The 144,179-nt window shown below is 44.8% G+C and overlaps 3 protein-coding genes across 3 annotated transcripts in view; 2 read left to right on the top strand and 1 right to left on the bottom strand.

Moving 5' to 3' along the window:
• The window catches only part of Fstl4 (follistatin like 4), a 421,500-nt gene extending 411,524 nt beyond the window's left edge, over positions 1–9,976 (top strand). The window contains exons 15-16 of the mRNA XM_075992673.1: positions 6,843–6,952; positions 8,413–9,976. Of these exons, the coding sequence (XP_075848788.1) occupies positions 6,843–6,952; positions 8,413–9,115 (813 nt within the window). The 3' untranslated portion in view covers positions 9,116–9,976. The remainder of the gene's footprint in view (positions 1–6,842; positions 6,953–8,412) is intronic.
• Positions 9,977–61,066: 51,090 nt separating this feature from the next.
• On the top strand, positions 61,067–61,423 carry LOC142859430 (ATP synthase F(0) complex subunit k, mitochondrial). Its single transcript, XM_075989602.1, has one exon. It carries the CDS (start codon positions 61,120–61,122, stop codon positions 61,294–61,296), a length of 177 nt encoding a protein of 58 aa, XP_075845717.1. The 5' UTR covers positions 61,067–61,119; the 3' UTR covers positions 61,297–61,423.
• A 19,172-nt stretch (positions 61,424–80,595) lies between these two features.
• On the bottom strand, positions 80,596–129,624 carry Hspa4 (heat shock protein family A (Hsp70) member 4). Its single transcript, XM_075992672.1, has 19 exons — positions 129,211–129,624; positions 115,864–115,921; positions 111,884–112,024; positions 109,655–109,777; positions 107,128–107,227; positions 106,692–106,825; positions 102,902–103,146; positions 97,128–97,204; positions 94,740–94,891; positions 94,031–94,137; positions 92,277–92,410; positions 90,655–90,836; positions 89,777–89,866; positions 87,468–87,620; positions 85,797–85,922; positions 84,967–85,074; positions 83,243–83,362; positions 82,700–82,861; positions 80,596–82,545 (listed from the first exon to the last, which is right to left on the bottom strand). Exons 1-19 carry the CDS (start codon positions 129,315–129,317, stop codon positions 82,342–82,344), a joined length of 2,523 nt encoding a protein of 840 aa, XP_075848787.1. The 5' UTR covers positions 129,318–129,624; the 3' UTR covers positions 80,596–82,341.
• Positions 129,625–144,179: the final 14,555 nt, after the last annotated feature.

Here is a 144,179-nt window from a genome sequence, read left to right as displayed (position 1 = left end):
TGGCTCTGAAGCCCCTACACTGTACCTCCCCTGCTTCCTGAGAAGAGGCTAGGCTCTGCTGATCTGTAGAAATCCTCCCCACACCAGCTAGGGAGGTTTGACACTACCTGGCCCTGCCTCTCTCCCCAGGGATCCACTAAGCCCTATGAAAAAGTCACTTGATGGTCAACTCTGTTCTCCTAAAAAGCAGTACACAGAACCTTCTGCATACAGGGAGGAGTTAACGCATTGCATGCCCATGAATGATTTGGGCCACTAGGGCTGACTGTCTTTAGAACCCACAGAAGTACATGGAGACAGCTCAGCCCTCTTCTCCTCCCAGCCTTTGCTGGACCCAAGAGGGAAGTTCCAGTGACCCTGACAATGCAAAGAGCTTACCAAAGGTCCTGGAGCCAAAATAAAGGTCGCTGAGAACAGAAAATGAGCTGGAAGAACTGCGGGAGACTCTCTTACTCCTTTTTCTCTGTCACCAAATGCCCTCTGAACCACTTGCGGGAACAGCCCATCACAGCAGCAGGAAAGCCTCCCAGGTGTGGCAGTAGGAGGGGATGGCTACCTGCTCACATCTCAGTGGCTAGGATGTGGACAAGGGTACCATAAACAGCGTAAGGCTGTACTCATCAAGGTCCTCCCTCCCTCCAGCAGCCTGCTTTCTCCAGTGATGTGTCACCTCCCAACACAGCGTCACCAGATGAAGACCAAGTGTTCAAACCCATAAGTGTGTGGGGGCCATGGCACAACCAAACCACAACAGGGACAGATTTCCCGAGAACACTAAGAATGAAATCCAAAGAGGGGGTCACCAGAAAATTGGTCTTATTTCAACTAAAAATGAATGAAACCAGCTTCCAAGTTTAAAACTAAGTGATTTAGAAAGAAAAAAAATGTATCCTTATGAAGTAGCCTGAAAGAAAAAGGAAATCTTCCTGAAGAGAAAAACCTATGAAGGTTTGGAGATGTGGGGCAGGATCCTGTAACACCCAGAGAGGAGGGTCACAGTTGGAATAGAATCAAACATTAAATATGCTAGGCATGATACTATTCACCTATAATCCCGGCACTTGGGACTCTGAGGCAGAAGGATGTCCGTGAGTTCCAGGACAACCAGGGAGATATAGTGAGACTATCAAGAAAGGAATCTAACAAGTTTGGAATATAATTGTTGAGTCAAAGAACTGTAATGATGCCGGGTGGTGGTGGTGCAAGCTGGATCTCTGAGTTGGATGACAGCCTGGGCTACAAAGTGAGTTCCAAGAAAGCCAGGGCTACACAGAAAAACCCAATCTCAATAAAAAAGAACTGTAATCATGTGGGTTCAACAAGATCTAGGACTGGAGAGAGGGCTCAGAGAGTAAGGGTGTTGTCACACAAGCCTAAGTGCCAGGGTTCAAATCCCCAGATGCTGTGTAAATGTGGAAGAAGAGAACTGATTCCACAAAGTTGTCCTCTGCCTCCCCCCCCCCACATGCGCCATGGTGTGTGCATGTATGCACACACTCATTCTCAAAGAGAGGGCTCTACACATCCCAGTCCTAAGTGATGAGAAGCAATATATCTCTTGTTAATTCTTTGTAAAATTCTAGAACTCCAAGAAAGAAACTCTGACAAGGGAAGCCCTTTGGGGTTGGAAAACAAATCACCCATAAAAAACAGACAACCAGGTTGACATTAGATTTCCCCACCCCCTGTAACAGTAGCTGAAAATCTGGAATAGCAAAGAGCTGAGCATTCGAAGTCTTGTCCCAGCAAAGACCCTACTTACTGGGGAAGACAAGAGGCTGTGTGAGCACCCAGGGTCTCAGCACTAGAGAAACATGAGGGGACATCAAGGGAAGATATAAAGCAAGCATCAGATGAGCCAGACATTATCACAGTGTAGAGAGAGACATTATCACAGTGTAGAGAGAGAGGAGGCACAGCACTGAGGACTAAGGAGGGAAACACCTGGAAATGTATGTACTAAGTAAAGCCGGAGACTTGGGGCCTGAAAGAGAAATAAAAATATATACTAAGTGTCACTTATTGTAATCAATAGTGGGTGGAGGCAGGGCAGAGTGAACATGTAAGTCTCACTTTGTTGGGATAAGAAGGGTGGGGAAAATGCTGGAGCATGAATATCCTATTTCTCCAACTATCTCTTTTTATTTTTGGCTTGGTTTGGTAATTTGAGGCTGGGTTTCTCTGTGTTATAGTCCTGTCTGTCCTGGAACTCACTCTGTAGACCAGGCAGGCCTCCAACTCACAGAGATCTGCCTGCCTCTGCCTGCCTCTGCCTCCCAAATGCTGGAGTTGAAGGCATGAACCACTACCACCTGGCTAAAATTTTTTTAATGATGTTTTTATGTGCATTGTTGTTTCGCCTGGATGTCTGTTCAAGGGTATCAGACATCCTAGAACTGAAATCACAGACAGCTTCGTGAGCGGCTGCATGGGTGCTGGGAACTGAACTCAGGTCCTCTAGAACAGCCAGTGCTCTTAACTCCTGAGCCATCTCTCCAGCCTACTGTATTTTTTAAAGGCAAAGATGTGCCATGGGTATGGGGTGTAACTATAGGTGATGCCCTTCTCTGACAAGCACAAAACCCCAGATTCCTTCCCAAGAACTACAGAAAACCATACATGGCAGTGTATGTCTGTAATCTCAGAACTTGGGAAGTAGGGGCGCGAAGATCAAAAGTCCAAGGTCAGCCTCCACTCCACAGTGAACTGGAGGCTAGCCTGGGCTACTTGAGAGAGACCCTGTCATTTATAAATAATATTTATAAATAAATAAATAGAATGGTTTGATGGGGCTTTAAGAAGAAAATTATTTGATATAATTTGTTTCTAAGAAATATAAAGCCAAGCTTGGCGACGCTGACACAGCTACTCAGGAGGTCAAGGAAAGAGGGTCATGAATTCAAGGCCTGCTTGGATAGTAAAGTGAGTTCAAAGCCAGCCTGGGCAACTTAGCCCTTGCCTAAAAAAAGAACAAGAAATGGGGCAGAGCAATAGCTCAGTCACTATAGTGCTTGTGTTGCAAGCACTGTGACCTGACCACACCCCAGCCCATGGGGCTAAAAAATTAATATGGTGCCAGCAGGACAGCTAAGTGAAGACACCTTCCACATAAGCTCCAGCAGTTCTGTCTCTAGAACTCACAGCAGAGGGAGAGAAACCGACCCCCACATTCATTCCTGCAGGCTCTCACACAAAACCAAGCTGGAGGCTCTGGGGAGACAGGATGGTTCCTGGGACTCTCTAGCCAGCCAGCCCAGCCTGCAGAGCAAATTCCGGTCAATTCAAGAAACTGCCTCAAAAATAAATAAGGGAGATCTATAGCTATAGAGGTTGCTCAGTGGTTAAAGCACTGGCTGCTCTGGCTAAAGACCTAGATCTGGTCCCCAACAGCATGGTAGCTCACAACTATCCGTACCTCCAGTTCCAGGGGTCTGATGCCCTCCCTCTTTTGACCTCCACAAGCACCAGGCATGCACACGGTACACACCCACATGAGCAGGCAAAAACGTCTTGTACGAAAAATAAATATCTAAAGTATATTTTAATTTTTCAAAGGAGGGTGTAAGAACACTCAAGGCTGACCTCTGACCTGCACATGTGCATGTGTGCATTTCCTAGAACGCAGCTCCCTGCTAGAATGTTTTCTTGGCACATACAAGGTCCTAGGTTTAGTCTCCATTACCAAAAGGGGCGGAAGACATGAAAGAAATAAAGAATTACAGTAGAAGTTATAAAAGGAGAGACCTCAAGACTTGAAACAGTGATAGCAGTTGATCAAAGGGATGCTCGGGAGAGAGAATGCGAGCACCGGGTGAGGTGGCTTCGAACTGAAAAGCTGTGGACAGCAGGAGAGACTTTCATGATGATGAATAGTTATGTGCCTGACAATGTAACTAAACGCATAAAGCAATGATTAAATATAATATAGCTTGATCAAAGATAGGCCTAAATCGTACATACCAAGTAGAGAAAATAACACAGGAGGAAAATCCATCGACACAGACAAAGAGCTAATTTAATATATAGGAGACAGCTCATCTAGTAGAATTCTTGCACGTACATATAGATACAAAAGTATTTCACTAATCGAAGGTTTTGTAAAATTAGATGTTGTGGGCTGTGCTATCTGATAACCAGAAAGCAGCCCGGGTGCTGGAGAGAGGGCTCAGCAGTTGGGTCCTTGCCACTGTTGCAGAGGGACCTGAGTTTTGTCAGGAGACCAATAGCCACCTACGACCTGCGCTCCAAGAGACCTGATGCCCTCCTCTGCCCTCTGCACGCATACAAACACACACACACACACACACACATGCGTGCATGCACAAACACACACACACAATTTTTTTTAAATAACTTAAATAATGTGCCTAAATACAGATGAAAAGCTGTACATAGCCATGCACACCTATGGCACTGAAACTCTGGATGTTGAAACAGAGAGATCGGGAGTTCAAGGCCAGCCTGGGATAGATAGTGAGACCCCGTACCCCAAATCTAAAACACAAGCAATGAAAAAGGCTGCAGGTGTGGGCAAAGATCGGGTTGTTGATCCTTGAAAAGCAGTAGAAGCATACTCTACCATTCCTTCTAAATAGTCATTATTCGGGTATTTGTTAAATTCTGCCCTGGCTGTGTGGAAGTGAGTCCATGCATGAAGCCCATCCCCACGCTCACCTCCTAAGGCATCATCACCAATTCTACCCAGTTCTTACTCCGGGCCCAGCTTTCAGTGCCTCTAGCTTGTCCCCCTAGATGTTACTTCTCAGCAGGCATTGTTCATCCACCTAAGAGATGCTCAGCATTTGTCACCTCCCTTCTATCCAGATAGCCCCTCATGCTACTAGGCCATCTGTGGCTCTCTCCTGAGCTGAGCCCACAGAACTAGGAGATCTTCAGAATTATCTCTGTGGCATCTGGGGGCTCAGCTATGTGCCAGGACCCAAGGCCAGGGCAAGAGAACCTCAGGGCTCAGAGAAATAAGGTTGACACACTGTGTCAGCTCAATGGTCCATGGGGCTGTGTTTGATGAAGTCACCTCTGAATATAGGGTGTCAGGGTGGTGAGGCGTGAATGACACTGACCGATGACAGCCTGTAATTTTCCATCTCTATTATAAGCTGAAATGACAGGCCTGGTATCAAGCAGCGATTGCACCCTGCCTTGGAACGCTCAGCCACATTTCCCAGAGACGCTCGTAGACACAGTGTCTAATCCTTGTATTTTCTTAATGCCCAGTTCTATGAGCTTTTCTCCCATGAACTTGTCAAGAAAGCATCATGCTGCCATTTGTTAAATAGAAAAATCACAGGAAAGCCTGCTCCTCGCAACTTCCAAACCCCTTGGGGACCAGAAATCACAGCGTGCACCCCTCTGCTCCAGCACCGTGCCTGCTGACATCCCTCACCCCCAAGGCTAGCATGGAGGTACACAAAGATCCCAGCCTCAAACCTGCCTGAACAGGCCAGCCAGCTGCTGTTTGCTCTGTCATGAAAGTGACAGCCAGAAGGCAGACCCCCTTCCTCCAAGGCAGAAGTGCTCAGTGCTGCAAGCTGTGTGCTCAGCAGGCCCCTCCTGCGGCTGCCCTTGTCCTGTAGGCTGGCATTGGCAAAAAAAAAAAAAAAAAACCAAAACCTGGATCCTTTCTGTTACTGCCATGGCCACAATATGATGAAGAAAAAAAAAAAAGAACGTGTCCTTTGTTGGTTGAGAGTTGGAGGTCAGCTTCCTGTCCCTAGTGCCCTTGAGCTAAAATTGCCTGTGAGCTGGCCAAGCCCATGCGGTAGTATAGATCTACCTTTCCAGGCAGTGGCCTAAAACCTATGGATCGATGACCCTGTACAGAAGGCGGGGGGGTCATGGGCTGCCTTGAATAGCCCTTAACCAAGTGACTTCCCACGGGGCACCCAGTTTTGACTCACCCTTAGTCTAACCTCTTAGACTAACTTCTCCCACCACCAAGCTATCCTTGCCCCGACTCAACACACCAGGGACACACACCAGGGGTTAGACCTGCTTGCTTTTTGCCAAGTCTACAGGGCAAAAGCATTGCCTGTGGGGAAACAGAGGCAACCATGATCCAGTTTGTGCAAAGCATGGGGCTGGATTTCCAATCCCCAGAGCCCACATTTAAAAAAAATAAAAACAAGTCAGGCATGGTGATACACACTTGTAATCCTGTGCTGAGAAGGTAGGAACTAGCAGGGCCCTGGGGCTTACTAGCCAGCCAACTTAGCCTATGTGATGAGTTACAGCTCATTGGCTCAAACACACCAAGTAGACAGCACATGAGAAATGATACCCGACGCTGACCTCTGGCCTCCATTAGCATATGCACACCTGTGCACACACTCGTGCTTGCCCCATACAAACAAATACTCAGAAACACTAAATGTGTGCAATAATTTCCTAGTACATCAGTCCATTGTTCATTCTCTCCCCCTTTCCCTGGGGTTGAGCAGAGATGCAAACACTAGAAGCGCCTGTCCACAAAGGAGTTGTCTCTGAATATGTTACCTTACTCTGGAGGGACTCTTCCTTGGAAACCCCAGCACCATTCCCTAGGTCTTCACCCCACCCTCCTGCAGGAAGACAAGAAGCAGATAGCCAGGTTGGACTGAAGAGGGGTGGCCAGTCTGGGCCTTTACTTCCTCCCCCAGGAAGAAAAGGTGCCCAATCTCCACGTTCCCAAACAGCTCCCACTTGGCTCCTGTCCCTTTCCTGAGACTAGGGTTTGTCCACCATATATCTCACCATCTGTGGGGTCTATAGTTGAACATGCACATGTCCAGCTCTCCAGCCTGCTCCTGAATGGACCCCCACAATAACCCCTCTCTGTGTTACAGGTGATCACCGAAGCCAGTGCTGGCCAGGGCCAGCACCTCATCCGAACGCCGTTTGCAGGAGTGGACGACTTCTTCATACCCCCAACCAATCTCATCATCAACCACGTCAGGTAGGACTGGTCTCCCCACCCCTGCAGGCCATGCTCAGTCCCCATCTACCTGGGCAGTCATGCGCCCCTCTCTCCCTCCCAATACTTCCTGATCTGCCTCCCTCTCTGGCAAAGCAGACCCAGAGCCTGGTCGCCCTGCTAAGCATACCTTCTAATTAAAGAGAGTTCACGGTCCCCAGAGTCTTTAGGGACTGGCCCCTCTCCTTCCTTTCTCATTTCCTAGAGCTCCCACAAGCTCTGCAAATGTCCCCTGCTGTGTCATCAAGTCCCCAAAGACCTCACTTTGTATGCCTCTGTGAACTGACATCAGACTCAGTCTTCAAGAAGAAATGACTCATTTTTCACACTGATGCTGGGCACCTTAAGAGGACAATAGCCTCCCTCAGAACTCAGTTCCTGCAGAGCCTCAGGGCTCAAATGCATACATGAGACCCCTACCAGGACTCCAGCCAGGAGCCGTGAGGTGTAGATGCTCCTGAGTGGCTCTTAAGTTCCTCTTAAGAGCATCATCTTCTCCCTTTATGGATGCTTTAAAGTTAATGTCTGGGACATTTTGTCCACTCTGGAGATGCCTTTTTTTCTCCAGGGAAAATTATAGAAACAGATTCTCCTATTCCTTTAGGTACATGCATTCAGCACCGAAGGCCTTTGTGAGCCAGACACTAGGTGCAGATCTCGGGGGACGTCCCTCCTGGAGTCAGACTTTCCTATACTTGCAGTCAGTCTCCAACAGACTTTCAGAAAGCCAGAGCAGCTCAAGTCCCATCTGCTTGAGCTCCCTCTCGGATCTGATCTTCCCACCTATCCTGGGAAGAGCAGCGCTCTATTTTATAGAGTTCCTGAGGCTCAGAGAGGCAAGGTCCTGGGCTCTGCAACCAAAGGGCATCCCAGCAGCACCAGGCCAAGTGACATCTGGGGCAAAAGTTGCCCTGAGGTTCTTCTTGCCCACATCATGGATGCCAGAGGGGAGACTACACTATGGATTCCTCCCCCAACATCAGGACCATAAATAGGAACTCTGTCCTTGTTTAGCTGTGTCTTCGAATTATGACTTTCCAGACAGCTCAGGAGCAGGCACATTGACAAGTGTCCTCGTGACAGGCAAGAGTCAGTCTTTTCCTGCAAACCCAGATCTCCATCCCAGCTAACCGAGCTAGGGAAGTGGACCCAAAGTCACCTCCAGAGAGAAGCCACTGAGGGTCATTCTCCTGCCCTTCAAAAGCATTTTCCAAGGATGAGTGGGTTTTGCAAACATGCAAATCCACAAACATTATATTCAACTGTACGTGACTGAAGAGTATAGACATCCCCTGCAGAATGATAGATCTTATTAGTAGACCATTAGATGACTGAAGCGTTAGGATGCTATCATTTAAAACAAATGACAGATCCCCTGCCCCCAACAGCGACCTCCTACTCTCCGACCCGTGGCTCTCTGACTTCCACTGCTCTCCTTCCAGGTTTGGCTTCATCTTCAACAAATCTGACCCTGCCGTCCACAAAGTTGACCTGGAGACTCTGATGCCCCTCAAGACCATCAGCCTGAAGCACCATAGCTGCACGCCTCAAGCCATGGCACACACCCACCTGGGCGGCTACTTCTTCGTGCAGTGCCGGCAGGACACCCCTACCTCCACCAGCCCACAGCTGCTCATTGACAGTGTCACAGACTCGGTGCTGGGCCCTAACACTGACGTCACAGGCACCCCCCACGTGTCCCCTGATGGACGCTTCATCGTCAGTGTCTCCAACAAGGGCCCCTGGCTACACGTGCAGGAGGTCACAGTGCGGGGGGAAATCCAGACCCTATATGACCTCAAAATAAGCCCGGGCGTCTCAGACTTGGCGTTTCAGCATTCCTTCACGGAAGGCAATCAGTACAACGCCTACGCCACTCTCGACAAGGAGCCGGACCTGCTGTTCCTCGAGCTGTCTACCGGGAAGATGGGGAGGCTGAAGAACCTAAAGGAGCCACCCACCGGGCCAGCCCCACCCTGGGGTGGACCTCGCAGAATCCTGAGGGACAGCGGGCTCTTTGGACAGTACCTCCTCACGCCCGCTCAAGAGTCGCTGTTCCTGATCAATGGGAGACGAAACGCCCTGAGATGCGAGGTGTCGGGCGCAAAGGGTGCGGCCGCAGTGGTGTGGGTCGGGGAGGTATGAAAGGGTCCAGGAAGGAACCGAGCTCGGGTCCAGGAGTACCACCTTAGTCCTGACACCACAGCCTCGACCAGGCGCACTGTACATTTTCACAGACAAAAAAAGCCAAACCCTGTACTTCGCTTTGTGGTTCGACACTGATCTCCTTGCAAGTTCCCTAGTAGAAGGTACACACAGCAACCAAGATCCGGGGGTTTCCATTCAGAAGTATGATGTAACGCCTTGAGCCGTGGCGAGAACACATGCTGCTGCTGTGTGCAAGGAAATCATCTCTGTTCCTGGCTGCACACCACGTCACCTGGGGACATCACAGAAGCGAGGGATCCTGCTGCCCAGGCTGACACTTCTGTCCGTTGCCTTCACATAGTCATTATCCTAACCCGCCAGCCCCAGCCAGTGCCCTGCAGGAGTAGCCCCGGCAGCAGGGTTGAGCAGGGCTGTCCCTCTTAGCAGGCTAGCCTCCTACCCCTGCTGGGGACCTCACATGCTCCGTCCTGGACGCTGCTTGCTTGCTTTTCCAGCCGAGTGCTATACCCCTGAGGGAGAGCCTCTGAAACTTACTACACCTTGGGGGATGGGAAATCACTTGCTTTATTTTGGAATTTTTTGATTAAAACTAATTTTTTTATAATCTCAGATGTGAGGACACAGAGAGATGCTCTCCAAGGTCCAGCTATATTCTTCCCTGCCTTAGGCCAAGTCTCCGAGGGGAGAGGGTCCCAACGGTACATCCCATGTGCAGAAAAAATAGACACCCAAGAAATAGCACCCCTCTGCACCATTGTGTTGGCCCAAGTGCAGTCCATAACCACCATGTTAAAATCCACGCTGGGACCCCAAGAGACCGAGCTGAGCCCCATGTGCCTGCTCTTCACCACAGAAAGGCAACACGTTATTAAGGATGCCTAACGCACCAGCAGAAGTCCAGACCCAGGGCAGGCCAGGCTTTCCCGGTAAGGTGTAGGCAGCCTCTGGGTTCCGTCCAGAAGCCATGAGTGCCATCCATCCAGAGCCCTAAGGCTGTGTTTCTGCAGGAGCAGTCGGCACTGATGCCTCAGCCCCTGTCACCACACTGCAAGAGAGCCCTTTTCCCTAGTGTTTTCATTCCCATCCCCTCATCTACACACTCTCCATAATGCAGACTCACAGAGGGCTCTGTCAGCCCCTCCTGTCTCTGCAATAGGAAGAGGCCCAACCCAGCCAGCCTTAGGGGACCACCTGTGTCAGACTCAACAAGAAAGAGACCCCCACCCAGGTTTCTCAGAACATTCCGCCCTCTCTCACATTCGTTGCCAAAACGTGCTGGCTTTCTAGTTCGAATTCTGCAAGCCCCACAGTGTTGAGACAGTGGGTCTACCCCAGACCAGCTAACTTAGCCACTTTCACCGACCAGCAATGGCCATGACTTTGAAGACCCAGATTGCACCTTTCTCCCACTTCCTGCATGAGTGCTTGACCCCCACTGTTCATACCAGCTTCCTGCTGCTAGTCTGGCCTCCCCCGCGTTTCCTCTCCTAGTCCACTAAACCGCTGTCCCTGACAGTCCAAGGCAGTTCCCTGTACATGGGCTATCATGTTTCAGATGTGGGTGAGAGGCTGAAGATGCTGCCCTCAGAGGCAAGCTTCACAAGTGGGAGAGGTGGCGATGATACATCTTACCCTTTCTTATCTGATATGATTCTGGGGTCCCATGCTTTCACTAAAATCTTCCAATAGTCACATATTTCTCCTTTTGGAACAATAGTGTCTGCCTCAAGCATAAGATTCCCTGAGCCTCAAAGAGCACCCCCCCCAAGCCCACCAGGGCCAGCTTACATACCCTCTTTGGATGCAAAAGTCAAGACCAATACAGTCCAGCAAACCAAAAGGAAGCAGGATTGCTTGGCCACTGTCCCGCTTCTCTGCACATTCCTCAAAGGTACCCACAAAGTTCTCTTTTCTCCTGCTCAACTACTAGAGACAGCCAGCCTATGTCCATTGGCCTGGGTGCAAGACATGGTAAAGAAAAAACTCGGAACCCTGAAGCCTAGGCCAGATGTCAGTCCAGGCTGCAGTCACAAAAGCAGAATGGCTTCCTGGCAATGGGATCCATAGAGGAAGGCAGAGGGCCATGGGGAAACCTTGCCTGCCTTCCCCCTCTTCAGTCTGGGGCCAGAAGAGACCCATGAGACGAGTTTAAAACCCACTGGCAACACACAGTGAGTATGTGGCTCTCCTGCAACAAACCCCGCCCGTGGGGGTTCTGAAGAACACAAGAAATTGACAGCTAACAGTTTACCCAGAAAGGACTGGTTTAACTAAGAAAACCACCAGGAAAGTGATTTACATAAACCCCATTCATAATTCTTAACATTCAAGTGATGACACAAACATTTGACTGTTCTTTTTTATTTTCCCCAGAAAACCACCACAAAATTCTGTGCATATGTAGCTACTGGTTCTCCTTCTGCCCCAAAGTCCTTGCTCTCAACATCCTACCCAGCAACCCCAGACCTGCATGGAAGAGAGCCTTCCTGCTTCTGACTGAGTATATAACCCTCTTGTCCAAACAAGCCTGAGACTGGGCCACCCTCCAATGTGGTACACGGATTTCTTTGGTCCCCAAGCCACACAAACATCCTGCTGCTTTCCTGAGTCATGGGAAGAGGCTGGAAAAGACCTGAAGTCATGGCTGGGATCAGAATCTAAGGCCAAACTGCAGGTTCTCTGATGAAGAGAGTGGGCATCACCAAGGAAGGGGGTTCAGTTCCTCCCCCTCACCTACTCTCTGTTCAGGAAAGGGCTCCCAACTGAAGGGAAGCACCCCAGGAAGGCTGCTTGCTACCCCAGACAGAGCTTGCTGCACAGAGCCTGGGAACTTCCGAGTCTTCACCCAGCGAAGCGCGAGTTGGCTTTGTCCAGTCGCATCTTCTCGTTCGTCTGATGACCGATAACCTGTGAACTAAGGGGGCTCTCAGAATGGAGATGTGAAACACACTCGCTCTGGATATATTTTTGTACCGCGGGCTAAAGTGTAGTTGCTTCATTTTCTCGTGTGTTTCGAAAAACCACTGATGCAGAACCATCCACTAACAAACCCCACAGCCCTCTCTCCAACCCTCCCCTCCAGAAGCAAGTCTCCGGGGATCTGTTGCCATTCCCCTTTCCTCCCTCCTACACACCCACCAATCTACCTCACATCTTCCTTCCGTTTACCCAGCATCCCCAGAATGTCCCCAGGAGGCCAGAGATGAGGGGAGACTCCTAGAGACTGATTCAGAAGTCCTCCATCAGCCCAGCCCCAGTCCCACTCCATATGTGGTCAGAACCACAGACAGCACCTTGCTGTCCAGGATCACAGCCCAAACCCTAGCTCTCAGACCAGGAAGTTAGAAGCCGAGGACTAGAAAAAGCACCATCAGGGTGGTAGGAAAGAGGGAGAGAGCTGGTGAGATTTCATTTCAGCCCAGTCTCACACGAGGCAGTCCACCTTCTCCATCTTCTCCCACTTCATTCCCTTTCTTCCTAGCTCCCTTCCTGTATCCCACGCCCTCCTGCTCCTGAGTTCCCCTGTGATGGCACTCATCCTTCAAGGAGCAACAACTCTTCATCACACCAGCTTTATGTGCCCTTTGCCCACACACTCCTTGCTCTGAGGGTTCAAATGAGAAGTCCCTCACTGACCAGATACTGCCTTTTGCTCCCAAGCCACCACAGAGGCAACCCGTGGTCTTGTTCAAAAGCATCGCTAACTGCCTAGGTTTGGTTTCTCTCCATAACCACAAGGATGCTAAGTGGGATACTTAAAAGATCCAATAGGGGCAGGGCACTCAGAATGTGATCACAAGATGCCAAGCGGGTGGTGGAAGGCAAGCCACTTCCTGCTCACGGCACTGGCTTGAGGATTTGGGTGTCGTGGCTGGGTCTGTGGGCTTGGGCGCCAACTCCCCAGCAGATACCTAGAGGTAATAATCAAGCATCTCTTAGGCCTCCACAGTCTCCTCTGACTCTCTGGGCGACTAGCTGGAAAGGGTAATCTAACCAAACACAACGGATGAAACGAGATATGAAAGGAGAGAAGAAACGGACTTCCAGAATTCACAGGGAGGCTTCTTCAGCTGGCACGGGCGCATATAGGACCTTTTTGGCTTTTGACACAAAGTCACAGCTTGTGCGCCTTTCTTTCCAAACTCAACTTAATGACCGACCCATGTTACAGTTCCTTTCCCACGGCTCGCTCCCACGACAGTTCCTACCATTTACGGAGCGTCTGTTTCCCACCATACAGGCATCATGTGACCCCTTGCCATGACGCCTTACTGCTTTAGCGCTCCAATGAAAAGTCACCTGTGGCCTAGAAAACACGGCCCTACCCTACCCTAGACAACGCTAGCGAACCCTGCCTACATCCCACAAAGCCTTGCGTAGGGACTGGTCCCCTACACCACGCCTTGGTGACATGTTGCTCTCCACAGTTCACCTTCTGGATAAAGGGAGGCCAGCATCGGCTGGTTGTGCGATCCAGGGGCTGTCTAAACTCTAAATCCTCGTCCACTGTCTAGCATGCCATCTCCAGAGATGGGAGAGAAACAAGCCTGCAGGCCACCAGACCCAGACCCACTGTGCCCCCTGGTGGTAGCAGCCACATTCACACCCTCCCTGCCTGCCTCCAGGGCTCCCCACATCCCCCAGTGCTGCTGCCCTGCTTCCTGAAGGCTGTATAAAATGACCCAAAGTGAAACTGGGCATGAAGTTTTGCTCGAGTGGTCGCACACCATTTCGCGCTACCGCGTCGCCGAATGACCTTCACGTTGTGGAACCCCACACACGCCATCCCGAGAGTCATCCTTTCCCCACCTCAGAAAAACCCTTGGATCGCTTACATCGAGGCAGGCTACGTTCTTTTGAGCAGTTGTGTAGACTCCAAAATATATTTTCTGTAATCAGTATCTCTCAAAAGGCCGCCTGTAATTATTATACACATGTGAATTTTTTCCTTATTTATAAGATATATATAAATTATTTTTAATACATCAACTTTAGTAGAAATTTGTACCAACACAGTAACAGTATGTGGCATTTGAAATAAGTTTGTGTTTATTTTGATGTATGACACAGTATTGAACACATGATGTATTTACTGTACCACTTGACAAAAAAGAAAAAAAAAAGACTCACAGATTACCATAAAGTATGGTCATTGTCAATGCTCTTTTTCTGAGGATTTTACAATAAAACTTGAGAAAGAATTCCCTTTCTGGATCGAGTATGTCAGCAGCTGTGAAAGTGAGAACGGACAGGTGCAAGACCCAAGGTTTTGTTCAGTTTGGTTTGGTTTTGGTTTTTTTCCAGTGTGTTTTTTCTGTGTAGCCCTGGCTGTCCTGGAACTCACTCTGTAGACCAGGCTGGCCTTGAACTCATAGATCCACCTTCCTCTGCCTCCCAAATGTTGGGATTAAAGGTGTGCAGCACCACCCCATTTCAATGGAAGCAGGGGCTCAGATCTGACTCCAATTCAAGTCTATAGCCAACGGATGCTGGTCCCTGTGCTCTGTCCACATACAAAGCCTGAGCCTCAGCTCCCCTGGGCTCTGCTTTCCAGATCTGCCTCATTAACATTTGCAGGAGGATGGGGGTCCAGCAATTTCCTGTGTGGTGAGCACTGAGCCAAATGCAATCACGCAGTAAGAAGCAGAGCACAGTGACCAACTGCCACTGCTTCCTGCCCTCAGCCCCACCCAAGCTTGTGCTCATTACCACATGGGACAGTTCATTCCAAGACCTGTCTGTAATGGGGCAGGAGTTTGTGTCTCACCTGACATCCCAAATGTAATCCTGCCCCAGCCAAGGAGGACACTCAGAAAAAGTGAGCCCCATGTGCCCAGATTATCTGTCTAAGAGGAGAGTTGACCTCCTGGTTCCTCCTATTGCCAGGACACTTCTGCAATCCCATCTATTCCCTCTGTTCAGCCACTGTTTTCCAAAACACATCCCTGTATCCAGGCTTAGTCTGCATGGAGCTCGGAGTCTAAAGGTATGAAACCTAAGAAGAACTACAAGAGCCCAGGCTCAACAGTGCACGCAGGGATGCTCACTTGGGAATAATTCTTGAATGAGATGGTCTGTAGTTAAATGAAAATGCCTGACTGAAGAACAGCATGGGTCACAACCTGCCTACCAATAAAAGAGGCAAAGCAATGGGTTTATGTGAGAACAGCCCAAACGCTGGCCCCATAGACATGATGGCTGTATGAGATCTCTGCACACGAGGACTGAGGCTAGATGAGCTATAGGGTAGAGTGCCACGCTGTTATAAAAACTGGTGGCCGGCCTCTGACTCTGCAGGTGAAGCATCTTCCCTGCCAGGTGGCACAGGCGTCTGGACTGAAAGGAAGGAAAGGGAGACACTTCCAAGAGCATCCTATGTCTCCTGACTGTATCCGTGCCCCAGGTTACACAGAGCTTGGCCCCTACCTATGCATACCCTGAGGTCATTCTGTTCAGGGGAAACCCTCCAGGGGAGCCACAAGGGTTCTCTGGGAAAAGTATCAAGAGAGGGAGCATCCCCAGAACCTTTAGGCGGAGGCTGCAAGGAGGGCATGTCCTAGAAGCACAGAGGACCTGGAGCACCACTGAAATGCTTCTATAGGGAGTTCAGTGTCAGGAGGCAGGTGGGAAAGGATTGTGATAAGCGACCTGAGGAGAGGGAAGAGGTCGTGGGGATACCCAGGCAAGGACAGACAAGAGGATGTCTCTATTGAGGGAGTGCACAGGCTCCAGAAAAGCTGAAGTGTGGTGAGCCCACAAGTATTATGCAGCAAATGTGCAGCTGGCAGATCTTTTGGACTATCCACAGGAAGTGTATACGCACACTCCACCTGGAGAACCCATTTTTGTAGAGCTGCGGGCACACCTGTCCTTTGGGCGCTTACCACTGTCAGCCCTGTAGAAATCCTGTGAAATCATGGCATTTCTTCTCCTATAGTATCCCAGCAGTGTATAAGCTGACTTTTCCTGCAGGGCAACTGGCTGCCTCCCCCACACCATGAAGCCATGGTGTGAAAAGGATTCGGTCAAGTCCTTGCTCTCATGGTTCCAAAGTCCCACACAAACTTTCTTTATTGACAGTAGTCACTGGCAAGACAGGAGCCTCATACAGGAGGCAATGTCTGCTCTAACGGCAGACTCAGGATGGTGCAACCTACTGGTCATCTACTTTGACCTAATAGGCTACTAATATTCTGTATTTACCCTTTACCTTGGTTTTAACTAACATAGGATCATAATCAAGAAGTTAACTGTTTATACAGGGAAAAGGCCTGAGTCACTAAAACTGGCTTCAGAGAGAACACTTCTCACCTGGGCACCCTGCTACAGTCAGAAGCAGGGTCCCTGAAAGAGATTCCTTTTAACTCAACCAGCAAGAGGCTAATACAAATCAAGTCCACAGGTTAGCATAACTACCAAGGCTGTGTTCCCAAGGGCAGCGGCAGGGGAATGTCACAGCCACACCCCCTCCAAGATGTAAAGCCAGATCCACTGGTTCTTGTGACTCTGAAAATGCATGCTTGATGCTATTGTTATCACCTATGGGATTGCTAACTTGTCTGTATGCCTGTATAAACTGAAGGCTTTGTGGAGATCACCCCCTTTCCTTAGCCTTATGCCTTACCCCTTACCCTTATGCGTTGCCTTATCCCTTATGCCTTAGGCTTCTTTTTCTCCCTTCTTTCATCTTCCTCCAAGGATTAAAGAAACATGCAGGTAACATGTGCCTAAGTCAGTGTGTTCTATCCCTCAGATCCGCCAGTTGTTCTTCAGTGGCAGAGTCTTAAGGGATGAGAAGACAGACAAAGACAGGAAATCTGAGATCAAGAGATCTTGCATAAGCTAAGTCTTATGCCAAACAAATTCATCAAGAAGTACAGCATCTTATATTACAGTTTTTAGGGGAGACATGGACAGTACCAGCATCAAGCAATCATACAATGAGACAAAGTCAGCAGAAAGTTAATCAAGCAATATTACATAGAGAGAATGCTGAGCATATTCATCCATAGATCAGGGCCTCAGCAAAGGCCTTGGATCAGCCTAACCCTCAACACTCACACATGACCTTCTCTCAGCATAAAGACTGCAGCCAGTTTGTAAAGATGAAGAAGCACTACAGCGACAAACCTCACTGAAGCATGACCATTAGGATGAAACCCTGAAAGTGCTCTGGGTGGGACCGGAACGATAACAGGATGCCACTATTGCCAGTGCTGTACACACATCATAGCCACAGCAGCAAGACAAGAAAAGGGGAGGATGGACAAAAAGATCTGAAAGAAACAAGACTATGTGGTTATGTATGGAGAAATTGAAGCTGAATATATAAGATATATTCAATATAACATCAATATAACAGATGTGGTTAGCATCAACAGGAGATCAATAGCTATTTTCTCATCATTGTCATGAGAAAATACCTGGAAAAGCAGCCAAAGTAAGGATGGGTTCATTTTGGCTCACAGCTCACGGGTATTGTCCATCATGGTGGGGAAGTTGTGACAGCAGGAACAGGAAGTGGCTGGTCACATTGTGTCGGCAGTCAGGAAGCAGTGTTATAACTATTCCATGACTGCAGAACCACGAAACAGTGCCACCCACGTTTAGGGTGAGTCTTCTTGCCTCAATTAGCCTAATCTAGAAAATCTCTCACAGACAAGCTAGGATTTGTCCCTAGGGTGATTCTAGGGCCTGTCAGTTTGGCAATACAACAATCACAGTGCTGCTAACTACTGTGTTAACTCCACAGGGATACTAAAAGGGGTATTTCAATCTGAAGAGAAGGATAAACACACCCAAGAGGTGGCAGGAACAAATAAAACAATGTTGAGAAAGGTAATCAAGAAATATCCAAGGGGGCTGGAGAGATGGCTCAGAGGTTAGGAGCATTGCCTGCTCTTCCAAAGGTCCTGAGTTCAATTCCCAGCAACCACACAACCATCTGTAATGGGGTCTGGTGCCCTCTTCTGGCCTGCAGGCATACACACAGACAGAATATTGTATACATAATAAATAAATAAAAATAAATGAATAAATATTTTTAAAAAAAGAAGAAATATTCAAGAATCACATTACAACAGACTGAGAGCCTGATGGTGGTGGCGCACACCTTTAATTCCAGCACTCCAGAGGCAGAGCCGGGTAGATTTCTGTGGGTTCAAGGCCAGCCTGGTCTACCGAGCAAGTCCAGGACAGCCAGTGATATAGAGAAAAACCCTGACTTGGAAAAAAAAAAGGGTGGGTTACAACAGACACCGAGGAAATTCAGAGAATCATAAGGACACACTTTAAAAGTCAATATTCTACGGCTGGAATATCTAAAAGAAATGGAAGAAATGGATTAAATTTTTAATATATATGACCTACTAATTTCTTAATTATTAAATATAAGTGATAATACTACAAGGAAGTTTTAACAGCACTCTGTCAATTGTCCTGAACAAATAAAAATTTGTAAGAATATGGAAGATTTCAGTCACACAATACATAACCTTGATGGACTTATTTAGAGCATTGTATGCAAAAATTAGAAAAAAAACTACCAAAAAAAGTAACAACCCAGTAACCATGCCTTTGAAGGTGTGTCTGAACATTAGACCACCTACCCAGATTCTTCCATTGCTTGGCCCTTGCCGTATATTCTCAGCCACAAGCAGAAGAATTGGTTAAAACTTAAGACAAGACCCCAGACCGTGTCAAGAACTGTGTTAACCACAGACTTGTGTAAGCAAGCTTCTATAAACCCCCTGGTTAAGCTCGTACAAAAGTCTTGCTATCACAAATTGTGCTAATTGTAGAATGTTACCGCAAGTTGGAAATTCCTGGAATGCACTGTCACCCAAGACTTAGTCTCAAACTGTAAAAATTATTTCTTGTATCACCCGTAACTCCCTGCTTCTTGTGGCTTTTGCTTTAAAAAGGGACCTAATTCCCTCTGCTTGGGGTCACAGCGTCAGAACCCGACCTGCCTGTGGCCCTAACGAGTTAGAAGTTCTGGTACCCCCAGATGGAATAAAGCTGCTTCTGCTCATCTAACTTTGGTGGCCTTCTCCTCAATACTTGTGCAACTCCCAGACCTAACAACTTAGATATAACACTCTAAAAACTACTTTCAATAAACAGCATAAAAAGCAAAAATCATAGAGCATGTTGTCTGGCCACTGTCCATTAAAACAGAACTTATCAACAAAAAAGATTGCTTAAAAATACCCATAAATGCCGGGCAGTGGTGGCGCATGCCTTTAATCCCAGCACTCGGGAGGCAGAGACAGGCGGATCTCTGTGAGTATAAGGCCATCCTGATCTACAGAACAAGTTCCAGGACAGCCAGGAATACGAAGAGAAACCCTTTCTCAAAAAAACAAACAAAAAAAACATGAATTTTGAGAATTAAATATAAAATGGTAAATAATTCAAAAATCAAAGAAACATTATAAAAATTAAAAATTTGTTCCAGAAAACTATGAGAGATTCTATTAATCATGTTTGTATTGTTATGAACTCAATGCCTAATGGAAACCATTTGATGAAAGAGAGAGCTTGGCCTACGACGTCAAAGGCTTGACATGGTAGAACTACTCGGTTGGTGGTGGAAGCGTGTGCTGGAGATTTGTCACAGCGTGACCAACCAGAAAGCAGAGAGGGAAACTTACCTTTTAACAACTAATCCCTACCTCTCAAAGATTTCACAGCTCCCCAAACAGGAATCAGAGCATGAGCCTGGGATGGGCACTTCAGATTCAAATTGTACCGAAAATTTGTCTATACATGGTGGCTTTATATAGACGTATATATTGTCAGCCATACATTACAAATGGTTGTTGTTTGAGTGAGGTTTGGGTGTTCTTTAGAGGGAGTGATTGAAAGGTAGTAAAGAGGAGCAGCTGGGAGCCGGTGCAGACCTTTAAAGGACAGAGCCTAAAGGGAGGTCCTTATGTCACTGGAAGCAGGACGTAATTTCAAGCAGTTTTTGAGCAAGTTTTCAAGTCTTTACTAGTCATTGTGATAGTTGATGTTCACTGTCAGCTTGGTAGGAGCTGGAATCACCTATGGGTGAGCCTTCAGGCGTACCTGTGAGAGATTAGCTTTTGGGCATGCCTGGGTTGGCTAAGGTGGGGAGGCCTGTCCACTGTGGGCGGCACCATTCCCTGGGACTGGATGCTGAACTGTAAAGAGGAGAATGTGAACTCAACACAAGCAGCCATCACTCTCTGCTTTCGATTGGGGGTGCGATGTGACAGCTGCTTCCGGCTCTTGCTGCATTGACTTTTCCAGCCAGGATGAACTGGACCCTTGAAGTGTGAGCTAAAATAAATCCTTTCTCTCTTGAATGGCTTTAGTGGGAAGAATATTTTATACGGCTACAAGGAAAGGTGTTAATGCGGTTGTTGTAGAGAGAGCAGCCCTCTTCCCTGGCAGAGTGACTGCTCGGCCCTCACAAGCTCCCACGACTCTCAACCTGCCGCTGTGCACGGGGCCTCCGCAGCACCACACTGATGTAGCTGGCATGTCCCTGAACCTCCAGGGTATGAAATAAATAAATCTTTTCTCTTCTAAAATGTCTGGTCTAGTTTCTTTTCTGGGAAAGAAAAGAATTTAGTCCATCTTTGAGGGAAGTCAGGACAGCAGCAAAGGACAGGAACACAGGAGCAGGAGCCATGGGGGAATGCTACTTGCTGGCTTGCTCCCAATCCTTTGTTCCACTAAATTTCTTATATAGTCTGACACCCACATCCTACCCAGGGATGCTACCCCAGCAGTGAGCTGGACCCTTGGGCAGGATCCTCCCACATTGATCATCAAGAGTCTCTCATAGACATGCCCACAGGCCAATCTGAGGTAAGCAATTCCTCATTTGAGATTTCCCCTGTCCCAGTGAACTGGCAGCTGAAGCTAACCAGGACAGCATTCCATGTCAGAGTTTTCATTTCAAAGACAAAACATTACTAAATACAGATATATATATTCACTTCATAATACATAAATCATAACAGAGAGAAATTTGTGCATTAGGAAAGAAAGTCTAGGGCTGGAGGTCTGGCTCAGTTGGTAGAAGGCTTACAAGGCTCAGGCTCACAAGGCTCAGGGGGTTGTTTCCCATCCTTTTTTTTTTTTTAAGGCATGGTGGTACAGGCCTGTAGTTCCCAGCTCCTGGGAAGTGGAAGCTGAATGGCTGGGAATTCAAGGCCAGCCTCAGCAGTGTAGAAAGCTCAAGGCCAGCTAGGGAGACGCGAGACCCTGACCTGACAAATAAAGGGGGGGGGTCTACATTAGAAAAACAATTAATGACTACATATCAGAGACCTAAACATTCAATGCAAGAAATTTCAAAAGAACAAGAGAGAAAACCTGGAAACAAAGAAGGCAAAAGGATAAAATAAAAACAGTATGAAAGAACCAGGAATACTTGAAATGAAAGACTGAGGAAACAAAAATAAGAGCTCATTCTGTGCAAATGCAGAGAACAGCAAATTTACAGCAAGGCAGAACAGGGCAAGAAGAGCAACGGCACTGGGAGAGAAAAGGCGACATTGTTATCACAGAGATAACACAGATTTCTTTAAATAAAAAAAAACTAACAGATTGTTTCACAGAACAACTTGAAGTAATTTCAACAAAAACTTACAAGAACTGTTTCCCAGCAGAGGAAGAATGGTTTGCCAAAATGAACTTTAAAAAAATTTTTTTAAAGAAATGAAAACCCCAAATAAGCCTATAAAAGAAAGCAAATCAATAGTTAATCTACACACACAAACAGAAACAAGGACAGGCCCAGGCAGTTTAAGAGGAAATTCTATCTTACACAGAATGTTTGAGAAAACAGGAAAGAAAGAAAGCTCAATTCACTTTATGACACTAGTAAACTCCAAAGCAAATGCCAGCTGAGAACAGTAAAAGACAAGAAAATTATGAGCCAATCTCACTTATGGACGACAGGAAAATTCTAAATAAAATTCGAGCAAAACAAATCATAGAAGATCATGCTTCGTGACCAGTAAGAGCACACCCCAGTAATCCAGCTGTAGATTAACCTCCGGAGACCCATGACTATAACTCCCTACATTAACATAGTAAAAACTCTGGGATCACCTCCAAGAGACAAAAAAAGAACTCAACAAAATTCAGTGCTCAGTGTTCATTGGAAAACCTTCTTAATAAATTGAGAATAGAGGGGACAGAGCTGGAGAGATGGCTCAGCAGTTAAGAGTGCATACTGATTTTGCAGAGGATCTAAGTTCAGTTCCCAGCACCCACATTGGGCAGCTCACAACCTCCTATAAGTCCAGCTCTATGGGATTCAAAGCCCTCTTCTGGCTTCTTCAGACATAGCCATGCACACGTGCATACAATTTAAAATAATAAATCTTCCTCTAAAGAGAATAGAAGGGAAATTCCTTAGGAAATTCATCATCAGCTTTGAGAATCCCTAGGAATGAGCTTTGTTTAAGATCACTGATTAAAGCCAGGTGGTGGTGGTGCACGCCTTTAATCCCAGCACTTGGGAAGCAGAGGCGGGTGGATCTCTATGAGTTCAAGGCCAGACTGGTCCACAGAGTGAGTACGAGGACGGGTAGGCCTATTTAGCACTATCTAAAAAAAAGAGGGGGAGGGGTACCTTTTATGTTGTTTATCTTGTTATGCCACGCCTAGTTGTTATCCCTGGGAGGCCTGCTTTTTTTCTGAAGCTAAATGGGGGTTGGGAATCTTGGAGAGGGGAAGCAAGAACTAGGAGGAGTGGAGGTAAGGGAAGCTGAGGTCAGGATGCATTGTGTTAGAGAATAAAAAGCAAACAGAAACTGACTGTGACATTTAATCACTATTACTGGCCAAGCGCTGGTTTGTAGCATCCTCAGTTATGAATGTGTATGATTCACGAACTAGGGACTCGTGTAACCCAGGCTAACTTCACACTTTCTCTGTTGCTAAGGCTAGGCTTAGATCCTCCTGCCTCCACCCCCAAGTACTAGGATTGCAAGCATGTTGTCTTGAATAGAGCTTGGCTTGAGTAGAGATTATTTTTTTTTAATATTTATTTATTTATTATGTATACAATGTTCTGTCTGTGTGTATGCCTGCAGGCCAGAAGAGGGCACCAGACCTCATTACAGATGGTTGTGAGCCACCATGTGGTTGTCGGGAATTGAACTCAGGACCTTTGGAAGAGCAGGCAATGCTCTTAACCACTGAGCCATCTCTCCAGCCCTCTTGAGTAGAGATTCTTATGAAGCTGTATCCTTCCCCTGTGGTCGCCTGCCAGGGATGGAGAAGAGCCAGAATTGTCTTTTAACTTTCCACAGGCAATCGGGTGACGTGTCATGGCTGTGACAGATCACCATGGGCAGCACATGTTGTGAAGCCTAAGAGAGCAAGGAATACACTTGTTTTTGTTATAGACGCTAAAATTGACACCTTTACCCAGGTGATATTATCTTAGCTAGTAGAGTAACTAAACACCACCATACTGAGGTGAAATGTAGGTGTGCTCCCTTTGAAGTTACCTTAGTCTGCCTCCTCTTGCTGTGGTAAAATCCCATGACTAAAAGTAGTGTGGGAAAAAAAGAAAAAAAAATAAAAGTAGTGTGGAGAGGAAAGGATTTATTTTGTTTATAGAAGCCAAGACCTGTGCTCAAAGCAGGAACCTGGAGGCAGGAGCTGCTGTGGAGATCCTGGAGGAGCATTCCTTGTTGGCTTGCTCTCCCGTGGCTCACTCAGCTAACTCTTTAATTCAACCCAGGACTACCTGCTACAGGTTGATGCCACCCAAGTGGGCCAAGCCCTCCCATACCAATCATTAATCAAGAAAATTTCCCATAGATGTGCCCACAGGCCAATTTGATGGAGGCATTTTCTCAACTGAGGTTCCCTCTTTCCAAATGACCCAGGCATATGTCAACTTGATGGAGGGCAGGGGGAAACCAGCCCAGAAGTCAGCAACAAAGCAAGGACGTTGAGAGTCTCCAGTCTCTTCTCCTGCAGCATGGAATAGAAGGGCTAGCAAGGATGGAAAGATGGGAGGTGGGTAGGCAGGCAAACAGACAGGTAGCAGGCATAAAAATGCAAGGAAGGGCTCAGCAGATAAGAGCACTTGCAGCGAAAGCCTGGGGACTTGAGTTTAATACCTAATACTCATGTTTTTAAAAGGAGAAAATCAGCTCCACAAAGTTGTCCTCTGACTTCCATGTGTTTTGGTGCATGCATACACGCATGCATGCACATGCATGCACACACACACAGAGAGAAGTGTAAAAGGAAAATGCACAAATGCCAACAATAAAATAATAATAATGCCGGCTGTGGTGGGTCATGTCTTTAATCCCGGCACTCAGGAGGCAGAGGCGGGCAGATCTTTGTGAGTTAGGGGCCAGCCTGGTCTACATACAATGTTCCAAGCCAGGCCAGTGCTGGGGAAATGGAGACAGAAGGATCCCTGGGGCTTCTTGGCTGGCTAGCATCTACTCGGCGAGTTCCAGGCCAGTGAGAGACCATGTCTCAAAAGAAAGGTAGACAGTATCTAAAAAATGACGCCCAGGGGCTGGAGAGATGGCTCACAGGTTAAGAGCACTGATTGTTCTTCCAGAGGTCCTGAGCTCAATTCCCAGCAACCACATGGTGGCTCATAACCATCTGTAAAGAAATCTGGTGCCCTCTTCTGGCCTGCAGTCACACATGCAGACAGAACACTGTAAACAAAATAAATAAATCTTTAAAAAAAAATGACGCCCAAGGTTGTCCTCTGGCCTCATACAAACACACACATACTCGTCTGTGTGGGTGCACACACACACAGAAATTTGGAGAGCATGTATAAGTATAAATAAAGGTTCTGGGGTCTGTAGAGGTTAGAACACCAGTCCATATATACTTACAGTGTTACTAATTCTGTGGCTAGATTGCCTATTTGATAGATCAGTTTTTCATGTCTGTACTTTAAAGGATGCCATTAGCAAGATAAAAAAGACAGGCCACAGTCTGAGGTGAGAGGTTTATACTCACAGAAGCAGCAGAATGATTTTTATCTAAGCACTAAGAACCCGGCTTTATTTGTTGGTTTATTTTGAGGCGGGGTCTCAGTGTGCTGCCCAGGCTGGCCTAGAACTCATTCTACAGTCCAAACTGACCACAGTCTCATCTTAAGCCTCCGGCCCCTGAATCCTAAATGCTGAGATTGCAGACTTGGGGCACAACACTCCACTAAAGAAATTCTTTCTTTCTTTCTTTCTTTCTTTCCTTTCTTCCTTCCTTCCTTTATGTATGTATTATTTATTTATTTATTTTGGTTTTGTTTTATTTTTTGAGACAGGGTTTCTCTGTAGCTTTGGAGTATATCCTGGAACTAGACCAGGCTGGCCTCAAACTCACACAGATCTGCCTGCCTCTGCCTCCCCAGTGCTGGGATTAAAGGAGTGCACCCACCATCCGGCTCTGCTAAGAGATTCTTAATGAGAAAAAGTCTATCCACCAGGGGCACCAAGATGGCTCAGTGTATAAAGACCTGAGTTCGATCCCCAGAGCCCGGGAAAGGTGGAAGGTGAGACCTGACTCTGACCTCCAGACGAGCTGCTGTGGTCCATACATGCACATGCATACCCACGTTAATAAAATCTTTAAAATTTAAGAAAAAAAAAAAGAAAAGAAAAGCAGTCCAGTAAAAAAGTGGGCAAAGATGAACAAGTGGAGAACAGACTTGAAGCCCGGCGGTGGATAAACAAAGGAAATATTTGCCAGTCTCAACAAGAAAATGCTGTTTACAGGTAAATGGCGGCACAACCTCACCTGCATGAGAATGACAGTAATTAACAAGTCCAACAACACCCAGTGCCCATGGCCTCCAGAGAAAGTGCAGGTTGGGCCACCACTTTGGAGAGTAATTTGGCAAAATCTAATTAAGTGAAAGATCGCTTCACGCTTCAGTCAAACAGCTCTGCTTCTAAATTCAGAGCCAACTTAACTGACGGTTGTCGTCACAAAGAAAGACTTATGGAAGGTTTAGCGCTGGAGAGGCAGCTTAGGAGTTCCGAGCACTCACTGCTCCTGAAGAGGACGTCAGTCCCTCTCAGCCTCTGCAGGCCTCCACACACATGTGCACACACTCTCACACATGTAAATTAACAATAAAATAAATCTTTGGCCGGGCGATGGCGGCACACACCTTTAATCCTCACACTTGGGAGGCAGAAGCAGGTGGATTTCTGTAAGTTTGAGGCCAGCCTGGTCTGTAGAGGGAGTTCCAGGACAGCCAGGGCTGTTACAAAGAGAAGCCCTATTTTAGATAGATAGATAGATAGATAGATAGATAGATAGATAGATAGATAGATAGATAGATAGATATAGATAAGTAGAGATAGATAGATAGATAGATAGATAGATAGATAGATAGATAGATAGATAGATAGATAGATAGATAGATAGATAGATAGATATAGATAAGTAGAGATAGATAGATAGATAGATAGATAGATAGATAGATAGATAGATAGATAGATAGATAGATATAGATAAGTAGATATAGATAGATAGATAGATAGATAGATAGATAGATAGATAAGATAAATAGATAGATAGATAGATAGATAGATAGATAGATAGATAGATAGATAGATATAGATATAGATAAGTAGATATAGATAGATAGATAAGATAAGATAGATAGATAGATATAGATAAGTAGATATAGATAGATAGACAGATAGATAGATAGATAGATATAGATATAGATAAGTAGAGATAGATAGATAGATAGACAGACAGACAGACAGACAGACAGACAGACAGACAGAGATAGATAAATCTTGCCGGGCAGTAGTGGTAGTGCATGCCTTTAATCCCAGAGCAAGGTAGATCTCTTGTGAGTTCGAAGGCATCCTGGTCTACAGAGAGAGTTTCAGGACAGCCTGAAGGATTCCATCTTGAAAAACCAAAATAAACACATAAATGTTCACCGTAATGCTGTAATAAGGAGAAATGAGAACAAACTAAATGACCCTCAGAAAAGAACAGTTTGCCGCATGTCTCCATAATGCAGTGTTGAATAAAATGAAGTTGACAAGCGCAAGCATGGTTAAACACCACTGAGCTGGAGGTGAAGAGCCATGAATGCTATACTGACCCTCGGGAGATGGAGGGGAGAGGGTCATGAGGGCAAGGCCAACCGGGGCTTCATGGGAAGACCCTGTCTCAGTCGAGTGTGGTGGCACACACTTTTAATCCCAGCAGTCTGGAGGTGGAGGCAGACAAATCTCTGTGAGTTTGAGGCCAGCCTGGTCTACAGAGTGAGTTTCAGGACAGCCAGGGCTACACAGAGAAACCCTGTCTTGCCTCCCCGACCCTCAAAAAGACACCATGACCAAAGCAACTGGGGAAGACAGGGTTTATTTTAGTTTATAGTTCCACATCACTGGGAGATGTCAGGGTAGGAACCTAAACAGAGCAGAAACCTAGAGACAAGAGCTGATGCAGAGACCACTGATGGGTGCAACTCACTGGCTTGCTCACCTGCTCCCTTATAGCACCCAGGAACTCAGAGATTTGCTGCCAGGGATGGCCCTGCCCACAGTGAAATGGGCCCTCTATATCAACCAAGAAAACACACAAAGGCTCACCCATGGGTCAGTCCTGGTTAGAGGGTTTTCTCAATTGAAGTTCTCTCTTCCAAAATGACTCTCTTGTGTCCAGTTGACATAAAACCAGCCAGCACTATGGTTAAAAGTACTCGCCACCAAACATAACAACCTGAGCTGGATCCCCTAGTTCCCACAGGATGGAAGGAGAGAACCAACTCATACGAGCTGACCCCTGACCTTCACGTGTGCACCTTGGTACACATGTGAACACACACAATAAATAGATGTGCTTAAATTTTTCTAAACATGCTAAGTATTCCAGCACCTATTGCTGTTGTTACAGTCATATGTAATGAAAGCACAAAAATATTGATGAGGGCAACAGCCAAAAAACTATATTGATGGTTATGTCAGGAGGGAGTAAGAGACAGCCATAAGGTGAGGAGCGGTGAGGAAATGAAGCCGTATTCACAATATAGTTCTTATTACTTTTAATCTAAAAGTCTAAAATAAAATTGGTCTACATAAATCTACGTGAGCTAAAATAAATCTAGATAAACATAATGTTGACATCCAATAGAGCAAATAATGACCTTACCTCAGTTGCTTTATACATCTCTGTATTTTCTATATAATGAGTCTATTTTGTAAAGATTTTAATTTAATTATGTGCTCATGTATATGTGTCTATGTATAAATACACGAGAGTATTGTGCCAATAGAGGCCAGAAGAGGAAGCGAGATTCTCTGGGGCTGCAGTTACAGGCGGTGGTGATTCACCAGACACAGGGGCTGGGAGCTGAACTCCAGTCCTATGAAAGAGCAGCAAGTCATCTTTGCTGTTGAATACCAATGAGACAATTTTCAAGTTAAATCAAACTGTAAGTAATTTTAAGACTCTTTAGAGAATTCCAACCTTTGAACTTGGCTATACTTCCTATTTTAAACAAAGTAACATGTTATTATTCTTTTTATTGAAATTCAAATTAAACAGTACATACCACAAATTCTAATAACCTATCCCTGTATTTAAACATAGCTATTTAAACATAGCTCTGGGTGATGGGTATAACTTTCTAATCATTTTTTAATAAACAAGAATTTGTTTCAGACATACAAATTAGAAAGTGAAGTTTTCTCAGTTAGCAGATTATATAATTTGTGTAGAACCTTGAAAATTCCATGAAAAGATATGTTAATACTTTATCAAAACCAGGCATGATGGCACACGCCTTTAATCCTAGCACTCAAGAGGCAAAGACAAGAGGATCTGTGTGTTTAGCTCCAACCTGGATTACACAGTAGACAGAAAGAGACAGACACAGGTGATTTGTCCTGGGAAATTTGGGAGGGTCACACGTAAAAATGAATGAAGTTGAACAACATATGCAGAAATTAATTCAAAATGTATCAAATATCTAATTATAAAAGCTAAAAAATAGAAAACCTTTAGACGAAAACACAGGAGGAAAGTTTTATTTAAGACTTATTTTAAGCCCAGTGGTGGTGGCGCACACTTTTAATCCCAGGATTTGGGAAGCGGAAGCAGAGGCAGAGGCAGATGGATCTCTGTGAGTTTAAGATCAGTCTGGTCTTAAGAGTGAGTTCCAGGACAGTCAGAGCTACATAGAGAAACCCTGTCTGGAAGAAAAAAAAAGATATTGTATGTGTGTGTGTGTGTGTGTGTGTGTGTGTGTGTGTGTGTGTGTGTACCCTACCGTCTCCTGTAAGTTCTCTATTCTGTGGATATTGTCTTTTATAATATGCAGTATTTACAATTTTTCATGAAGTCTACTTTTTCTATGTTTTCTTTCCATGTGTGCGTTTTTGGTGTCAATTGAGGAAATCATTCGAAAGTCAATTCTGTAAAACTTTGTTCCTGAGATTGGAGAGATGGCTCAGAGGTTAAGAGCACATACTACAATTGGAAGAGAACCCAAGTTTTGAGTCAGGCATCTCTGACTGGGTGATTCACAGTTACCTGTGACTCCAAGCTCCAGGGGATCTGATGCCCTCTTCTGGCCTCACACAAGAAGGATGCCACCTTCCACTTATTTAGAACAGTCCAACAGAAAAATTTAAAACAGCAACAACAAAAATATACATTGGCAAGGACACAGAAATCAGAACCTCAGGCACCGTTGATAAAAACGGAGATGGGGTGGGGAGACACTGGAGAGAAGTCTCAGTGGCTGCGCTGGCTAGCATTTTGTCAACTTGAAATAAGACAGAACAGTTTTGGAAGAAGGAACCTCAACTGAGAAGATGGCCTCAGCAGATGGGCCAATGGGAAAGCCTATGGCACATTTTTTGGTTAATTGGGGGGGGGCTGTTTTGATAATTGATGTGGGAGACCCAAGCTGACTGTGGACAGCACCACCATGGGCAGGTGGGCCTGGATGGTATAAGAAGCAGTCTGAGCAAGCATGAGGAGCAAGCCATAAGCAGCACTCCTCCATGACCTCTGCATCAGCACCTGCCTCCAGGTTCCGGCCATGACTGCCTTCCATGAAGATGAACTGTAATGTAGAAGTGCCAGTGAAATAAAACTGCTCTTCTTTGATCATGGGACTTTATCATAGCAGTAGAAACAATGAGACAGTGGCTAGAGTACTTGCAGCTCTTGCAGAGGACCCGAATCTACTTTCTAGCACCCACATCAGGTGGTTCCCAGCTGCCTATGAGTCCAGCTCCCGAGAGCCCAGTACCTTCTTCTGACCACCACAGGACACAAGCACATATATGGCAGACACACACAAACAAAACTAAAGATAAATCTTTTTAAAAACAAAATTGGGTTAGGCGGTGGTGGAGCACACCTTTAATCCCAGCACTCGGGATGTGGAGGCAGGAGGATCTCTGTGAGTTTGAGGCCAACCTGATCTACAGAGCGAGTTCCAGGACAGCCAGGGCTGTACAAAGAAACCCTGTCTTGGGAAGAAAAAAAAAAAAACCTGTACAACTCTTGTGAAGACCAGCATGGTGATCCTGGGTGAAGGTAGAGAAGGTGAGATTTCCATAAATTCTAATGATTCTGGCTCTGGTTACATCCACAAAAGAATTAAAAACAGGGTCTAGAAGAGCTATCTGTGTACCTGTGTTCTTAGTGCTATTCCCAATAGCTACAATGTAGAAACAACCCCGTGGTTGAACAGATAAACAAAATGGGATTAACTCAGACACTCGGGTACTTTACAGACAGAAAACCTGACACACACGCTACAATGTGAATAAATGCTATTGTGAAATAAGCTGGTCACAAAGAGATAAAGGGGTCTCAAGACCACTTTAAGGAGATCCTGACAGCAGTCAAAACCCAGAAACATGAAGCAGGATAGAGGCTTCTGGGACTCGAGGGATGGAAGCTGAGTTGTTGAACAGATGGAGTTTCCGTTTCAGAAGATGGAGCACTCCGTAGATGAGTGGGGAGATCGCTCTTCACCAATGAAAGTCGCTAATGCTGCTGAACTGCACACTAAAAATGGTCGGGTGCAAAGTTTACTCTGCTCTGGTTTATCACGTTCTATAAAGGTTGAACAACAGTTACCGTGAAACTGGATAAAAATTCAAAATTATAAAAACTGGACAGACAGACGTACACATAACACAAATGCAAGCACACTGCAGAAAGGAACCATCAGCTGAGTTTTTTTTTAAATTCAGTTTAGGCTGTTTAAGTGTCACAGCTCAGATGGGAAAGGAGCCTGGCAGTTGAGAGCCAGGGAATACTGAGTATTACAGCCCAGGTGGAAGAGTGCTCTGGCAGGCGGGAGCCAGGGAATAGCACAGACCACAGTAAGCACAGCAGCTTATAGCCCTGCCCTAGGGAAAGGTTTCCCCAGTGTAATAGCTCTACTCCAGCAGGAGAGGGCATCCCAAGGAAGTTGTAACTACTCAGCATTGCTAGGGGAAGGTTTCCCCAGTGAAAGAATGTCTCCACCCAAACCTCATTCAAGAGATTTATTGGGAGGGAAGAATCCACGAGAGTGGGCTGTACCAAGGTGGAGGAAGAGCAGCCACAAACTGAACAAACACAGGACTTATATAGGGCTTCTTATGGGCGGAGTTTTCTCAGGGAGAAGTGGGATTGGTTGGCTTTCCCTGCTCAGGGATTGGTTAGCTCAATTGGTTAGAAGCAGACGTGGTTGATTTCACAGCCACTCTGTCCTTTTTTTTCCCTGGCCTTTTTAACCTTTTTGGCTCTAGTTTTGGGGCAAGGGCATGTTTCTTTCACTGACTTTGATTCTAGGAACAAAGTGTGTTTCTTTGGCACTGGTTTCAGAGTCAGGGCATGTTTCTTTGGTTCTGGGTTTAGGTCTAACGTGTTTCTTTCACTGGCTCTGATTTCAGGGCCAGGGTATGTTTTTTTTTTTAAGCTGGCCCTTTTCCCTACAGGCTGTAATTGCTGCATTAATTCGCTCTTGATAGCCCACACTGTGTATGCACTTCTCCGTACCACACTCAGGAAGAGCCAATGTGTTCCCTATGGACTTTAAAAGACACGGGTGAGAGGAGGTGAACAGAATGATGGTCACATTCATGGTAGAAACCCAGACCAGGCTGAACCACAGGGGCAAACAGTGTAACAGGAAAACAGATATACCCATCCCCATTGCTCCCTTCCCTTGGCCAAGTGACAGGATGAAGAGTGTCTGCCTCCAGGGAAGGACGGAGATGAGGATGGGTGACTTCCCCAGGAGATGGCTGGTATAGAGGAAAAAGGCTTCTTCACACCCAGGTCAATATTGTTGCATTGACTAGAACATCCAGGGCATTAGAAAATATATCAGTTGCCATCCTCTTGGTTTGATTGTTTCTAACTTGGGGCCAATGCTTTGGCTCAGTAGGTAAAGGCTAAGCAAACACGACGACCTCAGCTCAACCCCTAGGACCCTCATAAATGCGGAGGAAGAGAACTGGCTCTGTAAAAGCTCCCCTCTGACCTCCAAATGTGCAATGTGGCTTGCATGTGCACACACACCAATAAATAAATAAAAAGCGCCTCTAAACCGAGTGTAAGGATACACTTCATTTAATAAAACCATTGCAATGCCCTCCAATTACTCAAATAATACAGAACTTCTCAATTTTCACGTGCTTAAAATGTATCCATTTGAGAGCTGACTCTGTGGTTAAGAATACTAGCCGATCTTCAGGAGGACCTGGCTTCAGGTCCAGGCACTCACCCCTAGTCGCCAACACCATCTGTAACTCCAGTTCCAGGGCATCTGAAATTTTCTCCTGGCCTCCACGGACGCCTGCACAGATGTGTACATGCACTCACCCAAACAGGCACACTCACTCACTCACACACACACACACACAAAAATAAATAAATAAATAAATAAATAAATCTTTTAAAAATTGTCAGTTTGTCTTCGAAAGAACAGATACACTATAAGTCACAGTCCCTGAAACCAGTTCACAGTACTTCCAGAAAACTCCAAAGGGAAGCAGGCAGCGGGATAGTACGGGAATATGCATGTGGGCACGCAAATAGACGGACGCCCGCGCGCATGCGCTCATACAGCAACTCTTTCGACCAAGGCCTCCACAAGTGCAGTGCCTACTGGAAATATGTGCCTGAAATCCCTTTCTCAGCCACACCGTGACTCAAAATCCTGCTCTAAGTCATCCTTCAGCTTGAACACCTCCAAGTCTAACGAGGAGTGGGACCTTCTGTAAAATGCCGGGCTTCTACCCGGCTCCTGAAATTTGGGCAGGCACCCTTCAACTGTTCCCACGCAGGGCATCTGCCTTCCTGCTCCTCAGAAAAGTGTCAAATTAGCCAGGGAGAGTGGCTTCTGCCAGCAATCCCAGTGTTGGCAGGTTGCAGAAAAGGGAGACAGGGAAGGATTGAAAAGGGGTGGGAAAGGAAGAAGAGAAAGAGAAGAAAGAAGGAGAGGAGGAAGAAGAGAAGGTAAGGAAGGAGAACACAAAGATAACAATGAAACCAGGTGGTGGTGGCACTCAGGAGGCAGAGGCAGGTGGATCTCTGGGTTTGAGACCAGACTTGTCTACAGAGCGAGTTCCAGGACTGCTAAAGCTGTTACATAGAGAAACCCTGTCTCGGAAAAACGAAACAAAAGCAAAAGACTTAAAGCTTAAAGCCACAAGTGTCTGAAGTTCCCATGATGCTCTGGGAGTGTCCGGGGCTACAACCCAGCATCTTCCAGTTTGTGCGCAGGTACCCCAGGGAAGCTTCCCCAGCAACAATGGCTGGACAACCCAGCTTCTTTAACATACAGGGAACACAGCCAGACCAGCTCCTTTCCACACTCTGCCAACTGCAGTGTCCCACTGTTCACATCACCACCTTCTCATTGGGTGGGGTCATCTCTGGACAGGGACGCTCACGGCCGCACCTGAAGCTGAGCAGGGCTGCAGGCAGCTGATTTGTGACGGCTCCACAGAGTCGCTGTGATCACTGAGTTCATTAATGTGCCTAGACCAGAACCTGGCACACAGTAGCTCCTCCAGAGAACAGTAGCTGCGAATGATGAAGTTGATACTAATAGTACTAGACAATTTTTACTAAACTCCCAAACCATTTTTTAAAAAAAAGATTGACTTTACAAATTCAACACTAAAACTTATCTGCTGAAATAAAGAGCACTATAAGCAAAGTGGAAAGATAGCTTCAGACGGGAAGAAAATATTTATTTGCAAAGCACTAATGAAAGATCAGTACCTAGATTGTATAAATGATTGCTACAATTCAATAAGAAAAATTGCTAGATTAAAAAAAAAGAGCATCTGACTGAAATATACAATTCACAGAGAAAAAATGATCAGTCAGTAGACAAGAAGTGGTCCTAACCTAAGGCACAGTCGGAAAAGGCACTTAAAGCCTCACTGACAATAGACGAAGTGGCAAAGATTCAGCATTCTAGAGGCTGAGGCAGGAGGATTCCAAGTTCAAGGCCAGTCTGGTATCTTAGTCAGGGTCACTACTGCTGTGATGAAACACCATGACCAAAAGCAACTTGGGGAGGAAAGGGTTTATTTGGCTTACACTTCCACATCACAGTTCATCATCAAAGGAAGCCAGAACAGGAACTCAAACAGGGCAGGAACCTGGAGGCAGGTGCTAAGTCAGAGGTCGTGGGTAGTGCTGCCTACTGGCTTGCTCCCCATGGCTTGCTCAGCCTAATTTCTTATAAAACCTAGGACCACCAGCCCAAGGGTGGCCCCACCCACAATAGGCTGGGCCCTCCCCCATCAATCATTAGTTAAGAAAATGCCCTACAGCCAGATCTTAGGGAAGCTTTTTCTCAACTGATGCCCCCTCCTCTCTGATGACTCCAGTTTGTGACAAGTTGATATAAAACTAGCCAGTACACATCATGAGAGCCTGTTCGAAAATGAGAAAAAGAAACTACAAAGGCCAACAAGATGGCTCAGTGCTAGAAAGACACTTGCTGCCAAGCCTGAACATCTGAGTTCAATCCGGGGACCCTCATGGTGGAAAGAGAGAGCCAGCCTCTTCAAGTTGTCCTTTGACATACAGGGGCTATGGCCAGTGCACACTCACACTCATAGCCTGTCACACTCTCTCACACACACTCAAAAACAATCCCAACAGCTTTATAATAAATAAATGTAATTTTTAAATTTCCAATTTAAAAAGCCCAGGGGAGCAGGGTGATGGTGGCACACACCTTTAATCCCAGCACTCGGGAGGCAGAGGCAGGCGGATCTCTGTGAGTTCGAGACCAGCCTGGTCTACAGAGCAAGTTCTAGGACAGGCTCCAAAGCCATAGAGAAACCCTGTCTTGAAAAACTAAAAAAAAAAAAAAAAAAGCCCAGGGGCTGGAGAGATGGCTTAATAGTTAAGGACACACACTGCTCCTGCACAGGACCCAAGTTCAATTCTCAGCACCCATGTCACAACCACTTCTATATCCAATCCCTGGGAACCCAATAAATGCCTCTGGCCTCCCAAGACACCTGCGCTCACACAAACCCCACACTCTGGCATACATGCACGATTTTAATTTTTAAATAAAATGAAAAACCTCAGTGAAATACGATTTCACATCCCTCATGCTGACAAATCCTAAAGCTAACAATGAACCAATTACCGGCAAACGTGGCAACAGAGAACCCATAAATGGGTCTATTGATCGGCAGATCAATCTAAACAGGCTATCCCTCAATGTTTAGGCCATACTTCATCAAGCCGAAGACAACGGTGATTACAAGATGCATCGTTATTCCACGTGCTAGGAAACAGGTAAGCCTCTCAGACACTTGTAAAACAGCACGAACATCAGAGGTGTTTAAATGAAAAGGGAACCTTTCAGAGTCTATGAAATAGAGAAATAGTAAAAAAATTAGAAATAGCTTAGATGTTCATCCATCACGGAAATGGCTCCATGAAGGCACTATATATTCACACAATGAAATTCTTACAGCGGTTAAAAGTCATAGATCACAGAAACATGGCACAGTGAAAATAGCAAGACGCGGAGTGACAGACAGCTCACATTTGTGACCACGCACACACACCCGAGAAATCTTATCCAAGTTTTAGAAATTACCTTTTGTTATATACGGACCACAATAAAGTCCTGGTTTCCCTGAATGAGTATACGGACCATGGGCTGAGCTCTGCCGTTTGGTTTTCAAGGGAAGTGGAACTTAATTAAATAAATGTGTACGCTACTGCTGGCAGCTTCTCCCAGCCAGCAGCCAGGGCTGCATAGTAAGACTGTGTCTCCATTTAAAGAAAAGTCACGCTGGCATGCCTAGAGAAAGCATAACTAAGCTAGGGAAAAAAGGAAGTTCTCAGAATGTATGGCTGTGGCTTTGACAAATGCAGCTAAAGGCATGGGACACTTGGGAAACACGAGGATTTTGAGGACATTGCATTGTTATGAGTGTGCCAGCCTGGACTGAAATTACTCTAAATGAAAAGAAAAAAAAAAAACAAAACAACAACAACAAGAAAGGATGTGCAGACAAGAAGCAAGCTAAGAACTGCTGCTCACAGGGTACCTCCTCTCTAGAAGGCCACAAGGAAGCCAGACAGGCTCCCACATACCAGGAAGACTGAAGCAGGGAGGCCAGTGTAAGTTTAAGGCTAGCCTGAGCAGGGGTTGGAGAGTTCAGGGTTCAGCAGTTAAGAGCACCCGCTGCTCTCGCAGAGGATCCAGTTAGGTTCCCAGCACTCACAGCCATTTTTAACCCTGTTTTCAGAGGATCTAATGCCCTCTTCTGGCCTCTACAAAGCACCATGCATATAATAAAGCACTCACACACATAATTTTTCTTTTAATTTTAAGAAATAAACACGGAGCTTGGCAGTGTTTGCACAGGCTTTTAATTCCAGGGCTAGGGAGACACAGGTAGGTGGATCTCTAGTTCAAGGCCAGCCTGGTGGCTACAGAGTTAGTTCCAGGACAACCAGGGCTATGCAGAGAAACCCTGCCTTGAAAACCAAAAGAGAAAGAAAGAAAGAAAGAAAGAAAGAGAGAGAGAGAGAGAGAGAGAGAGAGAGAGAGAGAGAGAGAGAGAGAGAAGAAAGGAAAAGAGAAATAAATATGTAGTCATAGGAACTGTGATAATGTGAAGTGGTCCTACCTGTCCCCAATAGCAATGACTCACTTAACTACAGTGACATCAAGTCTGGGGATGTAGCTCCATAGTAGAGAGCCTGCTGAGCATGCCCCAAGTCCTGGGTTTACTCCACATAGTACCACCAAAAACAAAGCAAAACTATATTAACATGGCAAAATTAGAAAAAAAAGAAAAGAAAACACTGTATATAGGGTGTTTTGTTGGTAATGGTGTGTTTTCATTTTTTAACCTGTACTTCTTTGTAAGTGTGTGCACACACATATGCACACAGAGATCAAGGGACAGCTTTCCAGAGCTGGCTCTCTCCCCTCACCATGTGGATTCTAGGGATCAGGTTGTCAACTTAGAGGGTAGAAGTGTCTTTCCGTGATGAAAACTGTCCACCAACCCTGGCGGTGGTGTTTTAAAAACAAAGCCTTATTAGCCCAGGCTAGCCTCAAACTTGCTACAGAGGCAAGGATGACCTTGAACTTCTCTGACCTTCTACCTCCCAAGGGTGGGACTACCATGCTTGCTTTGTGTGAATCAGGGACTGAACCCAGGATTTTACACATGCACTCCACACACACTCCACATACCCATGCCCCTGGTGTACAATCTTGACATTTGGTTTGTGAGTGCTAGGGACTGGGCCCAGCTGGGGCTTCACACAAGCCAGGCAAGTGCTTTTCCTCCGAGCTCCATCCCCAGCCCTAATATGTGGTTTCAGGTAGGCCATTTAAGATATTCTACTTGCTTTTTTTTTTAAGTAGTTCTATTTATATTGATAATATCAACAATATGTTTATTGACAGGAAGATTATAGCCATGGTTTTATCTTTTTGTAGCTCCATATAACAAAAGAAAACCGGCCTGGTAAGGAACACACATCATCAGGATAGTGCCTGCCTTGCAAGCACAAAACATGGGTCTGGCTCTAAGAATTGTTAAAAAATAATAATAAATAAACAAACAAACAAACATGTGGGATGGTGTATGATTGGAGAGGAAGACTGGTTCCTGGGGATCTTTGACTTGCCTGTCTGCCTAATCTACTTGCCTACTTGGCAAGTTCCAGGCCAATGAAAGGCCTGTCCAAGAAAAAAAAAAGGTACAGATAGCTCCTAACTCCTAAGAAATAACACCCAAGGCTGTCTGTGGCCTCCACATGTATACACATACATGCACACATGTGCACACAACAAGATATCCATAGATGTGTGTGTATAGGTAGCCTGAAGGCAGCTCGCTCTCTCTCTCTCTCTCTCTCTCTCTCTCTCTCTCTCTCTCTGATAATGATCACGGATGCTGGTGTCTGCTGCATTTCCTCCTGTTCCTGTCCCACTTACAAGAGCCTTGCCCTGACCCAGTGGTAGCACCTCACACTCTTACATAGTAAGCCCTGGGCAGGACAATCCTTGCCTTCTCCCAAGCCTGCCTGTAAAGGACAGAAAAGCCAAAAGAAAGTACCCTCCAGAGTGGAGAAGTCAAGAGAGGCCCTCTGTCTCCAGCCTCTTCTTCCCTAGCTTAGGAAATGGCTTCCCTCCATGCCTGGTGCCTGTGTGAACAGTCTGCCCATGAGGTTGAGCCTTCCGTCAAGACCCTGTGCCCTTCTCTCCACACAGCTCCAGAACCTGATCTAGGACGTGGCATTTCAGGAAAGCAAGAGGCCTGTGATCTGGGGTCTCCCGTGCCTGTCATCATTAGTGAATATGAAGGCCATGCATCAGGAGCCCTGGTCCCTCTGAAGATGCTCATCAGTTGATGCACGCTTTCTTCACTCCAGTTCCATGCTCTGATTGTGCCACCCAAATTGATTTTCCTAGAACTGCAAGAGTTAGCTGACTGATTCTCTACCCTCTACCTGTGCATCAGACAATGCAACCCTACCAGCTGAAGGAAGACTGGAGTCGTTGCTTGCAGGCCTGCTTGTTGCCCAGCCTGTGTGGCTCGTGGACACAATTTCATTATCAGCCCCCCATCTCCAGCCCAGGCACAGCCCCAGAGGAATCTGTCTGTACTACTTATGTCCCTTGTTTTCAGTGCCTGGGACTGTGGGGACATCTGTCTGTAGTGCTGTCACTGACCTAAAAGAAGAGACACGGGTGCTATGACCTCCTTCACAGGGACCTTAGGAACTCCTGGAAGTGGTCAGTCACCAATCACAGCCTATATAGGGGAAGCAGACCACACAGTCTAGGAGAATGGTGGGACGCATGTAGAGAGACATGGCAGAGGTGGTATCCAAGCAGAATATAGAACACATCTATCACAGTAAAGGAGGCTAAGGCTGCAGCTCAGTGATACAGTGCCTGACTAACATGATTGTGGTCCTGGGCTCAACCTTGGAACCATAGGAAGGGCAGAGGAGAGGATGAAAGGGGAGAAGAAGGGAAGGGGAGGAGAGTGGGAGTGGGAGGGAAGTGGGGGGGCAGGGAGGGGCAGGGAGGGGCAGGGAGGGGCAGGGAGGGGCAGGGAGGGGGAGGGAGGGGCAGGGAGGGGCAGAGAGGTATATCCGGCAAGCCTCTTACTCTGCCCCCACAGCGGGACTTATGAGGTCTAGACTACTGACCCAGGCAGTTGTGGTAGTGCACAACTCTGAAGAGGCAGGGACAGGTGGATATCTGTGAATTCCAGGCCAGCCTGGTCGATGAGACAAGTTCCAGAGCTATATAGTGAGACTCTGTCTCAAAAACAAAACAAGAACAAGAATATTGAGCCCTACAAGCCTCCTGATCTGGAATCTCCAGTTTCTCTTGAGCTCTCAAGTCCTACGTACACCTTTCTTGGTCACCAGGGCCAGACAAGGGCCCAGGAGAACATAAAACCTTCCTGTATGGGTGGAGCCCCAGTTTGACTAGCCGCCCCTTTGCACAGCAGCGCCCGCTGACATCCCGACACCACAGAAAGCCACAGAGAACATTAAGTGCAGAACAATGGGCTTGAGACCTTTTCTTGAGATAGAATGGCTAAGAGGAGCTGGAAGGAAGTAACACTAGCTGAGAGGAGGCCAGGGACCCCAAGGAAAAGGGACCAGACCTCTATGTCCACCTCCAGGGATCTCCTGTCCCTTTCAGGGGAAGCCATTTTCATGACCTTAGGTCAGCTACAGAGAAAGCAAATGCAAACAGACAGACTCCCACTGCAGAATCTAGAAATACCAAACTCTGGAGCCACTTCCCAGAGGCAAATCCATCACTTTCCTTTTCAGTGGTGTAATTCCAGAATTACCAGTTCACAGGCCAGAGTGAACCTGCTCATAACGCCAGAACCCCTTGACGGAGAGAAAAAGCCTTTTGCCACAAACCAGCAAGTGCTGTATTATTGTATCCTTGTTGGACAAATGAGCTGTGTAATGAGGAATGAAGCTTCCAGCCCCTGAGGGCTTGCTCGCGCTCTCTGGGTCCAGAGACCAGCCGCGATCTGATAAAACACAGAACACAGGGATCATAGCTGCAGGTGTGGGGAAGAAACTACCTCAACAGTTAACTGGCTGGTCAGGAAGCCTGAGGATGCTAAACATCAAGGCAAACTGGTGAGGGCCCTGCATCTAAGCAAAGAGGGACTTTTCTGGTGTCCTGAAAATGCCACACGAAGGGCCATGCCTCTGTACAGGCTTGGGTCCAGGGGAAAGAGGAAAGCCAGTAACTAGTTATAACTTTTTCCAGACCAACTGCCCTCTCTGAGAGTTGGCAGCATGGCTCACACCTGCAGCGTACAGTATATTACTAAATTACCATGTTCTGTTTGAGCTCCCTGAGAAGCTGGCTCTGGGAGTAGGGTTACCCCCAGATCCTGCACCCACTTTGGGTCCAAACATGTTTATATCAAGGGTCTTCCAAAATAGCTTGGATGGGCTGCCCTTCTCCCAACTCTATTATTGACACGGGGGAAAGAAATAGCAAAACAGCCCAACAGCAAAAAAACATTGTGTCCTTGAGAACAGCTAGGTCAGCCATCTCCAGCAGAAGCTATTGTTTATCCCGTGATATAAAAGCACCTACAATGGGAGAGAGAAGCTGAGGTGTAGGCATGAGAGAGAGCTCAGCCATGGAGAGAAAGCCCAGCTTGGAACTCCAGCTGCCTGCCTCGACTTCCCCAGTCAGCTTCCGCTGGAGGTGTCCTTCCTGGGGTTATTTGTCCTTTTCCGTGGAGACCTCACCTGAGGGACCCTCTCCTCTATTGGGAAGCCCAGCAGACTGCCTCAGAGGATCTCCCCAGTCGATTTCTGCAGGGTATTTTGAGTCCACTCTGCTGTCTACTTAACTGCCTACCTATACATCCATCTCCTGCTTGGGTTTTTTTTCCCTTTTACTTTTGCTCACCCATTCAAATTAGAAGCATGGTTGTCGTAGATTGTTCTCCAGACCACAGAGCACCACCAGAAAGTCGGCAACACAGTGATGAAGCGGATTAGAGAACCCACCAGGCCACACAGCAAACAAACAGAGGAAACCACTTCCCAGCCTGGTTCTTTCCTGCCGTCTCCCCTCACCCAGATCCTCAGTGTTAGGCTATTAAACCACCAACAACATGCCAAAGTAGAGAGGTGTGAGGGCCATTAGATACTTCAGAAAACAGCGTCTGTGAGAGGCAGGGAGCTCGGAGAGCAACTTCAGACCTCACAGGACTGAGACCCAGCTGGTTCCCACACATTATCTGATCAAATGCGTTCCAATGGTAGCAGATGCCTGTCTCCAGGACACTGGCTTATCTGCCCATTAAATCGGATTGCTAATAAAGAGGTTTTAATGTAGGATATGAATCTTCCAGCAGTAACTGCTTACCTCGAGTTTTCGTGCTAACTACCCCAAAATGAATCTCTGAGCAAAAGGACATCTGTCACAGCAGCGGCTTCCGCTAACATTAAACAGCTGGGCCAATCCCAGGCCTCCACCAGGCAGAGCGCACACTCCTGACCGCGCGCGTGCTGTGTGCTCACACTGTGTGCATACACTCGTGCTGGGCTGCACAAACAGCCTTTTCCCGCAGAGGAGCGCACTTGATGCCACAGGATCACAAGACAATGTCACCATGTCCCCATGGGGTCCTTTATCGCCCATGCCAACCCCATAGAGAATCTGAACCCCACCAAGAGCTTTTCCCTTTGTGGGTTGACAGCACGCATCACCGGGACAGAAATGAGCCGGCGCTCCCCAAGCGAGGAGGCACACAGCTGCCTGTAATACCCTCCTAGAGTCCGTTAGCTGTGTCCCAGAACAAATTAGTCTCAGAATCAGAATTACTGATGGCTTACCTCTGGGAAGAGAGAACGTGAAGAGGAGATTCCGCCTGCTAACACCAGATGCAGAAATCCAAGTTCAGCGTGCATAGGAAGTTCTAACGGGTGCTGAAATAGTCATGCACACCTATTGCACACGCGTTCTCTGGAAGACACTGCTGTGGTTTAAGGGAGAATGGCCCCCGTAGGCGCGTATACTTGAATGCTTCGTCCCCAGTTGGTGGACTGTTGGTGAAGGTTTAAGTGTGGCCTTGTTGCCCTTTCCCCACTAAATAGCTTTTATCGTCTCCCGAGGCCACGTGAGGCAGGAGCAGAAGGACTTACAGCTGAGTGAGATTTGGCAAGCGTGAGCGGGTGGACTCTCAGGTCTAACGACCTTCCCCACTCACTCCTTCTCTGAGGAAAGGCCAAACAGGTCAATCTTGGGGATGCTTCTCAGCTGCTCTGATGAAGGTGGTCCTAACTGTTACGCTCAGAGGACAACAGGCCACGCCCCCGCCTCCTGTTAAGCACGTGTGCTGTTGGGGCCAGGTGGGAAGCCCTTGCTTTCTAAGGGTGGGATTGCCCTCCTCTGTTCACAGGGAGGAAACGGAGGCCAACGAGCTAAGAGACATGTCCAAAGTCACAGGGCAGGGAAGTAATGGAACCTGGAGTCAAATCTAGTTAGTTAGTCACGAACTGCCCGGAAGGGGCTGGATGATGACGGCAGGGGGATGCTGCCATTGCCATCCTAGCTCTGGAGGAGCATAGACAGGAGCAGCCCTGGAGCTCGCTGGCCAGCCTCGCTTAGCCAGTGGGTTTCCTGTCCCAATGAGGAAACCTGTTTCAGAAACCAACATGGGGCCTAGAAAGATGGCACAGTATTTAAAAACACTGATTGTTCTTACAGACAGCCAGGGTTGCTTCCCAGCATTCCCGTGGCAATTCATACTAAGGAGTATCTGCTAGGATCCAATACCCTCTTCACCTCCACAGACCAGGCACACCTGTGGGGCACAAAAACACATACGGGCAAAACACTCACACATGTAAAATTTAAAAATTACATATATTGGGGGGGTTCACAACAGGGTTTCTCTGTGTAGCCTTGGCTGTCCCGGAGCTCACTTTGTAGACCAGGCTGGCCTTGAAGTCAGAGAACGCCTGCCTCTGCCTCTTGAAGTGCTGGGCTACAAGAAGTGCACCGCTGTGCTCCACTAGAATGGTAAGCTTGGATATTACTACATTTTTCTCACTGGGCAAAGCAGCTTCTGGTCCTCCGGCCTTGGAGCAGAACCTCTGATGTCAGCATCATCAGATATACAGAATCAATATCTGGCACGCGCTGGGTGCCCAGTATAAAAGAGTGGCCATTACTGAATCCTTGCGGCTTCCCTGGTCATCACCCAACTTAAGAATAACCATACTTGGCATTTAACGCATAAGTGCTGCCAGCGAATTTCTCTTACAATTATGTATTAATTAACAGGATGATCATGGCAGAGTCGCTATTATAACTCCACACGAGTCTCCAAATTCAAGTTCAGCTTCCTTTTCCTTCCCTAGCTCCCATCTCCCACAATAAAGTGTTTACCATTTCAATTATTTTCCTTCCAACATTGTGATCGCTGTACTTAAGATTCAATCAGCCTTCTCATTTTAAGCATCTTTTTTTTTTTTTCTTTTTGTCTATAGAGCCAACCATTGACAAGCGTCCTGGATTTAACATCTGTTCCCAGCAGTAAATGGTTTTAAATTTGAGAACTGAAAACACATAGAAGGCAATTATGAGCAGTCTCGCACTGTGATTCATGGCCACGCATCAGGAACTTGTTTCTCTGACAGCAAGGCTCTGAGAGATAGGTCCTGCAGCCAGCCAGGCTGATACACTGGGAAGACTGAACGCATTGCCTGGGCACCCAACAAACACCTTGTTTTGGCAGGTTACCAGGGTTTGTAACGGTTTCAGTGAAGTTTCCCCCATATTCCCAGGCATTTGAATACTTGGTCTCTAGTTGGTGCTGTCTGGGGAAGCATAGGAGGTGCCTATATCACTTGGGGCAGGCTTTGAAAGTTTAAAGACTTACCGTTTCAAGTTGTGCCTGCCTGTCCCATTTTCCCACAGTGATACTGATCTCTCTGGAACCTTAAGCCAAATAAAGCCTGCCTTCTGTAAGTGACATTAGTTATGGTGTTTTCCCACAGCAACAGAAGCTGGTTATGCCAGAGGATGGTGGTTTATACATGTAATCCCAGCACACATTAGGCAGAGGCAGGCAGATCTCTGAGTTGGAGGCCAGCCTGGTCTACAGAGAGAGTTCTAGGACATCCAGGGCTACACAGAAACACCCTCTAAAAAAAAAATAACTACTGCAGGGTTTTTGTTTTTTAATATAATACTTTAAATTCATGCATGCATACATTGCACTTTGATAATATTCGCTCGCTCCCACTCCAGCTCCTTCCAGATCCAGCTTCATGGCATCTATCTTTGGTTTTGCTTTTGTTTTGAAACAGAGTCTCCATATGGGGTCCTATGTAGACTGGAGTTATACAGGTAACTCCAGGGGCCCCAGATCCCCTGGAGCTGGTGTGACAATCGGTTCTGAGTCGCACAATGTGGGTGCTAGCGAAGCAAGCACCGTTAACCACCAGCCATCTCTCCATCCCCCTCCTGTAATAACTCAGTCCAGTTAGTGCTGCTCATATATACCTCCATGCCGAACCATCCCCTGGAACATGGTCAGCCTACCAGGGTCCACACCCCTAAAGAAAACTGACTCCCTGTCAGCTAGGAGCCATTTTGTCAATAGCTCCTCATCTTTTGGCTTGCTTAGTTGTGGAATTTGTTGGTTGGTTTTCTCAGGAAGCCACAGCCTTCTGGGAAGTTTATTGCAGTATTTCTCTTTTTTTAAGATTTATTTATTTATTATGTATACAGTGTTCTGCCTGCCAGAAGAGGGCACCAGATCTCATTAGAGATGGTTGTGAGCCACCATGTGGTTACTGGGAATTGAACTCAGGATCTCTGGAAGAACAGCCAGTGCTCTTAACCACGGAGCCATCTCTCTGACCCCTAAAATTTAATTATTTTTGTTTTATGTACATTGGTGCATGAATGCCTGTGTGAGGGCATCAGAAGCTCTGGAACTGGAATTACGGACAGTTGTGAGCTGCCATGTGGGTGCTGGAAATTGAACCTGGGTCCTCTGGAAGAGCAGTCAATGCTCTTAACTCCAGCCCCAATTGCAGTATTTCTTGAGAGCACCAGATAGATATCCCGGCTTCCCTCTTCGCAGCAGCATTATTGGTGAGGCTAAAGAAGCATGGCACGGAATGCTGGGGAGCCAGAAGGGAAGGGTGGGAAAATGCCAGTGAGCTCAGAATCCAGACAGCTTCTCCCTGTTGCTACAAGGGTTTGTTGGTTTGCTTACTTTGTTAGTGCCTTTGGGGGGGGGGTTGTTTGTTTTGTTTTGTTTTGTTTTTTGAGATAGGAGCTTAACTACTACAGAGTCCTGGCAGGTATGAGTTTATGGTCCAAGATACCCTTGAGCTGGCAGAGACCTGTTTCTGAACCCCAAGTGCTGGGATTCCAGGTGCACACCACCATGCCTATCTTGTTTTGCTGTACACACACACACACACTCACACACACAGAGAGAATTTGGGGGGGGGGGGGCGTGGACAGAGCAGTGATGCTAGAGGTCACATGTGACCTTACTTCCCCAGCCCTGAGAAATACCTTTTTAAATTTTTGTAATTTTGGTCAGGTGGTCATGGCGCATGCCTTTAATCCCAGCGCTGGGGAGGTAGAAGCAGGCAGATCTCTATGAGTTCAAAGCCAGCCTGATCTACAGAGTGAATTCCAGAACAGTCAAAGCTGTTACACAGAGAAACCCTGTCTCTAAAAACAAACAAAACAAGAAAAGAAATGTATTTTGATTTTAATTTGTGTATATATGTGTTTGTGTGAGGATGTAGAGGCCTAAAGAGAGTCCCCTGTAGCCAGAGTTACAGACTTTTGTGAGCCATCCAAAGTGGGTACTGGGAACTGAACCCTAGTCCTCTCCAAGAGCAATACATACTCTTAACTGGTGAGCCATCTCTCTAGACCCTTACAGGGCTAGATTTTGTGTGTGTGTGTGTGTGTGTGTGTGTGTGTGTGTGTGTGTGTGTGTGCACGCGCACGTGTGTGTGTGTGTGTGTGTGTGTATTACTGGGCCTTGAACCCAGGGCTTCACGAATGCTAGGCAAATACCCTACCATGGAGCTACACGCCCAGCCCAAATTTGTAGTAATAAGGAGCGGCGGTGGGGCTGCGTCCCCAAGACCCCAGCCACCTGGCTCGGCTAGCTTATGCCCCGAAATAATTACACAGACACTGTATTCATTTAAACACTGCTTGGCCCTTAGCTCTAGCCCTTACTGGCTAATTCTGATATCCCAATCAACCCATCTCTAATAATCTGTGTAGCACCGGTCTTACCGGGAAGATTCTAGTTTAGAGCTTCATCGCGTGTGTCTGCCCAGGAGCCTGGAGCATGGCGTCTCTCCTGAGGCGTCTGCTCCGGAGAGGAGAGCTGTCGAGTCTGACCTCACTTCCTCTTCCTCCTGGCATTCTGTTCTGTCTACTCCTCCCACCTATCTTCTAACCAATGAAATGGGCCGAGGAAGTTCCTTTATTGCTTAGCCAATGAAATCAACAGATTGATATATGACACTCCCACATCACTTCCCCTTTTTCTGTTTAAACAAAAAAAGGAAGGCTTTAACCTTAACATAGCAAAATTACATATAACAAAACAGTTATCAAGTAAAAGTTACATCAGAAACATTTATACATATAACAAAATTGACCGTAAATCTCTATCAATAAAGCAAAATCTATACTAATGCAAATTATTCATGTCTATATCATATCCCCCTTTAAATGTAAAAGAACGTTTATAAACCATATTTGGGAACATGGGCGCAGTTTTTTCTCTCCAAACTGCTTCCTGCTGAATGGGGGCATCGTTAATTAGGTCTTTCATGGGATAACCTGTGTGCTAGTTTCATCTCGGTTGGCAGTTGAGCGAAGCAATTTTCTGAAGATGTTCACAGCAACCCTTCAGGAGGACGTGGTCCATCATACCAAATCGGAATAGATGCAATCCACAAGCTCTGATCCTCTGTGAAAACAAAAGCAGAATCTCTTTTCCAAAGTATCATATCCTTAGATCCAAATTTTGAAATCATACCCTCATGATATCCGTTCTGGTTCCACTTGGCAGCCCATATAATGAAATGTCTCTCTGTACTTAGCTCCTTCACAGTCAAAAATTTTAAAGAAAACACAATAATACAAAGAATCCAGACTCTCTGTGAATTTTTCATCTTTACGCGGCTTATTTTTACTCTATCACTATACTTTATTCTGTCTCTTTAAAGACTTTACTTTTTTTTTTAAACCATTAACTTTATTCTCTATATTCTTTTTCTTCTCTCTCCCAAGCCTACGTACATTCATCCAACAGTGTGACTCATTTAGTGGTCTGAATCTGTGCTATTGTGAATCTGCAATTTTTTACTATCCAGGAGCACTTTTGATTTGCGCCTTTAAATCACTAGGCGCTTAAGAATCTAAGCTGTGACATTCCTAGGTTAACTTTTTGCTTTTTGAGCATATATCTTTGACCTGGAATAACCCTGTAGACCAGGCTGTCTTTGAACTCTCAGAGATCCGCCTGTCTCTGCCTCCCAGGCATTGGGATTAAAGGCGTGTGCTACCACACCTTGAACTCACAGAGATCTGTTCGTCTCTGCCTTCTAGGCACTGGGATTAAAGGCGTGTGCTACCACACCTTGAAGTCACAGAGGTTTACTTTAAGAATTTTAACTTTTAGTCTGCATATATTTTTAACACTGTAAATCATTTGGCGGATATACAGGCTGCAGCCATGTTTATAGCATTTCAAGGTCCCTGCCAGCCAGCAAGCTACAACAGACAACACTCAAGTCCTCTCTCTGTAGCCGGCCCTCCTGCCTCAAACAGTCAGAGTTTGCCCTGGCAGGATGGCCCAGAAAGCCGGCATTTTTAAACAGCGCAGCTTTTTTCCTGCTACGGCTGAAAACCGAAAAGCATGTGTTCAGCTTTTCGTCAACACTGTTTAAGTGTTTTGTGGCAGGACCTCTTAATGAGCTGCAGGGATTTGCAGCTAAAGCTGAGTCAGGGAGCCTCTCTTAAATGAGGCAGCTTGCTTGCCTCTAGCAAGCAGAGTAGACCCAAGAAATCGCTACTATCAATAAAACATGCTTTACTCTTTCCCAAGCTTTTTCGGGCTTTCTGTGGATTCAGTTGGCCCCACGTTGGGCGTCATTTGTAGTAATAAGGAGCGGCGGTGGGGCTGCGTCCCCAAGACCCCAGCCACCTGGCTCGGCTAGCTTATGCCCCGAAATAATTACACAGACACTGTATTCATTTAAACACTGCTTGGCCCTTAGCTCTAGCCCTTACTGGCTAATTCTGATATCCCAATCAACCCATCTCTAATAATCTGTGTAGCACCGGTCTTACCGGGAAGATTCTAGTTTAGAGCTTCATCGCGTGTGTCTGCCCAGGAGCCTGGAGCATGGCGTCTCTCCTGAGGCGTCTGCTCCGGAGAGGAGAGCTGTCGAGTCTGACCTCACTTCCTCTTCCTCCTGGCATTCTGTTCTGTCTACTCCTCCCACCTATCTTCTAACCAATGAAATGGGCCGAGGCAGTTCCTTTATTGCTTAGCCAATGAAATCAACAGATTGATATATGACACTCCCACATCAGCCCAAGAATGCCTTTTGACTAATAATGAAGCCACCCCTCAAAAAAAAGGCCAAAAAGACCTTTTATTCAGCAAGAAACCTGCTGTGTATTGTAACAGACTTTGCCCCATTTGCTCCTCAAGCCGATTACCCTGAGATAGTAGTCTGTTCACTACTTTTCTCATTGCAGTAACCAAATATCGGACAAGAAGCCCTTAAAAGAAGAAAGGGTTGTTTGACTCACAGTTTACCACTGAAGGGGGGAGGGGGCGTGGTGGTGGGCGTGGCTTGAAGCTGAAGCTGTGGCGGTAGAGTACAGTATGTTGCTTGCTCACCTCTCAGCAGATCCAGAATGCTGGCTGGCGAATGCTGGTGCTCAGCTCAATTTCTCTTTATCCCCTTTCATTCAGTCTGGGATCCCAGCCTGTGGAGATGGTGCCACATACAGATTCTGCCCCTCAGGCAATCCCCTCAGAAAAAGCCCTCACAGCCACACCTTAAAGGTGTGGCCTACAAACACTCCATGTATTCCTTAATCCTTCCGAGCGAATCAAAATTAACCATCACCTTGGAAATCTCTCCCACGGTCTATTAAACCCTTTTAAAGTCTTATTGATGTCCATGGCCAGGAGATCACGGGAAGACAAATCCTCACCCCTGGTCCAGCTGCCGCTACTCCACCAAGTGGCAACTACTCAGAAGGAAGCCAGGCAGAAGGGAACCAGTCCCCAGCTGAGCCCATTAATACAAATATGGATTTACAGTAGGATGGGATGCCACTGGAGCCCAAGGTGATTTTACTTGGCACAGGCAGGTGATATACCCACTGAGATCCCTAAGTGTTTAGAAGGAAAGCATCAATTTGTTCAGCCCAAGTTGGATGATAACTACATATAAGTTAGTTAATTGTGGCTGGCAATAAGTAGAAAAATGCTACAAATACATGATTAAGGATGATGTGACTTTTGATTTTAATGTTTGTAAGTATCAAGAACAAAGTTTCTGGACATTTCAGTGCTCCACCAGTCCTTCGAGGACTTCTCCCCTATAAACTGAAGCACCTCTACCCTCATCTTCATCCTCCACTCAAGAGCCTTTCTGTCTTCTCCACAGGAATTTGGTTTGTGTTTCCTGCCACTTACAGGAGCCAATAAGCAGAGACAGAAATTGAATCTTAAATTTGTGATTTACTCAGGGAGCCAGCAACCTGAGAAGACAGCAGGTTAATGGCCTAGAAATCTGGCTTCCAATCCCGTCCCCAGCTGCAGATTACACAAAGAGGAGAGGGGTGGAGACTGAGGCTGTCAGTCCCTGCTGCAGCTGGGTCTCCTCCATCATGTGGTCGGGCACAGTTCTGAGACCTGTGACGTCAATACTTCTCTCCTGTGGATGTCTGGACTTAGGCACACCTTGGAAATGCTGGGTCCCCTTAGTTTCTGCCGCTCTCCACCTTGGGCTCCCCTGGAAGCCGTGAAGGACTTAACTCTGATCAAATAAATCATTAACAGTGTGTGCGTGTTCATCTAGTGCTAACGTGGACCTGCAGGTTCCCTTTAGAGGATGGGGTACAGGTGAAGGAAGTGCTCTGTGTGGTAACTTCTGCCCCTGGTCAGAATAAGCTTGGTTTTACCCAGAGCCTGCCTCCTCGGGGTGGTCAGGAAGGCCAGGGAATCCAGTCCTCGGGTCCTGCTCTTATGTTGCTTCTCCATTTCCAATCCCCTCGCTACTGTGTAGTCTGATGACTGGAAATGCATCCACTTAAGATGTGTGTACCTAGCCCAACTCCCTCTCCAGCCAAAGTCCTCTGAGGTGGCGTCCACTGCACCTTGGTCTTCACTTCCTAAACCACTGCTTTCTGGGACTGCCTTGGCCACTGAGAGCCACACCCTGGACCTAGTCATCTTTCATTGGCACTCTTCTTCAACATCCTTAATTCAAACACCTCTCTCTCAACTAATCTCACTCTCCCCAGTTTGTTGAATGCGTTGCTGTCTGGAGAACAACTGACCACCCAGACGCTCCAGACCTTCATCTCTCTTCTTTCTTTCCCATCTATCAGTACAGAGTAGGCAAGTAAAGACATAGATAAATTTATTTGTCCGTTCCTTGCTAAATTTGAATACTTAAATTTTTTCATTAAGAAAAATTATTATGTGATATGGGAAGTCCTTCTGTATATGTGTTGCTTTTATTGGCTAATAAATAAAGAAGCTGCTTTTAGCCAAAGGCTTAACAGAATAAAGCCAAGCCAGAAATCCAAACAGAGATGTAGAGAGAGAGTAGGTGGAGTCAGGAAGATGCCAGAGGAAAAAGACACTAGCTGTCAGCCAGAACCTTGCTGGTAGGCCACAAGCCCCATGGTAAAATATAAAATAATAGAAATGGGTTAATTTAAGATGTAAGATCTAGCTAGAAATATGCATAAGCTAATAGACCAAGCAGTGATTTAATTAATACAGTTTCTGTGTGGTTATTTTGAGTCTAGACAGCTGGGAATGAACAAGCAACCTCTCCCAACAGATTGATGCACCAATGTGAGATTGACTAAATCCATGTAAAACCTGAGAATGCTTGGAAAGGAATCCTAGACACAAAAGAACAGAGTTAAGCATGGCTTTTGGTAGCAGCATTTTCTCGGGTGGGTGGGCTCTGTTTGCTAGAAGCAAGCAGAGGCATGATTTCTTTAAGAGAAGTCTTCCTGATTCAGCAATAGCAGAAAAACACACACACATACACACGGTTTCAAAACGGCAGCTTCCTGGGCCATGCTGCCAGCATGAACTCTGGCTCTTCCAAGAGGCCGATCACTTGAATGGGGTTTTTAGCAGTGTGCTGCAAGTTACTTGGTGGCAGCATGGGTCAACTGGTTACCAGAGTTGAGGTAGTGAGTGTGGTTCCCTCCTGGCAGTCTCAGAGGCAGTGGACGGACCTCTGCCATGTTGGACTGGGCAGAACCAAAAGGCAAAGCAGCCTTAGTCCTAACCATGCTGGTTCGCATTTTAAGAAGCAGTCCTGGTCCAAAAAGGATTCCAGATACACAATAAAGACAAATTCAGATAAAGAAAACCTCTAAGTGGGTCATAGTGTGTTTTAAAAATGTGTGTAGGCTTAGAAGAGAGAAGAAAAAGAGTATAGAGAGTTGTAAAAAGAAGTAAGTGTTTTTTTAAAAAATAAAACAAAGTCTTTCAAGAGACAGAGTAAACTTGTAGAAAAAGTAAGAAAAAGTAAGCCATGTAAAGATGGAAAATATACAGAGAGTCTGGATTATGTATATTATTGTGTTTCCTTTGAATTTTTTGATTACAGGGAGACATTTTATTCTGGTGACTGCTAAGATAAACCAGCAGATATACTTTAAAGGTATCTTGACTTCAAAATTTGAGTCTAAGGATATGTTGCTTTGGAAAAGAGGTTCTTCTTTGGTTTCCAGAGAGGATGAGAACCTGTGGATTCCTTCCAGACTAATGTAGTTTGATGGACCAAGAGTCACAGTGAACATCCTCAGAAAACTACTTCACCCAACAAAAAGCAGGAAGCAGTTTGGAAAGAACTATGCCCAAATTCCCAAATATTGTTTATAAATGTTTGTTTACATTTATAAAGGGATGTGCTATAGATATGAACACTTTGCATTGGTATGGATCTTGGTCTATTGATACAAATTTGAGGTCAATTTTATCATATGTTTATTTCTGCTCTTGATTAAGGTATTGTGTTTGTGCAGCTCATTTAAAAATGTAATGTATAATTAAGAAATACAGGTTAATAGATAGTCATCTATAATAGTCAAACTTGTAATCATATTAGTTAGGTTTTCTAGATGTACAGAGATATATTTCAAATGGATAGGTATTCTTCAAACCTTTCAAAGACAAACAGAATATGGCATTTAAAATGTTTTAAGAACTTAGGACTTGGGCTGGAGAGATGGCTCAGAGGTTAAGAGCATTGCCTGCTCTTCCAAAGGTCCTGAGTTCAATTCCCAGCAACCACATGGTGGCTCACAACCATCTGTAATGGGGTCTGGTGCCCTCTTCTGGCCTGCAGGCATATGCACAGACAGAATATTATATACATAATAAATAAATATTTTTAAAAAAAAAGAACTTAGGACTTTTCATGACAATGAGACAGATCTGCTCCTGGCAGTACCGATCTACTTTGAGAGGATGATGGGCATCAAAGAGGCGTCTTATAGAGTTTGCTAGCCATTTGGGCAAGAAACTGCTCTTGCCTGGACTGCTTGATGTTATGCTGTATGAACTGGACATGCAGGGCCCACAGAAAAATGACTGCCAAACTAAAGGTAAGACAGACTTTTGGGGTTCCTGTTTCATGAAAGAGTCTGCCAGACATTCTGCAGGACACAGAAGAAAGTGCCTGACAAACTGCCAATATAGATGGAACTCTCTTTGACATTTCCTCCTTCATGGAAAAGTTTGCCAGATACTATTGGCCAGTAGGCTGAAGATGGTGCCTGCAATGTTACAGAAGAATTTTGGGCGACTGTCCAGGCAGTGAGGTGTCTCTGTCATTTCTAGGGTTTTGGAAGTTGCTTACAATACAGTTCCTGTTAACTTAGGTAATATTATACATTCTGGAGTCTTTGATGGAGTTGAAAAATAGATAGTTATAATTATAGTTTTCTTTAGTTATGATAAACTAGATAATATAGTAACTGTAATTCTTTCTTAATACCTGTTTTGTTATATGTAATTTTATTATGTCAAAGTTAAAACATTCCTTTTTATTTAGACATAAAAGGAGAGATGATGTGGGAAGTCCTTCTGTATATGTATATTTATTGGTTAATGATAAAGAAGCTGCTTTTGGCCAATGTCTTAACAGAATAAAGCCAGGCCAGAAATCCAAACAAAGGTAGAGAGAGTAGGTGGAGTCAGGGGAATGCCACATAGTCACCAGAGGAGAAAGATGCTAGCTGTCAGCCAGAACCTTGCCCATAGGCCATAAGTCTTATGGTAAAATATAAAATAATAGAAGTGGATTAATTTAAGATGTATGATCTAGCTAGAAATATGCATAAGCTAATAGGGCAAGCCGTGACTTAATTAATACAGTTTCTGTGTGCTTATTTTGAGTCTGAGCAGCCTCTCCCAACAATTGTGTGTGTGGGAGTGTTTTGTGTGCATATATGCCTTGCAATGCATGCATGTGCAGTGTCCACAAAGCCAGAAGAAGATGCTGGTTCCCCTGGAACTGGAGTTACAAACAGTTGTGAGCCCGCATATAGAATCTAATCCAGCTGCTCTGTAAGAAGAGCCTGTGCAGGCCGGGCGGTGGTGGTGCACGCCTTTAATCACAGCACTCGGGAGGCAGAGGCAGGCGGATCTCTGTGAGTTTGAGACCAGTCTGGTCTACAAGAGCTAGTTCCAGGACAGGCTACAAAACCACAGAGAAACCCTGTCTCGAAAAAACAAAACAAAAAAAAAAAAAGAAGAAGAAGAAGAAGAAGAAGAGCCTGTGCACTTAACTGCTGAGTCATCTCTCTGGCCCCTTAATTTGAATATTTTAATTGATTCATCAGTAAATATCAACACTGATTTCAACCTAAGATATATATGTATGTGGCTTTTTAAAATCATCCTAAGAAACTAGGTGGGGAGAGAATGTCTTCCCAGGCAGGTGATCAGAACTCAAAAAGGAAGTAAGAGAAGAGCTTCAAGCCCTTCTAGAACAAATATTCCAGGCTGTATACAGACAGCAAGTTCAAAGGCCTGAGGCAGCAGTGCGCTGGACAGGTTCAAAGAACAGTAAGAAGGCCAACATAGGAAATGAGTAGATGGGGTAGGGGAGACATAGAACCAGATGGCAAGGAGGGGCATGGGGTGGTGCTGAAGATAGACAAGGGCTGTGGTTTTTATGTTGGTGGGAGGAAAGCCATCAGAGGGTCTTGAGCAGAGAGGAACATTACTTGGCTTGCATTTTGAAGGGCCCAATAACCCCACTGGGTGTAGAACAAGCTACAGGGCAAGGCCAGGACAACAGCAGGGATCCTGGTAGAGAGCTGACAGCGACCTAGAGGGACGGGCGGGGCAGCAGAAGCACTGAGAAGTGGAAATGTCTGTTCTGCAGATTATGTCTTGAAGCTAAAATCCACTAAACAAACAAAGAGAAATAGATAAATGGTAGGTATCGAAACAGATGTTAGACCAATAAATAAAGGTGGACATGGTGGCTCACACCTCTAGTCCTAGCACTTGAAAGGCAGAGGCAGGTGAATCTCTGTAGGTTCAAGGCCAACCTGTTCTATATACTGCATTCCAGAACAGCTCAAGCTACATAGTGAGAAAAAAAAAACAAAAATTTAAATTAAAAAAAATTGTCTCAAAGAAAAAAAGAAATAAAGGTAATAAATCAATAAATAGAATAGGCTAGGTATGTAGACATATCTAAAAAGACATCTATTATTTATAGTAGGGTAAAAAACACATTACAGAGAAGCATGTATAATCCCACTTACACTAAAAATAAATTGCTTGGTTATGAGGGGATTCAGAGTGATATATCCAACTGCACATGGTGACTCCCTGTGGGAACTGTGATTGGCAGGGGAGGGGGCAAACTACTCTCTTCTCCTTTAGATGCATTTCTTGATTTAAACAATCAGAACACACCACACATTACTTACCCTAAATGTGACAGCTGGCAAGCACCCTGAACTCCTGAGAGATTTTCAAGCCTGCCTTCATGACATGGAAAAGAATGGTGGTTTGAATGAGAACCCTTCCCCCAGTGCTTTTGAACACTTGGTCCCCAGTTGATGACATCATTTGGGGATGTTATGGGACCTTTATAGGTTCAGCCACACTGGGAGGAAGTATGTCACTGGGGTGGGCCTTGAGGGTTTATAGCCTCTCTCTCTCTCTCTCTCTCTCTCTCTCTCTCTCTCTCTCTCTCTCCCTCTCCCTCTCTCTGCTTCCTGCTTCCTGTGTGTGGATGAAAATGTAACTGGTGAGCTTCCTGTTCCTGCTGCCATGTCTTCCTGCCATTATGAACCCTACTCTCCAGAATCTTATAACCAAAATAAACCCTCTCAGGCTGGAGAGATGGCTCAGAGGTTAAGAGCACTGACTGCTCTTCCAGAGGTCCTGAATTCAATTCCCAGCAACCACATGGTGGCTCACAACCATCTGTAATGAGATCTGGTGCCCTCTTATGGCCTGAAGGAATACATGCAGGAAGAACCCTGTATACATAATTAATAAATAAGTCTTTAAAAAAAATAAACCCTCTCTTTTATAAGTTGCTTTTGGTCATATTTTATCACAGCAACAGAAAGATAATACAATGGGAAGCCCCATTCAGGAAGTAAGCATAGATAGTATGTGAAGCTTAAAGATTCTCTCCAGTCTTGAGTTTCTTTTTTAAGCTTGATACATCCCTGAACTGGTCATCAAGGAGGACCATACCCCCTTCGGAGTAGGTATGGCAATGACCTCTGTAATCATGTGAGTCAAGATACTGGAACACACAGTGCATGAGCCTTCCCTCCCTTCTGCCTCCCCATCAAAGATCCCAAGGATGTCTGGGAGGGGTGGTTGCTCTCTGTGGTAGTCTGAATAGGAATGGCTCCCATAGGCTCACATATTGAATGCTTAGTCATTGGGGAGTGGCACTACTTGAGAAGGATTAGGAGGTGTGGCCTTGTTGAAGGAAGTGTGTCACTGTGGTTGGACTTTGAGGTTTCAAAAGCCTAAGCCAGATCCAGTGGCTCTGTTCCTGCTGTCTGCTGATCTGGATGTAGAACTTTCAGCTACCTCTCCAGCACCATCTCTGTCTGCCTGTGTGACACCATGTTTCCCCCATGATGACAATGGACTAACCCTTTAAAACTGTAAGCAAGCCCCCAATTAAATGTTTTCTTTTATAAGAGTTGTCATGATAGTGGTGTCTCTTCACAGCAATAGAACACTAAGACACTCTCCAACCATCTGCCTGGTCTAGCAGACCAGCTTCCTGGGAGTCAAGAAGGCTCTGGGGCTAAGAAGGATCCAAGAACAACTCCCCTAAAAAGAAAAAAACAAGTCTTCCTTAGAAGAAAGAACAGAGATGCTTCCCACTCGGAGTCTCTCTGGGAAAGGCAGTCATGTGAAGATAGCTTATTCCAGCCAAGAGTGAACATGGCTGGACTCTCCAGTTCCCCCAGTCACAATTAGGATTTCCTGTTGATTTGTGAGTTTACTCTCAACTTGAAGAAGACTATGGAAGGAAGGAAAGGAAAAGCTGAACACTATTTATCTGAAATCACAGGGAAGCTATAACGTGACCAAATGGATGTCGACAAAGCTTTGATCTCTGTTTTATCCAGAAATGATCCATCCTCACTGTAATATAGAGAAATGGGTTTTCTGTGTGTGCCTCAGATCTACCCAGCCAGATGCATAGCACATTCTTAATTATTTTCAAATGTTTAGAAACAGAGCCATAAATCTATGCCCTGACAAGACATGGTGATTTGACCCCCAGACATGGAGTAACGGGTTATTAACGGTGCCTCCCAAATCTATTGAAATTTTTTTCTAGAGCTATTTGCTAATTAATAGCTGTTCTCACAATGATCATTTTTTGAATAATTATGGAATGGTTCCATGCTATTTTGTGATAGGGACATAATCATGCACATTAAAATTATTTGTATAGCTTTTGACCTTCTGCCAGAAGTCAATGAGGCTAAGAGTGATACAAACTTAACGACAGTATCTGAAGGTCTGAAGGCTATCACCTTTAGACTTTTTCCCCAGAGCTTGCTTTTTCTTTTCTGATGGTCTTTCTACGTAGCCCTAGCCGACTTTGAACTTGCTGTGTAGACCAGGCAGGCCTCAGATTCAGTCTGCCTCTGCCTCCCAAGTGTTATGATTAAAGGTGTATATCACCACACCTAGTCCCCAAGATTTACTCTCTAGCCCAGAAACTTGGAACTGTTCCTTCAGCTATTCCAGAATATCTGGGAGCAGATGGCACCCATGAGGTGCCCACAGAAACCTTCATGACCTCCACTGTGTCTGTAGAGGCAGGCTACCTCTCTCACCCACCCTCCTGAGTGAATATCAGCTAATATCAGGACTGAGACCCAGTCCTAAATTTTAGAGGTGATAGAGATGGGCTTACTGAGTAGACATGACCTTGTCTGCCTTAGTTCGTTAGCTTCTCTTCAGTGACCTTCTCAATTCTCTTCTTCTCTGTGTATATAATAAGCCACAGCCCTGCCTGAATCCTGTTTCCTGGGCCTTACTTTCGTTGACTTGCTGGATGGAAAGGCAGTGTCTCTGTGTCCCTCAGAGCCTGTGAAGCTGTCCAGGAAGTCATTAACAAGTAGAGGAAGGGGATCTCCACTTCAGCAGAGGAGCAAGACAAGGTCTTGCCTCCTTGTGTCTAAAGACTTCCGCTTCGGTCAGATATATCTCAGGGTTAGGATGGGGTGGGGAAGGTACCTCACTGCTTTCTCAGTGAGAAGTCCTTCTAGGCCCTGGAAGTCTGCCTCAAAGCCAGGTACATGGAAAGATCCCAAAACCATGGGACTAGTTCACACCAGAAAAAAACAAAAAAAAAGTTTATTTAAAGTTCCCATCTAATGGGAAGCTTGCCTGTATGGGGCAACCCCAGGGAAGGATGCACACCATCGGGGCACCTCCCCATACAGTCCACAGGGCATGATCTGAGTCCCAGTCACCCCCATTCAGCACAGGCACAGTTCAGCAATCTCCTGGGCCAGAAGTTAAACCTTCTCTGGGAGAAACTGCCGAAAGATTTTCTTGTTCAAAATAACTAGTATTTGCCTCAACACCTGCTGATTCTATATCCCAGTAACTGTCATTAAAAGAAAAAAAGAAGAAAAAGATTTTTCCCTTTGTATTTATCATTGGAACAATTCATGAAAACAAAACACAAGCATAATGTGATAGTTAAACTGGAAGTCAAACATCCACCCCCTGGCTAAAAGTGACATACATGCATTGGAAACATTCAAGTATCCTCAGAAAAACAAAAGAAAACTAAATAAATGAATTCAAACATAATAAAGGCAAGCCAGATGTGGTGGCACACATCTGTAACCCCAGTACACTGGGAGACTGAGGCAGGAAGACCAGGAGTTTGATGCTACATCACACATAAAGATCACAAAGTGCAAGCCGGGCGGTGGTGGCGCACACCTTTAATCCCAGCACTCGGGAGGCAGAGGCAGGCGTATCTCTGGGAGTTCGAGGCCAGCCTGGTCTACAAGAGATAGTTCCGGGATAGGCACCAAAGCTACAGAGAAACCCTGTCTCGAAAAAAAAAAAAAAGATCACAAAGTGCATTTGGTCAGGCAGGCACGGAGGTGCACACCTGTGGTCACAGCATTTGGTGGATGGAGGGAGAAGGATCAGGAGTTAGAGTGTTCTCAGCCACACATATAGTTGAAGGCCAGGCTGAGCTACCTGAGACCTGGTCTCCACGTATTCTTTAGGGGGAAAAAAAGAAAGAAAACAGGTTTAAAATAGTCAAAATATCAGCTGGGCAGCAGTGGTGCACACCTTTAATCCCAGCACTCTGGAGGCAGAGACAGACAGATCTCTGAGTTTGAGGCTAACCTAGGCTACAGAGCGAGTTCCAGGACAGCCAGGGCTACACAGAGAAACCCTGACCCAGAAAAAAAAAATCTCTAGAAAATATCAACAAAGATGATAAAACTTTAAGTGATTTTTAAAAAAGAAAGTGTGCCTGTCAAGACAGCTCAACAGTAAAGGCTAAGAACCTAAGATTGAACCCAGGAGCCACAGAATGGGAAGAGAATCAGCTCCTCAAAGTTGCCCTCTGGCCTTCACTTGCACCGTGGTGCATGACCCCGATACAAAAGAAAAGTATAATTCAATGTGACTGCACCTTCAGGCAGCACCCCCATCCCGCCCCACCCCACCCGCAGCCTAGGAGGAGCTGTGAGGGTGCAGAGAGCCTGCTGGAGAGTAGTCCGTTACTACAACAAGTAGTGACTTGTTGGCTGCTTGTCCCCATGATTAAAGCCCTTTCAATGGTGCAGAAAATCGAAAGCCTGGCAAGGAGCAGACCCAGCTGCCCCTGCCTGAGGAAGCAGCTGAGGAGAGGCTTTATTCTTCTTCACACACCCTCAGAGAGACTCAAGCTCCCTGTCCTAGCACCTGCTCCTGAGGGCAGTTATTACACTCTGATGTAGATCAGGAATAGACTTTCTCTGACGGGGTTCTCGCGCAGTCCAAGCTGCACTCAAACTCAGAACTCCTGATCCTCCTGTCCCCACTTCCCAAACTTCTTTATTTTAATAGTTTTTTTTTCATTTTTATTGTATGTGCATTGGTGTTTTTCCTGCATGTATGTCTGTTTGAGGATGCCAGATGCCCTGGAACTGGAATTTCAGACAGTTGTGAGCTGCCATGTGGGTGCTGGGAATTGAACCTGGGTCCTTTAGAGGAGCAGTCAGTGTTCTTAACTACTGAGCCATCTCTCCAGCCTCCCGCCCCAAATGTCTTTCTATCTCTGTGTCATTAGCTCAGAATTCTTCATGTGGTTTTCTTCATCCTTTCCGCTCTCAGTCACACTCTTGAAGGCTTGATTCTTTCCAAGGTCAGATGATGCTTGTCAAAACATGATTGACATCATAAAGAATTCACACACACACACACTCACACACACACACACCATCTAACAAACATATCATCCACATTCCCTTACTCATCATGTCCCAGCCTGCCAGCCTGCTCCCCCAGAGTTGCAGAGATGGCTCACCAGGGAGTCCGCAGTTGTAATTAGAAAAAGGGGCTTGAGGGGTTTGTTGAAGGACATCAGCTGCGGAATTTGTGATTTGGGCGAAGATTGAAGTCATGGCTGGTCCTGAAAGTGATGCCCAGTTCCAGTTCACTGGTATTAAAAAATATTTCAACTCTTATACTCTCACAGGTAGAATGAATTGTGTTCTGGCCACATATGGAGGCATTGCTTTGTTGGTCCTATACTTCAAGTTAAGGCCTAAAAAAACTCCAGCTGTGAAAGCATCATAACTGGGTCTTTCGATGTCTGACCTCATCTGTTAAGTTCCATGCCTGAAGAAGCTGATGTCAACTCATCATGTGATACTCAATTTGTACAATAAATTATGAACCTGGAAAAAAAAGAAAGAAAGAAAAAGGGCCTTGATTAGCATAGTCAGGGCATTGAGAACTCCGGAGAATCCAGTGACAGACCTGGGAAGCTGCAGACGTGTCTGAGCAAAGCCCAAAGTTAGGGAAGCACAGTATGCTGTGTGCTGACCTGACGGGCAAGGCCCTTGGCGGCCTTCCCAGGGCCAATTTTGCCAGTGCACACGTTGAGACAGGCTTCCTTCAGTCCTCCCTTCTCATCTTCCAGCCACCCACCTTAGCTGCCCAGCTGCCCATCTATCCAGCTGTCCTGGTTTCCATCTTTACCCGCTCTTCCATCCACCCGTGTATCGTACATCAGTCTGTCCACCACTCTGAACTTCATGCACTGTTTGCCCCATTTCACTGACCTTGGTCTCTGCTATTCATGGATGTCCTCAAGGAGCATCCATCCACCTACCCATCCACTGCCTGACTGTGGGCAGGATCCAGCCAGGGTTCCATGGCTACAGAAACGAATGGCAGCTTCCCTCCACCCACAAAGACCTCTCCACTAGGTGGAAAGGGCCCTTGGGAGATGAAGCCTCTGCAGTAGTCTCCTCTGGCAACCTGCTGTGTTCTCGGGATCTGCAAACCACACCTTCTGGACATCCTTGAAGCAGCTTTTCCTAGTTTGCTTTCTATTGCTGTGACAGACGCTATGACCAAAAGCACCTTGGAAAGGAAAGAGTTTATTTCCTCTTACAGGGTCCGGTCCGTCGTCAAGGGAAGCCAAGGCAGGAACTCAAACAGAATCCTGAAGGCATGAACTGAACCAGAGACCACTGAGAAATGCTGCTTACTGGCTTGCTCCCAGGCTCCTATTCAGTTACCATTTTTAAAGTGACTTATTTTTATTTTACGTGAGTTGGTGTTCTGCCTGCATGCGTGTCTTTTGGGGCCCTGGAACTGGAGTTATGGACAGCCATGAGCTGCCATGTAGGTGCTGGGAATTGAACCCAGGTCTTCGAGAAGACTCTTAACTGCTGAGTCATCTCTCCAGCCCTTCGGCTACCTTTCTTAAGCAGCCCAAGTCCACGTGCCAAGGCATGGTTCTTTCCATAGTGGGCTTGGCCATTCTCTATCAATCATCCATCAAGAAAATGTCCCACAAACATGCACACAGGCCAGTCCTCATTGAGGTTCCCTCTGCCCAGGTGTGTCAAGTTGACAATTGACTATGTCACAGCTCCACTTCCTGGCCAGGGACGGTGTCCTAGCATGCTCAGAAGTCACAGGGAGAATATGAACTCATGCAGGGCTTCCCGGAGCTTTGTGCTAGCATTTAGAACAGCTGTCATTCAAACGTTTGGACCAGGGAGGAGGGGGTACTACCTCCCTTGAGCCCCTACAGCAGCACTGTCCAAAGAAGCAGAATATGTAACACATGAATTTAAATTTTCTAGTATCTGCGTTTGTAAAAGTGAATAGGGAAAAGTAAAATTAATCACAATGTATTTAACTTAATCCAAAATGATAATATAAAATATTATTTCAATATGTACTTAGCAAAGCTGGGCATGGTGGTGAATGCCTGCAATTCTAATACCCAGGAGAAATAGTTGACTGAGAGTTCAAGACCAGCCTGGACTACATACCCTGCCATACAAATGAGACTCTATCTTTAAAAAAAAAAAAAAGAGGATCCTGGCGGTGGTGGCGCACACCTTTAATCCCAGCACTCGGAGGGCAGAGGCACGTGGATCTCTGTGAGTTCGAGACCAGCCTGGACTACATACCCTGCCATACAAAGTGAGACTCTATCTTTAAAAAAAAAAGAGGGGGTTAACTATATATGTATGTGTGTGTGTATATATATATGTATGTGTGTGTATATATGTGTGTATGTATATATGTGTATGCATATATATAATGTATGTATTTATGCACATACATATGGAAGCTAGTCAGAGGAAAAACAGGGCCAATAAAAGGACATAGGCAGAGAATATCAAACTCACAACCTTCCCCACTCCCCATCTGTCATGAGGAGGGAAGGTCTAGCCCCAAACTCAGCAAAGCCACCTGGCCATCAGATTGTGAGAACACTCTATGGTTCTCACAATGGACCCTGGAATCAGGTCCCATCTAAAGGTAATTCCTGAAGCCATCCCTAGGGGGTGCTATTGGCCTCAGCACGTGTGAAGAAGGGTCCCCTGGCTTCTCTCAGAGATGTGTTCAGAACAACATGCAAACAGCCTACTTCATAATCAGCCTTATCGCTGCTTGGGTGAAACCACTCTCTTCTGCTAAGGTTGAGAAACAGAGTTACAGATAGGGAAGGCTGAGTCTGCCCAGTTCTGTCTTGAGACCGGCCACCTAAAATGAGGAAACAGGCTCAAGGGCGCTGATTTACCCAGAGCCTCGCCATCACTTCATCAATGAAAGTGACGGGTAGAGTCGACCCTAGAGCACCCCCTGTTCTCTGTTGTCCTTCCCCTCACCTTTTCTCCTGGGCAGCCCCTCTAAAACAGACAACTGGGCATGGAAGACCAGGGTCAGACTGGTGTTCTATAAGAACCCAGAACCATCCCACACTCCCAAGCTAGGCCCACATGAGAAGTAGTCTACACATAGTAACTGTTCAAGACCCCTGACTACCTGGTTCCAGCATCCCCAGCCATCCCAGAAACTACAATCCTAGAGACCCCCGGCTCACACTGCCCTAACGAGCTCCAGGTTTCCCCGCCTCTGCACCTCTGCCTGCTAGGTTCCTTCTGCCTGCACTTGTCTTCTCTTCCTTCCCCTCCCTGCTTAGCAAATCCTGACAGCCATCGAGGCTTAGGTACCTCAGACAAGAAGCAACCTTCTGTTCTAGGAACAAATCGTGCTTGCTGGTATCAAGTTCCAGCACTTTCTATACTCGAAGCTCCTTCAAGGGCGACGCCGCAACTGCCTTCTCAATAGTGGCCAACAGGCACACAGTAGGGACACAGAAAATGTTTATGAAATAACCAAGTCAGAGTGTATGACACCCTAATAGTACGTGTCACATCGGGCCTCCCGTTCTTAATCCAGCCTTCTCCCATCCTCTGAATCCCACGTGTCTAAAGCAGCCAGCAACCACAGGTCCCGTCCTTGGCACAGCCATGGCACTGGGAACCCACACACCTCTCTGACCACCAGGGACCCTCCTCCAGCACATCTCCATCAGAACAAGCTCCATCTCCAGGCCTAAATCCCTTTTGCTGCAGATATCCCATGAGTCTCTAGTACCTACTGCAGGCTCTCACCTACACACTACGGAGTGGCATTCCGTGGCTCTGTATGGGGAATATCAGATGTCACTGGTAATTCAGTTTACTCAGGAGCATATTGGGAGGTGATTTATCCGTGTTCTCTAAAAACTGAAGGTTGGAGTAGATCTTGCTGATTATATTACCCCACTGAGAGGCAGAAATAATCCTGAAGGTGGCAAGTTAAATCTCCACTTCGTAATTTACTAAAACAAAACTAATACCCACAGAAATGTTTTCTAGGCCATTTTATAGCAATTTTGCCATTAAGCTGTCTTTGATTGCAATTCATAACAATGAATAAGGCAAAGGGGAGAAGGTATCTTTAGCCTGCCCAAGAAATGATTCTAAACACGAACCATTTTCCCTATAAGCAAAAACACCAAGCATCGTTCCCAGAAGAGCCACAGCCCACTGAAATAACGAGGGGAAATGACCAGGGTCATACTGCATAAACAGAGCGGGACATCCCTCCTCCCTAAAGAAAGCCACCAAGTCCCCCTCCACTGTGGCTGAGCCATGAATTCCATGACCTTTCTTTCTCATCTCCACACCCTTTCACTAAGTTTTTTTTTAAATTATGTATGATGTATGTGTCTGCCTGTGAGCTCATGTACATGAGTGTGCTGTCTACAGAGTCAAGCAGAGGGCATCAGATTCCTGAGTGGAGTCACAGGCGAAGGGTTACAGATTTGTAAGCTGCCCCACCTGGATGCAGGGAGCCCAACTCCAGTCTCCTGAAAGGGTAACACTCTATCTTATTGTATTTCACTTTACCTCAACCAATCCCACTCTAATGCCATGTGATCAAAAAATAAATAATAAATAACAGGAGAAAAAGAGAGGAAAAATAACAGGAAAAGAAAGATGGCTCAGTGGTTGAGAATCCTCCAAAGGACCCTACTTAGGTTCCTAGCACCCACGTGGGGTGGATGGCACTGCCTGTAACTCCAACCCCAAGGGATCTGACACTCATCCGAACTCGCTGGGCAGCTGAATTCACGTGTATGCGTGCACGCGTGCGTGCGCACACACACACACATTTTTCTTTTTTTTTTTCTGGTTTCTTTTTCTGTTTTTTTTTTCACACACATTTTTCTAAGGCGGTGAGAACACTGTGCAACCACTACCATGATACCCAAGCTATTGGAGTTGAGCTCACAAAGGAATTTGCAGACTACAGGTGGAGGGAGGCTACTCTAGGACCCAGATCCTGACAGGGCCGAGACCTGGAATAGCATGTGTGGCTGCTGGCCAGACAAGAGAGGCCAGTCCTCCAGGGAATCTCCAAAATCTGTAAAAAACCAAATGGTCCCTAGAGCCCTGGACCTCCCAAATCTCAGTCCAAGGAGACAGCTTTATGGATCATTATTAAATTGCTGAGAAAAGGTATAAACTAGGAGAATATTAACCATAAATCAGGCAAATGGGGCTGCGGCCTGGTTAGTAATGAGGCCACTTGGACACAGGCCAGAGGTACCTAAGTCTTAGCAACACTCAGTTCAAAGGATGAGGGTAGGGGACAGGGAAGGCAAGGCCTGAACCCCCAGATCAGGCTCTTCTCAGACCTCCTCAAGCCCTCAAGCTTTGACCTGGAGGTGGAGAAAGCAGATACCAGCTAGCATTCACAGCAGGTAAGTGTAGCGTGTAGCAGCCAAATGGCTGCCTATCCTGATGCCCCAACGAAGCAGGGCCAGGCAAGGTCAGGAAGAGGACCAAGCAGGAAGGGGCCAGCAGGGCCAGGCAAGGCCAGCAGGGAAGGGGCCAGGACGGAATTCCTGTATCCACCTGCCACACGCAGGGAAACCCTGAGAGGTCCCATGAACTAACCAAGAAGGCAAAGTCAGGATGGCCCAACCACCTGTCTCAGCTCTTGCCGAGAAGGCAGAGCCTTCTGTGTGAGCTGGGCACCTCTGGGGGCAGCATGGCGGCTCCCTCTCTTGCTTACCTTACAGTAAGGCAGGACAATGGGCACTCCCCAAAGCACCCTCTATATCTGCCAAGGGCTGCACCCCACTCATCATTCTTGGGTGGAAGACCAAATTAGATAGGAGGGGACCCCAGGCTTTCTTCTAGATGCCCAGGGAATCAGGAAATAATAAACAGACCTCAGGGACAAGCATGAGTGGACCAGGAAGGACGTGCTTTTCCTGAATAAAAGGCACCAGACACAGCCACCGTGGTTGGGTTAAAGTAACCAGGAGCATTTAGGCCTAGAAATGTCAGCATGGAGTAAACAAGCTCAGGCCGGCCTGAACTGCCTTCCCGAATGAGGCCACTCTACTGGCCCTTGGACAGTCGTGTCCTCAGTTCAGACCCGAACTCTCTTCCCCACTGCTGAAGCCATTTTTCTGGCCCTCAGACAGTCTTGTCAAAAGCACGTTATGGCATATGCATGTCCACATTCACACACATGAACATCAATCACACAGAGAGACACATGAATACATATATCATCATATCACCATTATAAATCCTTTTTTTTTTCTGTGTGTAACAGCTCTGGCTGTCCTGGAACTTGCTTTGTAGACCAGGCTGGCCTTGAATGCACAGAGATCCTCCTGCCCCTGGCTCCCAAGTGCTAGGATTACAGGCATGCACCATACTTTTAAAATAGAACATATTCTACACCAATAAACAAGATAAATGCCCATGGCAGTAATAATAGTGGCTCTTATTTTTCAAGCACTGCAGTTGGTTAAGTTTGGTTTTGTTGTTGTTTACTTTTTAGATTTATTTGCTCATGTGTATGGGTGTTGTGCTTTCGCGTGGGTCCATGTGCCTCATGAATACCCGCAAAGGTCAGAACTGCACAGCAGATTCCCTGGGACTAGAGTCACGGACAGTTGTGAGCTGCCATGTGGGTGCTGGGAACCAAACACTTTTTTTTTAATTTTATAATTTATTTATTTGCATTTTTTGTATAGCAGTGTTTTGCCTACAGGTATGTCTGTGTGAGGGTATCAGATCCCCTGGAACAGGAGTTAGAGACAGTTGTGAATTGCCATGTGGGTGCTGGGAATTGAACCCAGGACCTCTGGAAGAGGTCAGTGCTCTTAACCCTTGAACCATCTCTCCAGCCCAGGAACCAAACTCTTCACCACTGAGCCATTCCTCCAGCCCTGGAACTAGCTTGTTTTTAAATTATTTGATCTCACCCTCATTCTCTCTCTTGAAGATTTATTTCTCTGTGCGGGTGTTTGGCCTGCAGTGCGTCTGTGCACCACACGCACCCAGCACTAGCTTTCTGACAGGGCTGTTCTCAGGATTTTCCAGCCGTTAACTCAGCAAATCCTTTGATTCCATTTACACAGGAGGCACGGGGGTTTAAAGAACGTGTCTAGTGTCCCACAGCAAGTCAAGAGGGCGACACAGAATGGTGTCCCTGCCAGGCTGGTGGCTCATGCTTATAATCCCAGCTCCTCAAGAGGCTCAGACAAAAGAGTAGCAAATTAGCCAGGCGGTGGTGGCGCATGCCTTTAATCCCAGCACTCGAGAGGCAGAGGCAGGCAGATCTCTGGGAGTTTGAGGCCAACCTGGTCTACAAGAGCTAGTTCCGGGACAGGCACCAAAGCTACAGAGAAACCCTGTCTCGAAAAAACAAAAACAAAACAAAACAAACAAAAAAAAAGAGTAGCGAATTCAAAGCCTGTCTGGGCTATAGGGTGAGTTCAAGGCCAGCCTGAGCTATTTACTGAGACACTGTCTGGGGGAATGGGGGACAAAGCAACCAAAAAGAATGCAGCCTTAGGAATGAGTGACTCGGGCAGGGTCCATTTCTGACGGAGTCTCCTCCTCATGTGAAAGGAGTTGGCCTGGCCTCGCGAAAAGCAATAAAAAGGACTTTTCTCTCTCTTTTTTTGTCTGTGCTAGGGTTGGAACCCATGGCCTCACACGCTGGGCAAGTGTTCTGCCAGTGCTAGAGCAGGGCTGACTGCCAATGCCCGCTTTAACCTGACAAAGGAGCAGCCAGCACCTTTGTGCTTCCCTGCATGTTGCAGGGTGCAAGGTGCAGGGCTCGCCCTATCTTCTGATGCCTTCCAGCTTAGCCTTTGCAGGTAGACTTGGCTGTCACCTACAGCTCAAAGCTGGGGAGCTTAGGTCTACAGCATCCGTGCCGGATGCCAGGGCTGGCTCCCAGGACTGTCTGACTTCATATCCAGTCTGTGTGTTCTAGTCTGGGAAAGCCCACCAAGAAGGGCCAAACTGGGAACTTCCAGACCCCATGAGGAAATACGGGCCTGCCTCTGGCCCTGGTTGGCAAGGAGCCCCACTGGACCCAATGAGAAACCCCAGAACATTGTTCCTTCTCTCCAGAGCCTGGGTCTAAAGACCTGTTGGGTTCCTGCTATCCCTGTGCACTGGGGCTGTCCACTTCTTGAACGCAAGGAAGATGGGCAGAACCCCAACCGTGTTCCTTAACGAGCAATGTCTCTCCTCACCTGCCCCTCTGCCTTCACTGAGCTTTGCTATGCACCTCTGCCCTGGCAGGAGTGGAGGCCAGGAAGAAAAGTGGGACTGGCCAATGGATAGAGGAGACCGCACAACCAGAGGATGAGGAGGCTCAGAAGTGCCGATGGGACCACCCAAACTCACAATGTGGTTCACTCTTACAGCCCCCCTCCTTACAACCTGCACCTGACTCCAGGAAGGAGGCCTTCGGAACCTGAGGTAGGGCATCTATGTCTCCCCATAAGGACTCCCACCCCTGCCCCAGACTCCCATGGACAACCATGGGAATAGCTCATCTCTGTCCCTGTGGGGTTCTCTCCATGTGGCCAGACAACACTGAACTTCATCCGTACCCTGGTTCACCTTCAAGTAACCCCAGGAAGTTAGGACAATCAGCAGCAGCTTCATTTTTCACAGGGAGAAACTGAGGCACCGAACACAGACGCTTTGCCCCGAATCTCAAATCATCCTATGTTGCAGTACAACCTTTCTGTAGATCCCTTCCCTGTAGGCAGCCCTTGGCATGAGCAGGCCAATGTCCCTCACCACTTCCGCACGGGCAGCCACACTAAGCCTTTTTACCACATCCCCCTGTGTCCGGAGCTTCTCAGTCAAGCCCAGGTGCGTCCTCAGCTGTGGCTCGCTGGTTGTCCAGCGAAGCACCAATAAACCCACCCTCTGTCTCTTTCAGAACCTTAGCAGCAGAATGGCAGTGTCAGGCTCCCCGAGTGCTGTTTACCAGTAAATCTCGAAGAATTTATAATCAAGTTGATGGGGCCTAACTGATGGGCCCGGGACAAAAGGGAGCGAATTACACAGCACTCTCTGCTGGGATCTTAAAACAGATGTTAGAGTGTGTAAAATTATGGCTTGTGCTTGGGAACTGCGGATACAATCCCAACCTTGCCTTTTATGGCCACTCATAAATGTTAAGTGCAGGGAGGTCCACATCAGAAACTCTGCCGTCGCCATTTTGTGCTGCTCCTCGAGCCAAGACTGCATTTCAGGGCTGGCACCCTGGTAATTACCCACTGCGCCCGTGACATGCCAAAACACACCACATTCTCAGTCCCTGCTTCAAGGTGCCGCAGAGGACAGGGCACCCAGGCTCTACCCCAGTCTTGGGACAGAGGGAAAGGGGGTCACACTCTATACTTCACATGACACACACCAACAGAACACACCCCCTCCGCTCCAGCCTTCCAGAACCCAAATTAAGGCCAGGTATCCCCACACTGGGGAGACTGAGGCAGAAGAGTTCAGGGACATCCTCGGCTATGTGAGACATGGGGGTAACAAAATATAAAGGCAGGAGAGATGGCTCCACGTACAAAGGGCTTGCTGTGTAAGTATGAAGACGTGAGTTCAGATCCCCGAGAACCCACCTAAAAGCTAGACTCAGAGGCCGGAGCATCTGTCTTCCCACCACCACGCCTGTGACAAGATGGGAGGTGGAATTCTGGGAGCTTGAGGACCAGGTCACTGGAGTAAGTAGTGTCGCCGGAGAAAGCAGTGGTATTAAGACTCTGTCTCAAAAAGGGGAGAGGGCATGTGGGGCCAGAGGGCACCCTCAGGAGCCCTTCCTCACTCTCATTGGCGTGGAGCCTAGCCATTCAACGAAAGGGTCCCAGGGATCTGCTTGTCTCTGCCTCCTTGGCACTGGGATTACCAGCATACACCACCAAGACAGGCAGTTTTTAAAACAGATGCTGGTTGGAGATCAAACCCAGGTCCTCATGATTGCGCGACAAGCTCTTTACTGCCTGAGCCATCTCTCGGCTGTGGCTTTTATGCCTCCAAATTGCATGTTCTTGCCAATGTTTCATTGGGATGACCTCTGCCCTGAACTTTTCTCCATCCCACAGTGCTGCTTCTCACTCCCAGCATGCCTGGAGTCAAGCTGACCCCAAGCCTCTCTCTCCATCGCGTATCTTTATTTCTCAGCTTCAGGCTCAACTGCGTAGGCCACACCGTCACTCCCTGCCCAATGGCTGTAAATTATCCACTTATGCGCAGGCCCCGCTGGATGAAGAGCTGCAGAAAGCAGCTGTGGACCCTGTGGTGTCCATGGTGCCGGGCCAATGAAGAGCACAGTTTGTTCGAGTGACAAACCAGCAAATGATTCAGCCTCCCTGTTTATGATAACCTCTGAGTTCCCCTGATGGTTGCCATGGCATTTGGGCCACAGCCTCCTCTGCACCCTGTCAATGTCCTGTCCTATACCCACAGCACGTGGAGAGTGGGGTGCCACCACACGGCCCTGCCAGATTGTCAGGGGCCATTTATTTTGTAAACTCAAATTAACAGGAAGCAATTTCATTAATAGCCAGAGCGGCTTAATGAGTTAGTTCCAATTTAGGGCTCCCTTCCACAACATCTGTAAAAGCATCGAAAGCCGGTGGAGCAGGCTGAAGGGCCGGGTCGGAGTTAATGGAGATTGTGCCACGTGCTGGCTGATCCAAGCAGACTGCCTGGACAGTAAGGACCCCTTATGCCATAAAGTCACCCCCCAGCTTGAGGGAGGGATGGCTCGCTGTGCACCTGACACAGGACGCAAGACGGCAGGCTCAATTGGAAAGGACCTGGGACAGCAGATGTAGTTCGGTTGGTAGAGAGCTGACCTGGTTTCAATGCCCAGCACAACATAAACTGGCCATACTGGTACACAAGTGTGATCCCAGCAGGAGGTAGAGGCAGGGGAGCTACAGTTCAAGGTCATCTTCTAGTGAAGCTGAGTTCAAGTTCGAGACAAGCCTGGGCTCCATGAAACCCACTCTTAATATACATAACTAAATGGCGAGAGTGTAGCTCGGTTGGTAAAGCCGCTAGCTGGTCATGCATCTCACCCAGGGACCAGAAAGTACCTCTAGCTCCCACCCTGAGGCTAGCAGCCACGCCTTCCAGTTGCCTACACTGCTCCTCTAGTGGCCTGCCCTGGCTTGTAGGAGACAGGAAGGAGGTTCTCCTTCAGCCTTGGAAGCTCAGGACCAACTTAGACCTGCTGAAACAGAGGAGGGTTTCAGGCTGTTTCCAAGAAGCATGAATGTCTATGCCAGTGTCTGTCTACCCCGACTTCTTGGTGTCTGTTTACCTCTGTGTCTGTCTACCCCAGTGCCTGTCCGTCCCAGTGCCTGTCTACCCCAGTGCCTGTCTGTCTACCCCAGTGTCTGTCTGTCTACCCCAGTGCCTGTCTGTCTACCCCAGTGTCTGTCTGTCTACCCCAGTGCCTGTCTGTCTGCCCCAGTGCCTGTCTGTCTACCCTAGTGCCTGTCTGTCTACCCCAGTGCCTGTCTGTCTACCCCAGTGTCTGTCTGTCTACCCCAGTGCCTGTCTGTCTACCCCAGTGTCTGTCTGTCTTCCCCAGTGCCTGTCTGTCTACCCCGTGCCCTCCAGGGTCTACCTCAAGCTAAAGTCAGAGCAGTAGTCCTCTTTCGTGCTCAGTAACGCCACACTTCAGGTGGTCTGGGCTATAGGTGTGTATTAGTCCCTTGTTTCCTTGCTGTGACAGGACCTGACAAAGCAGCTTAAGAGGGGGAGGTTGATTTGGGCTCTCAGTTTGAGCCTGCAGTCTGCCATGGTGGGGAAGCTGGGTGGTAAGAGAAACCCTGTCTGTGGCCGCAGCAGCTTGAAGCAGCTCGTCACATCACAGCTGTGGTCAGAAAGCAAAGATGAATGCTGGTGCTCAGCGTTCTCGCTCTCACTCTCTCTCTCTCTGTATGCATGCATGTATGTGTGTGCATGCGTGCGTGCATGCATGTGTGTGTGTCTATGTATGTGTGTCTGTCTGTCTGCGTGCACACATGTTTGGATTTGCACGTGGTAAGGCATGCACATGTGGAAGCCACAGGTCAACTTTGGGAATCATACATTCTTGAGATCTATTCACCTGGGTTTTCACCCTCTAGGGCCCAGGGCCTGACAGCTGGGTCAAGACACCCCAGGGACCTGCTGTCTCTGCCTCCACAGCACTGGTACAGGTGCTCACCCCCACACCTTCCTTTTTACACGGCCCTGATGATTGAACCCGGCTCCTCACACTTGTAAGGTGAACACTTTAACCTCCTGAACCACCTCCCCAGTCTCCGTTTTCTGCATTTTCCCCCCTTTTCACATTTATGCATTATTTTTATGTGTATGAGTGTTTTGCTTGCAAGTATGTCTATGCATGACATGTGTACAGCCCACAGAGGCCAGAAGGAGGCATCAGATCCCATGAGACAGGAGTTACAGATAGCTGTGAGCCACCATGTGGGTGCTGGGAATGGAACCAGGGCCTCTGAAAGAACAGTCCGCGTTCCTGACTTCTGAGCCATTTCTCCAACCTGCAACTTACTGCTTTCTGTTCAGTCCAGGACCCCATCCCGTGGGATGGTGCCATCCACATTCAGGGAGGCTCTTCCTTCTTCAGGTAAGCATCTCTGAAAACAATCCCACAGGCATGCTGTAAGGTGTGTCTCCTAGGTGATTTTAAGCCATGTCACATTGACAGTGAAGATCAAACATCACAACACAACAGGGCTCGTGCCTAATGCTCTCAAGTTCTAGCTGTTGCTTCTGTGGAGCCAGACCTATTTGACTTGACTTTACCTACACCCCAGACAGAGAAGTCACCCTCTCTTCTCCAAACTTCTGGAATCCATCATGAAGTCTTAATGGTGTGCTGATTCTGACCTGCCTGCTGGGGAAATGACCCACTATAGCAAAGAAAGGGTGATGGCGCCCCCATGTGGCAACATCGGCACTGCAGCTCACAGAAGACCAGAATAGGTTGAAGAACTCAAGACTTAAGAAATGAGAGCTGGGATTGCTGAGATGACTGAGATACTGCCCCAAGCCTGGAACCCACATGGTGGAAGGAGAGCGCTGACTCCTAAAAGATGTACTCTGACCTCCACAAATGTGCAGACACACACATACACACACATAAAAGTAGATGTAATAAAACTTTTTGAAGGAAGAAATGAGAACCACTTCAAAAACAGTAGTAGGTCCGTCCCTTCATCCCCTATCTTGACTTCCAGTTGTAATTACCTACAGTCAGCCATAGTCTGAAAAGATCATGAATGTTAAATTACACACCATTTTCAGCAGTGTGCAGGAACCCCATGCTGCCCTGTTTAGTCCTTCCTGGGTTGTCCCTCGCCCCTTTGCCCAGCCTGGCCTGCCGCACACTCTGTTGTCCCCTAGCATCCACACAGAATATCTCAGCATTCCTCCTCTCTTTCTCTCCACCCCGAAACAAAGCCCCATGTATTCCAGGCTGGCCTAGAACCCACTATGGAGCCAAGTATGACCTTGAACTTCTGATCCCCAAGTCCTCAGTGCTGAAATTAGAAGCATAAGAACTCACTCCTGATTTCCTCTCCCTGCCTGCCTGATGTACTGAACTTAATCAGAGGTGTGCATGTATGGAGAAAATGTAATATACATGGGATTTGACGTCACCTCGGGTTCAAAAGAACCATTGGGTCTTGGGTGGGTTTCCCCGCAGATTAGAATAGAATATGATAATGCCATATTGAGGGTGGCCCTTTAGAAGTCACTCTCCTCTGTGACAGGCACTCGTCTCTCCAGAAAGTTAACTATGCTTCTGTAACCAGCAGGTGTGATGGACACCAGCTTTGACCTTTCCCCATCCAGGAAATGGGTTAAAGACTATCTTTAAACTCTAATGGCTATTTTGTCTCCAACAAAAACACTCACCTCTCCAGTCAAATATTTCGAGGGCTTTCTCTACCCCATGCCACCAGGAGGCAGCTGGACCCCAGTCAACGCTTCAAAGGAAGATCAGTCAGAGAAACAAGGCCCTTCACTCAAGCAGGGTCTTTCCTGATCACTGCATGGGCCTCTCAATGTTTCAGCCACTAGCATGCAGCTCACTGAGGTCCTAAAAACCTTCTGTGAAGGATAATCACGATTATCAACCAAATGGAATTTAGAATCACCTGGGTGGTAGGCACACCAACATGTGTCTGTGGAAGTATTTCCAGGGGGTTAAGTGATGGGGGAGACCCCCTGATTTGATCAGTACTATCCCATGGGCCAGTGCCCTGAACTGAATAGAAAGGGGACAAGCCGAGCCGAGACCCGGGATTCACCTCTATTTCCTGCATGTTCTCATGACTGCACCTTCTGCACCAGGATGAACTGTACCCTCAAACTGTGAGCCGCAGAAGCCCTTCCTTCGTTCTTTGGCTGCTTTTGTTAGGTACTTGTCCCAGCAACAAGAAAAATAACTAGCCAGGAGGTGCTAGCCCACACCTTTCATCCTAGCATTTGAAAGAGAGAGGCAGGCAGATCTCTGTGAGTTTGAGGCCAGCCTGATCCACAGAGCTAGTTCCAGGACTTCCAGGGCTACACAAAGAAACCCTGTCTCAAAGAACAAAAACAAAACAACAGCAATTAAAAAAAAAAGAAAGGAAAGAAAAATAACTAATACAGCTCCCGCTGGAATAGCAACAAGATGCCCCTTGGGCTGGATGCATCTTTTGATCTAGCTCACCCTCCAAATACCTGGCTAGGGTTTGTCCTGGGAGCTGAGTCACAGTCTTCCCAGTGGCTCCATTGTAAACACTAGTCAAGCTTAAATAATAGGCTGGTATTTCTTTAAAGTATGGTGGGTCTTTTTTTAAGATTTAATATTTTTAAGTGGCGTGTGTGTGTGTGTGTGTGTGTGTGTGTGTGTGTGTGTATGAATGCAAATGCAGTTGCCTGTTGAGACCAGAGGTTTTCCATCCTCTGGAGCTGGAATCGCAGGCAGTTGTGAGCAGCTCATTGTGGGTGCTAGGAACTGGACTTAGATCTCTGCACGATCAGAAAGCACTCTTAACTGCTGAGCTGTCTCTCCAATTCGAATTTTAAAGTAAGTTCTTAAGTTCTTGTAGAAAACAAAGCCAAACAATGTGCATCCTGAGATATGGGTGGGAAAAGCCTGCTAACTGGAGATAAGAAAAGTAGACTACGAGCCACCGTCGATCCCGGACTCCACATTTTTAACAGGCACCCAGCCCTGGAAGGGTTTAAGTCTGGGCACAGATCATGAAACGAGCCCAAGACAACCACAGCTTCCTATAGTGTATAATTCTAAGTGCTGGGCTTGAATCACAAAAAGCCCACTGAGTAATTGGAAGCAAATATTCCCCCCATACTCTCCATTCTAACTGCATGTGCCAGAACTGGATCAGTAAGGTCAGGGCCAGCCTGGTGATTGATTGCCCAGGGATAGTGCCCAAATCTGGAAAGCATTCTGTTCTGTTAACATCGTCTGGGCCCTTCTTTCTCTGATCCCCCAGAAAAGAACACCTTCCTGCTCTCTGTCTTGCTTCATGGGCTGATGCTGTGATCACAACCTTCCTTCCTCCAGAGCAGCCTCCGCTCCAAACAGCAGCTGTATTCCAGCTCTGAGGATCATGTCCTGGCTGTCCCCACCAAGACCCATCCAAGGGATGTACTGGCAACCACAAGAAGTCTGTAGACTGGTGAGAATCATGCTCATTGAATTCTAGACCACAGGCTCAGGACAGTGCCCAGCCTGCCAACTGGCCCTGTTTCCAGCAGGCTGGGCGCTTGGGAACTTCCGGTTTCACTGTGCCCAGCTCTTTTATGCTCAGGCAGCTCCCACCTTCTGACACACTCTGGAGCATCTAGGCCTGCTGGCTATTTGGTTTCTCACTGTCAGCCTCCCTCTTCCTGACACACCTTCTGCTCTGGAAGCTTCTACTTCCTTTCCCGACACTTCTAAATACAGTCCATTCCCAAACCAGGGGGACACCTCCTGCCCTGAGGCTTCCTTCCATAACTGCCTGGATTTACAGTCCTTACCTCCACCCTATACATCCCACTACTACTGGAACCAGCAGCAGGAACCATCACAACCCCTACAGACGCAAAGTCCCACTTACCCGATCACATCTCCTTTTTAGATTTAAAACCTTAAAGTCATTCTTTTACTTTTAGCTTGCTTATGCTTACTGATTTTGGAGCCACCCAACGCAATCCAGATTAGCCTCAAACTCGCTACACACCAAGTGCGATCTTGAACTGCGATTCTCCCCTTTCCGCCCACCCCTCCAAGAGCGCTGGAATTACAGCCATGTCTCATCTAGGGTTTATGTGATACTAGAGACTGAGTGAACACACTCTGGGCTTCGTGTCAGCCAAGCAAGCACTCCACCAGCTGAGCTGTATCCCCAGCTCAGAGTGTCATTCTCGTTTTGTTGTTTTTTTGTTGTTGTTGTTTTTGTTTTGTTTTCTTTGAGACAGGATGTCACTGTGTATCTTTGGCTGAACTAGAATTCACTATGTAGACCAGGTTGGAATTGAACTCACAGAGATCCACCTGCCTCTGCCTCATCATTCTCTTTAAAACACACCTTTAAGGCCAGCATGTTGGCGCACGCCTTTAATCTCAGGCAGAAGCAGGTGGATCTCTGAGTTCAAAGCCAGCCTGGTCTACATAATGTTCCAGGACAGCCAGGGCTACATAGAGACCCTGCCTCAAATCAAACAAACAAAAAACATACTTCTACTGTTTGTTGTTGAAACAACAGTAATCACTCTGTAATCCAGGCTGGTCTTGGGTGTTCTGCTGATGTGGGAGTGATTTCTTATTAATAAAGAAACTGCCTAGACCCATTTGATAGGCCAACCCTTAGGTAGGCGGAGTAAACAGAACAGAATGCTGGGAGAAAGAAGCTGAGTCAGGGAGTCGCCATGATTCTTCCACTCCAGACAGACACAGGTTAAGATCTTCTCTGATAAGCCACCTCGTGGGCTACACACATTATTAGAAATGGGCTAGTCCAGGTGCGAGAGTTAGCCAAGAAAAGGCTAGATATAATGGGCCAAGCGGTGTTTAAAGGAATACAGTTTCTGTGTAATTATTTCGGGGTATAAAGCTAGCCGGGTGGCGGGAAGCAGCCCGCCGCTCGTATTACAACATTCTGCCTCAGTTTCCCTAGAGTTAGGACTATGGACGTTACCAGTGTGCCCAGATACTTTCACTTTCTCTTAACTTTATGTGTATGAGTGCTTAGTCTATATGTGCACCAAGTGTGTGCCTGGTGTCTATGGAAGCCAGAAGACAACAGATCCCCTAGGACTGGGGTTCTAAACAGTCGAAGCACCATGTTGGTGTTGAGAATTGAACCCAAGTTCATGGAAGAGCAGCCAGTGTTCTTAACCACCGAGTCATCTCTCCAGCCCACCAACACACTTTTAACACCACAAAATCTTAAAATTTTCTATTAATCTGAGAGAATACACAACAGGGAAAATACACAGTTAAGAATCTACCCATGCCAGCAGTGGGGGTGCACTCCTTTAATCCTGGCACCCAGGAGGAAAAGGCAGGCAGATCTTGGAGTTTAAGACCAGCCTTGTTGCCAGGCGATGGTGGCGCACGCCTTTAATCCCAGCACTCAGGAGGCAGAGGCAGGCGGATCTCTGTGAGTTTGAGACCAGCCTGGTCTACAGAGCTAGTTCCAGGACAGGCTCCAAAGCCACAGAGAAACCCTGTCTCGGGGGAAAAAAAAAAAGACCAGCCTTGTCTACAGAGCAAGTTCCAGAACAGCCAGAGCTACACAGAGAAACCTGTCTAATAAAACAAACAAAAAACAATGAAACAGTAACAAAAAAAAACTTACCCATTAAACTTACCCTGCAAGCTACTTCTTTTGAAAATGTCCTTCCAGATGAATGCTGTTGGCAACATAGTTTATGGTTCTTCACAAACATGGGCAGTTATGCAGGGTTTTTGGTTTGAGACAGGGTTTCTCTGTGTAACACCCTGCCTGTACTCACTCCGTTAGCAGCTGGCCTGGGATACAGCGACCCAGATCCTCCTGCCTCTGCCTCCAGAGGGCTGGGATTAAAGGCCTGTGCCACTACTGCCCACCTGGTTATGCAGTTTTATAACCAGCATTTACCATGTAAAAATTAAAACCACTTCAAAATAATGGTAAATTGCAAGCATGCAAATGAGTCAGCCAAAAGCCGGCTCATCAAGAATCAAAAGTAGGGCCAGGTGGGGGCACACACCTGTACTCCAAGCAATTGGAAGGCAGAAGCAGGAAGATCACGTTGAAAGACTGCTGAATCTACAGAGAATTCTAGGCCCATGAGGACTACCTACAACTCTTCCTCAGTGTGGCCCCCTTTTCAGATTGGTCCCTGAAAGCCGACACCCATCTGTAACTCCAGTTCCTGTGGAGTCAATACTCTCTTCCCAAATTTGCATACACGTTAATAAAAAGTAATCCAGGAAAATACATATACCTTTAAAAATCAAATAGAAATCAAAACCAAGGGGACGGCACCAAAACTCTGATGTGCCTTGGTGATAGAGTATTTGCCTGCCCCGGGTTTCACCCCAGCAATAAGAGGAAAAGGAAGCGAGTCAGGCCTCTAAGCCTTCCTCATCTTGCCTTGTCACTTACAGCCCAGTAAGAAACTACACCCCTCCCCCCCCCCGCCCCCGCCAACTTTTTCACAGTAGGCGGAGCTGGAGCCACACCCAAATCCTCCCCCTTCTCAGGTACAAACAGCCATACCTCTTCTTTACTGCAATGTTTCAGTCTCATCCCACCGGCTTATCACTCTACACACATCATAGGACTCTTCCAGAAAAAACTCAGTGGCCCCAGTGACACACACATAGGTCTCTTCCAGAAAAGCTCGGCGACCCCAGTGAGCAGATCTAAATAGCTGCCAAATCCCTTTTACCATTTTCTTACCGAGCTCACTCGGGACCTCACCGTTCCAGGGTTGAGGATATTCTGCACATACTAAAAAGCAGACAATTTTACACTAGTCCTAGCTGTACCGCCACCCTCTCATAGCCGGCACAGCGTTGTGCAGGGGCTCTGGTGACCATAGGGGTGGGGTGGAGGTGGGGGGCAGGACCGCTCTTCTCCAAGAGTCCTGATGCTGTAACAGTTGTGGTCAGGCCCAAACACACCCCACCATAGACCTTTCTTCTCTCAACACATGGACCAGAACAGTTAGGAGGCAGGATTTCAGGCTGCATGTGGCAGTACATGCCTTTAATTAAACGCAACACTGAGGTAGCAGACCCCTGAGTTTGTGAACTAAGTGGGTTCCACAACAGTTAGGGATATATAAGCCTGTAGGGACAGGGTCGGGGAGGGGGGGGGTAGAGCATGACTTCAGACAGCAATGCCTCCGGTACTGGTCTCAGGGCTTCATCCCCATTCCCATATGCATCACAGGACACACACCACGTACCCACTAGCAGATCCTGGACCAACTCGGTCGGTCCTGGTACTCAATTAATGCTCTATATGCATTTGCCCTCTTCTACTGCTGTCAAGCCTGAAGTCAGGTCTTGCAGAGAATCCCAACACCAAGAACAGGGCCTGGTGGGATAACACCACTGCATTCGAGTGAGGCTGCTGTGCCACACAAAGTTTCCCCAGCTCCCCAGTCTCTCACACACTCACACTCACCAACCCATATAAGGAAATTAAGAAAACCATTCGAGTTAAGACAGGTTTCTTTTATTAGTTTTTCCTAAACTTTGTCTCAAGTTTACTGTTTTTCTTAGTGTAAGAATGTGACCTTGAGTTTTTAACAAACCAATTGGGTAACGCGACCTGGATAAATGCTTGTTTGCACACAAGTCACTTGCCACTCTAGCCTGCCTCCACATAAATCCAATCGGTCTGTCTAGACAGAGCAGAAGCAGATCATCTGATTTCTAGCTTACAACTTCAAATTCACCCCCACCCCAACCCCCCACCCTCCCACGCCCACACACAGATGTTTATGAGAAATGGTCGTAAGGACAGTCAGTTGCATAAGAGTTGGCTTTAATCCTGCAGCCTGCACTTGAAATAGCTATTGGCCTCACAGCAAGGTCAGCAGGCACTCCTGCAGCAAAGCAACACTGGGCCTGGGGCTTCAGGCCCTGGCAGAGCAGGTACTCAGTCGCTTACACCGTTCTTCCCTCCTCTTCAGTCAACTGCCTCTAGAGCACTTGCGCGCTACAGGACTGTGTAGACACAGCATAGTGAACCCAACTATGCATGGTTTTTTCAGCTTATTTCCAACAAGCAAAAATGAACAGAGGGCTCTGTTACAGAGATCAGTGATCACAAAAGACCCAGAACATAACCCACACTTCTAACTAAGGCAGGTAACCAACTCTACCCTCAACTAAAGACATCCGTTTCCAGAACACCTCCTTCCTGTGGACTGGCCCCAGGAAGTGTGGTGCCCTGACACTGTCTGCAGTCGACAATGAGGTGTTCCTAAAGATTCATCGGGAGCAATCGGTGCAATAGCTTACAATCTGTCAGCTGTTTTAACATACAGATTGGCAGACTCATAACACAGATTAACAGTAACACGGGCGACAGCAGAAGAGCTAAGAATCCTGAACTCTGATCCTCTTCTGTCTAATGCTCTAATTTACACACATCATCTTCCACTTGAGCAGGTCAGGGTACAAATCTTCCCACCATAAGAAGCAAGGATGTATAGCTCAGATTCACCATGCCGACACCCAACAGCCTACACCCAACCGTGTTATCTGCAACCTAACCTGAAGGGAAAACTAGACTTTGATGCTTCAGTATTAGTGAACTTACTTTCGGGAAATATGGAAAGCTACTGCATCCAAGTCCCCTGATTCACTAAAGCTTGCTATAAGTGGACATGTGCATTAGACTGCTGCTAAGGGAGAAGGGAGACAGGGCTGGGAACGGAGAGCAATGAGGCCTCGGAGCAAGCCCTGCTGTGCTCTGCGCTCCTGTGCTAATCCATGCTTGCCCGTGCTCTGGCCCTCAGAAATGGGGGAAACACCCCCACAGGCCAAGAATGCTGGTGCTGATCTCCACCCAGACTTTATAAGCATTATTTGAGCTTCTGTCATGTATAAAGAAAAGCCTGCCTGGCAGCTGTCACAGCTTTTGCTAGAGCTCAGCTTTCCCAAACACACTTCATTTTGTAGAAGCATGATTAAAACACAAAGGAGGGAGGCGAGAGCTCAGAAAAGATTAGCAGGGCTCTTAAACAGGACCGTAATGAAGAGACAGTGCATTCCATCTCTGGATCTAACTATTTAGAAGTCAAAATGCTCCATACATTACCTATACCCCACCCCCAAGATCCCTAAAAACTAAGAAATCTCCAGTATTTGCTTGTTCTAGTTGATATTTAGAACAAAGTTGACAACTTAAAGCTTTATAATAGTCTGTTTTAATATAAACAAGTGTTGAAATCAATCAATGTCCATCTCAGGAAGCTTCTTGTCTGCATCTGAAGGCACAGCTGTATCTGCACCCTGCTCGGCAGCCTGGGGGCCTGGGCTATCTCCTTGGCCGTCCACTGGTCCATTCTGTTCAGCATGTTTTGGCTCCTCCTTTGGGGGTTCCACTTTGGGTTTGGGCTTTGAAATTATAGGATTGCAAATACTCGTCAGCTCCTAAAATGGCAAAGAAAGAAAACTATGATTTCTTGTAAATTAAACAAACCTTATACTGCTGCAGGCTAAACTCTAGTAGCTAAGATACATAACAAAATCCCAACTGTTAATTACAAAAGAGCTGCCAAAAAAAGTACACAAAGTTAAAAAATACCTTAATTTTAGCTTCAATCTCCTTTGTCTTGACAACTGGGTCCACGGTCAGGCTCTGCTTGTTCTGCAGGTTCAGCTTGCTATTCATCCACTCCATTGCCTCATTGGTGCTTTTCTCTACCTTTGTCATGTCAGCAGCATCCAAGTGCTCATACTGGTCCTCCTACAAGTGGGAGTGGAGAGCTAAGCGCCAAGAATGAGCCAATCCCTGCCAAATACTGCCTTTCAAACAATTCTCATCTTGGGGCTGGAGAGACACACTGGGCAGTTTAAAATCACCTGTAATTCCAGCCCCAAAAAGAATCCAACACCATCTAGTGCACAAGAATAAAAAGTAATAAAATAAAACTTTCAATCCCAGCATTCAGGAAGAAGAGGCAGGTGGATCTCTGAGTTTCACACCAGCCTGGTCTACAGAACAAGTTCCAAGCCAAACAGGACTACAAAAACAACCCATCTCAAAAACAAAAACAAAACAAACAAACAAACAAACAAAAACACACAGAGCCCTGACCAAAACCATAGGAAAATGAAAACAAAATACCTTGTTTTTGAAAGAGCTGATCACTTTCATATACTGTTGAATTTGCTTCCCTAGTTCTTCAAATAACTTTGGTCTTTCTTCAGATTCCTGGAACCGTGTCTTAATAGGCTGACCTAAATTCTAACAAGAGAATATATAGGTCTGTACAGGGTAGTTCACAATACTTGTTACATTGCTGCTACTATATCTAAGAATGGTGGGGCTAAAGCACCACTCTCTGGGTATGTGTGTGTACACACATGAATATACACATAAATATATAAACAATACATGCATGTAAATGTTTCAATAAACCATTGGAAATATCAGGCTCCTTCTTTGGCTGCTTATTAGCACAAGTGAAGACAGTCCCAAGTGGAACTGTTTCTCATTACCAACCAAGGCCCAGTTCTCATATTAGGACAACCACAAATTATCTGTCTTCTGTACTTGCCCAACAGTTTTTTATTAAAAACCATACTGGAGCAGGCTGATCTCTCCAAGTACAAGTCCAGCCTGGTCTAGAGAGCAAGTACCAAGACAGCCAGGACAGAGAAACCCTGTCTCAAAAAATCATCTCTCCAGCCCCATCTGGGTCCCAATTCAGATCAACTAAATGATCACGGTTGAGGAAATGAAAACTTGAAAACTCAACACAGTAACACTGGAGATTTCTGGTGTTGTGATGCTATACAGCATGAGGTTGTAGGTTTTACAAGCATCCTGAAATATTCTGTATTAAACATAACCCAAGTCACAAAGTCTAACTCAACCTGGGAGATGGTACAGAAGTCCCACTAGCACCTCACAGATGACAAGAAAATCATTTTGCACGGTGAAGCCAGGTATGTCTTTAATTCCAGCGCCTGGGAGACCAGCCTGATCTATTTTTTTTTTTTTTTTTGTTTTTGTTTCGAGACAGGGTTTCTCTGTGGCTTTGGAGCCTATCCTGGCACTAGCTCTTGTAGACCAGGCTGGTCTCGAACTCACAGAGATCCGCCTGCCTCTGCCTCCCGAGTGCTGGGATTAAAGGCGTGCGCCACCACCGCCCGGCTAGCCTGATCTATATACAGAGTTCCAGAATAGCTAGAAAAGACCCAGTCTCAGGAGGAAGAAGATATAGAAGAGACCCTGTCTAGGGAGAGAGAAAGGGAGGGAGGGGAGAAGGTCTGACAGGTAGAAGGAAGAAAAAATGGGGGGAGAGCATAGCTAGCAGGAACACCTGCATCCCTGCCGAGTGAGCCAGCTAAAGCCTGTTCTTGAGTCACCCACTCGGACAGGTGCAATGCCCATTTCTGGAAAGCAAGTCCACAACGCAAACCAGAAATACAGGGGATATTCCAATTTCCTCTCAGTGAATTTTCAGCTGTTTTCAAACCAAGACCTCAACTGGGGTGATACTTTGTTATCCATCCAGTTTTACCACGGGGTACACAGACATATGAGATGCTCTGTTTTCACCTAGAAGAAACCTATACTGGGCCTCATCTACACTGTGGGAGAAAGCACTGACTCCACTGTGTGGCAAGCACCTCTGAGGCAGACAGAGCTAGGACTTGCTGCTTTTTCTATATCCTGATATGAAGAAGGTTCCCAATCCTAATTCACTGGAAGTCTATTGAGAATAAGTTAGCACATCAGAGCAAACAGTTCTGGAACGCATTTTCAGCCTGTGCTCTTTACTAAGAAGCACCTCTCTCTGAAAGCTACAGAGGCACAGAGAGCTCTGCTTAAGAGTCACTTACTTTTAATTCAGCCAATTTGTCTACATAAACTTGCTTTGGTTGGTCTTCTCCATCTTCATACAACCAATTTTCAGTATCCTCTAATTTTAAGGTAAAACTATTACGATCCTATAAATAAAGAAAATATAATTGTCTCTCTCTTATACACACACATGCTGTAACAGAAAATATTATAACAATAAAGAAATACAAAACAGGGCTGGGGAGATGAATCAGTAAGTAGTGAATGTGCATGTGATACGCAACCCATGAAGAAGCCGAGCAAGTGTGTATACTCAGGAGGCAAGAGCTGGGGATCCCTGGATCAGGCTGGCTAGTTACACTAGTATAACCAGCAAGTTGTAGGTTCAGGGAAAGACTCCCTCAAAAATATAAGTGGAGAACAATCAAAGATAGCAGACACCAATTCTGAGCCTCTACATGGACTCACATCCATGTGCACCCATCACACATGTAAACCACATGTGCATATATTAAAATTTTTTGCATTATGTAGCTCCCAAAGACATACACTTTTCAGTATTTTGGGGCTTATTTTATGTCTATGAATGTTTTGCCTGCCAGTATGTACTTGTACCACATGTACACAGTGTCCATGGAGGTGAGAAAAGGATGTCAATTCTCTAAAACTGTAGTTATAGACATTGTGAGCCACCACACAGGTACTGAGAACCAAACACAGGTCCTGTGAAAAGGCAGCAAGTGCTCCTAACTACTGAGCTCTCTCCAACCAACTCTGAGTAACTTGATCACACATACAAAGTAGCAGAGCTTCCATTTCAAGGTATGAAGGTTTCCCTACACCCACAGAAAGGGAGCAGCACACTTACATCTTCACTCACAAACTTCTCATATTCACCACTAAGTTTGTCTCTCATCTCGTACACATATTCTTCCACCGCATTCTTGGCATCATTCCGTTCCTTCTCCAGTTTATCCTGCATGATCATCTTACCCTGGAACAACAGCAATGAATTAGACACAAGGCCAACAGCTATGACCATTTCCTCTTAACATCAACAAACAAGAAACCAAAGAGTGTTCTCTGTTCAAATCCTTTCAATTCTTTTGAGTCACCCCAACCAAATAGAGGCAGGAATATAATCAGGAAGAAAATTTGAAAATCACAGTTTTGTGGGGTTTATCTTAGGGGAAGGGAATAGTGAAAATACTAAGATGTACCCTCAAGAGCAAAACTAAGTATATTTAAGACAAGAAATTTTTGAGCCAAGTGGTAGCACATGCCTTTTGATCCCAACCCTTGGTAGGCAGAGGCAAGTGGATATCTAGGAGTTCCAGGATGGCCAGGGGTACACAGAGAAACCTAATCTTGGGGGGGGGGGGGGTGTTAAAACAGCAGAGAGACAGAGACAGACAGAGAGTGTATGTGGCTCTGAAACTGTTTATGGGAACCTTTTTTTGCCAGATACGATGGCACACACCTTTAATCCTGATACATAGGAGGCAGAGGCAGGGCAAAGTCAGTCTGGTTGGTCTACAAACAAGTCCCAAGGCAGCCTCTCACCACCAATAAAAATAAAACTATTTTAATGTTATAAGGTAAACTTCTACTTTTTAATTCTACAATACTAAGAAAAGTTAAAAATGTTTATGTCATATGGTGATGAAGGTCCAGTCAAACAGAACTGTTCTAAGATATGACAGGTAGGGTTGAAGAGATAGCTCAGAGGTTAAAAGCACTGGTTAAGGGGTCCTGAGTTAAAATTTAAAAAAAAAAAAAAGAAGCCAGGCGGTGGTGGCGCACGCCTTTAATCCCAGCACTCGGGAGGCAGAGGCAGGCTGATCTCTGCGAGTTCGAGACCAGCCTGGTCTATAAGAGCTAGTTCCAGGACAGGCTCCAAAACCACAGAGAAACCCTGTCTCGAAAAACCAAAAAAAAAAAAAAAAATAATAATAATAATAAATAAATAAATAAAAATTTAAAAAAAGAAAAGGAGGAAGGGAAGAGTCATGAGTTCAATTCCCAGCAATCATCTATAATGAGATCTGGTGCCCTCTTCTGGCCTGAAGAGATATATGCAGAAAGAACAATGTATACATACATAAATCAATAAATCTTAAAATAAATAAATAAAAGATCTGGCAGGTGCACATAAGGCCTGCCTTAGCTGTGTGACTCTACTGACCCATCACCCAAACCAAGCAATACCTCCCGAAACCAAAGATGTATTCAAAACCCTCTGAGCAGACTAGTGTGGTAGTGATGCTGACAGCGGCCCTCGGAAAACAGGCAGCTGGACCTTTTTGAGTTTAAGGCTAGGCTGGCTAATCAAAGTTTAGTTAATCAATGCAAACTAAAAAAAATCAAGTTCCAGGACAGCAAAGGCTATTACACAGAAAAAACAACACAGAAAAACCAAAATAAATAAATAAAATGAAATGAAAAAAATAATTTAATGGGTGGGGTCACCACAACATGAGGAAATGTATTAAAGGCATTAGGAAGGATAAGAACTACTGCCCTAATACAGTCTATGTACCTCATTCTCTGTATACAGCCCGAGCATCTCTCGGTCCAGCTGCCATAGCAGCTGGCTCTCGATGGGTAGGTCCACAGTGCTGGTCTTCACTTTTGCCTTCTTGGCTTGAGGTGGTTGGTCCATCTTTTTATCTTTTGATCCAGCTTGAGAGGTCTAAAGAAAAAGAAAACATGAAGAACAAAAACATATAGACTAGCCGGCGGTGGTGGCGCACGCCTTTAATCCCAGCACTTGGGAGGCAGAGGCAGGCGGATCTCTGTGAGTTCGAGGCCAGCCTGGTCTACAAGAGCTAGTTCCAGGACAGGAACCAAAAGCTACAGAGAAACCCTGTCTCGAAAAACCAAAAAAAAAAAAAAAAACAAAAAAAACAAAAAACATATAGACTGACCTAAATTTTAAAACGGATCAAGTCAAAAGTAACTCATGATTATTATATAGAAAATTAAGTGACCCTGTCTGATCTGTAGTAGTAAATTCAGGAGGAAAACAATGGTGATTTTAAGGGTTCGGGAATGGACAGGTAGAGAACTTTATTCTACAAGATAGAAAGTAAAAGGAGCACTACAGTGCTTTAAAATCTGTTTTACAACTAAAAATGAAACAGTTAACATACTAACAACCTTCTGTGTATCTGACAACCAACATACAATGGCCACAGTGTACTAGTACAGAGCACTTAGAAGGCACAGGCTGGGGCATCAGGAGTTCAAAGCCAGCCTGAGCTTTGGGAGATCCTGTCTCAAAAAAACAACCACCACACCCACACGCCAACACCACTTACAATGTTATGGGAATCTATTCAATGAAATGAAAATGGGCCAAAAAATTTAAACGACAGCAATCTGCTTCAACTCAACAGCAGAGAATACAATGACAGTGGAATTAGACCCTAATATTTCAGTGCCATGAATAAAAAAAAAACACAAAGGCAAAACCTAGGCAGACTGTACAGACCTTTAAATGTTACATGATTACCCTGACATATTTTACACATGTATTGCGATGTAATTTTCACAGGAGTATGTCTTTGTGTATATGTATGCATGATTATGCATTCATGGGTGAGCAAGCAGGTGTGTCCACAGCTACCTGAGGAGCCCCAAACCTCAACATCAGCTATCTTCCTGGCTCTCTATATTAAAAATTCTATTACCTATATATATTTAGAGATACGTGTATTGCAAATGAGCCACAAAACATGTGCGGAGGTCAGAGACAACTTGCAGAGGTTAGTTTCCTTCTTTACTATGCTGGCCCCAGGGATGGCAGGCTTGGTGACAAGCACCTGCTGAGACACTTTGTCAGTACAACACTTTTGAGACAGGGTATGTCACCAAACCAAAAGCTCACCAATTCAGCCTGACTCGCTGGCCTTAAGCCCCAGGGACTCCTATGTCCCCAGTTCTGTATCTTAAATTTTTTGTATGTGCATATGAAAACACGTTAAGGTACATGTGGGTGGAAGTCAGAAGACAATTTGTGGGGAATCAACTATCTTTCCACCATATGGGCCCAAGGCACCCACCTCGAGTTGTTGAGTTTGGCAGTAAGTGCTGGCCCTGAATTGGGGATGTAATTTAGCACCGTTACCAACTGACCTATCACCCTTGTGACACAGAAACACTTTACAATAAAAGGAATGATCCTTCTTGCTCCCTAGCCACCTGATTAGGAGCTATTCCAAACCTCATGCAAGAAAACAGTGGCCACAAAGAAATCTCAACCTGAATATTATATTATGTTGTCTCACACTAGAGTTTATCACTATAAGGACAACAATATTCAACAGGGTAAAGCATGTGGAAAATACTAGAATACGTACACTGGCTAGCACCAAGCCAGATGATTCTCAATCACAAACATGTCAACAGACTCATGAAAGTTTAAAGCCATCAAAATTCTTCTTCATATTGGGTGGTGGTAGTACATGCCTTTAATTGCAGCACTCAGGCGGCAGAGGCAGATGGATGTCAATTCAAGGCCGGCCTGGTCTACAAAGCAAGTTCCAGGACAGCCAAAACTGTTACACTGAGAAAAGGGGGGGGGGGGGGGGGGGGGGCTGCTACCAAAAAAAGAAAATAAAAAGAATACCAGAATAAAACACCTGGCAAAATTTGAGGAAAAAAAATTCTTAGGTCTCACTGCTTCATTATTAACAAAGTGTCAATGATGTATGCTCTTTTTTAACTTTCCAAAACATACTATGCAATGTAGCTAAAAATTTGTACAAAAGAGTAACAGTGTAGTGCAAATACAGTCTGCTGGGGTTTGTAGGACAAGAATTCTAAGAGACAATTCTAAGGTAGTACCTCCATTTCCTCAGACTCTGTCTTATTTTCTGCTGGTGTCTGCGGCTGCTGCTCTTCAGCATGTGGTTCCTCCTGGTCCACTTGCATCTTCTGAAAACAATCAAATGAAACACTGAAACCAGAAGATTCTAACCAAAAATTAGGCATCCTTCAACAACACTCAAAGTCACAAGGTATAGACCGCTCCCTGATTCAGCATACAGAGGCTCAAAATTCCAACTACGCAAAAGTTACACAGAACATGAAGTTTCCTCTCTGGAGTTCAACACAACAAATGTTTGTCCTGCCCAACTTGCTCACTCTTGTATGAAACAGAGTAACTACGGATGCAGCAAATACAAACTGAAGGAGCATGTTTGAGCTTCCCTTCCACATGCTTCCTCCCAGAGTCTTGATTTTCAAGAGTTCCTATACCACCATTTTCAATCTCAAAAACACAGCATTGCACATGCTGAGGGAAAGAAACCCAGAGAATTCTTTTAGCAGAAATGATAAAGAAGTTTGTGGAGCATCTGAACAAAAGCTTAATGTTGGTGGCCTATGGGAATAGTACAAAATGCTATGCAGAATGCTATACCTGAATCCCCTACACTCCACATCTGGGGAAGAGAGCCAAGCTTTAGGAATCTGGTGTAAGAAGAGGACAAGACTTACATTTACCAAGAGTATAATCTATTATTATTTTGAAAACAACAGACTTAAGAGCATTTTCCCATAATCAGTAGTAGTCTAAACTGAGAAATGGTCAGAAGGGAAGAGCCAATTTGAGTTCTTTTTCATTCCAGTAAAATGCAAAACTGTGTTAAAGGGGAATGTATAAAAGCACTCAGTAGCTCTCAGTGCTCCTATCAGCCAGCAGTATGAAACGGCCAGGTTACCTCTTCTTCCTTTGCATTCTGGTCAGTCTCCATCGGCTCCTCATTTTCCTCAGACTTGTGCACTTCTACTAAGGATGCACTGGACACACTGAAAATGCCATGGACATTTACCCGAACCTTGACTTTCACTTTTGAACTGGAGCCATCAGACTGTGGAGTGACTTTCTGAACTGAAAACTGAGCTGAGGATTTAAGAAAAGATTCAAGAGAATGCACAGTAAGACTCAACTTAAACTTCCATATACACAATCATAGAATAACCAGGCTACCCGGCTACGGTCATTCTCAGCACAGTAGCTTTCTCCTTCCTCTCACACACAGCTCACTCTTGCCACCACCACACTAAGGACTCAAATGTCTCCTGCTGGTTTTCCCTTTTCCTCCTGCATATGCTATGCCAGAAAATAAAGTGTCTAGTTTCCACACTTACTTTTATATTTTTCCAGTTTATGTCATTTCCTAAGAAATTATCATTTAAGCCAGGTGGTGGTGGCGCACGCCTTTAATCCCAGCACTCAGGAGGCAGAGGCAGGCAGATTTCTGTGAGTTCGAGGCCAGCCTGGTCTACCTACAAGAGCTAATTCCTGGACAGGAACCAAAAAGCTACAGAGAAACCCTGTCTCAAAAATCGGAAGGAAGGAAGGAAGGAAGGAAGGAAGGAAGGAAGGAAGGAAGGAAGGAAGGAAGGAAGGAAGGAAGGAAGGAAGGAAGGAAGGAAATTATCATTTATAAATCTCACTACTATACCAAGGGTTTGTTTAGGAAGTTTTTTTTCTTAAAGGTCCAAGACAATTTTATTAGATTTTAAAAACAAAGACTGTGGGACAGACAGTTGCCTGAGAGAGAAAAAGCCAAGGGAGAAGTCAGCCACACAGTGGGTTTCACAAGAAGAGTATGGAAGCCCAACGTGTTAGTGAGCATACCCAAGGCAAGACCAGTACTGGAAAGAAAAAGACAGTTATAGAAGTTAGCCCTTCTGGGCATGATTGCCACGGTCCTTGCCATCCTACAAATGGAAAGCAGGGCAGTCAATTTTCTTCCCACAATTTCTACAGGTCACTGAGGCTGCTCTTGATCTTCATCCACAGCACACATCTTACAGAACTCTTGGTCTCTCTCTTCTCAAGTGACAGTGTTTCTGAATCATAACTATTCTCAGTTTGTAAAGACTCAGTCAAACTTGGTTCTAAATTCTAGGATGGACGATGGTGTAGAACAACTGTGTGATTTCTGTGCAAATCTTGTAACTGTTTATTAGAACCAACCAACTCTATCGTGTTTTTTCATCAGGACCACCTTATAGTCACCCACAATGTGTACTGAATCCAGGAATACAACATAAGACTCATTAAATAATAACCATCTAGAGTCAAGGCCAACCTGGTCTACAGAGTGACCAGGACAGAGCGAGTCCCAGGACAACACAGAGAAAAATCTGTCTCAAAAAACCAAACCAAAGAAACAAACCCACCCATCGGACTGCCTCTATACCCAGTACTATGGATGGAAGATGTTTGTTTTGGGGCATAAAGCACCTAAATTTCTAAATAATCTTTCTTTCTTTTAGTACTCCCAAATAGAAACCAGTTTATATTACTACTTTAGTTTCCAATTCCACTTACCTATAGCAGGATCTGGATAGGGCAAATCCTGAGGAGAGCTATAGTAGGCCTCAAGAGTGAAAGGTTCCTTTCTGTAAAATGTGAGGACTTTGGAGAAAGGAGCAGCATGATTTTTGGGGAAGACTTCACAGTCACTAGGTAGAAGAAAGAGAGAGACAAACCCCACAAATTCAAAATCTTCTTTATTAAAATATTTCAGTCTCTATTTTATGGAGGGGGTGTTTTGTAGATGTGTGTGTTGAGGTCAGAGGGTAGCCCTGGGTGTTAGTCCTAGCCTTTCACCTTCTTTGACACGCGGGTCACTACTATTTGGATACTGCCTACTCCAGGCTCCCAGCATGCAACTGTCTGGGGATTCTACAAACTCCACCTCCCATCTCGCCAGAACTTTATGGTTTCTGGAAATTTGAACCCAGGTTTTCGGACTTGCAAGGTCCATCTATCTCCTTAACACAATTCATGATTATTCTTAACACTTTTGACATATGTATCCTAGGGATTGTAATTACTGAAGAGTTCTAGTTTCTCCTTGTCGGCTATTATTTCCAGGTTATTCAAGGGAAGCTAGAAAGACGGCTCAGCAGTTAGCACTGGATGCTTTTCCAAAGGACATAGGTTTGATTCCCAGCACCCACATGTTGGTTCACAACAGTCTCTAACTTCATTTTTAGGGGCTCCAAAGTCCTCTTTCTGGACTCCTCTGACACTAACCACAGACATGGCATACAGGCATATAGGCATACATGCAGGTAAAATACTCACACAAATTTAAAAAAATTTAAATCTTCAGAGCATTAAAAAAAAAACATACTTTTGTATTTTTGGTTATGAGCCTAGTCTTTAACAGCTGAGCCTGGGGCTGGAGAGATGGTTCTGCAGTTAAGAGCACTGGCGGCTCTTTCCAGAGGTCCTGAGTTCAATTCCCAGCAACCACATGCACAACCATCCACAATGAGATCTGATGCCCTCTTCTGGCCTACAGGAATACATGCAGGCAGAACACTGTATACATAATAAAAAAATCTTTAAAACAAAGAGACAGAGACATGGGCTGGAGAGATGGCTCAACAGTTAAGAACACTGGCTGCTCTTATACAGGACCTGGGTTCAATTCCCAGCACCCACACGGCAGCTCAAAATTGTCTGTAACTCCATTTCCAGGAGGATCAGACACCCTCACACAGATGCATTCAGACAAGCCACCAATGAACATAAAATTAAAAAAAAAAAGTGTCAAACAAAAATATTTTTTAAAAAGGAATATACCCAATCAACACAAAAGGGCACCAAGTCTCAATGGGAACAAGAATAGAAAAATTAAATGACAAGACACTAATTTTTCACGGCTTTAAAAAGAAAATCTCGCCGGGCGGTAGTGGCACACACCTTTAATCCCAGCACTTGGGAGAGAGTGGCAGGTGTATCTCTTTAGAGTTCAGCCTGGTCTACAAGAGCTAGTTCCAAGACAGGCTCAATAGCTACAGCGAAACCCCGTCTCAAAAAACCGGGGGGTGGGGGGCCTCCTCATGTAGTCCAACCGGATCACAATGGAGCTAAAGATAGCCTTTCTCCCTTGATTTCCAGCCTCCCTCCACTTCTTGCATGCTGGATCATAGGGATTCACTATCACGCTTGGCCATGCATGAATTTACACTGACAACTGTCACTCTGTTTTATGCACCTGACACATACACGTGTGTAAGGAAAGACATTACCCAGATGAGTATGCATAAGTGGGACTGATAATGTATTACCTTGACCCTTCTTCAGCTGGAGAATTCCATCTCAAAGATATTGGATACGCCACCACATCAGTGATAGAAAATTCTCTCACTTTGAAAGCAGGTGATAAGATTGCACACTAGAATGATAATTTTAAAAATTCCATTGATAAATACAGACATAAACTGGTATTACTAGAATTATAAACAATAAATTCAGGAAGCAATCACAGATTTACTATTTTCAGTAGTATGTAATGGTATTGAACAGTTCTACAAACTGCTGTCAAATTTACTATGCAACCTAGTTTTGCTTTACCAGTTCCCATGAACTTGAAGCATACTACTTCACAAATCACCAGACAATTCAACAAATTCCAGCAGCTCTAGCTTAGAGTTAATCTCGCTATCATTATTGTTATCATTGGTGTCCCCCAACTTTTTTGGTTATTTTTCTTAGGCAGTGTTTCTACACATAGCCCTAACTGGCCTAGACTCACTATGTAGATCGGGCTAGCCTTGAACTTAAGAGATCCACTGCCTATGCCTCCCAAATACTGGGATTAAAAGCATACAACACCACAGCACGGCTTATGTATGTATCTTCATGACCAATAATTGTTATGTCTATCAGCTACCCATTTTAAACAAAGCTTTCAGAATCTTACACCTTGAGATTGCCCTCAGGTTAACAGGTAGACAGATATTTGCTTATTATGACCTACGAACAAAAGCAACTCACCTGCAGTGCACAGCCTCGAGTGACAGCCTCGTCTGCATTTAATGTTGTACTAAGTTCTTTACCAAAAAATTTGCTGATCTTCTCTTTCACAGCAGGGATTCGTGTGGCACCACCAACTATCTCTACTGCATAAATATCTTCTTTTCTTAACTCTAAGCCACAACAATGAAACATTAATAAAATAATCTTTAAATCAGTACTTTAAAATGAAGAAAAAGTAGCAAGTTTTTTAGAACCAATCAACAGACATATTAAACTCTGCTCCCTCACACACCCAACCCAAATTACACATGCACACACTCACAGGAGCAGTACAACAGTGGAGTCTAGAAGGCACTGCAAGCAAGTTTGTCCTGTATTGGTCCTACATGCCCTAACAGAACATCACACACAAAGACCCAACATTCCAGCATTAGTCATATGTGGACCTCAAAATACTAATCATGCATGACCTGTCATGAAGGAGAGAGGCTTTTAGACACATCTAATCACTTCCAGTGCTCAGTCCAGAGGACAAGGCACAGTCCCAAAGAGAACCCAGTTATAGTCTCCCAAGGATCAGAAGTTAAAAGAGGGCATGGCAAGGCTCCTCTACTGCTCAAAAATACCTCATGCTGCTTGATTTCACAGTCATTTTATCTAACAACCACTATTTCTTGAGAAAAACATTTAAAGAAACTGGTTTGAGGGCTGGTGAGATGGTTCAGTGGGTTGAGGCAAACGCTGAGAAGGCCTTAACTGAGAGAGTTCAGTCTCCCGAGTCCATGCAAATGTGGAAAGAGAACTTCAACTCTACATATAGTTGTGCTCTGATCTCCATCCATTTTAAAAAGAAACAGGTTGCAGCAAAGACATTACGTATCTGCTTGTACTTCTAGCTGGAGGTTGAGGAAAAGAGACTGGCTTGAGTCTCCAGCCTATGCAGTGCTCCTCTGCCTCCACCTCTGAAAGAAAACTGGGGAGCAGAGGGGTGTGACACTCCCAAAGTTCAAAATAAAAACACCGGTCATCACTACTGATTTAAGACCCAAGGCAAAAGTCAGGCAGGGGTGGCGCACACATTTAATCACAGCACTTGGAAGGGAGAGGCAGGCAGATCTGATCTCTGTGAGCTTGAGGCCAGCATGGTCTACAAAGCAAGTTCTAGGACCGCCAGGACTGTTACATAGAGAACCCTGTCTCAAAAAAAAAAAAAAAAACACCCAAACCAATGCTGAACTAAAACATCAACAGAATTCGTGACTAGCAAAAAGGTATAAACAGTGTACCCAAAACAGTTTTAATTAATAATATATTCTAAGTGAACTGTTTTAAGATCTGAAACAAACTTAAAGTATCTTATAAAACATACATGTGTTTGTGACCAGCCTGGTCTACAGAGTGAGTTCCAGGACAGGCAGGGCTACAGAGAAACACACAAAACCAGAACATACACATGATTTGCAGGTAGGTCGTCTTCTGTTGCTCAAGTGTGTCAACAAGTGTGTCCTCACTCTCCACTTTATTTTTAATCTGCCCCCCCCCCCGCCAAGGCTATTGACTATCCTGGAACTCACAGAGAACCACCTGCCTCTGCCTCCTGAGTGTGGAGATTATTTTGAGACAGGGTCTCTAGCCCTGGCTGGCCTTAAATGTGATGACCTTAAAGTCCTGACCCTTCTGCCCCCCACATGCACTACCTCCCCACCTCCATCCTTTACTTTTTCCAAGCTTTGTTTTCCTGAACTATTTTATTATGTACACAGGAGTTTTTTCTGTATGTGTCCGAGAAGGATGCCAGTCTGTGAACCATGCACATGCCAACAGAGGTCAGAAGAAGGAATCATGTGGATGTTAGGACTCGAATGTGGGTCCTCTGGGAGAGCAGACAGTACTATAACCTCTGAGCCATCTCTCTAGCCCCATTTTTGAGTATCTTCTACTGAACCTCAAACTCAATTCATGAGTATTTTACCTTCCCAGTGAGGGAGGTTAGAAGTGTGTGCAGCTGTTCCTGGGTTGTATGTGGGTCCTGGGGAGCCGAACAGGCCCTCATGGTTGAGCAGCAAGCCCTTTACTATCTGAGTCATATCTCAGACCCATATTGAGCTAACCAAGGACTCACTGACAAGAAGTTTATAAGACTACCACACAAGCACTGCCAAAACCTTTTAAGAAAGATTCATGTATACATTTGTGTTTGAGACAAAAATAGGATTTTTAGAGAAAATATTGTATTCTTCAAAGGCTTTAGGGAGAAGAAACATTCAAAAGGAACAGATAAAGCTTATTGGAGCACAGAATTGACAACGTTCATGCAACAAATACTTGACAGAGAGGAGAAAATGTTAACACATAATACATTCCCAGTCTGGGATATACAAACAATTCAATGGCAAAAATACTTACTGGATTGTTCCAAGACACTACGAAGTGGAGGCTCCACTCTTGCTAAGAGATCATCACACATCTCCAGAAATTTGCCTCTATTAAAGAAACAATAGGTTAAATCACATTCCAATTTTGGGCAGAACAGAAAGCTATCATCAAAAATCAGGTAATCACAAGCACTGGCAAGAATGTGGAAACTGCAGCCCTGGGCAATGTAAAAAGAACAAACACCACAAGTTTGGCTTTTTGCTTAAAATACTAAACAGCACTGCCACATGACTGCAATTCCACGCTAGGAACACTCATAGGTAGAACTAAAATAGAAGTTCATAAAGCGGCAACACAATTTATAAAACCCAGAAATCAAAAACAATTAAATGCCTTTCAATGGTTCTCAGGAACAAAAAGGAACTAAAGCATGATACAAGCTAGACCTGAAAATGCTGTGCTAGACAGAAGCCAAACCAAGGACATACATTACTTCATCCATATGAAATACTAGACACAGGTGAGCCAAATAGAGGGAAAAAAACACTTCAGTGTCAGCTTGGGTAAGAAAAGAGATGACTAACATACATAAAATTATTCTTTATGAGATCAGTTAAAATTAGAGAAAAAGAGAACTTCCATATATACACATCCCGCCCAGCAGTACCTCTATCAGCACCCTCTACACAAGTTTCATGTGTTCAAATTAATGAGGAATGACATACAGGAGTTTCTGTCAGCTGTCTACAAGATCTGACAACAGGGCAAGTTGCTCTGACCCATCCCTTCTTGTCCTTCAGAATCCTTGGCAGCAACATCATTTATTTGCTTGGTTAGTTTTTGGTTATCTTTGATTTTTTTAAAAACTTAATTTTGAGTTTTGGCTTGCTTGTTTGCTTTGTTTTTTAAACAGTTTCAACTTTGCAAGCCAGACTGGGCTCAAGGTCACAGCAATTTTCTGTCTAGGCCCAAGGGCTGAGATTACAAGTATATCCCACCATGCCAGGCTCCAGGCATCCGCAACTCTGCCTTTTCCATTATGTCACACACTTGGCTTCAGAGAGAAACAGAGCATTCTCTGGATGGCTCTTTCACTCAGCACCATGCTGGGTTCCTCTCCATTTCTCACAACTTTACTATAAAACTGAACTGTGGTGACAGCTGCTTATTAACTTAAAAACTCTATACTAAATTGGACGTGGTGGCTCACCTCTAATCCCAGCACTTGGGAAAGAAACTACATCAAGACAACTGCCATTTAGGTCAGTGTGGGCTATAGAATAAGGATATCTCTCTATCAAAAAATAAATAAATAAATAAATAAATAAAAGCAAACAAACAAAACACCAAAATAAGTTAAACAAAACAAAACAAAAAACCAGGTACGTACTTCACAAGAAAGTCCAGGAACCTGACTGTGATGCCCAGAACCTACATCAAGGTGGATGGAAAGAAGTTTCCTCCTGACCTCCACTACTGTACTGTGGCATGCATACATATGCATACATTATGCTCCTTAGTACCCCATAAACCAGGTGAAGTGGAACATACCTGTAATTACATCTCTAAATGAAACTGCAATCAATTATTTTAGTGTACATAGCAAATCTGGGGTCAACTTGTGCTACAATAAGAACCATCTCAAGAAAACAAATTTGCTGGGCAGTAGTGGTGCACACCTTTAATCCCAGCACTTGGGAGGCAGAGGCAGGTGGATCTCTTTGAGTTTGAGGCAAGTTCCAGGACCGTTACACAGAGAAACCCTGTCTTGAAATACCAAGAGAGAAAATACAAATTTCTCATTGCTCTATTATCATTCCAATCTTACATATGCCCAAGAAAATAGTGAGTATACTCTCTACTCTTATAGATTTGCCTATTCTAGACATTTTATAAAAATAGAAGCATGTAATGCTCAGTTCGTTCAAAGTGTCTAGCATGTCTCAGGGCCATCTATGATTTATTATATCTCCATCTTATTATTTTTTTTAGGTTTACTTATTTTATGTGTATAGGCATTTTGCCTGCATGTACGTATATGTACCGCAAATCTGAAGAGGATGTTGGATCCATTCGAACTGAGGTTATAAAGTTGTGAACTACCAAAGTCATCCTCAGTCAGCCTAAGATACACAATAACCTGCCTCAAAAAAAACTTAAAATAAAAATAAATAATAAAAAAGCACACCAGGTGGTGGTGGTGCATGCTTTAAATCTCAATACTCCGGAGGCAAAGGCAGGCAGATTTCTCCAAGTTCAAGGTCAGCCTGGTCTACAGAGTGAGTTCTAGAAGTCTAGTCAGAGCTACACAGGGAAACCCTGTCTAAAAACACACACAAAGAAATGGCCAGGGTGTAATACTAGTACTTGGGAGAAGACCAGATTGCATTACAGTGAGTTCCAAGTAAACCATCACTAGAACTGACTACTGTTCCACAAAAGTAAAAGCATCTTGAACAAAAACTGAAGAAAAAAAAAAGGCCTAGAAATACTTTTTAAAAATTAAAGATTTATTATGTATACAGTGTTCAGTCTGCATGTATGCCTGCATGCCGGCAGAGGGCACCAGATCTCATCCTGGATGGTTGTGAGGCACCATGTAGTTACCCGGAATTTAACTCAGGACAGTGGAACCCTTAACCATCTCTCCAGCCCTGGAAATACTTATTTCAACTAAAGATGCACAAAAGAAAGTCCACAAAGGCAGTATTGGAAGGAACTCACAGTGACTGCCACTGTGACAGAGTTTCTTTCTCTTTTGGAGAATGACAAACATTCTACTAATCAGACAGTGGTCATGACTGAACAGCTTATGAACATGTATAAAAACACTGAACTATACATTTAAATATACATTTAAATGATATAATAGTGTTTGTATGTGAAGTCTACCAGCAGCAAAAAAAAAAAACCACTACAAAGGGAAAACAAATTAGAAATGAATGAATAAAACTAACCACTATGTGTTTAAGAGCAAAACAAGCTAGTAGTAATGCCCCAGAGTACCCCCAGACAGGCAAGATTCCCCAAGAAAAGTGGAGCTGGAAAACACTGAACTCAAGAAAGCTTAATTTAGCCAGGCAGTAGTGGCACACGCCTTTAACCCCAGCATTTGGGAGGCAGAAGAAGGTAGATCACTTTGAGTTCACGGCCAGCCTGGTATACAAAGCAAGTTCCAGGACAGCTAGGGCTGTCAGACAGAGAAATCCTGACTTTGCTCCTCACACCACATAAGCGTTACATTATGTGAACGCACATGAACTGGTGGATACAACACTTGCCAGGAGAGACAACGATGCACTGACGCACACTTCCTCAGGAATGAACCTCTGACCTATCTATCATGCAACACACACAGCCATACACAATCCACTGCTGTGATACATATAGAGAACGCAGATGTAATATGAAATGGAACCAAGAACTGCTTACATAGCCTGGGAATTTTTTCTTCGTGGGGGAAAAGGGAGGTGAGACAGTTTCTTTACGAAGCCTAGCTGTCCTGAAACTTACTCTGTAGACCAGACAGGTCTTGAACTCACAGTGGTCCACCTGCCTCTGCCTCCCAAGCGGTATGATTAAAGGTGTGCACCCCCAATGCACAGCTTCAGGCTCTGGGACTTTCATCGTACAGTGACTGTTTCCATTACATCAAGTGGTACTTCACAAAACTGCATGTGCTAAATTTCACTAACTAGTCACTTTAGTGCTGCGTGTGTGGTGTGTACATTAACTTCTTTTTTCAGATGGGATCTTACATGGCTGGTCTCAACCTCATTTGATTGTACACATTCAAGCAGCTGGCTGTCTTAACACTAACGTATCACACCTACCCAGAAATATGACTAATGAAGGAACACCTTCACATCCCTACCCTGTGCAGCAAATCTGCCTGTCTCAAGGAAATATCAGGTTCAGAAAAGCAATGTCTTATGGAAACCAAACTGGCCTCAAACTAGGTAGCTAAGGATGACCTTGACCTTTTTATTGCCTTTTAGTGAGTGTGTTTGGATGTGTTTATATTTATGGCGACACACCTGTGGAGTGGAGGTTCTCTCCTTCCTTCACATGGATCCTGGGGATTGAACTCAGGTCACAAGGCTTAAGAGCAGTCACCGTTATTTGTTGAGTTATTTCTCTAGCCTGACTTTGAACTTCTGTTGCTGGTATGTGGACCCAGGGTTTCAGGAATGCTAACCAAGTACTCTACCAACCGAGCCACACCCTCATTTCAGCGGATATACTGTCACATTCAAAGTAATCTAATCTCATTCATTTCAAAAATAGGTAGTCAACTCTCAAGACTAAAAACTGAAAGTCAGAAAGAGCCAGGTGGTGGTGGTACACAGTGTTAATCCCAGCACTTGGGAAGCAGAGGCAGGCGGATCTCTGTGAGTTCAAGGCCAGACTGGTCTACAGTATGATCCTGTTCCAGGCCAGCCAGGACTATTTCACCGAGAAACCATCTTTTAAAAACAAAAAAAAAAAAAAAAAAAAAAAGAGTTCAAGCCAGTCTGTGTTCTTACATGTAGATAATAAAACCTGTATTTCCTTTTTTAAAAAACGTTTTTTGGGGGGATGGTGGTTTTGGAGAACAATCTGTTTTTTAACAACAAAGCAGCATTTAGGGCTAGAGATAGATGGTCCAGCAGCTAAGAACACTGGCCACTCTTTCAGAAGACCCAAGTTAAATTCCTAGCACCCATAATGTGGTTCACACTGTCTTAAATTCTACTACCAGGAATTCGGCTGGGCTCTACAGGAACCAATTTATGTATGTGGTCCACAGACACATATGCAAGCAAAGCACCCATGCACATAAAAATTAACATTTTAAAAATAGCATAAAGTCAAATCAGATTCTAAAAACACACACCTATCTACTTAACTCTTATAATCAGCATTTGACTATAACAAATATCTGGAACACACCAGCCTACCATCAAATCTTAAGTCTCTTCTCCCCTAACATTCACTCACCACTGGGGGGGGGGGGGGGGCGTAGAGGAGAGGCCTTCACATGCAGAAATTTCCAAGCAAGAGAAAAGGGTAAGCAAGGACAAACTTGGACACTGGTCAACAATAAATACCATCTCGAATTTTTTAAGGGTCACTAAGGCTCACTTCCCCAAACAAGCCATCAGTCCTGCCTGAATTCTACCAATGGATTTCACAGCCAAAAGAACATTTCACTCCCTCATCCAAGCAACACAATCAAGCAACAATAACAGAATGTTTCTGAAATAACATTAAATGTCAATTCCCCAGAATTCTTGCAGTATTATATAAAAAGGACTGCTGCCCTCAAGTGATCCTAAACCACTCAAACCAACTATTTTAATTGGTGCTTAAACTGAATTTATCCTATTTAAGCATGAAAAGTATGATTCAGTAGTTTAATGAAAACCAGTAATTTGTACGTAATACGTACTTAAGTTGTTAACTAGTAATTTTCAGGAACATTTGAGTTACCAAAACCATTACTAGAACCACCAGATCCAACCTTTCCATAAAAACTGGGTCCCAGATGACCTACAATTTTTAACACACTAACTAGCATGATTTCAATCATCAGTTAAAAAAAAAATGGAAGCTCAAAATTCATTTAACATTAAGAATTAATATGGAGACAGGGTGGTGGTGGCCTAAGCCTTTTAATCCCAACACTTGGGAGGCAGAGGCAGGTAGATCTTTTGAGTTCAAAACCATCCTGGTCTACAGAGCGAGTCCCAGGCCAAAAGCTACAGAGAGAAGCCCTGTCAGCGGGGGTAAAGGAGGGGAGGGAGAAGAAGTAATATGGTTACCTATTCATAGTTCCGGATACATCAATGTCATTCATAAAACATTCAATGCTCAAAGGGAGGTCTGAAGCATTCGCACTCATCAATTTCTTGAGTTTCTCACACTCTTGAGACAGTCGTAATAAAGCACGAACTTTAGATTTTATGTCTAGCTTGTACTTCTTTCCAAATTCTTCACAGAAGTGATTTACTAACACCTCATCAAATTTTCTGCCTCCCAGTGTTGTGTCAAAAGCTGTAGCCAAAACCTTCAGAGGAAAAAAAGATAATCCAACAGTTAACCAATTTTAAAGTTTATCATGATGCATACTCTATTTTTTAAAATACTTATTTATTTATTATGTATACAATATTCTGTCTGTGTGTATGTCTGCAAGCCAGAAGAGGGCACAAGACCTCATTACAGATGGTTGTGGGCCACCATGTGGTTGCCGGGAATTGAACTCAGGACCTTTGGAAGAGCAGGTAATGCTCTTAACCACTGAGCCATCTCTCCAGCCCCATACTCTATTTTTTAAAAGGCCAGAAGTATGTTTATCAAGGCTGAAATTAAGGATCTAGTGCATAATCCTTGTTAATATTAGATTATGAAACAGGCAGCCCTTTTATCACTGCCCACCCAGCAGTCCTGACAATGTACTAAATAAACTTTTTTTCTTTGAGGGGAGAAAATAAATAAATAAACAAATAAATAAATAAATGAATGAATGAGTGCAGGCGCACATGCGCCCCTGAGCGCACACACGCCTCTGAGCACACACACACACACACACAGAGACAGAGAGACAGAGAGAGAGAGAGAGACAGAGACACACCATGAAAACATTTTGAAATGAGTACGGCTCACTTCACTAATGAGCCCTCCAGAGGCTGAAGACAAGATGACTGCCACAAGCCTATGTAGGAGCTCCAGATCAGCCTCAAATACAGCGGGAGCAAAAATAACTACTGAGGCTGGAGCTACGGCACTAGTTGACCTGGGTTCAATTTCAAGCACGCACATGGCAGCTCACACCTGTCTGTAACTCAGGGGACCCTAACAAGCATCAATGCACATGAAAATAAAATATTTTTAAAAAATACTCTCTACACATTATGGGGAAGCTGTAGAAGGAGAGAGACCATCTTCATAACTTCTACGCTGGTAGAAACAACTGCACATCTCCACCACTCCCCCCAACTTGACTCAACAGGAGTTTCACAATCAAGGTCAAACGTAAGTTCCAACTTCTGATCCAAAAGCTACCGACAAAACAGTGGAGCTCTAATCAGTTCACCATCAGAAAGCTGCAGAAATCTTGAGCACAGCCATGTTTCTATGTGTCACAATAAGTATGGTACAGTTGCACTGGCACCTTTCCAAATGTATAGCAGAATTCTTAAGTATATTAAACCCAAAGCAGATCCAGTAAGAGATGACAAGCTAAGTGACAACATTTTTGTGAAGGAACTAAACCTATAAAATATAACGTTTTTTGTTTTGTCTTTCAAGATAGTCTCTGTGCATTTCTTACTGTCCTCAACTTGCTTTGTAGACCAACCAGGAAGGCCTGAAACGCAGAGATCCGCCTGCCTCTGCTTGCTAAGTACTGGCATTAAAAGCATTCACCACCACCACCCAGCTAGAATATAATCTCTTTAATAAACACTACATAGCAGCATAGAAATTTTCTTTCTTTTTTTTTTAAGATTCATTTATTTACTATGTATAGTGTTCTACCTGCATGTATTCTTACATGCCAGAAGAGGGCACCAGATCTCATTACAGATGTCTGTGAGCCACCATGAGGTTGCTGGGAATTGAACTTAGGACCTTTGGAAGAGTAGCAGTGCTCTTAACTTCTGAGCCATCTCTCCAGCCCCCAGAAAATTTCTTTTTTTTTTTTTTTTTTTTTTTTTTTTGGTTTTTCGAGACAGGGTTTCTCTGTGGTTTTGGAGCCTGTCCTGGAACTAGCTCTTATAGACCAGGCTGGTCTCGAACTCACAGAGATCCGCCTGCCTCTGCCTCCCGAGTGCTGGGATTAAAGGCGTGCGCCACCACCACCCGGCCCAGAAAATTTCTTAAGTTAACTGAAAAATTGGACATAGGTTTGACTACAGCAATTTCAGTTTTGTTTTCTTCACTGCAACGTAGGCGAAAGATGTAGCTCAGCGGTAGAATACTTGCTTAATTAAGCAAGCCTGAGGCCCTCGGTTCAATCCTCAACTCGAGTTAAGATAAAAATCAGGGGTACAGTTGCACATCTGCAATCCCAGAACTCCGGGCTAAGGCAGAATGCTTGCTGAGTTTGTGGCTAGCCTCAGCCAAAATGAGACCTTGACCCAAATTTCTGGTCTCAAGTGTAATACACCAGCCTTTGCTTCCCATGGGCTAGGATTACAGTCATGAGCCACCATACCCAGCTTAAGATAGTATATGAACATTAAGAATTATACCTGACCCATAATTTGGCTATAAATCTTGTAAATATTCATTTCCCAATTAATGTTTGGTAATCTAAAACAACTAGAATATAGATAAAAAAGAAAAGCAGAAGCAAGTTTATTATTCAAAATACAGTACAATGAATTAGAACCCAAAAATATGCTTCAATACTACTAATATTTCACATTAGTACCTCCTACTATGCCCACAATATTGGGGGCAAACGTAAACCTTGGCACCAGGAACCTTGAAACACATCTCAAGTAACTAAACAGGCATTAGAAAAACCCGGCCAGAGGGACAGTTAGTCTTCTACTGTCGGTGTAGCTCCAAAAGGAAGCAGACATGTGTGCTGTGGCAGTCCTTGCCTCTCCACAGCTCTACAACTCAGCATAAGAGTGCTTTAGTTTAAATACTCCAGAAACCCACTGTCCTTCTAGTCTAGTGCCCTCTAGCATATACTCTGGTCCCTCCCCTTTCTAGAACTCTCCAAATCTCAATAGCACTTTACACATCCTTTGAGCCCCTGAGCTGAGGAAAGCTCGCTGAAGCCCACCAGGATGTACAAAAGTGGGAGAATCAGGACTAGAACTGAGGAACTGTTGTGAGGAGCGGGGGGGGGGGGGGGGGGCTGTGTTCCTGCAGCCCCAGCTCTCGGCCGCCTGGCTAGCTTAGCCCTGAAATAATTACACAGAAACTGTATTCTTTTAAACACTGCCTGGCCCATTAGTTCCAGCCTCTAACTGGCTAACTCACATCTCGATTAACCCATTTTTAATAATCTGTGTAGCCCCACGAGGTGTGGCTTACCAGGAAAGATCTTAAGCTGTGTCTGTGTCGGCTGGGAGAATCATGGCGACTGCCTCAATCTGCTTCTTTCTCCCAGCATTCTGTTCTGTCTACTCCGCCAACCTAACTTTCTGCCCTATCAGGGCCAAGGCAGTTTCTTTATTAACCAATGAAAGTAACACCTAGACCCTCCTCCATCAAGGAACCTCACTCAATCAAGGTCCATGTCCTGTAATTTACTCCATAACAACTCTGGGTACAATTTATTTCGACCCACAGCCTCCACTCCCACCATAATTTCTGAGTTCCAGGTCAGGTGGCTTCACAAAAAGCTTCCATTGGTTGTTTAAAAAAAAAAAAAAGCCGGGTGATGGTGGTGCACGCCTTTAATCCCAGCACTCGGGAGGCAGAGGCAGGCGGATCTGTGAGTTCGAGACCAGCCTGGTCTACAGAGCTAGTTCCAGGACAGGCTCCAAAGCCACAGAGAAACCCTGTCTTGAAAAACCAAAAAAAAAAAACCCTAACTAATTTGTCACTTAAAAGTTTGTAATCATATTTTCCCTCTGGAAAAATACTTACTTTCAGTTTTCCTCTATTAAATGCACATACAGAAACTTGATAGGCAGAATGTCCCATGTCTACAAAAACTACATTTCTTGGTTTCTCCTCTAAGGCAGGAAGATCTTGTTTATAGATTCCATATGCAAGGGCAACTACACAAGAGAGAGGAAAATTAAGTTCAATACAGTATCTTCTAAATGCTAAAATTCATTTAATTCATTTTTTAAAAAAGGTTTTTTTAAAATCTCCAAAACCAGCTACACTGTGTATTGTGTGGGGAGAATCAAATTCTTTATAAGCACTGAATAATTTATTCATGTAGAGTATCAGCATTCAATGTTACCCAGCTTCAATATTTAACAAGTCCAAGAGCAGAGTAACAAAAGTAATCTGCAGCTGTTTTATTCATTAATCCCTCTTAACTGCACTTGTTTCATTCATTAGTCACTCTTACCTGCAGTTGTTTCATTCATTAACCGCAGGCAATTTAGACCAGCAATCTGTGTGGCATCCATCACTGACCGGCGTTCTGCATCAGTATAGAAACAAGGAACCTACAGTAGAAAGCATACTCTTTACAAAGGCCTGTATAAAGCTGTCCTTGCCTGGCATTCAGGAACTAGATTAATAAATAGGTTTCCTAGTGCTAATTGTGGAGGGGCATACATGTGATCCTAGCATTTAGGAGGCTGACGCCAACATGTTCAAAGCTAACCTGAGCTAAACAGACCCTGTCTCAAAAAGATAATTTAAAAATAAATTGATGGAATTTTCCTCTTAACCAATTAAAAATAGCTGACTGTACTAAATTACTTATACAAGCAATGTAATTTGTGCTGACTACCTGCTGTCCTGAAGTCCAGAATGCTGTACATGCTGGGTAGGATACTTGTGGAACCAAACTTAAAATAATTCTAGACCCAGGCGACATTTTTTGGATGGAGAACGTGTCACACATGCTCTTACACCTCATGCACCTGTGCCTCATTCCCACCACAAGCCGCTCCATTACCTTCTCCCTCTGTTTACTGCAGTGTCTGTTCACTGCCGAATTCGCCCTCACTCAAACTCAATGAGGTCTTAAGAACTTTGTTTTGTTTTTCGAGACAGGGTTTCTCTGTAGCTCTGGAGCCTGTCCTGGAACTAGCTCTTGTAGACCAGGCTGGCCTCAAACTCACAGAGATCCGCCTGCCTCTGCCTCTGAGTGCTAGGATTAAACGTGTGTGCCACCACCACCTGACAGTCTTAGGAACTTTAGCAAGACTTAGAAAACCATCTTTTAAAATAACCTAACCCCTCAAAATGGAAAAAAAAAGTCATTTAGACATCACACTATTTCATATAAATATTATTTCAGCATTACTCAAAGTAAAGGGTTAGACAAAGAAAAGGGGTAAGTTTGGGAGACCAATGGAATGCAGAGTAATCCATACCCAGCCAGTGGTTCTCAACCTTCCTAGTGATGTGACCCCTTAATACAGTTCATATTGTGGGGACCCCCCCAGCCATAAAATTATTTTCACTGCTACTTCATAACTGTAATTTTACTACTGTTATGAATAGTAATATATGAATGATATCTGATCTAGCACCCCTGTGGAAGAGCCTTAGACCCACCCTCAAAGGAGTTGTGACCCACATGCTGAAAAACTGCTACATTAAACAATCAACTTCACCTGGGCTCCTGACAGCCTTCCAATCCCCAAAATGTCAAACACAATTACTATCCATAACTAAGTGAAAAGTGCACCTAACAGCCTTGCTTTGCCATCAAAAAACCCATTAAGACAAAATGGACAAAGAGCTAAAACATTAGTGGGGTGGACAGTTTTGTCAACTTGATACACGTAAATCATCTGAGAGTAGGGAGCCTCAACTAAGAAAACGCTTCCATCAGATGGAGCTGTAGGCAAGCCTGTAAGGCGTTTTCTTTATTAATGATTGATGGGGAAGGGTCTAGGCCGTTGCGGATTGGGCCACCACTGGGCTGGTGGTCCGGTACTCTACACGGTACTCTACAACAAAGCAGGCAGTACAAGTCATAAGGAGCAAGCCAATAAGCAGCTCTTTTGTGGCCTCTGCAATCCGCTATCTCCAGGTTCCTGCCCTAGACACTTTCTTCAAAATATCAAAAGTGATGTCGAAGTATAAACCAAATAAACCCTATCCTACAAGTTGCTTTTGATCATGTGTTTCACCACAGCAACAGTAGTCCTAACTAGGACAATGAGACAACAATGGCAGAATGAGGGCACCACATGGCAAAGGCATATAGAAACCCATACTTCAACAGCCTCTAGGATCCACCATACAACACAAGACTACTACAAGTAGCCAGGCTCCCATTTAAACAAGGGCACACAGAAGATAAGTGTTTTTAGTACTAGATACAGGCAGGAGGGGGGGAAAAATGGAGGAAGACATTTACATCTAACATTCAACTCATTCAATAAAGTATCTACCCTGTCCCTAAGCACTACACTAGGTACTGAAAAAATAAAGAGAAAACTGGGGTTTCAAGTGAGGCTTGAAGGACAGACAAGAACTAAATAGGTACAAGAGGCCCTGATATGGCTCAGGTGGTATGAGTGGGTAGGGTGATGATGATCTCTTTCCTTCTAGCCAGGCAAGCTGGGTCATGACTGGAATTGCAGCACAGGCAAGAGGCACAGGTCAAGAGGCACATCAAGGTGAACAGCAACCAAGTACAAGATCAGCCTGGTCTACACAGCAAACTCCCAGGCCAGCCCAGACTACACAGTGAGATCCTGTCTCTAAAAATAGAAAACGAAGAAAATGAAGCCTATGTGTGAGCATGGTATCACTACAATCCCAACACATAGACAAAAATGGGATCCTGCCTCAAAAATAGTAACTTCTCAAAATTACCACTACAACCTGACACAGGAACAATTTTTACTTGTAATTAACAGCTCTTTTCCTTGCTTAAGGCAGCTCCCTAAAACCAGAGACATACTCACCGAAACAACACAATCTACCACAGGCTTCTTAAGAACACTTTCTGCTGTCTCCTTCAATTTAGACAAAAGCATAGCAGTTACTTGCTCGGTGGTAAAATTCCGCTCTTCCTCCATATATGTAACCTGCAAGAAGACAAAAGGATCCAATTTTAGTCCACTGTATGCTCTAATCAACAGAACAATGCCTCAAGAAGGGACTAGAGAATGCTATCTTTACAAAGAGTTACCTTCAAAGTCACTTTTTTGCTTAACTTACTTTCCAAACATGACACTTCATGAAAGACGACCACAAACTAAAGCAAAGCTTGATGCGATTATCTGTGCCAGAAGCAAATCATCCTGTCCTGCCATAAAAGGACTGCCTTATCACCTGGCATACTATGTGATCTGTGGACTGTATAGTGAGTCTACATTATTCATCTCCCTAACCAGGACACAAGTGATTTTGAGATCATTATGCCCCAGAACCTACACAGTCAAAATAAGGCTTGTTGGGTTAAAGAATAAATGTTGACCAAGTCTCAGGAAGCATTTCATGACAAAGTCCTGCCCTGGATAAAGTCTACAACCCTTTCAAATGGCATGTTCAAGCATTGCAGGATAACCCATCCTCCCAGATGCTGAGCCCCACCCAGCAGATAACATCCAAAACAGGTCCTCTCTCAACTTGGAGAGGAGCTTATCTCCTCGCTTCCCTCAATTCTAATTCAGTGCAGAAGCTGCCCTTACTCACTTTATGTCATGACAGAGACGGGTAGACACCCTTCCTGAGCCCATTTGTAACCTGCCCTACCTATTGACTTTCTGCTTGGCTCTGGGTCAGTTCCTATGCTTTGTGTCTACATGAACCAGATCCCAAGACTTCTTCCTCCTCCTTTCTATGCCACATCTGTCCTGTTTCTTGCCTTTAACAAGTTCCCATTTCCTTACAAACCCTTTTCCCCTTTTCCTCTGCTGCATTCCAGCCTCATCCCTTAGTGAACCATTCAAACCTTACATAAGCCTAGTCATCATTTTTAATTACATTTATTTATTTAGGAGGGATGGATACATGCCACTGCGTGTATAAAGAGGTCACCCAGAGGACAACTTTCAGATTTAGTTCATAACACTGTCAGTCTCAGTGACAGCACCTTTCCCTGCTAAACCCCCTGGTGATTGATTATTCTTTCAGAGAACCCTTTCTCTCTAATTTGAATTCTCAGCTACACTGTCAAACAATACTGTTCGTAGACTTCTCACTATTAGGTGTTATTTGTTTTTATGGTACTAGGATTAGATCTACACCTCATTAATTGGTCTACTAATGAGTTATACCCCCAGCCCCATGTGAGTCAGTAAGAATCTCATAATTCTTATTTCTACAACCAGTATGGTCTCAAATAACTGAGGACGATGGCTAACACCTGTAATCCCTACTCAGGAGGCCAAGGCAGGTGAATTCAAGGCCAGCCTAGGCTACAGAACAAAACCTTATCACACAAAAAAAGCCCTATCAAATACCAGCTCTAAAGCTCACTCACCTAGATTCCTTTTACTCCCTGACTGTAACTGTTAAGTACACTACCCACCCCAAATCCCAACCTCTTAGTCTTGTGTAATAGGGTCACTACTGCGCCACAAAGATTCTTCTGTACATGTCTCACAGATAAAGATCAAACTCACTCTTCCATAAAACATTTCTTTGCAGCTTCAGTCCTACTGCCAAGACTACAGCCATGTTCCTGGCTAAAGACTCTGACGTTATTCTTTGCCCTGCTCATCCACAAGTCTTCTCTAACATCACCTTAGAAAGACAGCTCTCATTGTGAACACCACAAACAGAAGTAACCAAATTAACATCAGTTCCTAGGCCTTGAATACAGAGAACAGGACCGACCACCAGCATCTCCCAAAACGAAAGACTACCAGTTTTTATCAGCAAATGTTCTTAAACATTTTCATTACAGTCGGTGGTTAAAGAGCATTGGTGGCTGCTCTTCCAAAGGACAGGAGTTCAATTCCCAGTACCCACACATGAGGGTTCAAAACTACTTGTAATTTCAGCTCCAGGGGATCCACCACCCTCTTCTCGATTGAGAGCACCAGGCAAAAGACTCATACATACAAGATCATACATACAAGATCATAAAGGATTACATTTATTACATTACAGCTTCATCAAAATAACACTGACACACACTAAACTGATTAAATGCTGTCTCTTAACAGCTATCTGCAAAACCTTACCTTTATGCCCGTTAATCCAGTGGGCAACTGCACAACGTCATACGCCAGATTAGATTTTTCTGCCTCCACAAATGGATCAGAGAATGCACGCCCATGAAATCTTTTAAATCCTTGAACTGTGTTCTTGGCATTGGAAATTACCTAGAAGAAAGAATAGCATAAAAAGACCATTTAGTTTTCAATTTTCAAGTCTCAGATTAGTTAGAATCCTTTTAAGATTTATTATGCATACAGTGTTCTGCCTATATGTCTGCCTGCAGGCCAGAAGAGGGTGCCAGATCTCATTATAGATTGGTTATGAGTCATCAAAGGGATCTTGGGGATTGAACTCAGGACCTCTGGAAGAGCAGCCAGTGCCCTTAACCTCTGAGCCACTTCTCCAGTCCCTGTTAGAATCCTTTTAATTCACAAAATTTCCTTACAGAGTCAGGCATAGTGGGACATGATTGCAACATCCAGGATCACCCAAAGCTCCAGGCCAACCAGGCTACATAATGAGATACTGTCTTCAGAAGAATAGGGATGCATGCACACGCAGATATGCCTTAACAATATTTTTAAGGTATGGTTTGCCCTCAGTTATCTAGCCTACTTTCATTCTCATAAGCACTTTCCCTTTCTTAATAAGCTGTCCTACTTCCCTTTCTTTTTTTAATATTTATTTATTTATTTATTATGTATACAATATTCTGTCTGTGTGTATGCCTGAAGGCCAGAAGAGGGAACCAGACCCCATTATAGATGTTTGTGAGCCACCACGTGGTTGCTGGGAATTGAACTCAGGACCTTTGGAAGAGCAGGCAATGCTCTTAACCTCTGAGCCATCTCTCCAGCCCCTATTTCCATTTCTAACCATGTATCCCTGATAAAAATTCTACCCTGGGACACAAGAACATGGCGACTTTATTAACCTATCTAATATGTCTTTCTGTAAAAATCTTATAAATGCTCAAATGCAAAAAGAGGTTAGTAAAATGTGGGAGGGAAGATTTTAAAAAAATAAAATAAAAAGATGTGGGAGAAAAGACCAGGTGATGGTGCCTCATGCCTTTAATCCCCAAATTTGGGAGGTAGGTAGGCAGATCTCTGAGTTCTAGGTCAATCTAGTCTAGTTCCAGGACAGCCAGAGCTACTTAGGAGAAATCTTGTTTCAAATGGATGGATGGCTAAAGGTAGACAGGCAGATAAATGAGGTGTAAGAAAAAGGCATCAGACAGACAGAAATGAGATGTGGGGAAAACATAGCCTTCCAAGTTTCAATTTTCTTTAGATATTCAATCTTTCTAAATCAGGTAAAATGAGAGCAAGGAACTTACTTGAGTTTCAGTGGCAGGACTAAAATCCATCTAGCATGCTTGTTCCTTTCCATCAAGTCAGGCCACTACACTTACCAAAATATTTCCTGTTCTTAAACATTTAATATTTACAGAAAATGACTATCAGCTTCTAAAACTGCTCACAATTTATGCTTCATTCTTTCCAGGAAAAAAAATCAGCAATACTTATTAATTCATAAATTCTCATTAAACAAACCCATAAAATAGAGCTGGAGATGTAGGAGGTCAAACACATTCGTGGCATGCACACAACTCTGGAGTCACGTGCACACTCACACACAGAGCTCCAAATTTACCACAGAGTACACATATAGAACAAAGACTATTTGAGAGAGCATTTGTAACTATTTTTATAAGAGGAAAGTGAAATAAATTATGTCCGGATACTGAAATGCTAATATAAGGGTAGCACTTTGAAGTGAAAGGACAAGTATCTGTGTGGTACTAGCACTTGGATGCTTACAAACAACAAAAGGATTAGTCATTCATTCAAACAGTAACAGTGAGGCTGGGAACACACGTCAGTGAAGAGTATGCACAAGACATATACAGCGTCCTAGTTTTAATCCAAAGAAAGATAATAACAGGCATTTTATACATAATGGTGGAATAGGTGACATCCACATTTCCTATACTTTTCTAGATCCATTTTTTAATTCTTCTAGAATACACAGTAACCAACAGAGAACAGAAAACATTGGTGGATATTTTAAGTTTCAGGATCAATATGTGCTCCTACTCACAGCATAAGACATGTAAGAAGCCTGTACAGACAGGAAAAGCTCAGTGAAGCCTCCAAGTGAGGTCTGGCCTGAAACAGAAACTCAGTATATCACAACCAACAAACAGCATAGAACCAGGCAGCCAGTGTAATACAGCAACTGTACTCAATAGGGAAACAAATTCACTGACATTTATAAAACAACCATTTGAAAGTAAACATAAACTTATAGAACACCTCCAAAATTTAGAGCACTCTAAAAATAAAACTATAAAACACTCAAGTAAAAGCCAACTAACAAAGCACCACTTTTCTTTGTGATAGGGTCTCTTCTCATTTATCCCAGGCTGGCCTCAAACTTGCTATATAGGCAATGATAATCCTGAAGTGCTAGCCCTGTTTCCACATAGTGCCTGGTTTTATATCAATTTGATACAACTAGAGTCTTCGGAGAGGAAGGAGCCTCAACTGAGAAAATGCCTCCATTAAGACCCAGCTGTAGGGTATTTTAATTATTGATCAATGGGGGAAGGCCCAGCCCATTTTAGGTGGTGCCATCCAGTCTGAGCAAGCTATACACAAGCCAGTAAGCAGCACTCCTCTGTGGTGTTTGCATCAGCTCCCGCCTCCAGGTTCTTGCCCTGCTTGAGTTCCTGACCTGACTTTCTTTGGCAATGAACAGTGATACAGAAGTATAAGCTGAATAAACCATTTCCTCCATAATTTGCTTTTTGGTCATGGTGTTTATGAAGACACTTCACCATCCAAGTGCTGGGATTATAAAACAAGCCACATCTGTTTTATGTAGTGCTAGGTAAGGACTGAACCCAGGCCTCAAGCACACTACCAACTATCCATTCCCAGCCAAGAAAGTGTTCTCTTTATTTCTGTGTGTACATAAAGTCAATGTCAGGTTTCTTCCTCTATTGCTTTTCATCTTACTTTCTGAAAGAAGCACTTTACCCATTAAGCCATCTCGCCAGGAACAAGCACCATCATCTTAGGCACATTTTAGGTCCTGCATGGTCCAAAAAGCTACTCATACATTTGTTGCTCCAGACTGAACTGTACCAAGGTCAAATATGGAACTCCTTTACTCTACAGATATCTCAGACATTCGTGGTAACAGATTCTTGGGACTTTGTTGCTCTGGCTACTCAGAAACAAGCAAATAGTCAAGATCCTGGTTGAAAAAGAAGATGCCAAGTCTCTTAATATGCCTCTTCAAGGTCTAGTGTTCTTTCTTGTGGAACCTGATTTTTTTTTTTTTTTTGGTTTTTCGAGACAGGGTTTCTCTGTGGCTTTTGAGCCTGTCCTGGAACTAGCTCTTGTAGACCAGGCCGGTCTCAAACTCACAGAGATCCGCCTGCCTCTGCCTCCCGAGTGCTGGGATGTGGAACCTGAATAACAATAACCTTAAACACGATGATGGAAGGCCCAGCAGAAGAGACTTCAAACACCAAAGGTCAACACCCCTTTGCTTTAAAAAAAAATCGGCACACTTAGTGTGCTGGCACACAGCTCGTGGGAAGCTGTGGCAGGAAGATCTTGAGTTCAAGGACAGCCTGAGCTACAAACTGAGTTTTAAGGGAACCTGCAACATAAGACCATACCTCAAAAAAGAAGGAAAAAACCCCAGGCAACAACATATAGTAGTAATTTGCATCAAACGTATTATATCCCACTAAGTACATAAAAAGAGGGTTCTAGGTTCTAAGTCGGGGAGCAATGGCGACTCAAAAGGCAGAGGCAGGTGGCTCTCTGTGAATTCAAAGCCAGTCTCATCTACAGAGCTTGTTCCAGAACAGCCAGAGCTGTTACACAGAGAAACCCTATCTCAAAAAAGAAGGGGGGGGGGGGGGATCCTAGTGCTGAGTGAAAATTCAGAGAAGTCGTTATAGGAGGAAAGACAGGCACTGTACCTGACTCTTAGCTGCTGCTCCAACTGAACGATTCTTAGGACCAAAAGAAACACAAGCCCTAGAAGATAAAAAAACAACATTTAGGCATCAGACTTTTATTATAATACACCTGAAACTCCAGCAGGTAAGATTTCTGAGTATCGCCTGAAAACAACGTTTCCTGAACTTTTAAAATTAAAATACAATTACCACACTTCCTCCCTCCTTCCAACCCTTCCTACGTCCCCCCACTCCCCTTAAATTTTTAATTATTACTGTTACATACACACACTCTATAACCTATTGATTCCAGATGGTGTTGCGGATATATGATTTCAAGTGTAAACCATGTATTAACAGCACACGATATGTCTATGATTTTTTTTTTATGTCTATGATTTTGACATTTATTTCTATTGCATAAAAACTGTCTACAAAATGGACTGAATACTGCTGTTTACAGGCTAGAGCACAGGTCTGATTTCATAACTCCCTGTCTAAAATACTAAAGAGAGGTGGATGGATGGGACAAGACCTACCACCCTAACCTTCCACATCTCATGTTCAAATCCCAATATTAAGCAATGTATTCCCATACCACTATCAATCAAATAATCTGTTTCTAATACAGCTCAATTTCAAAATAAATACAATCTACAAAAACTTAACAACTCAGGGCTGAAGAGAGTATTTTCTATTCTTCCAGAGAACAGAAGTGCCAGTCCCAGCATACACACTGTGGTTCACAACCATTTGTACCTCCAACTTCCAAGAGATCTGTTGCCCTTTTCTGACCCCAGAAGTTACCAGGTATGCAAGTGATACAAACATACATGTGGACAAAACACTCATACATATAAAATAAAAATAAAGAACCTGTCCTACTCATGTGAACAGAAAGTAATTTATTGGGGCTGGAGAGATGGCTCAGCGGTTAAGAGCACTGACTGCTCTTCCAAAGGTCCTGAGTTCAATTCCCAGCAACCACATGGTGGCTCACAACCATCTGTAATGAGGTCTGGTGCCCTCTTCTGGCCTGCAGGCATACAATACAGAATATTGTATACATAATAAATAAATATAAAAAAAAGAAAGTAATTTATTTACAAACAGCTCCCAGGGGCTGGAGAAATGGCTCAGGGGTTAAGAGCACTGGCTGCTCTTCCTTTCCTAGCAACCCCATGGTGGTTTCACAACCATCTATGAGATCTGATACCCTCTGCTGTTGTGCAGGCAGAACACTGTACACATAATAAAAATCACTTCTAGATCCAATAGTATACTGCCAATCTTCACTTCCACTTCTGAACAAACACAGTTCCAAACCACTATACATATTTGTACATATACTGAATTGAGCTGCTTCGTTTTTTGTTTTTCTTTGTTCTTTTTTTCTTTTTTGAGACAGTGTTTCTCTGTAGTCTGTCTTGGAACTAGCTCTTGTAGACCAGGCTGGCCTTGAACTCACAGATCCGCCTGCCTCGCGAGTGCTGGGATTAGAGGCGTGCTACTTGGTATTTTTACAAAGTTATTATTCATTTATGTATATATGTGTACGTTTACATATTAGTGAGAACACAGATGTCACATGCCCTAGGGCTAGAGTTATAGGCATTTGTGAGCTGTCAGATGTGGGTGCTGCAAATTTTAAAAAGTATGTGTTCTTAATCACTGTGCCATCACTCCAACCCTTGGCTGTTTCCTTTTTTTTTTTTTAAGGATTTATTTATTTTTATTTGCACTGGTGTTTACCCGCATGTATGTCTGTGCCAGATCTCTCTGAACTGGAGTTATAGACAGTTGTGGGCTGCGATATGGGGACTGGGAATTGAACCTGGGTCCTCTGGAAGAGCAGCCAGTGCTCTTAACTGCTGAGCCATCTCTCCAGCCCACTGCTTCTTTTTGAAACCCAAAACAGAAACCTGCTTGTAGGATTTTAAAAAAAAAGAAAACTATTTATGCTTAAGAAGTAGGCTGCTAAGGAGCTAGTACTTGACTTTTGCTATCTAGACTTCTATTTTGTAACCCAACACCCCTAGAACCAGGTCATATTCTCTTTATGCTCATATGTCACTTCCCTTTCCAGTAACTGGCTTTACTGTTTGCTTGCTTTGTGTATTACACCACTTAACCTCAGAAGCATTATATCTTACCTCATTTATCAGAGAGGAAACAGAGTATGAAATGGTCATCAGTAAGTGGATTAATCTAGGGTCTGAAAGTGATAGACTCAGAACATTAGATCATGTCTTTGTAATTTATATTCCAGCTTTAACCCTCTCATCCTCCTGAACACTGACTTTGATCTTCCAATTAAGCAGAATAAAAATTAAGAGTCCTGGAGGCGGACAGTGGTGGCACACGCCTTTAATCCCAGCACTCGGGAGGCAGAATCAGGGGGGTCTCTGTGAATCTGAGGCCGGCCTGGTATAGAGTTCCAGGACAGGCACCAAAGCTACAGAGAAACTGTCTCAAAAACAAACAAACAAACCAACCACAAAAGAGTCCTGGAGGGGACACCAAGCATAACCTCAGTTTAATCTCCAGGACCCAAAAGGAAGAAGAGAACTGATTGCCACAAGATGTCCCCCACATCCACACAAAAATAAATGTATTTTAAAAATCAGGGGAGGGGGGTAGAGTTGAAACAGGGTTTCTCAGGGTAGCCTCGGCTGTCCTGGAATTCACTCTGTAGAGGACCAGGCTCGCGCCTGAAATTTATAGAGATCAACCTGCTTCTGCCTCCCTCTGCTGGGATTAAAGGTGTACAACCAACACCCAGCCATATTAAAAACTTCAAGATACATTAAAGGGGAGAAGGAGGAGGGACAGAATACTAGGCCTCTCTGGGCTTCAGAGGCTAAGAACCCTGTAAGCCCTTCTTCAAGAGGTGTAGGGCTCTACGCACTATTCCATCCCATGGCAGATAAGACACAACCCGAGATCTCATGAACTTCACTCTGAATTCTGAGTTCTTTGTTTAAGCCTAGATAAAAGTAGGCTCTTTTTAAAAAAGCAGGTGCCAAGCTCAAAGATAACAAAAAAAAAAAAAACCCTCAAAAAAAGTCCATAAAGTACCATTTAAATGGTGTTATCATAGGCCATAAGGCCCTTTAAAAAAGAGCCCACACAATCTTACACCACTAATCACACGCCAAAAGAGTTGCCTTGCCTACCCTTTGGCAAACTACCATCTTTCTACTAATCACCAGATCAGATTTCTAAATGCCAAGACCATGGTGCCAACATAACACATTATTTATCTTCCATGTTTCCCACAGCCCTTTGAGCGAATTCTAACCTTAAAAGTGTTAAGTCATAGGGTGCAGGAAGGCAAGTGTAACCAGAATATATTATTATATACCTGCATGAAACTGTCAAAGAATAAATTAGCCAAGGATGAAGCTCAGCGGTAGAGACTCAACCTGAGTCACATGAGGTTTTGGGTTCAAGTGGGGAGGGGTGAACCAGTAACCATTTAATTGTTGAAGGTGCACTGGCATGCTTTAAGCATATACAGGCATCATTACTCTCAGTGGGTTATGAGGGCAAGGGGTAAAGTTGGATAAGAGAATATGGTTACACGTGCCCAGACAGAGGAAGGAGGAAGGGGTAATTACTTTCAAAATACATTGTATATACACATAAAATTCTCAATGAATAGTTTCTTAAAGAATAAGTTGATTTTTAAGGTTACAATGTCAAAAAGAGGACAATGTTCCCATTGAACAGATAATTTGGGGATGAAGAGAGGTTTCAAGACAGGGTTTCTGTGTAATCCTAGCTATCCCTGCTCTCTGTAGACCAGGTTGGACTGGAGAGATCCATCCACCTGGCTCTGCCTCTAGAATGGTGGGGTTAAAGGTGTGAGCCAACACCACCCAACATAATTTTTCATTCTACTCAGGACTGCCTCAGTTACCCTCCAGACAAAAACTGCCCACAAACATATCCCACAGCCCAGCCAATAGAACCTAAGGTCTCTGCTATTACAAGCCAACCCCTACAGCCACTCATAGCAACCAATATAATCCCTATAAAGCCTCCCAATCTTCCTACTTTACTAAAAACTTACCACCTGCAATATACTAGGTCTTTTAACTGTCGCCTGTTTAGTAAAACTGCCCCAATCCACTTCACACTCCCAAGTCAAACAAATTCATCTTTACCTCTTAACTTAGTGGGCTTGGTTTAATTTCTACTTAATAATGGCAAACACAATTTTAATTTTTAATCTAGTTGCTTCCTGCTCTAAGACTGTTTTACAACCTGTAAGTCACAATTTATGAGTGAATCTAAAAAACAAACGTTAGGTCATTAACTGCAACTTGAACACTAGCATGTACTGCCATGCACACAGAGCAGGAACACACATGTGTACAAGCACAAATACACAAAAAGCTTAGACTCAATTGTGATATGCCTACATGTCTCAATGCAAAACCCTTAACAAGCCAAGCATAAAAGCACCCAACTTTCTTAGTGCTCAGGAGCAGGGGAGGTAGTCGGCTGAGTTCAAGGCCACTGAGGTCACGTGTGTTTCAACAAAGCAGCCTCTAGTCACAGGTGACTATTTGAATTTTACTGTAAATATGTAAAACTCAGTTCTTCAGACCCCACTGCCCACATTTCAAGAATTCAACACCTAAGTGGCCGACAATTTAATATAGAACACTTTGGTTAACAGGAATGGTTTTTTAATTAACTTTATTGTTTTATTTACGTGAGTGTTTTGTCTGGGCGTACATCTGTGCACCACCAGTGTGTCTGGTACTCTCAGAAGACAGCATTGGATCCCTGGAATACTGATCTACACATTAATTTCTCTGAATTAGGTTCATGTTTCTTTTAAAATCTACATCCTCCTTAATAGTACTAAGGTTAATATATATCTTTCCAAGAACAAAAAAAACTATCTTTCAGAGGATGAAAGGCAGTGATGGGTAAGCCTTTGATACCAACACTCGGGAGGCAGAAACAGGTCGATCTCTGTGGATTCAAGGCCAGCCTGGTCTATAAAAACTAGTTCTAGCACAGCTAGGGTTGTTACACAGAAAACCCTGTCTTGAAAAATAAAAAGGCCAACTGGTAAATGGGCTTGCTACCAAACATGAGTTCTAACCCTGGGAACCAAACAGTAGAATAAAATTGATGCCACAAGTCTTACCTCCATATGCTTGCTATAGCATTCACACACATATTGTACAAATAAATGCCAAGTTTTACTTGTTTTGAGAGGTTGAAGGTCTTTGTTGTTGAGACAGATCTCACTATGTAGCACTGGCTAGCTTGTAACCGTATCAACCAAACTAGCCTCAAACTCAGGTCCACCTGCCTGTCCCCAAAGTGCTAACTAAAGTAAAGGTGTATGCCACCAAGCCCCACCAACTCAATTTTCTTTAACATGTTTTCCTTTCCCTTCTTTTTTTTTTTGGTTGTTGTTGAGACAGGGATTATGTATGTAGTCCTGGAACTCACTCTGTAGACTAGGTTGCCCTCGAACTCAGAAATCTGCCTGCCTCTGCCTCCCAAGTGCTGGGATTAAAAGCCACTACTACTAGCCAGCAGTTTTGTAATTTTGTTTTGGTTGGTTGGTTTTCGGTTTTTTGCGACAAGGTTTCTTTGTAGCTTTGGAACCTGTTTTGCAACTTGCTCTGTAGTCTAGGTTGGGCTCAAATTTAGAGATCCGTCTCCCGAGTGCTGGGATTAAAGGTGGGCACCACTACCTCCTGGCTATTCTGCAATTTTTTAAAATGCCTTTCCCATCTTTTTTTTTTTTTTTTTTTTTTGGTTTTTCGAGACAGGGTTTCTCTGTGGCTTTGGAGCCTGTCCTGGAACTAGCTCTTTAGACCAGGCTGGTCTCGAACTCACAGAGATCCGCCTGCCTCTGCCTCCCGAGTGCTGGGATTAAAGGCGTGCGCCACCATCGCCCGGCTTGCCTTTCCCATCTTGAGCTATTCAATCTTTTTTTTTTTTTGATGTATGGAGACACACAATAAGAACTGTCCTCACCTTCTTAAAAAGCATGTCACTAGTGGAACATCCTCCAGTAAGAACACCTATCTGTGAGCATCTCACACTATCCCTTGTTTTTTCATATGAAACACAGTACTCCATGAACTGTGTAGAAGTTGTAGAAGTTCTATATCAACACCAAGAACTGAGACATGCAGCATTTCCACTCTGCTATCAATATAGGTAATTTGAACATGCATGGACTCTACAACCAGTTACTATGAGCTTTCTAGCTGGGTAACTCCTGCGGCTTATCTGAATTGCAATTTACTTCTCTGCTATGGGGACAATTAAAGCATCTATCTCACTGCATTGCTAAAGATTAAATCTGATTATCCACTTCTAAAGGACTCAAGTCACAGATTGACACACCATAAATAATACTAGCTATTACAGATTCAAAAGGTCATAGACTAGGTTTCATATGTTTAAGTGTTTACTCTAAAATTGATTTCCCAAACTGTCCACTAAAATAGACACCCATCTTTCTTTAAAATTGACACTTGATCACAGTAATTCTGTAAACAAAGAGGTCATTCAAGACAAGTTCTGATAAACAGCTAGTAAACTGCAAGCCAGAATTCACCAGACAGCAATCATGCACCCTTATTTTATATGCAAGAGTGTTCTACTTATACAGTATGTGCAACTCCACTACACCAAGTCAACCCTGCACAAATCCCTAGGAGCACTCACAACAGCTGGACAGTATTTTTCTCCCATTCCAAACTGCCATTACAGAAAACTAATTCACATTTAAGCTCAAGACCCTGTTATAAACTGTAAATCCTACAAACAAAAGCTCTAGGTAAGACATACTACTGGCCAAATACTCATGCATTTCAACAGGTTAATATGAATGAAGGCTGGAGAAGACCATTGGCTGTTCTTCCTGAGGACTGGAGTTCAATTCCCAACATCTACATGATTGCTCACAACTGTCTGTAACTCCAGTTCCAGAGAATCTAACACCCTCACCCAAATATACATAAAAAGTAAATCTCTAAAAAAAATTAGGGAAAAAAAGATAAACATCTACTGTTGCAGATTTACTTAAACAAAGGTATGGGAGTGCCCAGAAAACTTAGTAGCACATTAAAAATGTTACCTAACTTACTTTCTTCAACTGGCCTAGTAATGGATACTTCCTTAAAGAGTACTGTCCTAGCCTTAACCTCTAAAATGACAAAATGTTAACATCAAACAGACCACACAACTCAGATTTTAAGATCTGAAATTTCTAAACTGAGTGTGGTGGCATACCCCTTTACTCCCAGCACTCTGAGCCGACAGCCTGGTCTACAAAGTTAAGTTCTAGGACAGCAGGGTTATGTATAGTGATCCTATATCAAAAAAAAAAAAAAGAATCTGCAGTTCCTAAATTCTTAGTAAGCTGTGCACATTTAAATAAAAGGAGTAGGGCCAGCAATATAGCTCAGCATGAAATGAATGTCAAACCTGAGAACTAAGCTTAACTAATCTCACCTCACATGATTGACAGTCAACTCCCACCCTCCAAAGTGCACATATACACAGACACACAAAAATAAAACTACATAAATAAAAATGTAAGAGGGGCTGGAGAGATGGCTCTGCAATTGAAAGCACTATGCTGCTCTTGAAGAGGACCCAGGTTTGGTTCCCAACACCCACACAGCAGTTCAGAACTTTTTCTAACTCCAGTTCCAGGGAATCAGAAATCCACTTCTGGCCTCCAAGGGCACTGCATGAATGTTGCACAGACATACATACAGGCAAAACACCCATACACATTAAAAATAAATTGTTTTTTAATAGTGCGCAAATTTCCAGATTTAATTTTAGTGTCATTATAGTACAGTTAATAGAGCATTAATCAAAAATACAAAAGGGCCAGGTACAGCAGCTCATGACTATATCAGTGCTCAGGAACTTGAGGCAGAGGACAATCATGAATTTGAACCTGGACTTTCCTGGGTAACACAGCAAAACCCTGTCTCCAAGGAGAGAGAAATACAATACAAACAAAAAACAGTAACAAAAAAAAAACCAGGCCATTGGCAAACATTCTGTTATTATACTACTATTCTATGTACTAAGTAAGAAAAAGACAAGTCAGGCATACTTATGTATACCTGTGAATCCCTGTGCTCAGGAAGAGGAAGCTGTAAAATCAAAAACTCAATTCTTGGCTATATAAACCGTTCAATACCTGGGAGACATTGTGGCAGAGAGAACTAACTCCTCCAAGTTGTCCTCTGACCTATGTATGCCAAAGCATGTGTGCTCACACTACAAGCACAATACTAGAGCAAAAAAAATAACAAATTTAAAACATCAGATTTACTGAAGTGCCCTTCATTTCTCTCATTGCTATCACACAAGAGGAAACCAAATACTACAGGAACTTCCTGGATATCTATTTTTCCAATATCCATTCTCACAAAGCCATTTTTTTTTTTTTTGCCAGATAGGGTTTCTGTGTAATAGCCTGCCTGCTTCTGCCTCTCGAGTGCTCCGACTAAAGTTTGTTTTGTGATTTTGGTTCTTTTTGTTTTTTGAGACGGTGTCTCTGTGTAGCCGTGGCCATCCTGAAACTTGCTCTGTAGACCAAGCTAGCCTCAAACTCAAAAGATCCTCCTGCCTCTGCCTAAGCCAGCACGACAGACTGCCAATCATATTTTTAAAAGCTGGATCACTTTCCATTATACCTACATGAAAAAGTTTAACAATCCCAAGCTTTGCCTCAAGATGAGCCATCCCATCCCCTCAATCTTTCAAGCTCTGCTTGCCTCACATCTTCCCATTTGCTGGAATAACTTTTCCTCCTCAAACCAACCATGGCCTAGATGTAAACTCCTACCCACCTTCCAGGTCACAAATGACATTCTGAGAGCACCCTCTCTGTTACACTCTCACTGTACTCTGTATTTTTCCACTGTGTTCCTCACCAGATAGTAACAGGATGCTCTTGTTTAGCATGTGGCATTTTCCATTACCATGCCTATGATGGCAAGACCGGGTATTTTGTTGCTCATCACAGTATCTCCAGTGTTTAACACATAACTACCAGTCACATGCACATATCTGCCTTAAAAAGGAGGTGAAAATACAAAGTCTGACTCAAGTAAATCCCAATTGGAAATGAAATACGTACGTAAGTTTCATCTGCTTTTGCAGAATTAGTTCAACAAGGAAGAGTGTTAGACTGAAAAGGTACATCTGACAGCCAAACATATGGGACCTATACCTTTATGCTTTCACATTAAAACAAAGCTGCAACAGTCTTTGCATACTTAGGAGATCTAAATCCATTCATCCACAACCTCAAGAAAAGGCACTGTGCTTTCCTGCTTCCACTGTTAGGTCAAGTCTCTAGCACAAAAAATCTGTTGATCGGAGCCGGGCGGTGGTGGCGCACGCCTTTAATCCCAGCACTCGGGAGGCAGAGGCAGGCGGATCTCTGTGAGTTCGAGACCAGCCTGGTCTACAAGAGCTAGTTCCAGGACAGGCTCCAAAACCACAGAGAAACCCTGTCTCGAAAAACCAAAAAAAAAAAAAAAAAAAAAAAAAAAAAAAAAACCAAACAAAAAATCTGTTGATCAGGCTGGAGAGGTGGCTCAGAGGTTAAGAGCACTGACTGCTCTTCCAGAGGTCCTGAGTTCAATTCCCAGCAACCACATAGTGGCTCACAGCCATCTATAATGAGATCTGGTGCCCTCTTCTGGCATGTAAACATACATGGAAGGAATGTTGTATATATAATAAATAAATCTTTAAAAAAAAATCTGTTGATCAAATGCTTAACAGAGTACTTAAATGAAACCAGCATGGTAGTGCACACCTAAGATTCCAGCACTCAGGATTCTCAAGTTCTGCAGAACTTCAAAGCCAGCATGAGAAAGAGGCCTCAAAAAGAAAATTAAGCTGGGTGTGATGGTGCACACCTTCATTCAATTCAAGCACTCAGGAGGCAGAGGGCAGTGGATTTCTAAAAGTTGAAGCCAGTCTGGTTCACACAGTGAATTCCAGGACAGCCAGAGCTATGTAGATAAACCCTGTCTAAAGAATAAATAAAAGGAAGGAGAGGAGGAAGGAAAATTACTTGTGTGGCCATGAAGGAAAATACCTGAGAAACAAGGCAAAGGAATGATTTCTGTGCTACCTAACCACAATCACAAGGTCCATCTAATCACTTATTCAGTCTTTATGCAAGCTTAAACTGCCATAAGGAAAACAACTAGTTTCAGATAATTTTTTTTTGCTTCATTTTTTGAGACAGGGTTTCTCTGTAGCTTTTGGAACCTGTCCTGGAACTAGCTGTTGTAGACCAGGCTGGCCTCAAACTCACAGAGATCCCCTGCCTCTGCCTCCTGAGTGCTGGGATTAAAGGCACACGCCACCACCATCCGGCAGTTTTAGATAGTTAAACTTCTGCCACAGCTGCTAAGAGACAGCACGTTAAAGCACTCTAAAGGAAAGACAGGAACACTGCTTCCCAAGCCATGTCTCTCCTTCCCCCAGTTAAAATATATTTAATTCTAGGCAGATGAGAACCTGGAAACCAAGCCAGGACTCAGGAGGCAGAGGCAGGCGGATCTCTGAGTTCGAGGCCAGCCTGGTCTACAAGAGCTAGTGCCAGGACAGGCTCCAAAGCTACAGAGAAACCCTGTCTCGAAAAACTAAAAAAAAAAAGAACCTGGAAACCAGATTCTTCAGTCTGTTAAAATTTTCTTCGGACCAGGCAGTGGTGATGCAAGACTTTAATCCCAGCCCTTAGGGGGCAGAGGCAGGAGGATCTCTGAGTTTGAGGTTAGCATGGTCTGCAGAGCAAATTCTAGGACAGGCTCCAAAGTTACAGAGAAACCATCTCAAAAAAAAAAAAAGGCATTAGGAGGATGAGTTTCAGAGATAAGGGAAAACCCAGAGAAATACTGTCTACCTTAGTTAATACTAAAATGCAATGCATAGAAGCAAAAAAATTTTTGGTATTTCGACACAGGGTTTCTCTGCTGTGAACTTGCTCTGTAGATCAGGCTGGCCTTGAACTCAAAAAGATCCACCTGTCTCTGCCTCCCAATTTCTGGGATTAAAGGCATGAGCTACAATGGCCCAGTGAAGCAAAATTTTTAATACTTTTCAAAATGCAGTACATAATATACCTCTGTAGAATATACAAATCAGAATACCTAATTTAAAAATGGCAAATGGGGGCTGGAGAGATGGTTCAAAGTTTACGAGCACTCGATGCTCTTCCAGGGTCCTGAGTTCAATTCCCCACAACCACGCGGTGGCTCACAACCATCTATAATGAGATCTGGTGCAGCCTTCTGGCCTGCAGGCAGAACACTATATACATAATAAATAAATCCAAGGGCTGGAGAGATGGCTCAGCAGTTAAGAGCACTAGGTGCTCTTCCAAAAGTCCTAAGTTCAATTCCCAGCAGCCACATTATGGTTCACAACCATCTGTAATGAGGTTTGGTGCCTTCTTCTGGCCTGCAGATATACATGCAATGCAGACAGAACACTGCACACTTAATAAACCTTTATAAAAAAAATCATCTATAAAATCATTAGAAGCAATCTCTATTAAAAAAAATCTAAAAAGCCACCCAAAAATTGGGTCGGGTAATGGTGGTGCGCACCTTTAATCCCAGCAGAGGCACAGGCAGGCAGATCACCTGTCTATATAGTGCGTTCCAGGATAAGCAGGGCTACACAAGAAGTCCTCTCAAAAAACAAACATGACAAAATGGGAAACAAAACTTAACACTTAACGGGCAATGGGGGGTGGTGAGCAAAATGTTCGAAAACTAATTTTTGATAATGGTCCCAGAGCTTTGTGGCACTAAAAACTTGAGGCTAGGGTGGCAATAGTTTAGTTGGTAGAGTGCTTGCTTAGTATGCCTGAAGCCCTGGATTCAACGGTATATACCTGTCCATGTGGGAGGTAGAAGTAGGAGGATCAAGAGTTCAAAGTCATTCTCAGACACAAAGACAAAATGATCATAGGACAGCCATAAGAAACCTATCACAAAACACTGGGCGATGGTGGTGTATGCCTTTAATCCCAGCACTGGGAAGAAGTAGAAGGTGGATCTCGGTGAGTTCGAGGCCAGCCTCGTCTACAAAGGGAGTTCCTGGACAGCCAGGGTTACAAAGAGAAACCCTATCTCAAATAAATAAATAAATAAATACACCCTTGAGATGGAACAATGAAGCGGGACTGTGAACTCAGTAGTAACAGCTTCTTCAAGTTTGTCTAAGCCGGGCAGTGGTGGCGCACGCCTTTAATCCCAGCACTCGGGAGGCAGAGGCAGGCGGATCTCTGTGAGTTCGAGGCCAGCCTGGTCTACAAGAGCTAGTACCAGGACAGGCTCCAAAGCTACAGAGAAACCCTGTCTCAAAAAAACTTAAAAAAAAAAAACCCTAAAGTTTGTCAAAATGGAATTCAATAGATCAAGTTATCTTTTTAACACACCTGTAATCCCAGATATTAGAAGACAAAGGATTAACAAATGCGAGGTCATCCTAAACTACATAGAGAATTTGTCCTTTAAGAAAAAAGCCATTACATATATTGAAAAAGACAGGCTCCCTTTTACTCCAACAAAAAATAGCCTAGATGAGTCATCTTTTTTGGAGATTTGTCTACACTGGTCCCATAACTTCGAGTAAGTTCTAGTCAAAGTGAGCCCTTGAGTCATGCATTAACAATTGCGGCCGGCATCAGGCTGAAATTCATTAGCATGAGAAAGTGCAACGTTGATAAGGACGAGGTGAGCAGATAGGGCAAAAGACCCAACTAACTCGATATCCAGAAACTGGGACAAGGAGCTGGAACACTACCAAGGAAATAGATTTTACTAAATAAATCTATGTATATTGGCCACCCCAATGGCGAACTGCCGAGAACAGGGGCCTGAGCTCTAGGAGCCACATCTTCCGGACGCCACCCCGCCCCCACTCACGTGGGGCTCAGGCCGCTTCCCAGTTCGGTAGCCACAATCTATTCAAGTTAACTTTTATTAAACGTTTTCGCTATGCAAAATTAGCACCTCCGTTGGTTCTAACAAAGCTCAGCAAGCCCTGGACCCTAGTTTCAGGTCTACCCCCCAAAAGTGAGGGGAGGGCACTTCATCCTACAATCTCAGGCCTGCCTTCCCTCCCTTTCAGTTCCTACTCGTGCCCTCCGCCGACCCGAGAACCGGCTCAAAGCCTTAGTTTGACCCACGGGAAAGGCCTCGCGCCTGGCACAGGCCCAGACTCTGAAGCAGGTGGCAGCCACGGGCGAGCCGGCAATCGGCGGGGGTCTCCTGCGGACCCTCAAGTGGAAAGCGAGGCGACCCCGGCGGCCAGGCCCACACTTACGGCGTGCAGCGGTCGCTATACTCATTAGCGATTGTCTCGATGCCGCCGGCGCGGGCCACAGCGACATAGCAGCTCTGAAAGCCCAGGTCTATGCCCACCACCGACATGGCGCCGGCTACAGCTCGGGCTCGGGCCCAGGGCCGGCCGCCGACACTGCACACGGACCCCGGCGGGGTTGGCGCGTGGAAAGGGCGAGCCTCGTGGGCTGACGGGGCACCGAGGAGAGGCGGGCGAAGCCGGACGGCCGCCCACGGGTATGCTTGGGTGCTTGAAGAAGACGAGCCTCCGCGGCTCAGGCCGGCTCCGGCTCCGCGGCAGCAGAGGAGGCGCCGGTGGCGGGGGCGGAGAAGATCTCGAAGGCTCTCGTTGCGACAGGAGCAGAGCTGCAGCGCGAGAGTTGCGCAGGAACGAAATGTTCTCGCGAGACCCCAGCTCCGACGATTTTCCTCCCGAGGCTCCTCCCCCGGAGTCGGAGGGATGGCGTCACGTCCTGGCACAGGAAACTTGGGAGGAAGTGAGAGGACGAAGGCTGTGGGACGCGTAGGTATCTACGGAGCCTGCGCAGACAAGCACGGCGAGCTGTAGCGCGCCTGCTTTCCTGAAGTAGGCGTGCGGGAGTGAGACAATACTTCTAGGGCCGCGTTAGGCCCACTTCCGCTGTGTCGCGGCCTCCAGGAGGAACTTCCGGCGGTGGCTTCGCAACAGGCCCTCCTTGCATTTTAATGAGGCCCGGCTGTGAATGCGAGCTAATCCTCCAGTTCCTGAGGTCCTCTGTTTCACACTGGCTTCACGTGAAGCCCATTGAGGGTTAGACAAGCGGTAACCAAGAAGAACCCACTCTTTCAGCCTGCTTTTAACCTCTCACTTCCTTAGGTCAAATGAGGGCCTGTTCAGTCACGTCCCCGAGCTGGAAATAAGGGGCCAGAAAACACGCTCCGTGGACCTGAAGGTCTGCTGAGACCAGTGGCAAATTTGCATGACTCTAATCCGTAGATAGCACTGGGGGGCGGCTGACAAATCTCAAGCAGGCCAGCCTCCAAGGATGACCTTGCAATTCTAAAGCCCTTGTCTCTACTAGCCTAGGTTTGAGGTTACGGGCACGTCCCACTACACCTGTGTTAAGCTGAAGAATCTTAAACTGGAGTGACCGCCATTTTAACTAGGGAGTTACCGAGCGTTAGAGAAGAGCCTAGCATTTCTGATAATAGGCCTAGAGAGAGTGTAATCTTGAGCCTCCCGGTTTCCGGTTATTTTGAGGCTGGGGATATAACAGTGGTAGACTTACATGCTTAAAGCCTTGGCTTGGATCCGAAACACCACAAAATTGTAAGAATTTTGAAGTTTCGCCTATTTGTGACTTTTTTTAAGAGATTGCGTTACAGCATGTAAGCCTCAATAAAATGTGGGTCAGAGGCTGGAGAGATGGTTAAGAATACTTGAAGTGAGCTGGGCGGTGGTGGCCCATGCCTTTAATCCCAGCACACGGGAGGCAGAGGGAGGTGGATCTCTGTGAAACCATAAAGACTTTGAATCCCACCACCCGCAAGCTAGGCACGCTCTCACCCACGCCTGTATTCCAGAACACATCAGGCCAGAGACAAGGTTAACCGGAGGGGCTCTCTACCAGCCTAGTCCACAAAACTAGAGCTTCCGGTTCAGAGAGAGACTCTGCGTCCAAAAATTCCATCGGAGGGAGACAGACAACCCCTGTTGTCTCTAAGCCTCTGTGCAACAGCCCCCACTTTGACACGGGCACGCGCACTCAGACACCCTGGAGTATCCCTCTCAGGAGAGGCGCTAAACCAAGGGATGCTAGTAAAAGGTGATGAGTAAAGAGTTAATAACATGAAAGCCGCAGCCCCTGAAGTCTCCATGCAGCAAAAAGAGACACCGGCCAGGAGTTAGGAGCAGGGAGGCTCCAGACCAGGGATCAACATGTCAGAACTGCCGGTAGGGATACCAACACAGTAAGGACTCCCCAGAGCCCTGACACAGTCTCCACTCCGTTGTTCTGATTTAAGTTCGATTCTGATCCTGTAAGAGGTTGGTCTCCCCTTTCTTTCATTCACCTAGATCAGTCCTGATCTAATAACAATGAGAAGCTATATGCGCAAAATGGTGGAGACAAGGAAGGCTTTTCACAAAAGAAAAAGGCCATGGTATAGTGGTTAAAACTAGCAATAGATATTCAGTATGGTTGGAAGACTAGAGTAAGGCTTGCTTTTTATTGCATTTACCTGTCTATGTATGTATTTGCCATGGTACGAATGTAAAGATTAGAGGACAACTTGAAGTTCTTAGCTCTCTCTTTCCACTGTGGGTTCCAGGCATTGAACTCGGGTCATCAGGCTTGGGGAGTGCCTTTACATGCTGAGTTCCCTCCCCATCCTGTACACTGTAAGGTCTACAGCAAGGTTTGTATTGCTAGAGGACAAATCCAAGAAAGAGCAATCACTCAAAAAGCAAATGTCCAAGGAAATAAAGGACATTACCACCACTCTTTGAAGGAAAAGGCTCTCTGAACTTATTGCTGCCTCTGGAGGAATTTCATTCCCTAGTAACCAAACACTGCCAACTTTCAATTTGCCAGTTACCAGAAGGTTCTCCACACATAAGCTAAAGACGATTATTAGATGCTACCTGGAAAGGGTGGTAGGGTTAAATGGAGAAAAGAAAAGCCTTTAGAAAAACGAGAACAAGCTGGGTATAGTGATGCGCACCTGTAATCCCAGCAGATAGAAGGCTGAGGCAAAAGAATCAGGAGATCAAGATTAACCTTAGCTACGTAGTTAAAGGACAGACAGGGCTACATGAGACCTTAAAGAAAAAGTAAGATATTCAAAATAGCCAAAAGGAGCAGGGCACAGTTGTACGTGCCTGTAACCCCACACTCAAGAGATAGAAGCAGGAGGATCAGACTGGATCTAGAATAACAATAAATTCAAGACCAATTTGGATAACATGAGACAGTCTCATAAGAAAATGATAGCCAGGCCAGACGATGGTCGTGCACACCTTTAATCCCAGCACTCAGGAGGCAGAAGCAGGCAGATCTCTGAGTTCGAGGCCAGCCTGGTCTACAGAGTGCGTACCAAAACAGGTTCCAAAACTAAAAAAAACACTTTATTTAAAAAAAGGAAGGGGCTGGAGAGAGGGCTCAGTGGTTAAGAGCATTCCTGCTATTCCAGAGGTCCTGAGTTCAATTCCCAGCAACCACATGGTGGCTCACAACCATCTGTAATGAGGTCTGGTGCCCTCTTCTGGCCAGCAGACATACACACAGACAGAATATTGTATAAATAATAAATAAATATTTTTTAAACAAAGGAAGAAAACTATAGCCATCTGGGCAGTAATGGCCAGTTCCAGGAAAAGCTCCAAAGCTACAGAGATTAAATAAATAAATAAATAAATAAATAAATAAATAAATAAATAAATATAAATAAATAAATAAATAAAAGCCGTGGCAGTAAACACCTTTAATCCCAGCACTCGGAAGGCAGAGGCAGGCAGATCTCTGTGAGTTTGAGGCCAGCCTGGTCTACAAAAATTTGTTCCTGGACGGCTAGGGCTATACTGAGAAACTGTCTTGGAGGAAAAAAAAAAGCAGAAATAATCTGAATGTCCAAAAATGGCTCAGTGGGATTTGTTGTTGCTGTTTTTTAGTACTGGGGGTTAAACCTAGGACTTTGCATAGTAAATGGATTTTTTGAGTATTCCATACACCTATACATACATGAAATATTTAGCCTTGATTTAAAAAATGAAACTAAGCTGGTTATGGTAGCATACTCCTTTTATTGTAACACTCAATCTCTGAGACTTCAAGGCCAGCTAGGTCTACATAGTGAGACCCCGTCTCTTTTTGTCTGGGCTATCCTGGAACTCAGATGCAAACCATGCTGGCCTTGAACTCAGATCCACCTGAGATCTGCCTGCCTGCCTCCCAAGCACTGGGATAAAAGACATGCACCACCACTCCCAACCCTATAAGAGCTCTTAACAACAGAGTAATCTGTATAGCCTTTCATCTTTTTCAATTTATTTATGTGTATGGCTATTTTGCCCGCATATATATACACACACACACATATATATTCACCATTTACATATACACATGGGTAAGTATATAAATATGTACACCATATGTATGCAGTACCCACAGAGGCCAAAAGAGGGTGTCAGAATCCCAGAACTGGAGTTACAGATGGTTGTGAGCTGCCTGTGGATGTGGAGATTCAAACCTGGTCCTCTGGAAGAACAGCCAGTGTCCTTAACCACTGAGTCTTCTTTCCAACCACATGTTACATAACTTTATGACAATTTTTAGAAGGTTGAAGAAGTCAGGCTGGCATGGTGTAATACACCTATTGGTCCAGCTGCTTGGAAAGTTAAATCAAAAGTTTCTTTGAGGGGGGCTGGAGAGATGACTCAGTGGTTGAGAACACTGGCTGCTCTTCCTGAGGTCCTGAGTTCAATTCTCAGCAACCACATGGTGGCTCACAACCATCTGTAATGAGATCTGGTGCCCTCTCTGGCGAGTAGGCATATATGAAGACAGAATACTGTATACATAATAAATAAAAATATTTTAAAAAAATAAGAAGAAAAAAAAGTTTCTTTTTTTTCTTTGAGGGGGGCTGGAGGGATAGATGTTCAGGGGAGAACAGGGTTGTACTATGCAACCCTGGCTAGCTTGGAACTCACTATGTAGACAGGGCTGGCCTTGAACTCATAGGTCTGTCTGCCTCTGCTCTACAAGTGCTGGGTTTATGGGCAGACAGCACAATTACTGGTGAGACTTTATCATAAAAACAAACAAAAAGGATCCCTTTGATCCAAGAGTTCAATGCTAGCCCTCTAACACAGTAAAACACATCTCAAAAAACAAAATCAGCTAATCTTTTTTCAAGGTTGGCCTTAACCTTGCTACCTCCAATTTTTCTCCTTCTATAAGAGGAGAGACATAGCCCCTATGACTGTGTTGGTTTTACTTATGGTAGAGTCATTTCTCATCTTTTTGTGTAATTAAGTGCTGGGCAGAGTTCAGGCTGCTTTGCCCAAAGTGTCCTACCAATCTGAAAGATTTGCTGACCTTTCATTCCAGCTCCTGGGAGGCAGGGCAAGAGGATCTTTGTGAGTTCAAGGCCAACCTGGTCTACCTAGTGAGTTCCAGGTCAACTAACCAAAGCTATGAAGTAAGTCTATTTCAGTTAAAGGAGAGGAGAGGTTGTGATTCTCTCTGCTCCTTCTATTAAAAGGCTTCTCCAGCCTTTGGCTAAATCACTAAAAGAAAAAAAAATGCTTTGTACCTCACCTGCCTTGTTGGCCCTAGCACTGTTTTCTATTTAAAATGCCACAGCCCATGCTGGCTGTGGTGGTGAATGCCTTAAATCCCAGCACTTGGAAGGAAGAGGCTGAAGAATCTCTGTTGAGTCTGAGGCCATCCTGGTCTACAAAGTGACCAGCCAGGACTATTACATAGACACTTTGTTTCTAAAAAATAAAATAAAATAAATTAATTAAAATTAAAAAAAAGAAAGGAAGGAAGAAAATAAAAGAGAGTCACAGCCCTATCAATCTTTTTAAACTATTTGTTTTTCTCAAAATAAAATATAGCATTGGTCACAGAGTACTCATCCTGCTAAAAATAGTTTCCTGGATCATCAAACTTATAGCTCAAGAGGCTATTCTTGGATATTTAAATACACAAAGTCAAGAAAAGTTATTTGAGAATTGTGAAGAATCTGAATGGCAGTGTTCCCAGAGTCTCAACTGCACAGCAGTGGCGTTCCTGGACCTGTGGCGCTAGAGGCGCTGTGATTGAAGCACAAGGGTTTTTCATTCAATAAGCATCTTGGGTATTTTAGAAATGGGTGTTTTCTTTGGTACAGGTTAGTTCTGATTAAACTTAGCCCTAAGCAATCACCAATGATGCTTGTTTAGTTTTAAATACACAGCATTCAGAAGTACCCACCAAGAGCCTAAAGGTTCTTAGTCAATTGAGAACTCATAATCCCTCTCTACCAGGTGATCACTGGAATCATGGCCTTTGGTCTATCACTGTGTCCTCATGAAGCTCCATGCTTGAGTACTGATAGATAGTCTTCTGGTCTCCCCCATCTCACATTGAGTTGAACAAAGAAGCTCTTTGTTCTTAAATTCCAGAACTCCAGCTGGACATAGTAGCCCACACCTATAACCCAGCATTTTGAGAGGTGTGAAAGGAAGATGGTGAGTTTGAGGGCAGCCTAGGCTAATGGTAAGTTCTAGTCTAGCCAGAATATACAAGGAGATTCTGTCTAAAAATAAAAAAGCTGACTGGTTAAGAAAAGTAATCCCAGCCGGGCGGTGGTGGCGCACGCCTTTAATCCCAGCACTCGGGAGGCAGAGGCAGGCAGATCTCTGTGAGTTAGAGGCCAGCCTGGTCTACAAGAGCTAGTTCCAGGACAGGAACCAAAAGCTACGGAGAAACCCTGTCTCGAAAAATCAAAAAAAAAAAAAGAAAAAGAAAAGAAAAGTAATCCCAGTACTCAGGAGACAGAGGCAGGTGGAGCTCTGTGAGTTTGAGACCAGCCTGGTCTACAGAGTGAGTTCCAGGACAGCCAGGGGTACACACAGAGAAACCCTGTATCGAAAAACAAAGAAGAAAGAAAGAAGTCAAGTATAGTTTAGTCTCCTGTTGTTTTTACTGTAGCATTTTCATGTTAGGCTTGTCTGGTATAAAAACTGGGCTGAGGTCCTTCAGTTGCTAGATTCTTTGCCTGGCATGCACAAAACCCTGTGTTCTTTCCCTAAGCAACTACATAAACTGACCTCAATGTTGCATTCTCTGACCGTACCACATAGTCATCATCTACTACGTAATGAGTGTGAGGCCAGCCTGTGCTACATGAAATACACACACCACCAATAACAGCAATAAATACGGTCCAATTCCATCCCTTATTGGTGACATTCTTAGATCATTATTCAACTCTGTCAAACTGTCTTCTTCCTTAGCAGCACAATACATCACTGAGTCCTTCCCCAAGCCACACACTCTTGCCCTTGTTCAGGCTGCTCCTCCTACACATCTGCTCCACAGTGTCATTAGCAGTCCCTGTCCTTTGCCTCCTCGTGATCCTAAAACACTGGGTGACCTTTGCACAGACTTCTAAGGGCCTCATAAGCTGATAGGATCAAATTTAACTCTAAGCCCCTTGATCACCAATAATTTTCCTGGCATGAGTCACAGTCTCTTTATCCATCCTCGTCTTAGCCAGCCCCAGGCTGGGACTTCTTCCATCTCCAGCAGCTGACATCCCAACTCTACTCCAGTTCTGTCTGTTGACCTGTCAGCTGACAGCAGAAACTGCTCAGCCCAGCTGCCCCCGACCCCAGTAGCAACCACTATCTAATTCCTACAATTTGAAGTTTCTGGACCGTTTGAATTTTGATGCTCAGACTCGTCAGGACTCAGCAGATCCTGGGCTGATTTCCATCTGGCCAGAACACAGTTCACTTGTCTCAGGACACTCTTTGGTTCTTACTTAATAACAATGATTTTTAGGGCCTTTTGACCCCTATAATAGACTCATTTCCAGAGTTCCTTAGACAATATGAGCAAGGGGCCTACAGGTGTAACTCAGTGGTAGAACATCTACCCAACATGTAGGATGACCCATGTCCAATCCCTAGCATTGGGAGAAGAAAAAGCAACTCAGAGAGTTTGTAATCTGATACAAGATCAGTTTTATGTGGACGAGCTGCAAGTTCATGTGGCTCTCTGCCCAGACATTGCTTCACGACCGAAGGAGGACCATTTATTTTCTTGTTGTCATCTAGTTAATGTTCAAATGCAGTGTGAGTTCAAAATCTAAATATATCCCAGATGATTACAGCTTGACACTTGGACAGCAGCAGCACACGCCCTAACTTGGTCTCTAGGGAATGACGCAGGAAACCAGCTATAGCTAAAGGCAGGAGCAGAAACATACAGCAAGGAGATGATGACCTGAACTCCCTGAGAGCATCGGGAGTCTTTCTATAAGTCAAAGACAAAGCCTCCAAAGGAAAAGATGGCCTGACAGCATCCCAAAGCAGCTTCTACTTCATATAGGAAAGTAATAAGTGCAAGAACATCTGTGTTCTTGGAATGTTTTGAAAAATAAATAAAGAAGCTATTTGGCAAGAGAAGAAATGTAATAGAGTTATTTTCCTTCAAAAATGGATAACTGAAGCTGGGTGTAGAGGTACAGAGTTGTGATCCCAGAATTTGGAACTGTGGATGCTGGAAGATCAGAAATTCGAAACCAACTCCAGCTACAAGGCAAGTTCAAAGTCAGCATGTAAGATTAGCCACACACACGCACACACACACACACATCACAAGCGCGCGCACACGCACACAGTTGTCTTTTAGGAATAAATACTTTATAGCCCACTCAAGATGGATACTTATGCCATTTCCACTAATGTCAAAAGTTTCTTTATTTCGGAGTAGGGGAGGCCTGGAGAGATGGCTCAGTGGTTAAGAGCACTTGCTGCTGCTCTTCCAGAGGACTCGGATTCAATTCCCAGCACCCATGTCTGTCTATAATTCTAAGATCTGAAACCCTCACACAGATATACATGCAGGCAAAACACCAATGCACAGAAAAAAGAAGCATATCAGAGCAAACCAGAGAAAGCCAGCAGGTAGGTGGTGTTCTTCTGTGGTGTCTGTCTCAACATCCTGCCTTGAGTTCCTTCCTCTGCTTCCCTGTAACTTGTATACTGAATAAACTCTTTTCTCCCCAAGTGGCTGTTGGCCATGGTGTTTATCACAGCAACAGGCAAGCACACTAGAATAAGTAGCCCAGACTGGCTTTGAACTCATGTACCGAGGATGATGTTGAACTCCGATCTTCCTGCCTTCACTCTTCAAACGTTGGGTTCACAGGTGGGCCACCACACTACCAAAAGTTGTTTATTTGTTGGCTTATTTGTTTTGGGGGCAGTTCAGTATAGCTCAGGCTAGCTTTGAATTTGCTTCTGTGCAACAACCTGAAACCTTGATCCTCACTCTGTAAGGCAGAAGTGAAGGAGTTATCTTGAGATAAGGTGGGAGGTCTCTATAGGGAAGCAGTTTCTGCTGTAAACATCAAAGAAGAGGAAGCTACTTTCTGTACAAGCTGTCAACATTTGAACACATCCTGAGGAAGGCTTTTCCAATTCCTTGAGCATGACCCAGAGAGAATTTTGCTAACTAACAATAGGTCTGAGGCACTAGTGTTCTTAACGTGGTCCTATTTATGTCAACAATATGTACTCACTGATGACTTTATAGGCCTCTCCACAGGGAGGCAAGATGGCTCAGTGGAAAGGTGCATGCCACCTAGTCTGATAGTTTGAATTGAGTCCCTGAGAGCTACGCGATGGAAAGAGAAAACTAACTCCAACAAGCTGTCCACTAACCTCCATGTGCATGCTCTATCTTTCCAGACAGGGTTTCTGTGTATAAGAGCCCTGGCTGTCCTACAACTTATTTTGTGAGCCAAGCTGGCCTTGAACTTACAGAGATTCACCTGCCTCTGCCTCCCAATTGCTGGTATTAAAGGTATGAGTCACCACACTCAGCTTGCAAAAAACATGTTTATTATTGTTATTATTTTGAGAATTAGTCATTAGAGTCATCCAATTCTCTCAAGGGAGTAGGCTGAGAGACCCTAGACATTTCCTGCCATTTCCCTGCCCCGGCCTCAAGACTCCATATGCCCTGTGCTCCCTAGACTGCATCACCAGTTTTGACTAGAAGATCAGGGTCAACAAAAGACAATATAGAGATATTTTGGCAAGAAGACCACTTGGTTTGAGGATCCTAGTACTTCTAGCCCAAAGTCTCTTTCTTGACTCTTCCTTCATGCTTTTGTTTCTTTCTAAAAATAATTTTATTATAAATTATGTATGTATACTATGTTCATTTGTAGGTATGTGTGGGTGAGTGCAGGTGCCTGTGGAGGCCAGAGACCTCAGATCTCCTGGAGCTAGAATGAGATTGAGCTTCCTGATGTGAATACTGGGCTTTAATCGGGTCCTACAGGAGAACAGTACTCTCTTAATGCTGAGCCCTCTCTCTAGGCCCCTCCCCCTTTCTTCTCTTTTGCTTTTTTGTTTGTTTGCTTGAGACTGGGTATGTAGCCCTGGCTGGCCTGGAACTCCATATGTAGACCAGGCTGGACTTGAGCTCAGAGATACACCAGTCTCTGCTTCCAGAGTGTTGAGATTAAAGACCACATGCCTAGATCCTGTTTGTTTTTTAAAATAAGGTTGTCTTAGTCATAGTTACTACTGTGTGATGAAACACCATGACCAAAAACAACTTGGAGAAGAAAGGGTTTATTTGGCTTCCATATCCTGAATCACAGTCCACTAAAGGAAGCCAAGGCAGGAGTTGATGCAGGAGCCATGGAGAAGTGCTACATACTGGCTTGCTCCCATGGCTTGCATAGCCTGCTTTCCTTTTCTTTCTTTTTTTCTCTTCTTTCTTTCTTTCTTCCTTTCTTTATTCTCATTTTATTTTATTCATTTATTTTTTGACAAGGTCTCTCTATGTAGTTCTGGCTATCCTGAATTTTGATATATAGACCAGACTGGCCTTCAAATTCTAGGATTAAAAAAGTACAACACCATGCCTAGCTCAACCTGCTTTCTTACAGAACCCAGAACCACCAGCCAAAGGGTGGCCCCACACACATCAATCACTAAATAACAAAATGTTCTACAGGTTTGTCTACAGCCCAATCTAATGGAGTCAAAGGTCTTACTTGGAAGCCCTGACTGGTTTGCAATTTCTGTGTGCCCCAGGCTAGCTTAGAGCTATACTGAATGCCCTTCCAACCTCCACTTCAGGAGTGCCGGGGCTACAAGCCTACAGCACTACCACACCCAGCCTTCTTTTCCAATTGTTTTTCTCTAATGGGTGTTGAGCATATGAAGCTAGAAGAGAAATCTTTAGGAGTCAATTATCTCTTTCTTCCTTTCAGGTCCTGTGGATCAAACTAAAAGTCATTAGGCTGGGCAGCAAAAGCCATCTCACCAACTCTCTTTATATAACACCTTCTATGTAGCCTAGGGTGACCACAAATTCACCATGCTCCTGCCACCGAAGCCTAGTGGATGCTGGGACTACAGCTATGGATCACCACAGCCAGCCAAAAGCATTGGAATCAGTTACTTCTTTATAACTAAGCCCCCGGCACCAGCCCACCACACCACACACACTCATGTTTTCTTTCTTTCTCTTTCTCTCTCACTCTCCCTATGCATTGGCTGCCTCTTGGCTCTAAACTATGTGCAGGGCCAGCTCTACAAAGGCATAAAAACACAAAACTCGTGGTTTGTATTTCTCTTTCAGGAATACAAACCAGGCTCTGGCTGGCCTGGAACTTGGTCATGTGAAGTGCAAAAAACAAAAACAAAACAAAAAAAAAAAAACCGTAAAATTTTGCCCCCCCCCCCAAAAAAAATAAGTGCGCTTCAGTGAGAGACCCTGGGTCAATCATCTTAGATTAGTCAAATTGGTTTGGTCAAGTGTAACTGGGGGTACAGGGTCAGCTACACTAAGTTTTGCCATCAAGAGCTAGAAATAGAAGCCCCCCCCCCAATGTCTCACCGTGATGTTGAGGAGAGAAAAGATGCACACGGGTTCCAGCTAGCTAAGCAATCCGGACAGGCCCAGGCAGGCTTTGAAATAAGCACAGATGGGATGACTTTCCTAATGTCAGAGGGAGTGTCAGAGGTGACAAGTACAGACTGGGGCTTTGGAAGGAGCAGGGCAGACTTGATCTGAGAGGAAATAAAGAAGAACGTTGAGACTCAGGAGCAGAGGGTTGGTGGATGGCATCTGCCCTGAGACAGCCTTGCACTACAGCCCACAAATAAAAATTATGAGGTGCTTGGACTTGTGGTGGGAACACCAAAGTAGGATCCAGGAAGCCTAAGGGAATTAAACAAAGGAAGATGCTGGGATGGGGGTCAAGGCCCTGAGCTCAGCCACTGCCAACAAGATTGTTCCTGTTGATAATGGGTTCCTTTTTCTTTTTTTTTTTTAAATGGGTTCCTTTTTCATGCTTCTTAATCAACCTACCTTTATTTTTCCTTTTTTCCTGCTTTCCTTCCTTCTTCCTTCCTTCTTTGTTCCCTTTCTTGCTCTCCCCCACTTCTTTCTTTGACAGGTTCTCATTGTAACAAGCCCCCAGACCTTAGCACAACTGACTCCATGATGGAAATGCCATTCAGGTTCCCATCATGTAGACAGCACTACCTACCAAAAACTAAAACAAAAACCTAATCCCCCAGAGTCCATATAATTCTGAGAAACTCTCTCAATGTACTAACCTTACTTTTTAGCATCTGTAGTTCTGCTTGTGACTAACCATTAATATTAACTGAAGCGTGTCTAACTAGAACATGGTTTTTGTGCTTAAAAGCTCCCTGAGAAAGTCTCAGTACTACACTGGGATCCTGAAACACCCAGTGTAGTAGCCAACTGGTTAATAAAGACTTTCTATTGGCTTATACTCATGTCTGAGCAGTTCTCTGGTAACTACCCCATAACACTCAAGTGTTCCAGGTTGGCCTTAAACTCAGTATGTTTCCAAAGATGGTCTTGAACTCCTGGTTGTCCTACCTCTATCCTCTAAATGCTGGGTCACAGTCCTGAGCCACCAATCTCAGAAAAAGAAGAGGAGGAGGAAGAAAAGGAAAAAGATTTACTTTGTAGGTTAACTCAATTACCTTAAATAATAAATGAAAGCTGGGCAGTTGTGGCTCATTCCTTTAATCCCAGCACTCGGGAGGCAGAGACAGGTGGATCTCTGTGAGTTCGAGGCCAGCCTGGTCTACAGAACAAGTTCCAAGTTCCATAGCTACAGAGAAACCCTGCCTCGAAAAACCAAAAGAAAAAGTTTGTTTGTTTTTTAAATACTATTTGTTTATTATATATACAGTTTTTAGCCTGCATGTATGCCTGCAGGGCAGAAGAGGGCACCGGCTCTCCTTACAGATGGTTGTGAGCCACCATGTGGTTGCTGGGAATAGACTCAGGACCTTTGGAAGAACAGTCAATGCTCTAATGTCTGAGCCATCTCTCTAGCTCCTTGTTTGTTTTTTGTAGCTTTGAAGCCTGTCCTGGAACTAGCTCTTGTAGACCAGGCTGGCCTCAAACTCACAGAGATTCACCTGCCTCTGCCTCCTGAGTGCTGGGATTATAGATGTGTGCCACCACCACCGGGCAAATAAGCTTTTAAAAGCTAGACAAGGCAGCAAATTTTCAGTTATGTACTGAGTTTGAGGACAGCCAGGTATATGTAATATCCTGTCTTTTTTTTCTTTTTTCTTTTTTTCTAAGACAGGGTTTCTCTGTGTATATAGACCAGGCTGGCCTTGAACTCACAGAGATCCACTTGCCTCTGCCTCCAGAGTGCTGGGATTAAAGCCATGAGCCACCACTGCCTGGCAATATCCTGTCCTTCAAGTTACAAATTAAATAAATAAAATAAGGCATGGAGAGTCACTTCTGTAATCCCAATACTTCAAAAACTTTGGGCAGGAATATTGCTGAGTTCAAGGCCAACCATGACTACATTTCATGCCCATCTCAAAATAAATTGTTCCTCCCTTGGAATTTCTTCTGCTCTTGGAATTCTTTCTTACTTTTCCTTAACAGATCTCTTTAGCTAATTAATTAATTATGATTTCTTCCTTTTTTTTTCTTCACCAGACAGGACTTCTCTGTGTAGCCTTGGCTGTCCTGCAACTCACTCTGTATATCAGACTAGCCTCAAACTCACAGATTCACCTGCCTTTACCTACGGAGAGCTGGGATTAAAAGCATGCACAACCACCACCCTGCATAAATTTCAAAAGTAAGAAAAAAATAGGTACTGGAGACATGGGTCAGCACTTAAGAGTTCCAGGCTAGTCTGGTCTATATTAGTGAGTTCCAGACCAGACTGGTCTATATTAGTGAGTTCCAGGACAGCCTGGTCTATATTAGTGAGTTCTAGGATAGCCAGGGATAGGTAGAGAGACCCTGTTTCAAAAATAAACAAGCATGAACCCAAGCATAATGGCTCATGCCTGGAACCCTAGCGCTTGAGAGTGGGAGGCAGAGACAAGGGAATCATCCATGAGTTTGAGGACAGCCTTGTCTAGATGTGAGTTCCAAGTCAGCCGAGTTTGCATAGTAAGACCCTATCTCAACACACACACACACACACACACACACAGAGAGAGAGAGAGAGAGAGAGAGAGAGAGAGAGAGAGAGAGAGAGAGAGAGCAGACATTTAACTAGACAGAAAAAGCCCTCCAGCTTATTGCAAACACAAGCTATTCCTCATATGTTTGAATCAGCCTGTTCTGGTGCCCTGCTGACCTGTGACAAACCAGACACAGACACTCCAAATTCCCTGTCTCATAAACTGTATAAACCACTAGCTGAACTGTTTGTCCTTGAAAGTGGCTAGACTTAGAGATAAATACTTCCTGTTTGGCTAAATGACTGAGACTCCCCTGAGTATGAAACATCCGAGTTGCTGATACCCACTGAAAAAGAAGATGTGTTGATTACTCCAGAGCCAGCTTGGAGGCTACACTGATCCTTTCCTCTATGAACCCCAGGCCTAGCACATGTCATAGTATGAGATCCTTGCCCATCTAGAGTTAGTAAAGCTTCAGAAATCTATGTACAATGGAAGATGATATGCATCTTCTCCCAAATGAATTTCTCCATGAAGAAAGCAGTTGTGATTTAAAATAGATTTATTGTATGTTATTTGTATGAGTATTTGCCTGGGTGACATATGTGTACCACACACAAGTGCATGCAGAGTCCAGAAGAGGGGGTTGAAAGACTTGAAACTGGAGTTACAGGCAGTTGTGAGCAACCGTGTGGGTGCTGGGAACCAAACCTAATCCTCTGCAAGAGCCAGAAGTGCTCTTAACT

Source organism: Microtus pennsylvanicus, chromosome 11 (assembly GCF_037038515.1).
Source record: "Microtus pennsylvanicus isolate mMicPen1 chromosome 11, mMicPen1.hap1, whole genome shotgun sequence".
Classification (NCBI taxonomy): domain Eukaryota; kingdom Metazoa; phylum Chordata; class Mammalia; order Rodentia; family Cricetidae; genus Microtus; species Microtus pennsylvanicus.
The sequence above is the reverse complement of the archived record's forward strand: the minus strand, read 5'-3'. Positions and strand labels throughout refer to the sequence as shown.

Coding starts and splice junctions, on each gene's coding strand:
- Hspa4 (XM_075992672.1), bottom strand. CDS start 129,317: ATGTCGGTGGTGGGCATAGACCTGGGCTTTCAGAGCTGCTATGTCGCT. Junction 103,147..106,691: donor TTAATAGAGGAAAACTGAAA/GTAAGTATTTTT, acceptor TTTCCTCTGAAG/GTTTTGGCTACAGCTTTTGA. Junction 82,546..82,699: donor AGATTGAAGCTAAAATTAAG/GTATTTTTTAAC, acceptor TTGCCATTTTAG/GAGCTGACGAGTATTTGCAA.
- LOC142859430 (XM_075989602.1), top strand. CDS start 61,120: ATGGCTGGTCCTGAAAGTGATGCCCAGTTCCAGTTCACTGGTATTAAA.